Source organism: Grus americana, chromosome 2, assembly GCF_028858705.1.
Source record: "Grus americana isolate bGruAme1 chromosome 2, bGruAme1.mat, whole genome shotgun sequence".
NCBI classification, from domain to species: domain Eukaryota; kingdom Metazoa; phylum Chordata; class Aves; order Gruiformes; family Gruidae; genus Grus; species Grus americana.
This window is the reverse complement of record NC_072853.1, coordinates 122,470,337-122,614,515: the sequence shown is the minus strand read 5'-3', so window position 1 is coordinate 122,614,515 and position 144,179 is coordinate 122,470,337. Positions and strand designations below refer to the sequence as shown.

The 144,179-nt window shown below is 39.6% G+C and overlaps 3 protein-coding genes across 9 annotated transcripts; 2 read left to right on the top strand and 1 right to left on the bottom strand.

Annotated features, from left to right (window-relative positions):
• The first annotated feature begins 9,173 nt into the window (after positions 1-9,173).
• LOC129202395 (collagen alpha-4(VI) chain-like) lies at positions 9,174-56,164 on the top strand. Its single transcript, XM_054815049.1, is given in 36 exon segments — positions 9,174-9,243; positions 10,214-10,434; positions 10,872-10,954; positions 11,182-11,444; positions 11,933-12,042; positions 12,044-12,509; positions 16,146-16,495; positions 19,426-19,504; positions 20,056-20,201; positions 20,293-20,385; positions 21,828-21,881; positions 24,047-24,118; positions 24,581-24,607; positions 27,047-27,091; positions 27,318-27,371; positions 28,086-28,148; positions 29,176-29,241; positions 30,356-30,409; positions 31,359-31,394; positions 36,735-36,797; positions 37,634-37,696; positions 38,584-38,646; positions 39,697-39,759; positions 40,201-40,251; positions 43,203-43,238; positions 43,367-43,429; positions 43,747-43,809; positions 46,063-46,098; positions 46,970-47,006; positions 47,576-47,587; positions 47,699-48,186; positions 50,854-50,944; positions 52,050-52,721; positions 53,605-53,698; positions 53,906-54,177; positions 55,992-56,164. Coding segments are annotated over 36 exon segments (4,692 nt in total).
• Positions 56,165-65,536: 9,372 nt separating this feature from the next.
• LOC129203447 (collagen alpha-2(IX) chain-like) lies at positions 65,537-95,631 on the top strand. Of its 7 annotated transcripts, XR_008576034.1 has the most exons (12): positions 65,537-66,294; positions 70,892-72,557; positions 73,246-73,308; positions 73,401-73,463; positions 77,183-77,245; positions 77,959-78,074; positions 79,206-79,260; positions 79,573-79,584; positions 82,240-82,726; positions 84,059-84,210; positions 88,635-88,728; positions 92,583-92,629. XR_008576034.1 is itself a non-coding variant. In XM_054817934.1 (10 exons), exons 2-10 carry the CDS (start codon positions 72,330-72,332, stop codon positions 94,377-94,379), a joined length of 933 nt encoding a protein of 310 aa, XP_054673909.1. In that variant the 5' UTR covers positions 65,537-66,294; positions 70,892-72,329; the 3' UTR covers positions 94,380-95,631. The 7 variants fall into 7 exon arrangements, 6 of the variants coding, with proteins under 6 accessions (XP_054673909.1, XP_054673911.1, XP_054673915.1 ...); XM_054817934.1 differs by lacking the exons at positions 79,573-79,584; positions 82,240-82,726; positions 84,059-84,210 and adding an exon at positions 94,202-95,631 and having other exon boundaries at positions 92,583-92,655; XM_054817935.1 differs by lacking the exons at positions 65,537-66,294; positions 79,573-79,584; positions 82,240-82,726; positions 84,059-84,210 and adding exons at positions 66,361-66,491; positions 94,202-95,631 and having other exon boundaries at positions 92,583-92,655.
• A 16,482-nt stretch (positions 95,632-112,113) lies between these two features.
• PIK3R4 (phosphoinositide-3-kinase regulatory subunit 4) lies at positions 112,114-139,892 on the bottom strand. The gene is made up of 20 exons (XM_054817745.1): positions 139,777-139,892; positions 138,756-139,538; positions 137,323-137,456; positions 136,555-137,137; positions 134,133-134,267; positions 131,993-132,214; positions 129,408-129,581; positions 128,092-128,237; positions 125,813-126,016; positions 124,802-125,003; positions 123,028-123,227; positions 121,544-121,754; positions 119,442-119,607; positions 118,583-118,747; positions 117,208-117,419; positions 116,809-116,940; positions 115,346-115,446; positions 114,193-114,281; positions 113,686-113,794; positions 112,114-112,730 (listed from the first exon to the last, which is right to left on the bottom strand). The coding sequence occupies exons 2-20, from the start codon at positions 139,483-139,485 to the stop codon at positions 112,560-112,562; spliced, it is 4,086 nt and encodes a 1,361-aa protein (XP_054673720.1). The 5' UTR covers positions 139,486-139,538; positions 139,777-139,892; the 3' UTR covers positions 112,114-112,559.
• Positions 139,893-144,179: the final 4,287 nt, after the last annotated feature.

The window sequence follows — 144,179 nt, the reverse complement described above, 5'->3', positions numbered from 1 at the left end:
GTGGTGAAGGAGGTTATGTGCACTATTCTTGCTGGATTTATTGCAACAAAAGGGACAGGGCTTTTTAGGAAGAGAATTCAGCACCTTCAGTACTACTCTACAGACTCAAATGATATTCCTGCATCTGCCAAGGTAGTCTTGTGTAATACTGACTAATCATATATGACAAACTTTTCACAGGTAGTCTCTAATAATGTGTTCTAGGAGTTTGGAGGTTTTGTTTTGTTTGTTTTCCCTGCATGCCTGATTTTTTTTTTTATGCTGGAGTCTAAGTTGAGTATACTGTACTAGGAGATATTTTTGTTCTTAACAACTTGGTTCCTTGGCTTCCCTTTGTAAAATGAAGCAAAAATCACCCTCTTTTTGCAAGTGTGATATAGCTCATATCAGTGTTTAAAAGCTTGATATTATAGTATTTCCAAAAAATCAGTGGACACTACTTTTTGAGAAAACATCATACTTTGAGGGATGCCATATTATTTTCAAATTAATTTCCCTTCAAGGAGAAATTGGAATTTTTAGCTTTTATTTTGGTTCACTGTGAAACCACATTTTAAAGTTCCTTAGCTCCTTGCAAAAATGTCTTTCATGCTAAGATCTCTAATATAGTGATACTGTTTCTGAGTATTATTAATGAATGTTTGCATATGCATTAACTTACATTATATCTAGTGCATGGTGACTTTTTACCTAGTGCATGGTGAGTGTCACAAAGAGCATTTTCCAAGTTACCTGCATAAGTACTCCAGACACCTGAGAAAGTGTCAGCTTTCCACACTTCTAGCGTTTACTTTGGTTTGGTCTCATGATGTGGCAATATATAAAATATGCTATTTAATTTTTGTTGCTTTTGCAACAACTGTAATTGTAAAGATGATGACTGTAAAGCTATTCTGCTCTGATTTGCCTGCATACAATCATTTACATAATTCTTCCACATATTCAAATCCAAATACAGTGTCATTCAGTCAAACAAATCCCGTTCATTTCAGTGAATAAGCAAAGAGCTTTTGGATAAAGGAAATTTTTTCCAAATAAGTCAAAATATGCACCTAATAATAACATTAGGATGCTTCAGAAATGTATATGTAATGTCCTTGGGCTACAATCTCTGCTTTGTTGATATTACAAAGAAGTGTAAATTTTCATTGTCAAATGAAAATTTGACAAGACACGATAAGCTTTGAACTAATTACGGGTGATATGGTAGTTTTGGTGGTTTGCCGTAAGGAAAGATAGGATGAGAAAAGGTGCTGTTGCTTTTTCAGTTTTCCAAGAGTTACGTCAATGATAAAAGCACTGCAAAGTTTCAGAGAAGACATTAAAATGAACAGCATTTTGCTTTATTTCTTATTACAGGATATATATTTTTTGCATCTTGGTGAAAGCTTGGTTTAAATTTTATTTACTTTAAAAGACTAGTTATAAGCACTTACAAGCCTAGAACTGGCAAGAAAGAGGAGATACACCTGAGATCTGTAGCTACAAAATGACAGTTTTCCAGTTGTTTTCAGGGCAGATCTTGTGAAGATATTCACAAGCAAAAGTCTTTATTCTTTCTAGCTTCATATTTTCCTGCTATCAGAAGTGGTAGATTCTGGTAAAACTGCATGATTTTCAGCATTAGAAATGAGAGAACAATTAGGTTCTTTTACCCAAGTGATGTTAGAAGTTTTACACCTACTGACTGTTGCAAGGTTACAATTTTCTTACATAAACCTTCTATAAAACAAGAACCTGCATCTTGCCACCACCAGTAAGCTCAGATTGTTAGAGTCCTATTTCAAAGGTAGGTCTAGTATATGTTAGTGGCTAATGTACTGGTGGTTCTAAAACTTTTGTAACATTGTGTAAACTGTTGCCCTCAATTTTGAATTCCCCACTTTGTGGTAGTTCAGCATGAGGTGACTTACACTATTTCGATTCTAAAGCAAGACATTTTTTATAAAAATAATTTGTTCCAGATGAGACTAGGTTAGAGTACTTCTGTGTATGGGATGCTTTCCCACTCAGTATTCCTGGGAGCAGGAGAGTCACATCTGCTAGTTTTTTTTTAAGCACTTCTAGCTTTGAGAAGCTGCTTTCATGAATGAAATGTTTGTGTTTAGTTCACTTAATATCCTTTACTAAATGAGTCAGTGAAGCACATGTGGGTAAAGTTGATATTCTTAGCCTTTATGCCATTCACATTTGTCTACTTCCAGTCAAAGGAACTAGCAAGGATATGACAAATTACTTGTATCATCCTCCAGGTTTAGCTGGCTCATTTTACAAGACCTGTCATATGGTTTTGGTTTCCTGCTTTAGTACTTTTTATTGGTCACCTTTGTTTTTTTTCTATAAGCAAATAAAGTTGATCTGCCATGATACTTCTTTGGTACTGACGTGACACTACGTGCCTTATTCTGGTTAGATCTTATTTTCAACTAATTGGGTTTTCAGATATTTGTTTTATTTTATTCTGTGGTAAAGATTAGCTTTCTGGGGAAAAAATGGACTTTCCACTGAAGGTTTCCCAAAAGCAAAGTACTGGGGCAGGCAGCAGAGCAGTTTCAGAAATTTTGTTGTCTGAATCTTACGGAATTTTTAGTTCTGATACCTGGCAGGCGGCAAGGACAGCTCAGCTTGCCTACCTGCTTTATCTCTTCCTGGAGGAGGGCGGACTACGATGCATTGTGGGAAGTGCAGGCTGGCCATGCAGAGCTCAGGGAAGATGGGTAGATAAAGCAGGTTTTTTAAAGGGTGCTGGGAGCTGAGGTCCTTATCCTGAGGGCATATACATATATACTTAATACATTCAACACATTTGACTTCAGGAGGGACGACATGGGTATGGTTACTTCAGATATGGAAACATCATAATTAGCTGGGCTCTCTGATAGATGTTTGGTTTTAAGGCATCCTTTTGACTGACGAAACTATAATTTGATTTTTAATTTCTTTGTAGGTTAAGAACTGTTTGAGGCTGCTAGGATACCGGGGTCTATTTTTTAAAAATTTTGTTAATGTGTACTCCTTGCAATTTGTGTTGTTTAAGCCAGCAGAAAGATACAAGTATGAATGGTCAAGAATGTTTAAGGGTTACAGAATAATAACATGCTCATTATTAAGCTTTATTCAGAAAAGAAAAATAGACAATAGGCTTATAAAAGGAGCACCAAATAGTGAAATGGAAAATTGTTACATCTTTCCATTCTTTAAAATCAAGTCAGCAAGTAAACAGCCATCCCACTAGCTTGCAGACAGGAAGACACCAATTCTAACAGTAAATGAAATTGACTTTATGTCATTCAGTTTTTCCATTTAAGACTGGATGTAGACACCTAATGGGCTGGTTGTGTGCTTGTATGTACGTATGTCTGCATGTGGGGGTGTTCCTATCCTTACGGCCACATCCTTTCCAGCTGTGGCTGCTTGCCCTTCTAAACAAAACCACTCTTCGGAACATCTTGAACTGCATGTTGATCACATTGACTTCCTAGGTCAGGTAAGTCACCCAGGGTCTCCTTGCTTGAATCAGTGTCTGGCTGTGTGATTGTACCTGGAATCGTTAGGAAACTCTTTTCTCTGAGAAACCTGCAGCGAGTAAAGCTGCACCTTTCTTCCTGAGACATTTCAGTGATAAGAAAAACATAATGTAGGAAAAAATGTGCCTATAGAGAGGATAAAACTGATAAAAAGGTTTCTTCATTTACATAAAGAGCTGACACCTAGAAAAGAATTTGCATTATTTTTACAGCAATATTTATCCTTCTTCTGGTATTAGTATCTCTCAGTGGTGAAAGTTCAATATGTGGACATAGGAGGAGAGTGGTGAGATGGGAGAGTGGGATGGATTTCTCCTGGTTTTACTGTTTGATGAAACCGGGAAGTTCCACAGATGGGATCCAGGCTTTAAATTTGCTTTAGTGAGAGAAAAGGGGATGGCAGAGGAAAGGGATAGCTAACTGGTGCGTGTGAGCTGAAGTTGGCTGGCTGCTGCACTCCAGGACTCGGGCTTTTTCCAAAGACTTCGGAAGGAAAGAAATCAGCATGTAAAAGTTGAAGAAATCTAACTGAAGTACTTTAGTAGGTAGGAGAAAGCTACATGATCACATTCATTTGTACTGGTAGAGATGGGATTTGAAGTTGTCACAAGAAAGATTGTGTTCCTTCTCTTAGTATATACAAACAGAAGAGGGAAAATGTCCCCAAACCAGGGTGTGCAGGAGAGATCCTGCATGAAACATGGTTATAAATTATAGGTGAAAACCAGATGTTGCTTCAAAATCTCCATGCTTTTGATAGTGTGCTTAAGAAGTGTATTAACATTTGACTGTGCATTTTGCTCTGGCAGCAAACCTATACAGAATGACGTTTTTACCCGCATAAAACATCAAAGCAGCTGAAGATAAAACTGGGACATTAGTTGATTAAAAAAGAAAAACCAAAATATTGTTGCAAGCAATTTTTGTGAATCATTTAAAGAATTCAGGACTACTGTTGATCTTTTTCTTCCTTTGAGATTTATTGTATACATATTGGTGGGTCTCTGGGAACAAGTAAGGAAAAATGCTAGCAATAAAATAAGCTTTAAAATATATATCCTTTTATACTGTTTTCTAAGGGCTTTTAAAAATTTTCATACTGTTGTCTCCTAAAATAGCATTAAAGTGGAAAGAAGTCAAGTTTTTGAGAATTGTTGTCTTAGCATCTTACATAGATTGTGCCTGTATATATTTATATAAACAACTACAGATATGCATAGTTAAGTAGCTTATGCTAGGTCCTTGTATATACTGTTTTATGTTCAAATAAGATTTGGAATTTACATATTGCTAGCTTAATATACAGAACTGGTAATGCTCTGTGACACTGCATGTTTCTGAATCAGTTTAGGCTTTGATCCATAGTATCTATGAGCTATATGACACGAGTTTTCCATTAAATTACTTCTTTCATTTTACTTTAGCAAATAATGAAGAATACACATAGAATGCATAAGGTACCTCTGTTTATGCAGCTTTTAGTGCATGTGATTGGAATTTCCTATGTGAAGATAAGGCAAAATAAATGGTAGGGAAATTAGTCTGCACACATTTTTAAATTGCAGTGTCCCTGTGTATTTAAAGAAGCTGCCTGATATCAACAGGGGCTACTGAAGGGAAAAATAAAGAGCAAATGGGAAATAGGTTCCCATTTGCACTCAGTGTTAGGAAGAGTGGGAGAGATTTTGCAGGTGTAGGGTATCTGATTGTATGATCAGGGACCGTTCTTGAATCATGAAGTTGGAAGAAGCTGAAGGAGGCAAATGGAGACTACAGCTGTTAGGAGGTATGGAAATAGTTGCATAGCTCAACAGTCACTGATTATTGTGTATGATAGGTATAACAGTAAGAGCTAGACTTTGGTATGAAATTGGAATGTTTACATTACTAGAGAAAGTCTAGCCCCTTGCTCAAACAGCAACTATAATCTATATTTTGCTCATCTCACTGTGGGCAATCACATACACCCTGGAAGCATGGTGATATTGGTGCCCTTGACTTCTTCACAACCTCTTTGTTTTACTCCAGAAATCTCCACCACTATAACTAGGGGCTTTGGAAATACTGGCAGCATTTTTGTTATCTGCCCTTGAATATGTACATTTCTAGCTGCATCTAGAGATCTATGTGCAATTTATTAAAACCAGATAATTCAAGATGCTTACTGCTCCTCTGCCGCAATAACCATGCTATCAAAGTAGGTGCTGCATAATGCAGTGATGAAAGTTAATAATCATGATTTTTTTTGATACCATGAATATAATTGTTTTGCAATATAAATTTCTTGCTTATTCATATCTAAAAAAGAGGCTGGTGTCATGAGACATAGTAGTGAAAATAGATAACTGGGAATCAAATCTCTGTCAAAGTGATCAAGGAGAACTCTTAAGAGGTTCAGTAACTATCAGAGATATATGCAAAAAAAATTTAATTAAATCCAAGACAATAATTAATTGTGAAGATATCATATAAGATGATTGCAAAACATTTTTATTTGCTCAGGTTTCATATGTGACATACCACACTTTCCGTTAAGTTAGAAATGCTTAGTAAAGACAACTGCAATGTGCAGAGGCACGAAGGTTTCTGCAATGCACAAACTGCAGCGTTGTCTTCAGTTCTTTTTAAGGACCACGTAGTACCTGGAACCCCTTTTGCTGCGTAGGGACCTCAGTTACATCTGGAACCTCTGTTACTGCAGTACCCGCATGTGATAAATGTCTTGAAATGTAGGAAACGTGGCTTTTTGTCTTCCCACAGGAGAAGGTTCCAAAGAACCCTTCAAGAGCTACAGTGGGCCTTGGAGTGGTGATACTTGGAAATGAAGTTTCACTATTGCCTGAGGGCAGCATATAGAGTCAAGCAGATGATTGCCATTCATTGTTTTTTGTTATTTACAACACCTAGGGTAATATTACATACTGTTACCCTAAGAACTTGGAAATGAACCCTGTGTTATGATGTTAGACAACTGTAGCCTTTCCACTAAATTGTCTTTGCAGATACGAGATATAGCTTAAAAAACAGTGTAATGAACAGTTCACGGCAGCATTTGATCATCAACTTGTATTTTCAGATATCTGGCTTGCTTTTTCAATAGAATATAAATTATGTTTACAACATGATATATAATCTAATTGGTTTGTGATTTTAATATAAAAGTATATCTGACTTCAAAAGAGATTAGAAAAATTTATGGAAGTATGGTCTTCACCCAAACGCAACCTGGAAACCTTTAAACCAGTTTGCATGAAAGGGAGAAGATACCTAGATTCCTTGACTTTCCTTTTATGCTCTTAAGGTAATGGACATTGTCAAAGATAACAGATTGGGCAAGATGGACCTTTGTTCTGATCACTAGGACTTTTTTTTGGTGATGAGTGGCAAAGGGAAGTTTATCAAACAAAAGTGGCAGAAATAAAGAGGAGTGATCTGCATGTATAGGTAGATACCCTGCCTCCAGCATGTATTTTGAAGATACTGAAAAGACTAATATGTGGATTAACCTGTTATGCTGTAGCCATCACTTGGATATCCTCCCCCTCTATACTGATTCAATTCCACATCCTTCCACAAGAGGAATTTACCTGTGTCCGAGACTGGTTGGTTCTGAGAAGAATGCTCCTGGGTTCCAAGAAGCATGCCTGTGAAGCCCTCCAGTTGCTGGAAGGATGAACTAGCTTGGTTTTTGCCTGCTGACGGCTTCTGTGTGTCTTCATATACATTTCCTTCTCTCTCTTGCTTACAAGTTTAGGCAGTATTCATGCTATTATTAGATATTAAGCAATCACAGAGACAGATGTTGGGGAAATTTGTGTGCAAATCAGCTTGAAAATGAAATTCTAGATTCATTTTTCTCATCAGAGTTCTAGAAGCCCTGAAATCTTTGGGGGGGGAAGCCAAGCCAGGATCCTGCATTTGCTGAGGTTGTACCCTGTGTCAAAACCAAGCCTGGAGCCTAAGTGGCTCAAGCTATCCCTTTCTTCTGATCTGAGCGTCTGCCAGGATCAACCAACAGGTTTAAAAGATAGCCTGAGACAGAGCAGTGCTTGGCTTATTCCAAATTACAGGTAGCTCAACAGTGCTTTATATAAAATTTTGATAAACAGGTGGTACCACATAAAAGTCAGTAGTCATACCTCTTTCACACCAATATACCTTTAACTTAGGCTGTATATTAAGTGTGAGATTCTTAGGGTAGCGCCGTTGGGATGTCTTTTTCAGTCACTGAGCATTTGAGTATAATACCTGATTTATATCAGGTTGCTGAATTTTACCTCACCCTCCTCAGTGACTCATTCCTCAGTTGTCATCCTCAGTCCAATTTCCATAGAATCCTTGCTGCCAACAGGTGTGTTCTGGAGGCCTGAGGAAGAGATTACATACTATGTTGAACAGCATTACCTCTGACATGCGCGTCCATGGGAAAGTACAACATGGGCAGCATCTTTGTCAAACTATTCTTTCCCCCTAGAATGGGAAGAGATATGCTCTCAGTTGACAGAGGATCTAGCTACAAAGGGCTGGTGAGAGGAGTGACTGGCTGAAATGCAGCAGTGGCATCTTTTACGTCTCTGTTTTTAAATACTTGAACAACCAAAGATCGTAGAATAAATGAGCACTACCCCTGACTTTCTCATCCTCTCTGCTGGATGTACCTAGCCAACCTGGTTCTCTGCTAGTCATGTCACCATGCAGAAGCATTTGGCCTTTCTATAAATTTTACCATAAATCTTTTCTTCTACCTGCTGACATCAGCTTTGTGCAGTACGTCTCAGTTTTGATCTGGGACAGAATGTGAAGGTGCAACTAGGAGGAAAGCAGCTGGAACTAGTCAGAAAAGAAAAAGCACTTCAGCAGCTCCAAAGAAAAACAACATAGGAAATGTTTTTATATTCATCCTTTTTTGCATGCTTGGCCCTCAAGGCTCTGTTTTATTATTTCTGTATTTCTGTGCTATTTAGCGTACATGTGTTCTAGAATTGAAAGTTTTGAAAAACTGTTTTGTTCTCACTTGTTGAGTGTGCTTAAGCTCAATGTGGCTTGATTTTGTACTTTCTTGCTGAGATATTTTCATTCCTGTTTCCCATAGCATTGAGTTACGGTACTTTATATGGCAAGTGTCTTCATTACTGGCCAACTGGCATATTTCATTTGTAAAAGAATGTTTTTTCTTTTCTACATCTGTTGGATATAGATAGCACCACCAAAATTTTCTTTTAAATAGATGTGTGGGTGGGGAATTTCAAGGCTAGAGAGGAATCTTAGAAGCATAACTCCTATTAATCTTACATTGTGAATAGCTTGCTTTTAGTTCAATTTTGGATTGTGGTAAATATAGCTGTGTGAATCAGAACAAAGCATGACTGTGTGAGAGCAGAGCAGTGAACAGTTCATTTCGGTTATATGCTGTACATCAGTGACAAACTCTTAACAGCTCTTTGTTCAAAGCCTGTATATTAAAAGCTGAGGGAAGAAAATATGAATTTAAAGTGCTGCTTTAAATTGCATATAGCTAGAAAGCCTCCATGTTGTTAGTAAAATGCACTTACAAATCCCCCCCCCCAATTTAAAATCTCTTTCTGAGGAAATTATGCTCTGTATTTCTTACTGTCTTTGTTTGTTTTTTCTAGGGAGGTTTTCAGAATGGATGACTGGAAACCACTTGTTCTTCTCTTTGTTTCCACCTTCTGCTCTATAGAAGCACAACAGAATGGTAATACACTAAAGAAATGACTCTTTTTCAAGTTGATAGCAAAATTAATTTTTTCCATTTATACCCAATGCCAGAGAGAGATGAGAATTGATGACAGTTTATTCTTTGTATAACTGGGGATAACATGATATGTTCTTATGAGACATATTTAAACTAGGATAGGAGAGTTGTCCTAAAAACCCACAAAATTAAATGCAACAGCTCATTAAAATTTGTTTTTTGTTCATGCATGCTGAGGTTCTGTATTTTTAAAAGCAATGCAAAACTCTTACAACTGTAAGACTGCCCAGAGCAAGATAAGTCACTGGATTTAGCATTTTTGTTTTGTTAGTCAGGTCTTCTGGAAGATCTGCTTGAGAAAGTGTTCTGTCCAGTTGCAGAACATTTTCTGCATGACTGTTGGTTTACGGAAATAAGAACTGTTTCATCCATGCCCTACTACTGTCATATGCTTCTGAAAGGTGTGGAAACACGAGTTAGTATTTACTACAAGTAAATGTGGTTAGTCCTGTTTAAGTTGGTGTGAATTTATTCCCCCCACCCACCCGATATCAAATATTTAGTAATTTGTGCTTGCAGAATGGAGCTCAAAGGACATGAGTAACTTTTCCTTTGGACTCACTTGACAGCAGGTCAATGCATTCTCTTATGGTTGTGGTTCGCATACAGAAGTGTGTACAGCAATTGCCATATGCATTTACTACATATGAGTTCTGAGCAGGCTGTGTATGAAAATTGTGTTGGTGTGAATTTCAGCATCTTTCCTTTGCGTAAGAATGGTGTTGCAGAAGGATGTAGCCTCTGACCCTCTGTATGATGAACAGGGGAAAAGGAACTAGTGGGTGCTGAGAGTTTACCAGGATAGATGGAAGGATTTTTCTGCAAAAGGACTTGGATTCTGAAAAGCAATCAGGAGGCAAAATTACTCTTCTATTAGACAATGCAGGAAAGTTACAAAATGTTTCTTCAGGCTGCGGGAAAGCTTCTATGGCAGACATCTTCCTGGTAGATGGATCCCAGAGTGTAGGGACAAAGAACTTCAAGATCATACAAGACTTCTTGTACACAATGGTCAATGGCTTTGATATTGGGCAAGACAAAATCTGTGTTAGTATGATTCAGTACAGTGATGTGCCATACACCAAATTCTTGCTGAACACTTGTTATAACAAGAACGATATCTTACAGAAGGTACAGAAATTACATTACAAAGGAGGAGGCACCAAAACTGGGCAAAGCCTCCAGCTTATGCTAGAGAATCACTTCATAGGAAGTACTGGTAGCCAAAAGGAAGAAGGGGTTACTTAAATTGCTGTGGTGATAACAAATGGACAGGTTGAAGATAGTGTTCAAAACCCAGCCACAGTAATCAGGCATGCTGGCATCACATTGTGCACCATGAATGTTAAAGGTTCTGCTTTGTCTGAGCTTCAAGAAATAGCTAGTGAGCCAGCTGATAGGCATGTCTATGAAGTGGAAGATTTTGTTTCTCTGCAGGGATTCTCATAGTATTCTGCAGATGCTTTGTACTGTGCTAGAGGAGGTAACTGGACCAGTCACCCAGGTTGCCCATGGTATGTCCTGAAAGAGCTGTTTTCTTCCCACCTTTATTTTTTTTCTATTCATAGATGAAGTACATGGAATTCCATTGTGTTGCCAAAATACAGGTTTTAACTAACTGTGTCTTCCGTATATTGCTAACTAGCTTTCAGTAATACCAACTAATAACTGTGATAAATTTTTAATACCTGTCTACCTTTAAAATATTCAGAATAATGGGGGGGGGGGGAGGGGAGGAAGGGGAAGGCAGAAACATGCAACACTATTATAATGTATTTCATGAATAATAAAATGTACAGCCAGTTCTTCCTTGCTCATGAACAAAGCTGGAGAAGATGCTGTAGTAATTCATTCTCCTATGTGATCTTCCTTGCGTAGCTTGCAGAAAGCCATGTTGGCAAATGTTGTCTTTTTAGTGGATACTTCAACAAGTATTGGCCAGGAAAACTTTCAGAAGGTGAAGAACTTCCTCTACATCTTGATTTCAAGTCTTGACGTTGGCCTTGATGTAATCCAAGTTGGACTGGCACAATACAGTGATGAGATTTACCAAGAATTCTTGCTGAATCAGTATTTATTGAAAATAAACACCCTCTGGATCCAGAGACAATATCATGGGGGCAACCTGGATGTTAGACGAGGTGAGGGTAAAATTTGTCTCAGCTGATGCTGGATACTTTGAGGAAGAAGAGAAGGTGAGAGCCTCCTCTAGCAGGACTTCATAGAATCATAGAATGCTTTGGGTTGGAAGGAACCTTAAAGATCACCTAGTTCCAACCCCCTGCCATGGGCAGGAACACCCTCCACTGGACCAGGTGGCCCAAAGCCCCATCCAACTTGGCCTTGAACACTTCCAGGGATGGGGCACCCACAACTTCTCTGGGAAACTTTTTCCAGTTTCTCACCACCCTCATAGTGAAGAATTTCTTCCTAATATCTAATCTAAGTCTACTCTCCTTCAGCTTAAAGGATGGGTTGGCCTTACATGACCTTGCTGTGAAACAGCTTCTGTGACTAAAGGTTTACACTGCAGAGAAAAAGAAAAAACTTAAACACTGCCATGGTTACGTTCCTCACTAGTTGTTTTTTTTGTTTTCTGTTTGTTTTTCCGCTCTGTCTTTTCCCTAAGTTTGCAACAGTCAAGTGGCAGATCTGGTATTCCTGACAGATGGATCAGAAAGCATATAAAAAAGTAACTTTTCTGTCATGAAGACTTTCATGGTGGAAGTTGTGGACAGCTTTTTTTATTTTTAGGGACAAAGTATGTGTTGGAGTAGTCCAGTATAGCTAAGAGCCCCAGAAAGAATTTTCTCTTAATGAGTTCTATACTGACACCATGATAAAGGAACAGATCAACAGAATCAAACAATTGCAGTCCTCTGTGCTCACTGGCAAAGGGCTGAGGCTGGTCCAGAGCCTTTTTCAGCCTGCCAATGGAGGCTGCAAGAGCCGGGAAGTCTGACAGAATCTTGTAGTCATTACAGGCAGGTACTCTGCTGACAGGGTGGAGGATGCAGCAATGGCTTTGAGAAGTGATGAGATCCATGTCTTTGCAGTTGGCATAGGGATTATAAATTCCTTTGAGCTGCTTTTAATAGCTGATGATGCAAGGAGATTGTTCACAGTGGAAAACTTTGATGAACTGAAAAGCAGTGAGAGGAGCATTGTCAATCAGGTCTGTGAATCCGAACATCTTCCTAGCCAGGGTAACATGAATGTTTTGTTGGGTGTATAATGGCAAATATCCACATGGCTACGTGCAATCCCTGATTAAAGTACCTGAGCTAGTTGGACAGTAATGCAACTGTTTTACCAAAGAATACTGCTCAGGTTAAGTCTTGCAACTTTCTAGACTTGCACCTTGCTCTAGTCAAGAACCATTACAGTTTTTGCTGTAGTAAATAGCTTCTGAGGTAAGACAGTCCTTCACATCTAGCATTTGTATTCATAGCTCCTCAGTGTCTGAAAGGAGCAAGAGCAGATATGCCCAAGTTATCCTAATCAAAAGAGAGAAGCAGACATTTCAGTGATACTTAAAAAAGAGCCTTCCAAAAACCTAAATTCATCACCTACAGCTGACCATACTGCCAGCAGCAAGTGTTGGCAAAACTTAAGTCTCACAGAGGTATTGTGGAGAGGGGGTGTGAGAAAATCCATCCTTGGATATGTGGGAGGTATTGGCAAGGTGTGAGTAGTAAATCCACAGTAATGCTGAGATGCTACCCAAAAGCTTTCCCTATATAAGAATCAGAAGGTGGTATCTCTCACTACATCTTGGTAGCAACAGTAGGTTGGATGCCACACAGCCTGAGAGGCTCCCAACCTCCCAAAAAATAAAGGTTCAGTATTGCCTTTGATTAATGTAGCAACTTTTATCAGATGTCAGAAGCTGGTTTTGTATCTGAATTTATTCCAACTTGGTGCTGTGCTATCAGTCACCTTATCAGGTGGGGAGAATGAAGCAGAAAACACACAATTGCTCTTTAAAATTACATATTTATGCCAGTTATGCAGTAAGATAATACTGTAGATGTCTTTAAGTTGCAAAAGAAAAATGTAGTGAATCAGAAATCAAAAAACAGCCCTTCCTCCACTGAAGGTGAGCAGGGGACCTACTGTGGTGTAAGTGGATGACATTGGTTGGGGATAGCAGGAAGAGCCAGTGCTGGAGCAGTTCTCTTTGTGCCTTTTCCTTACAGGGACTGTGACTGTCCTTTAAAGCTCCTGTTGTCTTCCCTGTGTTTTCACCGTATAGGTAATGTTTTACATGTGTTGGATACATGTTCTTTGTTCTCTTTGTTATGCCATAAAACTGATCCTACCCAGCTCTCCAGGTTTTATTCCCTTAGTGACCAGAAACTTACTGTGAGAAAGGAACACCAGGATGACCACACTGTTTGTCTAAGGCTTTTTGTAACAACAGCTGAACAAATAGATAACTTTGCATCTCCTGCACCCTGGGCTTGTGAGATCTTAAACACAGCAAAACTGGCTGGTGTTTGCTGGGGTGCTGGGGACCAAAATGAAGAGCTGAGCCTTCCCCCCTAAAGCCAGAAGCTACTCTGTGTGAATTATATCTGCTCAGGTGGTTTTCAGAAAGGCGGACAGCTGGGCCTGTTTCAGTATAAGCTCTGCACACCCACTCACTCTTTTTCCCGTTAAAACCTGAGCAAACCTCCAGCTGAAAAGGCATTCCCCGGCTCCTGAAAGCAGAGAGGGCTGCTGTGGAAGTGGAGTGTGCTGCCACGGAACATTGTGACCGTGGCTGATGCAGTAGCACCTCCTGGTGTTTTGTGGCCAGAAAACAGGGAGATTTAATGGGAGATACAGCAGTAAGCAACTTAAATACAGGCACACTTGTTTAGAGAGAGAGAAGTTAAGGAAAGCATATTGACTTTGATCTCAGTGATTCATGTATTTAATAAATCTATTAATTCCCCTTTCTTCAGTCACTTTCTCTTAAGCTGCCAGATTTTTCAAATTTAAAAAACTGCATTCAAGCTATGGAAAGTCAACAGGGGAAAAGGATGCCTTTGCAGCAGTAAGATGGGGCAGTTTAACAATGTGGATGTGTATGGGAGAACAGGTAATTAGAAAAAGGTCAGCTACACAGAGGTGTTTACTCCTACAAATAAATACAGGTTATTAACAGAGTATAGAGTACCTACCAGAAGCTGTTTTACACATTCTCATGCACAACACAGTAGCACAAAAGTGAATTCTTTACTGCTGTTTTGGTAGTATTGTTGGTACACTGAGGAGTTGGCAGGGAATGTTTTAAGAGCTAGGCAGCACGGCTGACCAATTGTCAGAGCTAAACTGTTGAGTCCATGGCTGTCCTTCACACTCCCTCCAAATTATGCAGTTAAAAAGACCCATATCTCAGAAAAATCTCATTTGAAAAATTTACTCTCTGTGTGCTGGACATGAATACATTCTGGAAGAAAAATCCAATAAATTTTATGTTCAGGGAAATGTTTAATCAGAAATGTCCCTCACAATTAGAAATTAGAAAATTGCTGTTTCCTGAACTGATGATGGCTTTTACATCACAGGTGTTCTGTGAATCTTGAAATTGGATGTGCAGCCTCACAACCTGGCTAAAGGGCATGACTGAGGGGGGTGCATGTGTAGACATATATGTGGCTATAGATATATTTAACTGTTTAAGAGAATTTTCTTGTGGACTAAACAGAAAAGTTGTATAGGGTTTTTTTATGTTGCTCTGAGACCTGAATGTTGGATTTTTTAGCCACTTATTCAACGTGACCTTTTACATTTAAAGATTTTCATGCTGCTCACCAGCAAATCATACCCTCTAGGGGCAGTTTGTACCGCAAGTGAAAATACTGAAACAACGATAGCCACTCTGAGGTGAAGTTATTTCTGGATTTATTTGGTTAAAGAGCTGAACACATTCATCTTTTTAATGAGTGAGGGAAAACCCAGAAAACTGTAATGAAGCTTATATGGAATAACAGTCTGTAGGAACTAGTCCAAACTAGCAAATATGGAAAACAACCTTGTGTTTGATTAAGTGTTTCAGAGTTGATGGGTGCAGAAGGAACAAAATTAGGGAGAGTGCTGTTTATAGATAAAATTGCACACTTCTGACTTCCTTGCAGAGGTGCAGCAATGGATGATAATGCATCTAGAGGCACAGAATAAAATTCAGCATGACACATGAAGAATCAAGGTACAAAAGAAGTAAGCCAAGTGGTTTAGCTGCTTGATGAGGGCAGGATGATTGGGGAGGGGAGAGAAATTAACCACATCACAGTATTTGCTGTTATTATCAGGAGCTATGCAAGCAATTCCATAACTGAGGTAGCCCTCACCTTACAGCAGCTGTTATTCACAGTGGATATATGACTTTGCATGTAGGCAATGCTGCCTCTTTCTCTCACGTTTGTTCCTTTGGCCTGTTCTATATTTGTATATATCATCTGGTCTTGTGACAAAGTGATAAAGCACAGTCAGCCATCAAGCTTCCCATTGTAATTAGAGTGTGTGTTGCCCATTCTCAGTTCAAAGCTCACGTTCTCTGTGCAAAGCTCACAAACATTTGCAAGATTAGACCCTTTGAGGACATTTGACAGCTGGAGAACAGTGCCCTGTTTTGCAGTTTGGGTACGTCCAGTCCTGTAGTCCTTAGTATCTGCAAGTTCATTGAAACTGAGGGGCTGATGGTATTTTATGTTTACAGAAAACCATTCTCACTGATTCTGACTTCTGGTTTTAAATCTACCGTATTGAATTTTGTTCCACACTCATGATTCTGACAAAAGAAAAGATCACAGATAATATATGTTTATAGTTTCCTCTTTCTTCTACTTTTTCAGATTGCAACATAGATCTTTCTATAGCAATTGATATTTCGAGGCACATGCAACCAGCATCTACAGTGCTTCTGAAACAGAAATTGCAAGCATTCCTCCCCAAGCTTTTACTCCAGATGAAATCGCTGCCAAATACCAGCTGTAATGCTGGCTTTCCAGTCAACATTAGATTCAAGTTCCAAGTACTGACACAGACCAAACAATTCATCTTTGACTCTGATTTTGAAGACTATAATGAAGAGGTCGTCCAGATGTTCTTAGATGCACAGACCACTGTGGACACCTACCTGAATGCAGACTTCTTACAGGCACTTGAGGAGAAGTTCTTCAGTGTGACCTCTGCTAAAGTTAAGGTAACTTAATGGTGTAAATGTGTATGTTGCAAAAATTATACGGTTTGAGGTTTATGGATTCTCATGCTGAGTACTCCAGGGAGACGAAAAGGTAGTTCAGGAATTGGTGAATCTAATAAACAGAATCATAGAATGGTTGAGGTTGGAAGGAACCTCTGGAGGTCATTTTGTCCAACCCCCCTGCTCAGAGGGTCAACTAGAGCAGGCTGCCCAGGACTGTGTCCAGATGGCTTTTGAGTATCTCCAAGAACAGAGACTCCACAACCTCTCTAGGCAAGCTGTGCCAGTGCTCTGTCACCCTCACAGTAAAAAAGTGTTTATGTAGGACCTCCTGTTCTTTCATTCACCCTGATAGAATGGCTTATATCAGTTCTGATTCCTTAGGCACTCCTACAGTGAGATTGTACCCAGAACAGTCAGGTTAATACATACAATCATGAGTATTCATACAGAAAACCTTCTTATGTCTACCATGGAATGTCTTTGTACTTTGAGTAGTGGAAACAGTTCTCTCTCAGAAACTCTAAATCCTGATCCTGAATCTCTGTCCAGAATAATGACAGGTCTAAGCAGAAGTCACAGAAAACATCACGCAAGAAACTTGTTTACAGAATTTTATTCGTGTAGTTCACTTGTCAAATAATTTCAAATAACAAAGCTGAGTTCCTCTCATGGATAACTGATGATCAGGAAAATATGCGTAGACGCAGATACATAGACAATTAATTAATCCGTCTTAAAGTGAGCATAAGGCTTGATCTAATATCTTCTGAAGTGAACAGGGAATCTTTCCACTTAGGTGAAAGAAAGTTAGATCTCATTGGAGTGTTTCAGGGTCATTGCCCTGACAGATTATTCTTAATAAACTCATTAAAGCATTGAGCATGTCCTGTAGTAGCTGTTCGAATATTATCATTTGCTAAGGTCTCCATGCAGGAAGACCTTCCTACTGAGGAAGGACAGGTTAGCCCTTGTAAAATACAACAGGGGTTTTCTCTATGAACCTTATTTTAACTTTTATAAAATGTTAATTTTAATTTGATGTGGATTGAGAAAACCATATTGTACAAATTCCCCTGCTTTCAGATGAAAGTTGGCATTCCGTTTTTTTACAGCATTTGCATAGGTATGGCTTACTAACTTAGGTTGTAATTATGTGCATATTTAATGGGTTTTTTTCCCCCCCAAGATTTCTTAAAATGTCATTTTTTTCTGAATGGGAAACATGACCACATATGATTTTGCTTTTTTGGGGCATCAATAGAGAGAACTTGTTTGACATACCGGTAAAAGTGGTGCTTTTTTTCTCCTAGTTGCCAATTCTGTTAGGTCCCTGTTGAAGATTAGAGTTAAGCAAGGCTTCTATCTGCTTATGCAGTATTACTAGAAATAAATATGCTGCATATCTCAGCACTTTACCAGTGGATTAATGTTCCTTTCTGATAGTGTTTTTGTGCAAATTGAAAAGACAAGACTTTAGAATGCACATGAAATCACAATTTAATCTCCCTGGGATTCTGAGCAATAACATCCTTGTTTTATAAAGATTATTAGTTATTAACATCATCAGTGATAGTGATTCTCTGTTGTTTGCATTTCTTCTTTTCTTTATTATTTGTTTGTTTTTCAGCAAAAGAATTGGACCCAATTAGAGCATTTTTGACAAAGCAAGACTCAGATGTGCTCAAACAAGAACTTTATATAAATTAAAGCTTTGTAAATATATATAATGGCCCTGCTCACACCCTACATTCTGTGTCTGTCTGTCCGTCCCCCCCATGTTTTTAAAATTAAAAGGTTGCAAAAAAAAAAAAAGCATGGATGTTTGGGAACTTTCCACCACCAAAACCAGTTAATTCTGCCCACTCTTAAATTCTGGTCTCCTTGCTACTTTAGCACAGAAGTGGGATGTTTGGTGTGGCAGTCACTTTATTTGCCTTTGTCACCTGTGGAAAAATTTGCCTTGACAGAAGCCACAGAGTCTACACTGGTTGAAACTGTGCACTGTACAGGGAATGTAAAATAAGAAGGATGGGAGGGAAGGAGCTCTGGCTGTGCTTGTCCACTTGTTGGTCAGAGACTTTAGGAGGACTTAAAGCCATTACCATTGGGGGCAGGTGACAGTTTGGCTGTGCAGCCTCTTTCTGCAAACCTAATTCACTGGATAAGTGGGGCCTGAGGAGAGTTCTGGTTTGAAGGGGGAAGGTGAGGAGAGAAAGGAGAAGAGACTGGTAGCTTGGAGAGGAACTGTAAGAAATTGTCCTTTCTTCAGCCATAGAAGAGGCTTAACTATGGCTCTTTGGCCTGAAAAGGTGGGGATGTATCCAATGCAATGCGTCAGGATTAGCGTCCTTATGTGAGCTAAGCCTTATGTCTTAACAAGGAAAAATACAGCAGAGGGTGGAGCAGAGTGATGCACTGCCTATGTGGAAAGGGCAAAGGGACATAAGCATATGTGGGGAGGGAGGATTGGACCCAGAGAGGATGCACTTCCTGGTGTGGCTCAGTTAACAGCCAACTGGAGCTGCTCTTTCAGAAAAGGAAATTTTTGTTTGCTCTAAGTTCTTTTCACATTCACATGTAGAAGAACTCTTCTGACATCAGAGAAAGCTCTTCAGTGGATAAGTCACAGCAGAATTGGCCTTCCACCTAGCATACTAAGAAGATGGCAGATATAACTAATAGCAGTGCTATGGACTGGTCAGCAAGACAAATCCCTCAAATGGGAGTGCTGTCAGGAAAGAGAGGCTTTTGTGTTCTGTTCTCCTTGCTGCTCAGTACTTTTCCCAGCATGTTTCAGATGTACCACAGGGTAGTGCAATTTGACCCCCTCATAGCCAGGTTTCAATGCAAACTGTACTTTTTACAATGACTCAGCTTTTAGTCTCTTCTCAAATGACTTGGTATTACTCCCCTCCCTTTCCTGACAGGTTCTGTTAGTATTTTCAGATGGGCTGGATGATTCACTGGAAGAGCTCAGAAAAGCAGCTGACTCCCTTCGATTTAAAGGTATTACAGTACTGCATTGATGCTCCAGCCTCCTGCTACCAATGGCCCAATGTATTGCTCCCCCACTGCAACTTTTCCACATAACATTGCCTCTCCACACTCATACACCATTCCTCAGGGGTCACGGGGAGAGCCTTTGCTTCTCCATGTGAACCAGCGTTCACAATGGCCTGTCACTGATTGGCAGATGATGACAGAAACACACCTGGGGGTGCAGAGGGCCTGGCATGGTTCTGGTTTCTGCACTCCAGCTCCAGCAGCCGGGGCAATTCAGGGTGACACCAGAGGTTAGACCCAACTCTGACTTCTGCAGGAGAAAACAGTTTTACATTTCTGTAGCAGTCTGGTCTGACAACAGGGGAGAGAAGTTAATTGGAAAATTACTGGTCTGGATTTTTCTCTTATTTGTTCTCAGTAGCTTGATTTCTTTTAACATACGATGTTGAAGCCACAAAACGTCTTATAGAAAACTGCTGTTATTCATAATGATATTGTTGGTTAAATAATATAGTTCAGTTATTCATTAATTTAAATCTGTGCTTACACTGAAGGTCTTGATGCACTTCTATTAGTTGGCCTGGACAACACACAGAACTTGACTGAACTTCGGGAAATAGAGTTTGGCAGAGGGTTTGGATGCAACGAACCTCTGAGTGTTGGGTTTGCAGAGATTGCAAACATCTTGCAAAGAAATCTTGTAAGTCCTTCTGTGATATAAACAAAAGAGGGAAAAATCAGTCTTTGTTTTATGATTAATATACACAAATGAAATGTTTGTCATTTTTCAGGATACTGTTGCAGAAAGGAAGTGCTGTAAGGTTGTTTGTAAATGCCTTGGAGAAAATGGTGATCGTGGTGGCCAGGGACGTCCTGGGAGGAAGGTAGGAGAGCTAAGATAGACATTACTTAAGAATTGCTTTATTTTTTGGAAGTGTTTTCATTTTTTGCAGTAATTCAGAGCATGCATGCATGTGCCAATGATCTTTGCTGTTAGGACAGATGAAGGAGAAATGTGAAATGTGATAATTTCTCTGCTGTGTGTTCCTATTGCAAAAGTATTTTTGTAATGAAAATCATCTGTACATATGAAAATCATTCATCAGAAAATGGAGAGGGATTTAAAAAATTAAGTCTGATTAACCAAGAGGCTTATTAGCTATTGTGAATGAGAAACTTCCAGCTGACAAGCTGAAAGTAGAAGATAATCCTTTTTCACTAGGTATGAGCCTGATCCTTTTGTGCCTCTGGGTTATTCCAAATATACTCTTCTATAAGTTTCTTCTGATCCGATACCCAATAGAGTACTAATTTACATTACTTCCTTTAAGATTTTATATTGTCTTTTAAGCCTTTTGAGCATTACAGATGTCACCACTTCTACAGTGTGCTAGTAGACTTCATTAATAAGGTTTTTAGTATATGTAGTCTCTATCTGACTACTATTCATTCCATTATTTCTACTTGTTCTGGTAACATGCTCAGTAAATTATATCTGTAGTTCACACTCTTCAGTTATGTGGTTACAGTTAAATGAATTTTTGGTTATCTCTTAGCAAAAGTGTAGTCATCTAATATTTAATAAACCAATTTACTGATGTCTTCCATTACTCTTGTTGATTTTCTTACACCTTTCTGTTTTACTAAAATGTCTAGATTAACGTGCTTAGACAAAACAGTGTTCAGAATGTAGACATGCTCGTTTTGCAGGCAGACAGATGTGATGCCTGGGTTGTACAGCCTACAATTGTAAAACTATGTTTTTGCAGCACAAATTCATATCTCATTTTTGTTCATTTTCATCCCTAGAAATTCTGTTTGTTCTAGTTTCTCTATTCAAGTTTTTGCCCTGAGGGTATGAGGTTTACATCACTTCAGATACAAAGTTGCAATATTCCTAAAAGTCTTTGTAAGGTGTTGGAATATCTTTGTCCTAAGTTTTCAACTCCTTATATTTTTCATTTCACCTTAGAATTTCATTACCGTATAATGCTTCCTTTTCCAAATCACCGAGGAAGATATTTAATTTGACCAAATATCCCACTGAGCTTTGTTAACCCATCAGGCAGTTTCCTGAAATAACATACTGAAATTTTATATTGAACATTGTTGTTTGGGTTTTTTTTTTTTCCACAGCCATATCAAGTACACAGGACTGTGCAGAGTGTCTGTGTAAATGTAGTTGATGGAGCCTGCCCTTCTCAGCAAAACCAGATCTAATTTTCAGAAAATGTTTCCCATCTCCATGTGCAGAGTAATCTGATAGAAATGAACCCAGTGTGCTTGTAGAACAGTGTTACTTAGCTCTTAAGTTCCTGTTTTTCAGGGAAGTACGGGTTACAGAGGATCATCTGGCCATCCTGGTGAGGAAGGTGGGATTGTAAGTAAACACTGTTCCTTCCTGCTAAGATGATGTTTGTTACGGCCTGAACCTGTCTGCACTTACGCTTAGCTCTGTGCTGTCAATGTTAACCTCAAATATGTTTAAGCAAAATGCATCTGAAGGTGAATATATGGACTTGATTCTCTGTGCATCTGCACCTCACCATAGTTAGTAATAACTTCTAATGCAGAAAAAGAATCAATCAGAAAGAATCACGCAACAGCAGCTTATGTGGCATATTTATGACTAACTCATATACTCATTTTTCGTGACGGAGTGTACCAGATTCTGTGCTGATAGTTCTTATAGAAAAGGCCATGCCTTGCTGCCTTAGCATGAGTGAATACTGTAAGGCTGGATAACAAATCTAAATTTTGTATTGTGTTTTAGTGATTACCAAATCCTTTGCGATGTGCTGTTCCTGACATACAGTTCAACATGTGTGTAAGCCAAAGCCCAACCCACTGGGAGTATTTCTTCCTCTTTTGCTGTCTAGAAACAAACAAAAATCCCATGAAAAATGAGACATAATTTCTTTAGCACCATAAGCAACAGAGCTAGGTTTACAACACTGCACCCATGACATGAATATTACTCCTAACTACAGGCAAGAAGCCTGCAAACCAAGAACTAGCCAAAGATTTCTCTCTGTACATAACTGTAAAATCCACATTGCAAATCACTGGCTGTAACTACTGGAGCAGTTTCCAAATAATTTTTTTTTTTCAGGTAGCCTGATTTGCTGAACGATAGAATAAAATTCCATATAAGGAATTTCCAGAATAACTTTAAAATATTTATCTTACTCAGGAATAGAACTATTTTCACATCCTTTCACATATGAATGTTACAATATAAGTAGGAATTAAAATTAAAACCCTGAGGGTTTTTAAAAATGAGAAACATTTTGAACACATGAAATGGGATGCCCAATATTTTTCACCACAGCATTTTGATTTGAAAGCTTCTAAATCATATCTTTTTGGAGTGGTGAAGGGGTGAAAACATTTTTTAATTTCTTTTTGTATATGAAATTGAATTTCTACTTTTGACCTTCTGAGAATCTAGAATAATCTTCTAGAACAGGTAAGTTACAGAAGTCCTTTCTTCCGAGTTTTCTGGTCCCTTCATTTTCCTTTTCTTTACTGTGGAAGGATGAGAAAAAGCCATGCTCACACTTTCAGAAGTGTGAAGCCTACAAGTTTGTAAATTTTCCTTGCTAAAGGCTAAACTTTTTTCCAGCCACAAGATAATGACTTGAAGAATCCAAAGCAGTTGAATGTAGTAAATATACAGCAGAAAGCAGACTGCTGATAATAGACTACAGAAGATGCCACAAGGAGGTTGAGGAGATAATGCTGGACAGGTTTAGTTTATCGTGGTGTAGTACTCAGCTCAGGAATTAGTCTTAACGTTTCATATAGGCAATGCAGCCAGACCAAAATGCTTAAACTTCTGCTTTTCATATTGTGGTGTGGTTCTGTGGCACCATTGTCTAACTTAATCTAGAATGTGATCCATGTTGCTTTTTTGCTAGTTTAGAGAGACCATTCTTTAAACAGGGAAAAGGTCTTTGTTCTTTTGATCTAAGGCTCTGCAAGTTTGTCTTCTCTTTTGCATGGTAGTACAGGAGCTCTCAGGTTTACTGTGTTCTCATTTTGTTTGTCATTGTTTACCTTTTTAGACAGCAATTTTAAGGGGATCTGCTGGGAGATGCTGCTCTCTTTCCTGGTTTGTGTTTGTGGTTTTGGTTTGGTGGTTTTTTCGTCGTGTCCCCGTCCCCCCCCCCTTCCCCCGAGCTTCCTTCCTAACAAACTTGGAATAGAAATTTTCAGAGATCAGTGACTAGATGAAAGGCATTCAATGTTCAATTAAAAACCAACTCACCAAAAGGCCTACCTGCAAGTGCAGAGATTTCTGTTGGAGATTGGTAGTGCAGTCTAAAACATGGCATGAAAGTGAGAGCAGAGAACCAGGGTGCAACTCAAACTAGTAATTGACTGTTCTTTTACGGCCAGTATGAAAATTTCCAGGTGACTTCCATTTGTGTCCTTAGTGCAGTGAAAGGTGATATAATTCCATCTTGCTTTAATCTTATATGATGACTAAACTAGTAACCATCATTGTATGGATGAGTTTGAACATTGTCTTTTGTTTCTTAGGGGGAGAGAGGCCCAGTTGGTTTCAATGGGACTCAAGGAGACAGGGGATGTCCAGGTGCCAGAGGCCATAAGGCAAGTATGTCACTTTGAAGCATTTCTTAATTTTGTTTCCCACAAACCTCTTTTCTGTACTGTGGAAAAATCCCCGTACTGTCTTCTTGAAGCATGGATGAACAGAAAGATTCATCTGTAAGAACAGCAGACAATTTTTGTGCTCTCTTTTTGAGAGGTACTTTGTGTAACCGAAGCATGGACAAATGGCTATGGAGTTTGCTGACTCAGCAACTTGTCTGTGACTTTTCCACTACCGACTCCAGACTGGCCTTAGGTAAAACTATAAAGCTTTACAGAACATGGATGAAAATGAAAGCTGTACTATCTTCCCATAGGAAAGGAGTCAATCCCGTATGTGGCAGTGGGTACTATGAATACTGAGCCCAGCATGCCTCTACACAGCAAGCTTTTGTGCCCTGCTTCTCAAGCTCAAGAAAAACAGTTTCACCAAATTTCATCTATGTTTATTTTCAATTTTAGGGGGCCAGAGGCTATAGAGGAAGTCAGGTATGTGTTTGGTTTTGTGTGATTGATTTTTCTTTGAGAACAGTGTTTTGTTTCCTTGTAAGATGAAAATATCAAGGAAGGAAAACAGTGTAAAAACTTCATAGTATTTAATGTACTTTTGCTATGGTTGTATAAGAATGGATTTAAGTGTGAGCTGTTAGGTATCACATTATTAAAAAACAGCAGCCTTACTCGTATTTTTAGCATGGCTGCAGTCATAGTTGATTTAGTCTAATTGACAGTAAATGAATTTATTTATGGTCTATTTTAATAATCTGTCAAGGTGGTAATTCTAGTCAGCTGATTCTCATATTCTAATTGTTGAGGAAACAGAGCAGAAAGGCGAAAAAGATTGGGACTAATATTTATTGTGCATTTGGACAGCATTTTCACTGAATCATTGCTGATGCTTTTTCAATATCCAAACTTCTCTTCAGCTGTTTTTGTCATCCACTGATCTTGCAACTCTGCTTATTTAACCTTTCAAATGTACCTGTTCGTCAAAAAGATGCTGTCACCAATTCGTTAATAAAATGTGAAGCCTGGAAGACAATGATCTATAATGGCAATATTAGTTTCCAAGCTACAGCAGTCAAAATGGAATTCAAATTGTATTGAGTGCTTTGATACAAAACCACTCTAGAAAAGATTAGGAGCCTCAAAGACTTAAAAAATTATTTGCTTCCAAACCTGAGCAGCTCTACATATGAGCAAGTTTGGAGAGTGTTTCTGAATCCTCAGCTCTATTTAAAGTACTGCTCTCTAGTGACTTTTTTTGTCCTTCCATGTGCTTTTCTTCCCTTTTTGATTTTCTGCTCTGTTCCCTGAAGTAATTTGTCCTTTAAATATCAGAAACATCTGATTATAGAAGAGGAAGAGTGTTTGCTGATGATTTTGATCTATCCAAGTTGAATTGTACAGTAGGATTTATCAGGAGCACGAACTCTACTGAAATTCAATGAATATGTGAATGTCTTTATTATGTTGTGTCATTATATCCACTAATTTTATTTTAAGTAAAAATATGAAAATTTCAGCACATAAAAATGTGATCGAATACTGCTAACTTAGTAAGGTTGAGGCAGTTTGTTGAAGTCTGCAAGACATTTTAGTATAGCTATTTGGAGGAAAAAAGGCAATACTGAATATTTAATACTATCAAGTTTGGCTCAGGTTTTCTGAGGTAGGAAAGGAGTGAGGGAAAAATTAAGACTTGAATAAAAATCATGATTGCTTACTTAGTCCTCAATTTTTTTTCTGGAATACTTATTCAGAAAATTCTTGTTTGTGACATATTAACCTTACCAAAATGTATAGCTAGCTAATTTTCCTTTTAGTACATACAAAAGCGTTACAAATGAACAAAAATTTTCTTCACGAACTTTAACTAGGTGGGTTTGCAAAGTCAGTGTAGCATCAAAACCTACAAAGCAATCGAATCTGCAGTCTCTATCAGAGTGAGACTCCTGTTGGTTTAACTAGCATTTACAACATGCTCTTGTGCCACTTTCAGTGATTTGTTGAATATCCTTTCACTTTCAGGGTCGTGGTCTCTGCTAAGTTCATTTCTTACTAGAAATAAAAACATCACAATTAATTCCTTCATTTTTATCCTAGTAAAGAAGGATGGAAGAAGCACTTCAAAATATTCTTTAAAAATTAACTGTGTTATTTGGGCAGGTTTGAAACTTTGTGGAATGTACATAAATGAAATAAGGTTCTCACCGTTATAACTCCATTCAGAAGCCTCACTCATCGCAAACTCCCTAAGGTTGGGATGGGTGTTTTGTGAAAAAATGGCTTCTCTGAATGGTTGCAATATGGTGATTTGGTTTTGCAGATAAAGGGAAGAGAAGAGCAGTGTGTGTTTGAATAGGAATGTGACTGCTGTTTATGTAGCAAGCATCACATTGCTGAAACAATAATGAAGTTTCTTTAACAAGTCCTAAAGCCTAAGATCAGTCTTCTGTAATTGTTTTTATCATGGTTATTCTTTCTAGCTTTTCAATACACTGTTCACAGTATAAAATTACTAAAAAACCCCAAAAAAACAAATCGCAATACACATATAATGGTTGACAGCAGAATTACAGGATTATCAGCATGTCAGATCAGATACTAATAGTTATATTTTGGAATATATCTAGATTTTGAAGGTGCTACAGTTGGGAAAAAGATTTGAAAACAAACAGATGGAAAAGTAGATCTATAGTTTTAATAACCATTGTTCTTATTAAGTGTTCTTAACTATGAATTGTTTTAAAAGTTAATAATTCATTAAAAATCTGAATTATTAATTCCTATTTATAATTATTCTTGCTAGCCATTGAAAACAAATTTTCCAAAAGTAGGGTGAACACTTCTTTCTTTGCTCAAAGAGGCAAGTGGATTGAAGTGGATTGATACTAATAGGTTGGATTTTTTTGCTTATTGCTACAGGGTGAACATGGTGAAAGTGGATTTGATGGCACTAATGGAGAGCAGGTAATCATTCCTTTAAACGCACAGTGCAATTAGACACCTACCTCAGGGTTCAAAAGTACAGATTTTTGTGCCTTTGAATGGACTATGAACCTTAACAGAAATTCTGTTGTTTAGAGTTGCATATCTGATTGAAGTTGGATTCTGACAGACAAAATTTGGGAACTATGTTTACCAGAAAGAACAATCATTATTTTATTTCTTCTTTCTTCCCCCTTTGTGAGTCTAGGGAGAACATGGATTTCCTGGACCTTCTGGAGAGAAAGGCAACACAGGAAAACGGGTGAAGTATCCTTTATAATAATGTTTAGATTTTATGGAAACATCTTTCCAAAGTGTAATGCTATCTGTAATGCCTGTGAGTTGTTTTTAATAGCTGCCTGTTCTCTAATATGATGTGGCTCCTGCAGTAAATCAGTGTAGCTCCATTGACTTAAACAGATCTGTGTTCTCTTGGAATCATAGAATCAGAATAGTTTGGGTTGGAAGGGACCTCAAAGATCATCTAATTCCAATGCCCCTGCCGCAGGCAGGGACACTCTCCACTAGACCAGGTTGCCCAAAGCCTCATCCAACCTGGCCTTAAACACTTCCAGGGATGGGGCCTCCACAACCTCTCTGGGCAACCTGTTCCAGTGTCTCAGCACCCTCACAGTAAAGAATTTTCTAACATCTAAATCTACCCTCTTTTAGTTTAAACCCATTACCCCTTTTTCTGTCACTACACTCCCTGATAAATAGTCCCTCTCCATCTTTCCTGTAGGCCCCTTTTAGGTGCTGGAAAGCCGCAATTAGATCTCCCCGGGGCCTCCTCTTCTCCAGGCTGAACAACCCCAACTCTCTCAGCCTGTCCTCATAGGAGAGGTGCTCCAGCCCTCTGATCAGCTTCGTGGCCCTCCTCTGGACTCGCTCCAACTGGCTCTTATCTGGCCTTCCTCTACCACAAATACTGTTTCTACCTGTATCTGAATTTTTTGTGGTCTTTTTATGAATTTAGGGCAGAAAAGGCCCCAGAGGAGAACCAGGTGAACGAGGAGAATCTGGTCTAAGAGGAGATCATGTAAGTGTATTCCTACATTTTTGTTAGGTTGCGCTGATTTTTGCCTGGATTTTGTGATGGAGCTGCCTGAAATATAAGTGATTTGAAGAGGTTTTCACAATCCTAGATGATGTAGTACTCTGCAAGAAGTTTGGCGTATTCCAGGAGACCTGAACTCTTCAGATGCAGATTGACTGATGTGTTTTGATATGTTGCTTTGAAGCAGGTGTTTAAGCCTCAGGTCTCCTGCTTGTTCCTTGTGTTTTTGTTTTATTTGTTTGTTTTTACCATGGGCAATATAACTCCTTTTGTAGCTACTTAGTCGTCTCTGGTGGTTCCCACTCTACAAAGGAATTTCTGAATCACTTGAAAACCCTGTGCACTGCCTTTTTGTTAGCAATTTATAATGATGCAAAAGCAAGTTACTTCTTCATGCTGACATTTTTTTCCTTGCATGCTCCAGAGCCCTATATAAATGCAGTCCCTGAGGACTAAAATTTCAGTGGAGACACCACACTCCTTGTATCACAACTTTAAGTCTTCTCGTGCATATTTCAAAGACCTTTGTTCCAAACGGTGAAATATAGTGTTGACTTCTGTCTTCTAATGCTTATAAAAAAAATAAAATAAAAAACCCAGGTGTCATGGTAAGTTGCCTCTTTGAGAGATCAGGATTTCACCCATGTCTAACATTAAGTGGCTAAATGGAACTCCATTCTAGTGTAACCCCATCTGAAACTCACTAACGAATTATGATCTTAACTCAATTAACTATACCCAAAGAACCAGAACAGCTTCACATTTTCAAGGTTTAATTTGTTGCCCATCAGTAATATTTCTTTTCATTTCTTTGCAAAAGAAACTTGTGGACTTTGCAGCATTGCCTATATAGTGTTCTTACAAGCATCTTCATTTAAAATAGCCTTTGTATTTCTTGTTGGCTGCAATGACCAATCTCATTAATCCTATTTCCATATCCCGCCTCTGTAAACAGAGTAATAACAGTGTGGTCACTGAAAATGCTGAGCTTTCTGCTTAACGTTTCCAGGGAGATCCTGGGACTAACAATAATGTTCCTGGTCCTAAAGGTGAAAAGGGAAACCCAGCACAGCAGGTAAGCAAGTAGTTCTATATTACAGAGAGAGGATTTGCTAAGTTCTGTTGGCTGTCCAGTGACTAGGAAGCTCTTTTATTTTGTATTTTGCCTTTAGTGTATGTCTGCAACACAGAAAGCTTTGAAAGTCCTTGATACTGTAAAAAAGAAAACAAAGTTTAAAAGGTTAACAAAGACGATGGAAATATTCTCATAATATAGAGCTAAGGGAAGATAGGGATTTAGTATAAATACATTATTGTACCACAAATTTACATCACCAACCTGAGAGGCTTCTAGTAATGGATTGCAAAGATGCTGTTAAAAGCCATGCTGGGAAAAATGCATTCGGTATCAACAGGCTGTACTCATTTTACTATGTAAATGCTATTTCCTCAGGGTGGTCAATAAACTCCATTTTGGCCTGTATCTAGAATATAAGAGCTGGGATATGTGCTTATATAGTGATGTCTGAATTTTTATGATGTGTGTTTGAGCAATACTGCAAGAAAAGAAACAACAGAAAAGCACAGCCCATTTTACCGTTGCGCTTTGTTTGGAAAGATTAAGAAAAGATGATAAGTAGTTGGACAGTAGTATATAAGTGATGGTGGATGAAAGCTTAAGAGGGTGAGAACTAGCAACATGTGAGAAAAATCTGCTATTTTAGAAGTTTGATTCTATCTGAACAAGTAGGGTTGCGTGCACATGTTCAGACACGTGTGTGTGCATATATGGCTATGTAGAGTGTGCTGAAAGCACTAGGAAAAACTGAGAGGGTAACTCTTTGGAGGGTAATTGTGTTTTGGTGACTTTGGAAACAAACCTCATCAAACTTTCTCATCTTAAGAAGTCCAACTGAAAGACTGAAGTCAACAAAAATGATTTCACAAAAGCCTTGACCAGTTATCAGCTGTTAGTAACTGATGGATTGGAAATCCAAAGCAAGCACAATCTCTCTGGTTTATAATTTTTGATTGTAAATGATTTGCAGAAAACAAGAATCAGCATTTACCATGATAGAACTGATTGCAGTGAAATTACTTAGGAGAAGAAACAAAGGAGGAACATATAAAGAAGTGAAAGTACAAGAAAAAGAGTATTTAAAGAGTTTGTTCATTACTTTGTTTTGCAGGGAGATACAGGACCACATGGACTCCAAGGAGAGCAGGGTGATGCTGGCCCTGATGTAAGACTAGTAATCAATGCAGGGTGGAAGTAACTGATAACAAGATACAATGGGGTTCCCATTGAGAAAACCAATTTTTCTCTTCTTCCTTTTATCGCACCCTTAAAATCCCTGAAATGAGAGGGAACAAAAATGTTCCAAAATTTTCATAATGAAACATATTTGGCTTCAAATTTAGTAGCTTATGTGTATTGCAATGTGTTTTGGGTTTTTTTTAATCAGGAATTTGCTGTCCCATTAATTTCAGGTCTGATTGATGTGAAGTCACAAGCCTTAAACTCAATGCAACCTTTTCTATGAGCCTTAATTGGCTCATAATTTCACCATAGATGAATCTATCCCTTCTTCCTCACTGACTGCAAGTTCCATATGCCTGTTCAAACCTATGTATAAACTCACTGTCAGCTGAGCTGCTCTTTTTAATCTGCTGGAGATGGGAACTTATAAAAGGCACCTCTTCTAGTCTGTCAGAAAGGTGCCTGATGCCAAAGTCTGGAATGATGATCACTCCTCAGTCAAGCTGCAGAAACATCCTAAGGGCCTCTAGTGATGTGAGGTTTAACAGTAACATTCACTAGTGCTGCTGAGCAGTGTGCAGCGGGAAGCGGTGCAGACCTCTGAGCTCAGAAGGAGAGAAGGTGGCTCTTGTTCTCTTTATTGTAGCCACAGGCCAGCTGACTGGGAACATGTGTTCCAGAATTTTGTTGAGATACCCTCCCTCTGCACTCACTAAGTGTCTAAAGCCTTTTTAAAAAAACCAGAACCCCACAACAAACTTGTGTAAGAATTTCTGTCCCAAATCCACTCTTTTCTCTTTTTTACCTTAAACCTTTCTTTGGAAATAATCTCTGTTTTCTATAAACCATATTTTATTTGATTGGATTGTATTTTATTATAAGCTATTGTTCTCAGTGTTATGGATGTAATCTCTCATGCCACTCCTTCATAGGGTGCAGCAGGTCGAAGAGGCCCTCCAGGTATCAAGGTGAGTCAGTGACACTGCTGCTACCTGTCTATATGTCCAGCCTCAGCATTTGCTCCTCTTAAGGGAGAAATTTCAGTGTGATCCAAGACCCAAGTGTTTGACAATCAAAAGTCTATTCCAAGCCAAAGCAACCTTTGGATCTCAGGTGGATGTACCAGAGGCCCTCCTGACTTGAAGGATTTAGAATTGGAAAGAAGCTTTCATTGAAATAAAAGTACAGTTGCTTTTATTAGTAACACAAATGTGGGAACATAAATAGAGAAGAGACCGTCGCTAAAGATGAATGAGTAATTGGGCTACATTCCTGCAGCGTAAGGCCAAAAGTCTGATTTTTTTTTCCCGCCTTTGCTGCATGCACATAGATATATGCATGATGCGCATAATGCAGCAGAGACAAAATTAAGGCAAGTTCTAAACAATGCCTTACTAAAACATAAACATTACAGAATGTTAACTGCAGCTCTGAAAATTGGCTCAAAGCATATAAAAGAATCAAGGTTTTGAAAACAATTTAATTTCCTAAGTAGATCTAAGAGAATATAGTGTAGTTTGAATGTTTGTATGGGATGTAAGGAATAGGTCAACCCCAGTGCATGCTGACTGATTGTTCCAGAAAGATACTCTGGTGGAAAATTCTGTCATGTCTTTGTTAGGTGGTAGCCCTGATTTTCCTAGGCCTATACCCCATGGAGCCACAATGAAAGGAAACTTTCCTGAGATGTAATTGGTAAAGACATCACTGCCATTCTCTTAAATGAAGTTTTAGATAATGTTCTTGGAAAAGAAAGCTTGTTTGTCCCAGGGTATAAATTAGAAAATACAGTTATCAAAGCAAATCTAAAAGCAGCTATATTCAAGAGTGGATTAGTGCAAGTAAAAGTTAAATTCTAGGAACCTGAGAAGACTAGACTACTTTTTTTTTTTTTTAGGACAGGGTACACATTTTACTTTGTCCATCACCCTGGCAGGAGTCTATAAGAACATCTAAACCCATGACTTCCTGTTGTGGTTTTACCCCAGCCAGCAGCTGAGCACCTCTCAGCCGCTCGCTCACTCCCCCCATCCTCTTCCCCAAGCTCCTTATAAACTGAGCATGATGTCATATGGTATGGAATATCCCTTTGATCAATTTGGGTCAGCTGTCCCGGCTGTCTCCCCTCCCAACTTCTTCTGCACCCCCAGCCATCCCACTGGCAGGGCAGTGCGAGAAGCAGAAAAGGCCTTGACTCTGTGTAAGCACTGCTCAACAACAACAGGTCCATATAACAAAAACATCTCTATATTGTCAACACTGTTTCCAGCACAAATCCAAAACATAGCCCCATACTGGCTACTATGAAGAAAATTAACCCTCTCAGCTGAAACCAGGACACTCCCATACATCTGCTTGCAAGTATAGGTTATATGATCATTCCAGGAAGCACATTGCTCTAGCACAAGTAGTTCACATTTGACCCGATCTCTCTGCAGAGTTGCGATGGTACATGCCTTGGTATAGCATTTCCCCTTTATCTTAGTGCGTATAAACCCAGGGAAACATAGCAATTTCGTGTATGACGCTGTCAGTACCTGCAGGATGGAATATGTCTCGAAGTCCCGCCTTGTGTTGGAGTCTGGGGAATGGGCAGAGTTGTAGCTTCTGAATAAATGCGCAAACCAGCATTTTGAGTAGAGGTTGTTCTATGCACCTCTTCGCTCACAAGCATGGTCAGGGTGAAATTCAGAGCAGCTTTACCCCATCTCTCCTTTCCAAGTCATACTCATGCAATTCCAGTTGCATTCCCAGTATCAGAGGAGACAGGATGAAGTGCGTGCACTCTTTTTCTCAGTCCTCAAGGAGCAATTGTTTCAAAGTCTGTGCGAAAGCCCCATCTCCTTTATCAAAGTTCACAATATGAAGGTACATAACCTGTACAAAACATGCTGTTAGAGGACACCTGGTAACAGTTTGTTCAGTTTGATATGTTTCTCATGTTTTTGATTGCGGGTGCAGTATGTAAATTGAAGTGCTTGCTGTGTTCTTAATTTGGCAAAAGGTTTGTGATTTTTCATTAAACTTTTTCATGGATCGAGCACTTTTTGGGCAACAGCAACAAGCATTTGCACTTGAAGGCCAACTGTAAAACATTAATAAATAACAGTGAGAATAACCATAATGATGCAGTATAGAACATCAGTTTCAGCAAAGGAAAAAGGCTGCTGGGGGAGGTGGGGTGTCAATTATGGTAGTAATATTTCTTCAGCAGCACAGTGTTTGATTTGGCTCTCATTTCTGGGCTTCTTGTTCCTCTTCTGTTGAGAAGAGCACAGTTTTGCTATGCCTTTATTACTGTCTTCCTGTGTGCTGCAGCTGGGTAACACAGATTTTTTTACATTTAAGCTGATTCAAATTAATTTTTCACTGGGAAATTACAGTGAGAAGTGTGAGTCCTGCAAGTTTCCCCAAACTACAATCCAGTCACAGCCTAGCTTCATACAATATACAGGTAGGCCTTGTGCTAAAACCTCTGCCCCACCTGGTTTCTGAAAATCCCAATTTGGACTTCACTGTAAGAATCCAGAATTTTCACTGTCTGAGGTATCACAGATGGGGATAGATTCTGGAAGATTTGGATACTATCCACTAGTAGGGGGAAAGCACCATGCTTTGGCTACTCACAGGGACCAGCATGGCTTAAAAGAATATGAGCATTTTACAGTTACTGTTTCCTATTTCTGTGTCAGAAATTCTTTACAGGGTTTATGCAGACATTTTAAATTAAAATATTGAACAATATTCAGCAAGCCTTCTTCCTAATTATTCCAATTCTTGCTTAATAGCTCAGAAATCCATTTCTTAAGTAATTATGTAACTTTGTGCTTTCTTTTTTTTTCCTATTTGATTGCTGCTGAACCCTGAAAATCTTTGCATTTTTCTGTCAGGTAACAGCAGAAATAAATAATCCAAGTGAGCTATGAGGGTTACAGGACAAAAAAATTGAAGTCTGTGGAAATGGATTTGTAGCTTATCTTTGTTGTACTAACAAGCACAAGAACTCTGTTGTGGTTAGAAAATGGAAATGTTCAACTTGTTTAGTAAAATCACAGAGTGCAGAATGAGTTGAACCTTTTGAGACAACCCTTTTCATGTCCATGGGGGCCCCCTCCCCCAGTGATGAGGCCGCCCTTTTGTAATCTGGTAGGGAACAAGAGAGATGACTGAACCTCACAGCAACAGAGAACTTCCAAACCGTTTTCATTTAAGTTCTTGATGACCAGTTTCAGCTTCTAAAAGTATAACAAAAACCATTTGCATGGGTCAGTAGGCATTAAAAGCTAGGTCTCAACCTATGTTCAGAGCACAGCTTACGTAAATAACCTGCTCATTTATGAGGTGTAAAAAGCGAATGACAAAGAGAATTACCCTCTTCTGTCTTCCACATCTGGAGGAACTAGATGAAACAGTAAACCCTGCAATATGACACTGGCATCCATCCTTGGGTGAGATGTTGGGTGTTGTGTCCTCCCACCATGATCTTTTGCATGGCAGGGTGTTGCAAAGCTGCCACAGGGCTCAGGTCTATCAGCATAAAGTATGAGAATGTCACTGTGCGTGCTTCCTGGTGCCCCTGGGCCAGGAAGCTGAACCACGTAGTCCTAATGTTTGCAGGGTCTTCAAGGGCCCTTCTGTGGACCACAGGATCTGGCTCTGTAAGGAAATATGATATGGCCAGTCCTTCTGGAAGAGGAAGGTTTTGTGCTGGAATGGAATGGAAATGAATTCTTCTTTCAGATGAAGATAAATATTGGTGGTGACATACTCAGGGACAAATAATTAGAGTACAGGCAGTGAGCCATAATTCACCCAACTGATGCCTAAGGACTTGTACTGGGTTTAACTGTTAGTAAAAGATACTGAACTAATATCCCTGTCAACAAAGTTGTTAACTTCCCTTGGAGTCAGCATGAACACAGCGCTTTTCACCATATCCTGAAAAGGACAGTTAGCCAGGACTTGTAGTTCAAATAATCTGTTGGTTTTTGTGATAGAAGGGAGAGTAACTTTTTGAAATAGTTTAAAAAAATAAACAAACACAGCTAGCCATTCTTAACAGTCAGAAGTAGTCAGTGGGGCAGAAGGAACAGAAGGTGTGGTGTAGCCTCAGAGAGATGTTTGTCACAGACAAGAACAACATTGCAGTCTGTGTTCCAAAAGCAAAGCAAAATAGTGACGACGGAAAGGAGGATAAACTAAAGGAAGGCATGAGAGAGAGGAAAGAGGCAGGGGAAGAACAACTCTTCTGGGCTTGATTCAAGGTTAATTTCAGTAGCTGAAAACTTTCTTTAGGTTTTGGATTCTAGAATCCTAAGAAATTTGTCCATTTTCATTGCAGTCTGTGTGATTTTTGTGGAAATCTATTTCTATTTGATTTTTTAGAGCTGGCATAAGCCTATAAGCCTGGTGACAGTCTAGTAACTGATGTTCTGTTTTACAGTATTGTTACTCTGGCTACAAATAAGCTTGCTGAAATGTGCTGGGTGGGTTTTTTTTTTTGCTATTGTTATCTTTCATTTCATTTATATGGTGGAGAATGAAAGTACAGCTTTTTGAATGCAGTTTTCTTCAGGAGAGTCTTTCCAAACCAACTGTTTCTGAGAATCTCCAAATGTATATTTATAATATCTCCAGTGAAAGGAGATCTGCAAGGCCTGGAAAATCTTGGTGCTAATTATCAGCATTTTACTCAATCTAGCAGACAGCAAGTATTTCTTATGGATGTCAGCTAATCCGACTCACCCTTAGATGGCAACTTTATGCAGATGGGAGCTGGAGAAGTTTGGGGGTTTTGTCCTTCATCAAGGAAGATTTGATTTGCCTCACTGAGTAACCAGAGTGAAAGATGGGGAGTATAAAGATATCTACTTCTAGGATGAATTATGAAGTCATGGTTCCCCCTCAGAGTGGTTCTCCATGGGTAAGGGTGAAGGGGATCTGCCCTTCTGGCCCTGGCTTTATGACTTCTCATGGTCTCTGCAGTGGACAAAGACAAGGGTAATGCAGGAATATTGCTGAGACCGTGGTGTAAAATGCACTTAGCAAAATGCAAAGTAGATAGAACTGACCTCTTGCATTGCAGCTCTTATATTCAGCACGCCCCTGAACCAACAACAAAAAAAAGCTCCTCAACTCTTGCTTTTTAATTGAGTTTTCTTCAACAGGAATTTCAAGCTGCTTGGGAACATTGTAAAACATCCTATCAACTGATACTCTGTGCAGATATGATATTATCTGTTGATATACACGTGACAGCTGTTAATTTGTTTGGTTTGGTTGCTTTTTTGTTGTTTTTGTTCTGGCAGGGTGAGCAAGGAGATCTGGGGGAAGCAGGTTACCCAGGAGACTCTGGTCTTCCAGGCTCACAGGTAGCTAAAAGAACTTCTGAGGGGTTTTTTTTATGTTAGCTCTGGAGAAGATGAGTTGTCAGTCTCAATCTTTTGTTTTTATTTTGGAATGCGTTGTTTATTTCAACTAATGAATATTATGAGTAAGATTCTTTCCTGGAAAATCTCCTCTGTAACTCTGGGGAATTAAATGTGGCGAGTTTCTTTTTCAGTTTATGTGGGTGCAGCTTCTAGTGAAATCAAGAGAGGAAAATGAATAGCAGAAATAAGTAATTTAACCAACACATTTCTAGCTTACAGGATATTAACAAGCAGATATCTTCCAAAAGAATGAATTAGAAATTGCTAGCAATAAGTACATAAAATCTGTTGCATTTTTTAATGTACTGTATTTCCAGGGTGCCTTGAAACTATGAAAAAGATATACTGATTGACAAAACCAATGAGGAAAGCTTTGTGTTTTAAGAATTTGCTTGGTGGAGTCATTCTGAATTACGGTGGTAGACTGCTTACAGTACCTTCTAGTTTTAAGGTGCTCTTAGATGCTCTAAAGATGATCTAACTTTAAATTTTAAGATGCAGGAGTCTGGAGAAAGTGTGGCTAGTTGATAGCGGGTTGCTTATGGCTCCTTTGGTATCTTAGACACCACTGTGGCTCTCTGAATATGGCCTTCAGGCAGTGACCATCTCAGCTGCTTCACACAGGCAAATCCTTACAACCAAACAGCCAGAAGTTTAACCTGTGCATTAAGGCTTGTGAAACAGGCACTTGGATTTTGGTCATTACAGCAATCAAATCTTGACTGAAAGCCTGTCAATGTTGAACTGACTTTTTTTCAATGGCTTTTTTACATGAGGGCCCCAGAGGAGTACAAGGGATCAGAGGACCTCCAGGACCACAAGGCATGTCAGGCCCTATGGTGAGCTTTAAACAATTTATTCCTGCTCTACACGTTACAGCTTTTTGTCCTCAGTGTTGATGTTATTCTTATAAAGAGTTTTTAAAAACTTACAGAAAGAAGAAACTGAGTATAGTACTTAAGGAAACTGATTTGCAGCCTCATATGATAAAGTAACAGCCTTGAAAATAAGTTTAGGTGGGTGAATAGGAAGTGAACTTCAGTGTTGCCAAGCTTTTGCATGATTGCAATGAAAAACCTTAGCTCTAGATCCCGCTCTTATTTCTATAGTATCAGGACTAACAACATGGCTTGTGGCGTGTGTAAATACAGATGTACAGCGATGTAGTTGAGGGCAAAGTTAGATAATGGTCAGTGGTTTCATTGAAGTATGGCCTGTGAGATGTAATGCCAGGGTATGATGAGGTTGTAACTACTGAGCACTGCCTGCTGATCTTCTCACTTGTGTGATGCTGTTGATTTTGGGGGTTCTTATTCTGGAATGACACCAGTGTAACTTAGGACTGGAATGTCCTACTCTGTCAGCCTTGGGCATCTGCTTCAGTCATGTAATGATGCTTATGCTTACACACCCATTTGTATGTGTGTATGTATATATTCATATTGTTTGTGCACATATGTGTGTATTCACTAGGTATCTGTGTAGATAGAAAATAGCATTCATGTCATACTTAATGATATTTTGAGAATTTTAAAGCAGTTGTACAGAAAACAGGAAATAACTGCAATGATAGCTTGACTAGTGACTCAATGCGGTCCTCAAAAGCCTGTTAATATGCTAATACGTATACTAATTCTGTAATAATTTCAAGTGACAATGAATCCTTGAGTGCAATGAGCCCTTGAGTCTTCATTGTGCACCTTTTAACTGATACTTCTGATTACAGGCTAGTCTGGGGGCCCCAGGTTCACCTGGCTCTGTTGGGAAGTTAGGTGCAAGAGGAGCAAAGGTAAAGATTTTTAAGGTACTTAATTGCAGCAATCTAACAGCATCATTCATTCAAGAATCTGACTGAAGAAGCATGAACTAGGACTTGTGTGGTTCCTATGGAACATGTGAAGAATGTTAAGTTTTATAGACATTTTTAGATTGCATGGGAAGGCAAGTGATGTGTTCAAGGTAATCTTACAGGTGTCAGAGCTATACTAAGAAGTTTTTAATGTTGACATGGCTGCTGTTCTAATTGTAATGTTATCCCTTTATTTATTCCTTTCTCATTAATGTGTGTTGATATGGGAGCCTTTATTAAATAAAAATAACTCATTTTAGTTGGTGTTGCATCTCTGGATGTAAGAGGCATAAATAATACCAGTTAGCTAAACCTTTCAGTCTCTTCGAAGATTTATTACATTCAGTTATTATTACATTCAGTGACAGGGAGGTATCAGAAGGTCAAAGTGCTACTATGAGAAGAGTCACTCTGTGAAAACGTACGGTGAAACAGTAACAAAAATCGGGAAGAAATATATATCCATCATACATTCCATTTTCTCAGTCTGGTTTTGTGCTGTTTAATATTGGGATTCTTGTTAGAAGAAAGTTCATTAAGAAAGTGAAAACCAAAAAAGGAACTGAAGGAAAAAAAACCCCAAACTTGCAAGAGGACTAAGAGCACAGTGCAGACAGCCTGCCTGAGAAATATTGTCTGCTACCAATAGATGCTTCAGGCTGGTAGAATTCCAGGCTGTGTCCTGCTACCATTAATATAACTTTTTCCAGAAAACACTCTTTTCACTGGTAATTCTGTATAACAATGGGAGTTTTATTGAATGAAGGCCTTTGGGGTTTAGCTGCATGAATGCTCAGCTTATTCTGATTTGCCAAGTACTTTCCAGTTCCACCCCAAGGAACCTTCCATGAAACATGGTCTGTAATTGAATGCTTTTGAGTAGTCTATAAAATGTGTAAGCAAACTTCAGTCTGGCAGACAAGTTTACATTTCAGAAAGAATTCTCCTGAATGACCCAAACTAATGCCTTTTATGTTTCAATTATAACAGGGTGAACCTGGTGACCCTGGAGAGAAGGGCACAGTGGGACCAGCTGGACAGAGGGGCATGCCTGTGAGTCTTTCTGCTCTGATTCAGGGCCCCTGTAGTTTAATACCCATCCATCTGAATCAGTACAGTTTATTCTTTTCTATTTTCTCTATTTCATACAATTAAAATTATTTCACATTTGGTTCTCAGTTTCCTTATGGATACTAGATTCCTTGTGTGCTAGAGAGAATACCTTTCCCCTCACGTTCTCTAGGAGAGAGAGAATATGCTAGAGGTAGGGCACACAGTGGAGAGGAACTGTGGCCTTAATCCTTGTTTTCTTTCTACAGATTTTGCCACCATTTGCTACTGGTTTTAGACTGTGTTGTGATAGCTTGCCCCACTTCATCAGTCTTAACAGCCTGGGCACCTCATTGCAATGGGAGATCTCTATTCCAAAATGGAATTGGATGTGAATCTAGTCCTCTATTAAAAGCTAACTCATGATATAATCGATCTTTGCAGGGCATGGATGGCAGAGATGCCTATGGTCCTGAAGGAAGCAAAGGAGCAAAGGTGAGTGCTTTGAGTCAGGATGTCTCACAGTCTCCATTTTGCAGTGTCGTGTCAAACATGACCATCCATATTTGATTGAAAAGAAGTTTAAGATGTGGCCACAGTGCATTTCTGAGGTTCCATAAGAGGCTATCCCTACTTACCCACAACTATCCTTGTGAGTAATTCTGCTATAGGATATTCTTTTGAGAATCACTCTCTCTTACTCTTTCCCTTGATATGTGTATGTGTGTATATGGATATAGGGGATTGAGCTTCTTGGAGTACACAGTGCTTTCTCCCCAATTCAGTCTGCTTGACTAGCCACTCTTGTTGGCAAATATTGGTGAACCAGCCACCTTGGACTCTTCATAATTTTTTTTCTTCTTTCAGAGGAGGGATTCCTTGATCACCAAGGTGTGGGTGATACTCTCCAAACATCCTCGTTGTTTTAATGTGAAGTATTCTTCCTTGTGCTCCTGTAGTCAACAATAAGATCTGAGGATTAACCTCTGGATTGCTACCTATTTAGAAATTCTTATAATTCCCTTCACAGCCCTGAAAAAAAAGAGTAGTGAAATGCCTACCTCTCTAAAAACATAGAAGAATCCAGCTAAAAAGAAAAGTATACAGAAAGGATGAAGTCAAAATCATGGTACCAGTGGCACCAATGGGTCAGTCTGTGAGCAAAATGGTCAGGATGTTGGAAACAGCTGCAGTCCTCCTTTCAAAGAGTTTTTGTGGTGTTACCATACTGGTCCTTTCCCATTGCTTGTGAAACAGAAGTGGTCCAATAGATCTTGCTGGAGGCACATCTGTTTCACTCTCCCTTTTTGTGGGAGAAGCAGAGTGCTGCAGAAGCTGCAGAAAAGATATGAAAGGCTTCCCAGGAGCCTCTCCAACTGATGAGCTCCTTTTCCTAAAATGGCTTTTTATTAACATGACTCCTGATGCTTCTTATTATCCAACCTCTTTTCTTACCTTCTTAGCCAGAGCAATTTCCTTTTATGGGAGAGTTTCACAGGTTACACATATGTTATATGGAAGACTAGTTCTTTTAATCTCTTGGAATCTCCCACTTTTTCATTTCAGGGAACATCCTCCTTGTTACAAGAAATGAGGAAGAAAGATTTTTGCTAAATCTTCTTGTCACTATTCATTGTTTTAAAGGATTGACTTAAAGCCCTTCGTATACACTGATGTGTCTGCCCAAGGTTTGGCAGGGTCTGAATTAAAGCAATTAATAAAACAAACAAACGAAAAGTTCACCTCAGAATAGTGATCCAGAAAGAGTTGGTTTCCCCGATAGGTAAGAGAACAGCCAGTAGTATAGGTTTTACTTAAGGCTGCTATTAATTACACAGGTTCACAGTCACATTACACTCTTAGGTGCATGTAGTTCTAGAAATCTGCATGTAATTTTCTAGAAATTGTGGGATAAAAATCATATGATGTTTGACAGGCATGTCCACTTTCATGGGAGGGAACTCTTAAAACAAGGACATACATAAGTAGTGTGAATTCTGATAGTTACTGTAATGTCAATGAAAGATGCACTTCAATTCTGATTGGTCTTTGTGAGAGTTCTTATATTTCTCATACACAAGCAAAGAACACACCGAAAGCTGAAGTAACCGAAAACAATTAAGGAAGTGATTTCTAATATGCCAACAAAATATTATATAAAATGTTTAGTATTGAGACTACAACATTTTGAAACTGCATTCAAACACTGAGTTCTGAATGTTATACCTATGATCACTGAACATGAATTCCACTGTATCTTATAGGAGGCCTAAATAAGTTTTAACAAAACACTTATTTGAGAGATGGAGTAGAATCACAGAATGGTTTGGGTTGGAAGGAACCTTAAAGATCATCTAGTTCCAACCCCCCTGCCATGGGCAGGGACACCCTCCACTAGGACGCCCAAAGCCCCATCCAACCTGGCCTTGAACACTTCCAGGGAGGGGGCCTCCACAACTTCTGTGGGCAACCTGTTCTAGTGCCTCACCACCCTCACAGTAAAGAATTTCTTCCTTATATCTAATGTAAATCTACCCTCTTTCAGTTTAAAGCCATTACCCCTTGTCCTATCACTACATGCCCTTGTAAGAAGCCCCTCCCCAGTTTTCTTGTAGGCTCTCTTAGGTACTGGAAGGCTGCTCTGAGGTCTCCCCGGAGCCTTCTCTTCTCCAAGCTGAACAACCCCAACTATCTCAGCCTGTCTTCATAGGAGAGGTGCTCCAGCCCTCTGATCATCTTTGTGGCCCTCTAGACTTGCTCCAACAGGTTCATGTCCTTCTTATGTTGAGGGCCCCAGAGCTGAACACAGTATTCCAGGTGGGGTCTCACAAGAGCAGAGTAGTGGGGGAGAATCACCTCCCTTGACCTGCTGGTCCCACCTCTTTTGATGCAGCCCAGGATACAGTTAGCTTTCTGGGCTGCAAGCGCACACTGTTGGCTCATGTTGAGCTTCTTATCCACCAACACCCCCAAGTCCTTCTCCTCAAGGCTGCTTTCCATCCATTCTCCGCCCAGCCTATATCCATGTCTGGGATTGCCCCAACCCGTGTGCAGAACCTTGCATTTGGCCTTGAACTTCATGCGGTTCACATGGGCCCACCTGTTGAAGTCTGTCAATGTCCCTCTGGATGGCATCCTGTCCCTCCAGCATGTCAACTGCACCACACAGCTTGGTGTCATTGGCAAACTTGCTGAGGGTGCACTCACTGATTTTTACTCTTGAAAATTCAGAAACTGTTGGAAATTTTAAAGATGCTCTTCCTTTAGATGAACAAGGTGTTAATCTAAAATGGCGTAATTTGAGACCAGAGTAATAGCCACTGTTACTTGAATGAGATGGAATGCTAAGAATAGTTTTGAAATTCTTTTTTGTTTAAAGACATCAAACACTAAGCAGATCACAAAGTTCTAGATTCTTACGAAGCCTTTGTCCTTTGTTTTGGTAGGGAGAATCTGGATTCATAGGATATCCTGGTCCAGAGGTATGATTAAATGGGCATATTTGCTTTCTTTATGTCTTGTTTTACATTATTCTTGTTTGGAAGTGGTTATATGTCTTTCTGTCTGTCTTCTCCTTTCCTATAAAGTTCTGGATTTCATTAATTTTCAGGGAGAAGATGGAGACCCAGGCATTCCAGGAGCTGAAGGACCCAAAGGAGTTAGGGGTGGAAGAGTAAGAATGATAAATCTGTTAACTCTGTGAAGGATTCCATAAATAAAGCCCTTATGTCTCAAGTGTTTCCTCACCAAAATTTTTGAAATTGGTTCCCACTCTGATCTTTTTTTGCCATATCCTAGGTAAGAGGTCTTGAGAGAATGCAGGTCTAAGTCTTTAGAGGTGTTTCTTGCTAATAATTCTTAGGGGTAGCAGTCTATCTTTATGTAAATGCAGGATCCAACTCACAATATAGTTATAAAGGTTTTTCTCTGCTGAAATTCTGCATCTGTGTGCGCAGTTATAAAGTATAAAACTAGTATTTCTAATTGTAGGGTAATGCTGGCACACCAGGTTCCCTTGGAGATCCAGGAGACCAAGGGCCATCAGGACCTATGGTAATATATTTTTATTAAAAAAACCCACTCTTAAATTGCTCTTAAACTTGCTATTAGATTAATGGAATATTTAATAAAGTTTTGTCTGGTAAACTATGCTTAATCAGCCTGATAGTTGTACAGAGTTATGTTTTGTCTGTGGATGTGTATGTGCAAGGGCACCTGCTGTTGGAAATGGAACTGCAATGATACAATGCAGGGCAGAATTTCTTCTGCAGTATTTGGCATTGTCTTTAGGCTGGGTAAATATCTAATTTTAAAAGAAGAGAGTACTAAAATGTAGAACTGGATTGTTCTGCTGACAGCCAATGCATTTTTTTCATTTAAAAAGAAAAGCTATTTAAAATCAGACTTGCAATGACAGGCACTTAAAGCTTAAACTGACTGTAACCTGTTAATCCTTATATACATGTAGATGTCTTGATGTACTTTTCCAGTGTTTGTGACCTGCATTTTATACAACGAAAAGTTTTATTCTATATTTAAGCAGGGGAAAGGATCATGGGTTTCAGTAGGATTTAGGATTAACATTGTAGGCAATTAGGAAAATCCCTGTATGTGTCTATCTTTATATTGCAGCAGTTCGGCAAATCAACTCCGTGGTGACCAGAAACAATCCCTACTGTTAATTATTTTATTGTTAAACTTTCTTAAGCTTACTCTTTTTGTTTTAATATTTAACATTATTGATAACAGTATCTTTACCTGTATAACACGGCCCACAGGATACGTGCAACTTAGAAAACAATTTAATTTTTTTGTCATTGCACTGTGCTGGTCAATGAATGTACCTGGCCCACTTTATTTTGTGATGCTGGGCACAAGAATGGCCAAGAGTGCCAACTGGAGTGCATTGCCATCTCTACTGCTCGGTTGCTCACATAACATTTACAGACAGACAGATCTTGTGTACTGATGAGCCAGATAGCTGTTGGTCTTGCCAACCTATGGTCTAAGAAGTCTTCAGAGAGATTTCAAGCTCAAGATCTCCTCCTCAAATGTAGAAGTGAGAGTGGAGCTTGGGAAGGTATGGTCTTGGTGAGATTATTGTAGTAGCAGTGCATCAGTGAAATGGGAAAGTGGGAATTCTGTAGGAAGTGGAAGAGAGAGGGATGCAGGTAGTAGGCAGGGCCAGCCAAACCAGGCCTGTTTTACCCATCTTTCCTAACTTGGTGGCATGATTATCCATATGGGTCAAGTCTGCACAGCTTAGTCACTGCTAATAAGCTGCTGCAAGTAGCCTTCATTAGGGCTCAGGCAATTCACAGTTAACTTTTGCTGAACAGTACCAAAGAAGATCTGGGACCTGCTGGGAAACATAAGAAGATAAAAGCATGAATGGCTGTGATGGTGCTAGCAGCAGGACAGCAGAGGAGATGAGGAAGGCAGCTCAGGCAGGAGATGGAGGAATGGAAGGTTAATTGGAGGGGGAAGCAACAAATATGGAGATGGGGCTGTAATTTGGGGATGTAAGGAAGTATATGATTTTGGTCAAGTGTAGTGTTATGGTAAAGACAGGCTAAGGTAAAGGTTGTGGGATATGAAGGTCAAATTTTTCTCATGTATCTCACTGCAGCCCCCTGCAAGTCAGTGAAAAATTTCAGTAGTCTTGCCACACATCTGAATTGCACACATGGGGAAAACTTTCAAGCTGTCTTGAAAATAGTTCTTTTCCCTGAATTTTGTTCTTTTTATGGAGATTAAACAATACTATTATTTTGAAAAAAGATGCTTGAGATCCTGGCATTTGTCCACAGCTCCCAAGGAGAAGCTGCAGAGTAGCCAAAGCTAGCTAGACTGGTTGAGCTGTCATGATGTGTGTATGGTTTCGCAGGATCTCTTGAGGTAGAACTGTGGGGATTGTACCCTGCAAGAGGAGAGGGCAAGCCTATCACACATCAGAGGCTGAAAATTATGTAAGGTGCAGAAAACTGAACCACAGCACAGAAATTGCTGTTTAGAAAGGAAATCTAATTCTCAATTATACTTGTCCTCAAGGGCAACAAGTATTGAACATTTATAAAACCAGGAAGGAAAATGGACTGAGAAATAGGTCTGAGAAGTAGTCTGTGACTCTGTTGGGAACAGGTCCACAGAAATCCATGCTGGGAACTGATGTCTCCTCTTATTTCAAATTCACAAATGGTTATCAGGAAAACACTGTATGCCTACATTTTCTTTGGGCTACAGTCTCATAGATGGAAATACGTTATCAGGGTCTGATTTTCTGGACCTGTGTTTAATTTGTTTCAGGGTGCCAAGGGACCAGTGGGCACCATTTTAATGGAAGTAAGTAATTATCTTGCAGCTAAGTGCACACTGCATGGAACTAACAGTTGTAGTCTTCCATTTATAAGCACTGACTACAATGAGCACAATTAGCTGTTAGAAAACTGTATCCTTTTCGACTACTTGTCAGAGTGCAGCGGGTTCTTCCGTTTTGGAAATAATCAAGGATTGAGAAACAATTCTGCCTATGGATTAACACCGTGTCCAAACTTTTACAAACTGTCGGACTGTTAATATTCCTTTATCTGTTTCTTCATTCACATCAGTTTACACACCAGCTCAGATTTAGGGTTACTTTTCACCCTCTTGTAAAGGAAGGCATTTCCTCAGCAACATCTCTTTTCACTGGGAATAGCAGAGCAGGATTTCTTCAGAATCCTAATCCCATGTAAAACAAACACTTCTGACTAAAGGCTCCATCTAACCCTTACATGGACAACTACCTGCAGACAATGCTATTGCGGGTGTGTTCTGTGTCCAAAGGGGGTCCTCTCCTCTTGCACGGACCTCTCTCTTCCTATGTGAGTTGCTATTGAAATGCCTGTTCTCCTATGGAAGTGCCATTGCCTGATGACCTCCTAGATCAGATTATTACACAAAATAAAGAATGGATAAATGGTTGCTTAATACTCCAGAGCACAATTAAATGCCAACAGAGCATGTCTGATAAAAAACTTAGTTTCTGCAGCAGGGGCAGAGCCCCTGTACTATTTGAAATAGAGAGGAACCAGAATCTGTGACTCTGGATTTACTGTAGTGAGGGTTAGTTCAGGAGCTGTGATATGACCTTCAGCTCAAACCAATATTAAGATTCCCAGTCTGTGATGGTCTGAGATTTGCCATTAATTGCTTTTTTGTTTTGCTCCTGCAGCCTTGTGAACTTGTGAATTTTACACGAAAAAACTGCCGTGAGTAGGGAGCATCTTCTTTTACCTCTGATTCCACCTAGTCACTCTTCTTAAATGGAATAGCCTCCATTGGAAACCCTGTAGGCTGATAGTTTGCATCTGGGTTGAGTTTGATGATGAATGATAGTTATTAACTGTGAGGGGTTTTAAGCAGGTGTATGCAACCAGCTCATGCTTTTTGCTCATCTTTCCCATCTCTTAATTACAAAAACTGTAACAAATGTCTCTTGTCCTCATTTAAGATCAAATTAATTTTTTGGCATTGTGCCAACCCCCTTTGGGGAGTTCTCTGAGAGAAGGCAATATTTGTATATCACCTGTCCTCCAGATTTGGAGTGTTCATTCTGTCTGACTTGTGTGCTCAGCAGAACCCAGAACAATTTCTTTCATCCAGTAAAATTGTACTATTTTGAGTATTTGATTGTGGAAGAGGAGTGTGTCTCGCTGACAGATTCTGTCAATTGTCTGAGCTTTGGATCAGGCTCTTTAGTGAAAGCAAGTGAATATGTCACTATTTTAATGAATATGAGTCCGAAATAATTTGTGTGCTCTCCAACTCTTCATTCCAGCTTGCTCATCAGGTAAGCCCATCTGGTCTCTGCATGTCCATTCTTTTGTAGACTTGAAGAAAAAACTAACAGTGTTGGAGTTGTGGAAAGATTCTCACACAAATTTTTTATTTCAATGTACAGACACATGTCCAGTTTATCCAACTGAAGTGGTGTTTGCATTCGATATGTCTGAAGATGTTACGCCAGCTGCATTTGAAAGAATGAGGAACATTGTTATGTTATTGCTGAAGACTATTAAGATCAGTGAAAGCAATTGCCCAACAGGCGCTCGTGTCTCCGTTGTTTCTTTCAATACCAATACGCGTTACCTAATCCGATTCTCAGACTTCCAAAAAAGCAACTTGCTGCTTCAAGCAGTGCAGAGAATACCGCTAGAGAGATCCACTGGCAAACGTAATATTGGGGCAGCCATGAGATTTGTGGCAAGAAATGTCTTCAAACGTGTTCGTCAGGGCATCCTCACAAGAAAAGTTGCCCTATTTTTTGCCAATGGTCCATCGCAGGATGACGTTGCCATCAGCACAGCTGTACTTGAGTTGAGTGCCTTGGATATCACTCCAGTGGTTATTGCCTTCAGTGAAGTGCCAAATGTGAGACGTGCCTTCTCAGTAAGTGGATAGACTGTAGAAAATTGAGTCAGTCATCCGTTGGCTTAGTATCTACTAGTATTTGAGTCAAGTGTACTCTCAAGCCATGAAGTTCCACAGGAACTATCCAATCCCTTATTAGAAAGGGGTATATTAAAGGTCACTATTTTAACAAAGAAACACTGATTCACTTGGCCTTAATTATCACCATCTGACCTCCTGCTGCACACAAATTGTTTGTGATTTGTGCTTTTAGGCCAAATCAGAGTTTCAGTAACAGTGTGTTAATTTCACTTGGTTACCTGTGCCATTTCTCTTTGGAAGTTGTGACGTACTAGCGATCTAATTGACAAACTGTGGCCCTAATTTGTAGAAAAGGTAGTAGTAGAAGACTGCAAGTACACTAATTTTTTTCCAAAGAAAATTGAATTAAGCAAAACTCCTTTTGATAGCTGTATTGCCATTAGCACAGAAGAAAATTAATAACTTTTGTTTTAAAATATGACTTCATATAAAAAGATGGCAAACATGAGTCAACAGTGTGCCCAGGCTGCCAGGAAGGCTAACCATATCCTAGGGTTTCATAATATGGATTCCATGTTCTCTCTCTTTTCAATTTATTTTTGTATCATCTGTGCTCAATTTTAACTTCTCAAAATAAAATTCCTTCCAGCTGCTGTTTCTTCAAAATTATTTTTATAGAAGGAAACCATGTTTACTTACATGTGACAAAAAGTGCAAAAATTGCAGTCTAAATTCTGATCTAGTAGCATCTAAGTCAGACCTTTAATCTTTGTATTACGTTTATTCTCATGCAGCCTCATACCTATTAGCCAATTCACATATTTGTCTGACTGAATGTTAATTTAGCAGAATGAAAAAATTCTGCTAGCATATGAGAAGGAAGCTTATAGTTTATTCACTGGGTTGCTCCACAGGATAAACTGGAGCAAGCATCAGTATTTTGTTTACTTAGTATAAGCAGATTACAAATCCAAATACATATGATGACATCTGGTATTTACATAGGTGCTAACTTTCCATAAATCACTTTTCAGAGTAGAAAAGTTTAAAAAAGCTGTTTAGCCAGAGGAAAGGCAAAAAATTCACTGCCCAGGTCTCCTTTGTGGTTACAACGATGGGAAGGCAACCAACCTCACCACCACCCCCCAAGAAAATACAGCCTCCCTTTTTCTTTCAGCTGGACTTTTGCCCTTGCAGTTGAGAGGTGGTTCCATCTTCATGATCCTACTTACTGGCTTCGGTTAGTTTGCTTTAGGAGCCTCAGTTTGGAGATGGCTTAAGCAGTCATTGCCAATTCTGATTCCTTTGAAGAGGCCTATTATAACTTTCTTTACAGACATTAATCAGAAGTTAATTGTGTTATGTATAACACACACAAAGCTTAAGTTTAATGCAAAGAAGTAATTATTTCTTTCCTCACCATTTTAGCTTATCCATATATATGGTTCATTTCCTGCAATATTATGATATTTTACAGCTGTTTTTATTTATCTTGGTCCACAAGGAAATATTTTTTCCCTTGAATCACATTTTGATGGGGTTGGGTGGTTATTGTATTAACCACTACAACATTGTCATGGTTGAGTGACATCGTAGGAAGATGTTAGAGCTTCTTCAGGGTTCCTCAAGCATTTCTGTGGTCAGATCTTCTACTGGGGAAGATTGTCTTTTTTCAGGTGATCACAGGCAACACATAGGTTGTTCTAATGCTAGAATTTTCTAATGCTAGAAATTTCTCTCCCAAGAAAACATCTTCACTGTGGATGATTTATTTGTCCCAGAAAGAGCCAAGATAGGAGATCCTGCCCTTTTCTCTATAGCACCCACCTACAAAAAGAAAAAAAGTGATAGCCCTTCACTGGCAAAAAAAAAAAAAAAAAAAAAGTCTTAATATCTTTTACCTGTGCTGAGCTTCCCATTCATACCTATAAAGCTGTCTCCCCATTTTTTTCAAAGAAAGTATTTTTCAGGCCAGAACATAGTGCTCTGCATTGTCAAGGGGAAAATATAGTGACCTTTACAGAAAAGCTCTTGCTATATGAATTTAAACCATGAGGGTTTTCTTTCATTTGCATTCAACTGCAATCCCACAATGACTCATTTTTCCCCTCATTTGTATTATAGTAGCACACAGCCACCCCAATCAAAACCTGGGTAGCCGTATGCACACAAACAGAGAATAACAGTTGAGTCTCTACCTAATCTAGAGTCTAGGAAGAGCAGAAAGACTATCTGTAAAATGAATGTGAACAGAGGACCTAAGTTCAACACCGTGCAGAAATATCCAAGCTAGCTTTGAATAATCTATCATGACTGTTTTAATGCAATACTCTTAGGTAATAAGCTGTGCTAACACCAATTAATTGTCATTAGCCACTACACTAACCGGGCAATCTCTGTGTAGCACAGCATGGAGTTAAACCTTTAGGCACAAAGCAGTTTCCTTGTAATGCTCCAGGGCAATCAGAATGCTCCAAATGGCAACTGAAAAAGGTTTCTGTGTACCTGTTCAATATTACAATAGCAGTGAAACCACCAGGTTAGAGGTAGTATCTATTTTAACAGAGAAATAGTAATAACATTGAGTATTAAGAACAAAGATAATACATCAGTATTTTGCATATATCTTTTTAATGTTAATTTTGTGTCTGCTTTAAAACACAGATTGATGATACTAGAAGATTTCAATTATTTGTTTGGGAAAGACAACAGGATGAAAGTTTGGAGAGCATCACATATTGTACACTTTGCTTTGGTAAGACATTTTACAAATTCCAGCTCTTATATTGGTCTTTTTACCTTTTCAGTAACAAATCCCATAGATTTTATTTTGCAATGTGGTGTTGGGAAATTTTTATGGTACTGCTTAAACACATTTGTGCTTAAAAATGTAAAAAAATAAGGAACAATGTGTTGGGCAGAGTCTTACTGCCATAAGTGGCTCTACAAGGAGTTGCGAAGATGCGTTCAGAGCTGATTCCTTATATACACTTGCACCAGCACCAGTCCCATGAGTGGTTGCATGGGGTGCCTCAGCCCAGCTCTGCTGCCCAAAGGTGTTCCCTGAGTGCTCACATTCCAGGATGGCTACAAGACAATACTGTGGCTGTTTCTTATCATCACCAAGAAAAACTTCACTCCCTTACAGGAGGTTGTTCTGTCTCTGGCACTCCTGCTTCCAGCCCGTTTAATGCCTTCTGCAATTGGGCCTTCTTGCTCTCTGTGCCAGACCATTCCTTGGTCCCTTCCATTACAGATTACCACTGCTGAGAAGTTACAATTTGAATTTCCCTTTCAGTGGATGTTAAGAATTAGAATCTAAAAACCACAAAAGCTGTTTAAGTAGTTGTTGTCTCAGCCATGTGAAATGAATTACTGTTTTTGGCATTTCCTTTTTAACAGAAATGCACTTAAAATAGCATTATGACTCTGGTAAACCAGGCTCACTTACTGTAAATTCTACATTGTGAGGGGGGAAGAAGCTACTAAATGATAATATTTCAGAATGCTGAAGAATAGTCAGAGATGAAAAATAAAGTTTGTTCCAGTGAACTTTACAATGTTTAGATTTCAACAGAAGAAAATTTCCTAAGAGAACTCTTATCTGTTAAATTTTACCTTATGAATGTTTTTTGCTCTCATGCTTGAATAATTTCCCATGGTATCTCAAAACCTTCTTCAGCAAGACCCATCTGTTGTTCCTGACTAGAACAACAAGATTTCAAGTTGCCAAACTGATTTTTTTTTTTAAATCAAAATTTAGGAAAAATAGATGAATAGGACTGTGTGAATTTTTTTCTAAACTACTGCTTTTGTTGCATTGCTAAATATTTTGCTGCCTATTGGCTCTTCCTCTCTAGATAAGTGCAAACCAAGTACCAACTGCAAGGTGCCCTTTTCTCCTCCTGTTCAGATGGATATGGATATCACTTACATCATGGACAGTTCTCGAAGCATCAGCAGTGACGAGTTTCAGAGAGCCAAAGACTTCGTGAGCAACATGCTAGATCAGTTTGTTGTTTCCTCACAGCCAGACGAATCATACGGAGGCATCAGAGTGGCGCTGGTGCAGCAGGCTCCCAGGGGCTTCCTGCCTGACAGAAACCAGACCCCTGTGGCCTTGGAGTTTGATCTAGTCACGTACAGCAATAAAGATTTGATGAAGAAACATATCCAAGAATCTGTTCACCAACTGGAAGGCCCCTCAGCCATTGCTTCTGCCCTACAGTGGACAGTTGAAAATGTATTCTTCAAAGCCCCCAGACAAAGAAAACACAGGGTCATATTTGCAGTAGTTGGAAGCGAAACAAGCACATGGGACAGTGAGAAGCTGAGAGAGATTTCACTTGGAGCCAAGTGCCAAGGATTCACCTTGTTCACTCTTGCACTTGGACACAATGTGAATAACAGTCAGCTGATGGAGCTGTCGAGCTCCCCCACAGACCAGCACTTACTGACATTGGGCAGGGTTTCAACATCTGAGATGGTGTATGCTCAGAGGTTTAGCCGGGCATTTCTAAATCTTCTACAACGTAAGTAGCACGCAGTGACGTTTGGTTAAGTTATGGAAAGAAAGAGAAATGTTGTGTAGAAAAAGGCAGTCAGTGTATATGTGCTATCATTCAGTTTCTAGTCATAATTTAGCTAGCCAATCTTTCATCTTTAGTTTACAGCAGATGCTGGACACTAATGGAAGTGCCAATAATGACAGAACAGCATTATATTCTAATGGTGCCTTAGGCCAAAGGCTTAAGTAGTTTTTTTCCCTTAAGCTGGTATTATTTGTGACTTTGTTGACTCCACTTTCACTAAAGAAAGACCATTCTTCAGCTAAGAGAACAGAGTTTTATTCCCGATTTAGGCCTACGTTTCTCCTCTCACCATTGGCAGGTCCAGATTTACTGAGCTGTTTATGCCTATTTAGGCTTTGGGGCAGATGATACAAATTTAAACATTTAGCAGATTTGGCATTAACCTCTCTTTACTGCAGTTATTCCTCCTCTATAGAGCAGAGAAATAACTTCACTTTTCAGGACACGTTCATACAGATTAGCAGGTCTTAGGTGCTTTGAAAAGCAAACGAGAATATCAAGAAGGAAATTGTCACTGATTTAAAATCCTCATCAGAAGCATGAATTTAGAGATGTCAAAGTTGCTACAGAAAGATAAATAGTGTCTTACACAGCAAGACAAAAGTTTAAAAGGTTGGTTCAGAAGTCATTCTCATCTAGCTGATCTCTAACATAATTTTCATTTTCCTGGACATAGTGCCAGTCACTCTAGATACTATGTGTTACTTATTGAAAGATGCAAACTCCCATTCACAACAGAAAAATCGTGTAGTACTTTTTGTTAAACATACTGGGGTTTGGAGGACTTTAAAACTCATTTGTGGTATCTGTGCTTTCCCTACAGAAGAAATGAACAGTTATCCTTCACCTGAACTTCAAGAAGAGTGTGAAAACTTAGATCGAGGAGACACACAACAGCAAGTGTCTATGACTGAAAGGTTTGGAATTGCCTATTAAACTTTTTGAGTGTACACCTCTGAACATAAGATTTCTTCTTTTGGGTTAGTAGTTCTGTTGAAAGTAGCTTTAACAGGATCAGAATTTCTTTTCACAGTATTCAGAAGGAATGAACCAGCTGCATTTTTCAAGGCCATACTGGTACTTAAATACTTAATTTGTTTTTTTTCCCCCCTTCTCCTTGTTAGGGTGCCTTTTCCTGGAACTGATGAAACTAGTTACGGTCATGGTTTAGAAGACATTGAAAGAACTGAAAGTAGAGTCCTGGAGAATATTAGAGAGACCACCACAGAACCTGTATACACAACACCAGAAATGAGATACGATTATGAAGAGAATGAGTATTTCACAGAAGAAGATGCTGAAGGAAAAAAGCCACAAGAGTATGGAGAAGCTGAGGAGGAGAATGAGGAAAACTTAGAGGCAACAGTAGAAACTAGAGCTGCCTATAGTGATTATGGTATGATTTTAGAATATGAAAATCTTTCTTAATTCAGTAAAAAGACTCTAAATTGTGAAGGTCTCAGTTGAATATTTACGCAGTATGAAGCATTTCCATTAATAACATCTTCCAAAGCGTTTTGTCACCATATGTTTGTATTCAGTCCAAATCTATACAGTAAGAGTTTGTAATTAAAGGCTGAACTGCAGGTGTCATTATAACTTCAGCTTTGATTTGTAACTTTTTGTAATAAGTTCTAATCCACTTTACTAAAACAGCTGATCATTTTAAATCCTCAAGTTGCACTATAATTACTGAGTTACTCCTGCTGCTAACTTAGCTCAACATGGAGGAACTAAATATGTCTCTGCTACAGTCTGTTCCTGTAGGAAGAACAGGATCCTTCAGCACAGGTATCCTATCAAAGTATATGTTCTTCATGTTTTTTTTACTTTGCTTCCTAATTATGCTTTTTTCTTTGCAGATTTGCCATTTGATACAATAGGTATGGGAAGCTGATTGTGAGATAATTTCTGTGACCAACATTCTTTTAACACTGTTGAGTGTTTTTGTTGTTTAGACTGCAATTGGAGAGAATTCCTGGGGAAAAAAGGTGCAATGATGTCTGCATAGCTTGGGGTGTGGTAGCTTGTTGCTACAGCTGCTGTCCCTCTGTTTTTCATCCCTCTCCACTCAAAAATGATTCTGGGAATGTCTCCCTGATGAGAGAAGACTAGTGCTTTTGCAAGACTTGCTCAGCACAGATGGAATTAGTCCTGTCGCCTGACTGCATGTGTACAATCTTGAATCAGTGCTCCCATTAAGCAGTGCATGAACTCTGTGGTCACACAGAAGATTCAGTAGCATGAAGATATGTTACTGTTTATACTGTACAAATAAAATATTTCCTGTGGGGAAGTAGTCAGGGTCATTGCACTGATGTGAGCAGTGACCTAAGCCACTTATGGGAGGCACATGTATCTATTGGGAATTGCCATTGCCGATTCTGAGTTGTAATTAGTGACCCAACAGCTTGCTTGTAACAATATTTAGCACAGTTTCAGAACTTGCCTTTTGAGAGATGTACTTTGTACTCATCTATTGTGCGAGATTATTGTTTTTCAGTTGATCAGGAGGAGAAGTTTATGTCATTTTAAATCTTTAGGTTGGGTAATTTTATCAGTATTTTGCTTTACTTCTCAGTGCTTCCCCTTCGATGTCATACAGATACCAAAGTCTGGAGCTGTTCTGACTTTGAGTAACTCTGAATTTACGTTGGTGAAAGCTTATTAGATCTGTACTTACTGAATACCAGATTGCTACAAAGTGTGCTACTCTCACCTACTTTTGGGTTAATTCATGCAATTTATATTACTCTGGGATTTGGCTAAGGGACAACCATGGATAATTTAACCATCTAGGTATGTTCGTTTATGAAATTTTACTGATGGATACCAGCATAACGAGTTGGAATAAAGAAGAGGGACATTCTGAAAAGCTTTATTTACCTAGTCCAGGTATAATAATTTTACAATAATTTTAGTAAAAAGTCTGTGTTAGACGACTAAAGACCTTTTAGCATTCCTTCTGTTTATGCCACTGAAAATCTAGTTGTTTCAGACATCCTCTCTGGTTAAGTCAATCATCAGCAGAGGGGCTTCAGGCCATGTGGGTTTGTGGATGAATACTTACTGAATCTTTGTAACACCTTGAACACTGGCTACCCCTTTCATCTGCCAGTTTGAACTGAATGTTACTTTTCCTTGAAATTACAATGCTGAGAAGGGTGGATCTTTCTTTCATTAAATCTGTCTCTTATTTGCCTTTTCCAGATGCCTGTGGCCTTGTTCAAGATAGCGGAGAATGTCAGAATTATGTTCTGAAGTGGTACTACGACAAAGAGCAGAAAATGTGTGGTCAGTTCTGGTATGGGGGCTGTGGAGGCAATAAAAATAGATTTGAAACACAAGAAGAATGTGGATTCTTGTGTATAGAGTCTTCCTAGTGCAGACACACTTAAATTACGTTAATTCCTCAGTTACACTATCAGGGTGATGGGGAAAAGGGACTGAAAGAGAAAGCTCTATATAGCCTCTTGACTCCCACGTTTCAATTGAAAGAAATACTTGATTGTGAAGTTATTGTCTAGTAACTTAATAGTGAAAATAAAATTAAAACTATTTCTCAGTTGATCTGATACATGTGGAGTACTGAGAAACTTCTGTTAGCCAACAGTGTATTGTTTAAAAGGGATAAAATTATTGAAACTTGACTTTGTTCCATAAACACAAAAATGTGCACTTTTAAAATGTACTGAATAAAATAAAACAATACCTCAGAGATTTTAATGAAATAACATTGGATGTGAGACACGACCGTCAAAATGTTTTGATGCATTTGCTTGCATTTATCCTGCTTGTAGAAAATACCAAAAAGCATTGAGCTCTCAAAGGACATAGACTTACTAGAACTTACTTCACTGTGATTTAGATGATTTTCTACCATAGAGTCATTCTTGGCTTTTTAATTTTTTTCTGAACAATCTAACATGTGAATAAAATCAATCATTCTCAAATATTTCACTTCTGCTGTTAGTTCTTGAAACAGATCTAACTGTATTGTCATAGTGTGGCTTCCCATATGTAAATAAGCATTGGTCCCTTTCCCTTGTTACCAAAGGTTAGACAAGTACATTCATTTTAGAACAGTAGATTTTCATGGTTGCTCTTGAGGGAAAGAAAAAATCCTGAGGACATCTTCTGATTAAAGATAATAAATGCAATGCCCTGCAGAAGGGTGGAACTTAGCTGAGCCTTCACACTCTGCTGACTTAACCCAGACTCTGCTGTTGCCTGTTTTATGTCATGGTGCATTCAACTTTGTCACCTTGGACTGCTCTGTAGAGGTGGCTGTACTCACTTGGAATTTTGTTGTTCTCTGTATTTGTGTACAAGAAGACAGATAAAATGTCTCTAATAAATTTGCATGAACTACTGGTAAAGAGTTCCTCAACAAACTTTTAAGGAATACACATCAACTTGGATTTCCAGAGCCCGATCCTTTTGACTGTCATCCAGAGGGAATCCATTGTGAACAGTGACTTGGAACAGAGTGGACTCTTGTGAGGCTCTGCCAGCCTCAGGGCCGTAATAATGCTGAGCAAGTCAATACTAAAGGTGACAGTGCCACCCTTAGCTCAACTGAGGAAAAGTCAAATGTCAAAATGTGTCATGGGTTACCGCTACTGACCCACACTCTGAGTGGGGATGGGTGAGTTGATGAAGCCATTGGTCATTCACTTTTGGGTTTTCTCGCAAGTGACAGAATGGAACTGTCAAAATTACTGCCATGGAGTGGGAGATATTCTACTCTGTTTCTGTTCTTTTTCTACATTTGTGACTGGGAAATGGTACCTAAGGAGGGCTCCTCAGTGGTCTGCTTGGGGGTTAGAGCTGGTCTAGTTATTTTGTGAAGCAATAAATTGAACCTGGGTTTGCTTTTTACTACAATATGCACAGTACTTTTAATTCTGAAGTGTTTAATTTCTAGATTTCCAAAATGCTGTTCTCTCTGTATAATAGCTGTTTCTCCACAGATGCTGTCAGTTGGCAGTAGTTTCTCTCCTCTTTCAAAATCAATGGCTCTGTCCCTTTAAATCAGGTGTACATGAGAAGTGAGTTTGCCTTTTTTGGAGAACTAGGTTGTTTTTTACACAAGACTCACAGAAATCCTGTCTCTAAGACAGGAGAGCTTGACAGTTTTATCTCCTATTTTCTTTAGGACTTTAATGTTCTCATTTTGTTCAGATAAGCAAATAATTCTTTTTCTTAGAAGGGAGAAGTAAAAAGTCAAACATCTCTGTTCTTGTAACAGAAGCAATTTTTGATATCTCGGGTTTTCTTTGGCCCAGGAGACATGGAGTCCCCTGATGGATCTCAGCTGCCTGCAATCCACCTCTTCCTTCCAGTTGGCTCTTGTTATCTGGGGCTAGTCTTGCTGCTGGTTCAAAATTCTTGCTTTTCAGTGAGGGAAGAGTCCGACTGTGTGGGATCCTCTCTCCTTGATAAGGAGAAATTTATATGTCTCTCTGGGCTGATTGGCTTATTCTTTCTACACACACTTTCTATCTCATTACCTCAGACAGGCTGGTTGATGATCCTCTTTCTGGAGCAATGCAGGATCAGACCAACCAGCTACTCCCCTTTGAAGTATGACTCTCAAAGCCTCCTAGTCTGTTTTTCCTCCTCCTTTCATCCCTGGCATAAATCCCCTGGGCTCTTTTCCAAAGGGAGGAATATGCTAGCTACCACAGGATGCTTAGGGGTCTATTGTCTAACCCCTCTCTCATCCTTCTGGTTGTGCCAGATGGTCCAGCAAACAGCATTTGGAGGCTTTTTTTATTTTTTTTTTATGTTTATGCTGGTGCGGTTTTTAAATTAAGTTAAAATAATCTGTAGAAGGTAGATATACTAACCTCATGCTACTGCTGTCATATGTCAACCCAAATACATATATTCTAAGTTTTGTAATCCAGAGTAGCTGAATTCTGAAGCCAAATCCTCTGAAAAGGAAGGTGATCGACAGAGAACAGATGTCCCTGGGACCAAAACTCTGCCTGTGAGTTCTGCTGAATGAAAGTGAGTAAATTTAATGCCTTTGCTTATTTGATTATTTTTTGTTACAAGGGTTGTAATGATGTGAAAATGCTTATAATCTAGCACGAATTTGTAAAAGGTTTCAGATTGCATCTTATATTAATTAGACCTAGTGATACGTATTTTAATTAATTTAATGGGGCTAGATTGTGTTAGAGAGAGTAAAGATCTGTAGCATGTTTGAGGGAAAAAAAAATCCAGCTTTCTGGCTTTGTGTTATTTTCTGGCTCCTATTGCAGAATTTGTCTGCATATCCAACAGTTGAATTGACTAGCTTTTTCTAATGGGAAAGGAGCCCAGTTTATCTAAAACATGCAAGGGGTAAATTTTGCCTTTTGTAACAAGGCTGGTACATGTCCTGGCTATAATTTGAACACAGCGTGAATGGAGTGCAAGTCTTACGTACTTCCTTGAGACATGAGGTGAATGGCATTGCATCTTGGCGAGGTGCAATGCATTGCAGAATTTAATGGGATTGGTTGTTATCAAGGTGTAAGAAGTCAGTGTTGCTCTTTTCACTGACCCATAGAGCCTTGGTGCTTCCAGGGTTGCTGGTGGTGGCCTGGTGCTTTTCCCCAGCATGTGACAGGCCTTCAAGAATCCCAGGTCCTGGAGATCAGGGGGATAATCTGGAGGAAGGAGGAACCGCTTTTGGTGGAAGAGGATCAGATCAGGGAATGCTTAAGGAAACTGGACATACAGAAGTCCATGGGCCATGATGGGATTCATGCATGAGGCAGCTGAAAGATTTCATTGCGAGGCTACTCTTGATAATCTTTGATCAATCATGGCAACAAGAATCTGTCATATGTGCAAACACCATACAGTTAGCAAACTTATACAGACATTGCATAGAACTCTTGAGAAATGGACTTAAGTTACAATAATCAGTAAGATTCTATGTAATTTTACACATGCAATCTTCACTTTTCTCTGCTTTTACAGAATGCAGAGTGGAACGTTTAGACATGTTTGTTGTGGACAGCTCTGGAAGCATATAAGCTCTTCACAGTACCAGGCCATAAAAGACTTTGTGACTGCCCTGGTGAAACAATCTGATGTCAGCCTAGGTGGAGTTCGTTTGGAGCACTAAAATATTCTAACAAACCAGTAGTTTTCTTCTATCTCAATAAATATACTACAAAACTGGAGATTACTGAGGCTATCCAGAGAGATGACCCGCTAGGACAACAACTTATGCAGCAAAGGCACTGAAGAACATGGCAGCTGCAAGAGCAAAGGAGTTCCCCGGGTGCTGATAATGATAACTGATGGGGAATTCCATGCTGGATGATGTAGCCCAGACATTAAGGAACAAAGGATTTACCATCTACATATTTGGAGTAGAAGGAGTAATTCAAAATGAGCTTCTGACAATGGCTGGATCAGAGGATAAATGTTTCTATGTGGATACCTCTGAAGGACTTGGGAACTTTACTGCAAATATAACAAATAATATATGTGATATTTCAGTATCAGGTAAGTGTATACTCACTATTGGCTGTTGTGTTCAACTTACTTCCTTTTCCCCTACATCTGTGTTTGAAGGAAAGTTTTGCAAAGGCATCTGTCACATCAGTACAGATCTGTGGACATTTGGCTAGGCCAATGTAATTTTGCTCAATAGGTAAGAGGGAAATGTACCTATGGTTACTCTGCAACATACGTGCTTACAGGAGTATGTTTTGTGTTCTGGGACTAGATGTCTGAATTTCTGTGTACATTACATTTTATGTGCTTAACTTTTTTTTTTAGATCTATTTGTGGTGGGGGAGGTTATCAATATGACTAGTAGGATGTGGGAGGTAGAGGCAGGAGTACTAATGATAGAGATAGAATTGTGTACTTTGTTAATAATATATCTTCCTTTATCTTTCGTAGATTGTCTAAAGAAAGCAGATGTTATTTTCCTACTGGATGGTTCTAGAAACATAGATGAAGAAAACTTCAGGACAATGATGGACTTTGTGACACTGTAGGCTTCAGCATCTGCATCAGCCCTTGATTTCAGAGCAACAAAACTAGCTGGATAGTGAACTTACAACATTCTATTACCTTTCAGGGTGAGAACTCCTTCATATCACCTGAATAAAACAGAGACAAGATTGTAAAAATTTCAGTTTCTTGGGATATAATGGACATACATTACAACAACCTGATTAGCCCATGTACATGACTGGGTGGGTGCGTACTTAGCAAAGCTATTTAGGAACTTATTTTTATTCATGTAGAAGACTTCTACAAAAAGTGGTTTTTTTGCTTTTCTCATTTTTTTTTTGTTTTACTAAGTTGTTATTGAAAAATCAAGAACAGTCTTGTATGGGGAAACTATAAGTAAACAAATGGAGACAAAACCAGTCATTTTCTGCAGAAGGAACTGTTAATAAGCCAGTTCTGGCTAGTCAAGACCATCTCTTTGATCTAGGCATCCATTTTTAGATATTTTTTATTATATCCAAATTAGATGTGTTTTTTGAAGGCCATCCAAACCATATCCTCTTGATTTGACCCAGGTATAATATTTTTTGATCCTGGTAGGTTGCTGAAATCAAAAACATGAAAGGGAAAGAGAGTGGGAAGTGTAGTGCAAGGCTATGACCTTCTCTCTGATTGATGGATGTGTTTGCTCCCAAAAGAGCAAATAGTTTTCATCTATATAGCCTTTGTTTCATTAAAAAAAAAAAAAAAACAACTGGTAAATGAGCAAAGACCCATCAGTGGAAACTAAAAGTAACTACAGTGACAGTAAGGAAGTAGCATAGTAACGTAATGGGTATTACAGAGAAGCATGGCCCAAGCTGTCATCAGGAGGATGCAGTAACTGTTCTGTTGGTGGTGTCAGCCAGTTTGTAATAGTTCATAGGCATTGCTCTGGAAGACTGCTCGCTCGAGAATAATCCTTCAATGTTTTTATTACATATTTTTCTAACTTTTGCCATCTGTTTTCAGCGTTTTGAGGATTTGTTGGGAAAAAGATACAGTATGATTCTAGACAGTCTGAGTTTTTGAGTGCAGTATTCTTTAGGGCTTTGTCCTGCACTACACAGAGTTTTACAGAGATGTCAGTGAGTGTTAAGTCAACATTACTTTTTTTTAGGCTGCTTTGCAGATGTCTGCTGTAGTGCCTAGTTTATGGTTATGCCTAGTGAACATACAAGAAATGAAACTTCAACCATTAATTCCTGCATTTAGTTTTTCTTCTGTTTTTCCTTCTTTCGTCTTTCCTTCCTTCTTTCGTCTTTCCTTCCTTCTTTCGTCTTTCCTTCCTTCTTTCGTCTTTCCTTCCTTCTTTCGTCTTTCCTTCCTTCTTTCGTCTTTCCTTCCTTCTTTCGTCTTTCCTTCCTTCTTTCGTCTTTCCTTCCTTCTTTCGTCTTTCCTTCCTTCTTTCGTCTTTCCTTCCTTCTTTCGTCTTTCCTTCCTTCTTTCTGGTTTTGTTTGTTTGGTTTGGGTTTTTTTAATGTTGATCTATGTCACCCTATTCTTGCTGGAGTTTGTGCATTGGTTGTTTATGTGAAAAATTCCTGCACGTTTGTATTATTTCAAGGTGATAGATGGGAGTGATGGAATTAGATGAGAAGAGGTACATTATTTTCTTTCTTTTGTCTTCTTGACCTCAAAGTTACTGAGTGATAAAAATGAATTAATATACCATATTTTGTCTTTAAGGGATCTCCTGGGGTTCCTAGGAAGAAAGGAGAAAACGATGACATTGGATATACGGTAACATTTTGTTATCTTTTATTGGTCAGGGTTTGAATTTAAGAACAATAGTATGACTATTTCGTGAAACTGTCCCTGTGAGAAATGTCTTTAATAAAGTCTCAAGCACAAGGAGTAGACCTTGTACCACAAAGTTACTTGCACATTTTTTTGTTTGAATTCCTATCAGGAGAGTTGTTATAGGACTTCCAGCATCTGAAGAAGAGCAAACTACTGATGAATAGCCAGCAGGTATTTTTGTAAATAGAGTATATACCCAGAAAATAGTTGCCTGTAGGATGTTTCTATTTAAAAGAGAATTTGAAGAATAATTAGATCTGTACCTTACAGTCTTCTAGATGGGCATTTCCTTGTATTTATTGAGGGATCAAGTAATTTCTGTGTATGATTAATTTTTATTTGGCTAAAGATAGATATGAAGCCTCCTACCTCTTAGTACCCTGGCAGGTTCACATACAGCAGACAAGAGGGTTTTTTATCTGTTTGCCCACATCAGATGATAACTTGTTTTCCATAAAGCATGCAGCAGCCCTGTTGCCTTTCCAGTTACCTTGCAGTCTGAAACAAAGTGTGACTTAGGATTCCAAATGGCAAAAATAGATACTGCCTTGTGGCAGCTCCAGTTGGAGAATTGACAATTTTGTCTTTTCACTGATGAGACACCATTGGCTAACTGAAGCAAAAAACCCAGCCTGGTAGACACTGAACATTTTGACTTGGTCCATGTGATAAAAACAATCCTCAGTGGGAACCAATGTGATAATTCAGGTGATCAGTTACAGTTTAGAAGAGTATGCCCTCACAAGCATTCTGTGCCATTATCCTCACTGCAATGAAGGAATAAATTGAGGCACAGAACAAGGAGATAACTTGCCTGATATTAAAAAGCAGACTAGAAGCAGAGGCAGGAATCTGCCAACTTTCTAACCCCCAGCCCTGTGCTCATACCAAGGGCCTGTAGGAATCTTTTGGAGAAGAGCTATAAAGGTATTTGCCAGTTCTTAGATAGTGCTATCAGCCAAGTTCATTCAGAGATGTTAACTGGTTGCTTTTGGTGGTCAGTGCTATTTACTGAAAGACTTTGACAGAGAATGTTGTTGTGGGGAAGCCCCTGTGGGATGCCGGACTAGTCCAGGCTTGTTGGTGCCGAATACAGGGCCATTATGACCCAGCAGAAGGGGCCCTGGGGGAGTCCAGCTTGGGCGAGAGCAGGGATTGAGCAACTTGCTTATCTTGCACTGATAAGCACAGGACCTGAACAGGGGCAGGAGATGAGCAATTTGTTCATCTTAACAAGATGCGGCGTCTGACGGGTCTACTCCTTAATCAACTAAGTGACACCTGGGGTGAGGGGGAGCCTTCACAGCTTGACGTTACTTTGGTAAAACTAAACAGACCACCGCTCCTCTGTACTGAACGCCTCTGTTCTCTGCCACTTCCCCCCCCCCCCAGCCCCGATCAACTGCACAAGCCTTGTTAAGGGCCAATCGGCACACAATACCTGACTTAGTCCCACCTCACCAAAAGTATAAATCTGGCATTAAGAATCCTCTTTTTTGAGGACGAGAACTCCAACTATCCGGACGGGTCGACGGGCCTGGACCTCTCTCCTCCCCAAGCAGGGACGCCTCTTTGGTAAGATTTGCGCCTCCGATTATGTCGGATGTTACCCCGGGAAAACTATCATTAACAAAAGCACTGAACTATTAACTTGAGTTCAAAATTGTTGCAGTAAATGCATTTATCAACGGCAATTCTGAACTTTTATATCTGTTGTTATAGTTGAATTGAGACAAATAGAGTCCAAAGTAAATTCAATCTGTATTTATTAAGGTAGGAAAGCAAAAGCAGCGCTGGGCGGCCGGGGAGTCGCAGCTCCAGCAAGGGCTCCAAATTCAAACAAGCTAAGCAGCCCCTCTTATAGGTTGATTGTCGCGCCTTTCTGCTTCTTCGGTTATCGTGGCTCCTCCAAGTCTGGGTAGTTTGTTACAGAGATACAAGTTGTCATAGTAACATAGCACTGCAATTTGCAACATTTTGGTTAAGCCTCGCCAAACAGGATGTCCTCTGGTGCGGAATGGTGCAGAAAGATTGTTTTTTCTCGTCTAACCCATTTTGATCACCAAATTACCTCCAATTACTTATTACATCTGTCGCCTCAATAAATTACCTATTTTTCTTTTCAACTTTGCGAAGCTGTTTCAGTGAAAGTCCTTAGTGGGGCTCTGACAGGCAAACGTTGACTCTGATATGTGGCTACACATATAATCCTTTAGACATAAACCGTTGACCAAGTCTGGGACTAAGACTGGACCTAGCCGCACCTAGGCGCCTCTCTGAGGAGGAGTTTGGAAAGCAAGGGGGTCCTTTCTGAACCTCGTGACTCAACGAGAGGGCCTCCCTCAGCCACACATCAGACTTGTACCCTTTCACGCGACAGCCCCATAAGACAGTTTTTGACGGTCTTAAAAATTTGGCATGCAAAAAGAAGAAACGAGAAATTGCAATGATGCTAAGAAAATTAAATTTTCTGTGTAGAGGTTTGGAGAGGACAAAAAGGCTCACGTGGCTCACCAGGAGGCGTGGGCAACCTGCTAAATTCCTTTAACAGAGGAAGCTTGTACACAGTGAAAACAAAAAATAGTTCTTAACTTGCTTGGGCTTGATTTAGTGGGAGAATACTTTTTAGCCTCTGCCTTTCATGCACTTTTGATAGCAATGTTTAATTTGGTGAGTAGCAATACTCTTACTGTTAAATAAAAATGCTTTTCCTAAGTAACATTCAGAATGGCACTGGAGGCCCAAACTGAACTACTGTTTTTGTAAGTATATTTTTTTTGTAAAAAAGCATAAATTTTGCATTTATTTGTCTTTCAGCTGAAAAGTTTTAATGAAGTCATTGCAACAAGTTATCCACTTTTAACAGCATTCAGATGATACCTAAGTTGGCGTCACGGCCTTTTTTTTTTTTTCACCTTGTGTTAGGGAATACCAGTGTTACATATATTTTGATAAAGCAATCAAAAGTTGATTATATAAAAGTTAGGATGATTTGATTATATTTGTAAAATTTTAACTTAAAGTTATAATGTAGCTATAGAATCAGATTGGGAAAATTAGTTTGTAACCAAGGTAATAAGTAATGAAGCTAACTGACCATGGCAAGGTACAATGCTGCTATGTTCCTTGTACAGTCCCTACCCAACCGGACAATAGGCCCGGGAATATTAATCTTATGAAGTAAGTCGTTATGGCCGGGTACATCCACAGCAAGGATACTGCGCATGCCTGCATGAAGGAGGTCATCCAGCGGACACAGGTGCAAGACCACTGACGACCACCAGAGACCCTTGAGGACCACCGACTCAAATCACTGAACATGCGTGATGGGGAGGAGAATATGGAAATGGATTCCAAGAAATGATTAGCATAGGACTACCCTTTCTGAGAAAAACGATGAATATGTATGTTTTGATTCTATATAACCTGTGTGTTGGTGATTACCTGGCATGCACGTTGGGTGGAGCTATCCCCCGTGCATCCAGCGCTGCAATAAAGAATGCCTGCCTTTTAACACTACATTGGTGTTACGAGGTTTATTCCCGGATTTCAGTGACAGTTTTGGTGACCCAGATGGGACACTGCTTTTGAACCTTGACGGATCCGTGGGATCGCAGGACCTCCGGCCAGCACCGGGGAATTCTCGGGGAGAACCTCTGATCCCCGGACCGAAGAGCTTTGAGCAAGACCCCTGGGAGAGGTAAAGGCATTCTCATTTAATTGAAGTATGTGAAGGTACCTTAAGTAAGGACCCCGTGGCTCCAGGACAGGCCCACATAGGGACAGGCACACGCCGGGACAGGCCCACACTGGGACAGGCCCACGCCAAGAGCACGGGAGGCCTGCTCGTAAGGCGCGGTGAAAGCTGCGCAGAGTTGGGCTGGGGAGACGTCTCAGGTAAAAGTCTCTGCTAGGCGAAAGCCTGTGGAGCAGGGCCCACAGGGGAGGGGAAGCCTCCAAGGTTGGGATTTCTGGTGGCAGGAGAAATCCCTGGGATTTCCGGTGGCAGGGGAAATCCCTGAGGGAGCTCTAACACGGGTTGGGGTCCCTCTGACTGAGTGCTTGTGATAGTGCACAATCACAACCACTAAGTCCCTGGGAGATGGGCACTTTTCCGAGTAAGAAACCAATCCCACGAAAAACACCACTGGGATGCATTTTGGAGCACTGGAAAGATCTGGGAAATGTTGATCCTTTGACTCGGAAACAGTTGATTGAATATTGTAATCATTGGTGGCCACTATACACTTTAGAAAATGGGGAAAAGTGGCCGGAAAATGGGACATTGCAATATAACACCATTTTGTAATTAATGTTATTTTGTAAAAGGGAAGGTAAATGGAATTAAATGGCATATGTAGATCTGTTTTTCACACTACGAAATCATCCGGAGTGGCAGAGGCAATGTAAATTGGTTCCATCTAGTTCTGCGATTATGACATTAAAGGGGCAAGAACCTGATAAAAATTTGGAAAAGGTTGCTCAGCTTATTATATTGGTAAATGATGTTTTAAATGTGAGTTTAAAGAAGATGATGTTAAATTATTGGTTAAATATTGGATATTTTGTTGGAAGATACTGAAAAGAAAATGGTATTAAATACGGCCAGAAAACAAGTAGAAGGAGCTCATGCTAATGGGATTATACAAGGGACAGTGGACCAGAATTTTCCATCCACAAATCCTGAGTGGGACCCTAATCAACCGGGACCCAGAGGGATGCTGACTAGATCTCAGAAGTGGATTTTGTTTGGTGATAGATATGCAATGCCAAAAGCAATTAGTTGGTCTAAACTTTATGAAGTGAGACAAGAATTAAATGAGTCCCCTTCAGCCTTTATGGAAAGACTGAAGGTGACTGCTAGAAAATACACTAATTTGGACCCAGAGGAAAAAAAAACAAAACCAACACCAAACAAAAAAAACCCACCACAAACAAAGCCACAAACAAAAAACACCACGGAAGAAGCTATACAATTGGCCTCTATATTTATGGGACAATCAGCCCTAGAAAAAACTCCAGAAACTGGAAGGGGCTGAGTCCAGAGACTTAGGTAAAATGCTTGAAGTAGCCTGGACTGTGTATAACAACAGAGAAAAAGAAAAAGAAGTCAGACAAATGCAAAGGGATGGAAAAATTCTGGCAATCTTGACTGAGAATAATAAATGTGTAAAGCGAAACTCAGCCATAAATCAGCAGAGGGTGTTGGTGCGACGGGGCGAAAAGACAACTGGCCTTTCTTGAAACTGTTAAAATTTAAGCTGGGAAAATAGTAGGTAAAATACATCAATTTTTGTACATGCCCAAATGTCCGTTGCCCTTATTGGGACAAGATTTATTAAGTAATTAGATGCACAAATAATTTTTAAAGATGGAGAAATCAGATTACTAATACCAGAATCAAAAGCCATAGAGGCGAGAGTATTTATGTTACAGAATTCCTCCAAAGAAGAACAAATTCCAGAAGCGGTGGACAATGCAGTCACTCCCTTGGTATGGGCAAGTGAAGTTCCGGGACGATCCAAACTGGCAGAACCGGTAAAGGTGGCTTTAAAACCTGGAGCCAAGCCGGTAAGACAAAAACAGTATCCTATTAAGTGGGAAGCCCGAAAGGGATTAGAGGAATTAATGACAAAATTCTTAGAATATGGGCTGTTAGTAGAATGTGAATCAGAATATAATACCCCTATATTACCAGTAAAGAAATCAGGAGGCAAGGAATACCGACTGGTCCAGGACCTAAGAGCCATAAATCAAATAGTTCAAGATATACACCCAGTAGTGGCCAATCCATATACTTTATTGACATCTTTGAAAGAGGAACATAAATGGTTTACTGTACTGGATTTAAAGGATGCCTTCTTTTGCATACCTCTGGATATAAAAAGTCAAAGCATATTTGCTTTTGAATGGGAAAGTCCTAATACGGGACGAAAAATGCAATTAACATGGACTGTACTTCCGCAAGGATTTAAGAATAGCCCCACAATATTTGGAAATCAATTGGCAGAAGAGTTAGAAATGTGGAAGAAACAGAATCAAAGAGAAGGTATATTATTACAGTATGTGGATGACATCCTGATAGCAGCAGAAAGCAAAGAAACATGTTTTGAAATGACCGTCAGCTTATTGAATTTCCTGGGCCAAGGAGGATATAGAGTTTCCAGAAACAAGGCCCAGATAGGGAAAGCAGCAGTGATTTATTTGGGATTTGAGATATCTCAAGGACAGAGACAATTGGGAAACGAAAAAAAGAAGCCATTTGTCAGATCCCCGAACCTAACAGTCCAAAGGAACTGAGAGCCTTTCTGGGAATAATTGGGTGGTGTCGACTCTGGATTTTAAATTATGGACTGTATGTGAAACCCCTATATGAAGCCTTGAAGGAATCCAAAGACCGATATTTGATTTGGACACCTGAATGCCACAAATCATTTAAAGAACTCAAAAAGGCATTGATGACGGCCCCCGCATTGGGTTTACCTGACTTAACCAAACCTTTTGAGCTGTTTGTGCATGAGAGGCAACATCTGGCCCTTGGAGTGCTGGCGCAACGGCTGGGATCCTGGAAGCGACCAGTGGGATACTTCTCTAAACAACTTGACAACATGAGTAAAGGATGGCCGGGATGTTTGCATGCCGTGGCAGCGACAGTGCTGCTGATTCAGGAAGCCCGAAAATTAACCATGGGCCAAAAGATAGTGGTATATGTACCACACATGGTTATATCTGTCTTGGAACAAAAAGGGGGTCACTGGCTATCCCCTAGCAGAATGTTGAAATACCAGGTTGTCCTATTGGAACAAGATGATGTGGAATTAAAAACCACAGCAATTGTAAATCCAGCAATGTTCCTGACAACAGAAAATCCTACTGAGAAATTGGAACACGATTGCTTGGTAACTATTGAACAAGTTTATTCCAGCAGACCGGACCTGAAGGACGAACCTTTGAAGGATCCTGATCTGGAACTGTTTACGGATGGAAGCAGCTTTGTGCAAGAGGGAAGGCAAATAGCCGGATATGCTGTTGTTACCACCGACAAGGTATTGGAGTCAGAGACACTACCTGCAAATACATCAGCGCAGAAAGCAGAATTGGTGGCGCTGAAGCAGGCTTTACGGATGGCAGAAGGGAAAAGGGTAAACATTTGGACGGATTCTAAATATGCATTTGGTGTGATCCACGCTCATGGAGCCATCTGGAAAGAAAGAGGACTGTTGTCAGCCCAGGGCTCACCTATAAAATATAAGGAGGAAGTTCTTCAACTTTTGCAAGATGTACAGAAACCAAAGGAAGTGGCTGTAATGCATTGCAAGGCTCATCAGTTTGGTCAAACTGCTATAAATATAGGCAATCGATTGGCGGATAAAGCTGCAAAGGAGGCTGCAGAACGAGGTATCCTTGCATTAGTACCAGTAAAACAGATAAAAATTCCAAATTTAAAAGCAAGATACAGTAAGCTAGACGAACAACTGGCAGAGAACTTAAAGGCATCCCAAAATGCGGAAGGATGGTGGGTAACACCAGAGAATCAGGTAATAGTGACCCCACAAGTTATGACAGAACTTGCAAAGGAAGAACATGAGCAGACACATTGGGGTGTGGATGCTATGGTTACAAATTTGAGAACATCTGTAGTGTGTGTAGGAATGACAGGAATAATTAAATCAATAATAGCTAAGTGTCCAATTTGTCTTAAAAATAATCCCTTAAACCAGAGGAAAGCACCTTTAGGAGTAACAAAGCAGGGTAATTCCCCAGGAGATTATTGGCAAATCGATTTCTCTGAGTTACCTAGACAGAATGGGTATAGATATTTGTTGGTATTGATTGATACGTTTTCTGGATGGCCGGAGGCTTTTCCTTGCCGCACCAACAAAACAAGAGAAGTGGTCAAAATATTACTAAAAGACATAATACCGAGATTTGGGGTACCATTGGGCGTATCTTCTGACAGAGGACCACATTTTGTAGCGGAAATAGTCCAACAAGTAAGTAAAATCCTAGGCATAAATTGCGATTTGCATACTCCTGGAGACCGCAATCAAGCGGGAAAATTGAAAGGATGAACCAGACCTTGAAAAGACAAATGAGTAAAATTTGCCAAGAAACATCTTTGAAATGGCCACAGGCTTTGCCATTAGCTCTGTTAAGAATAAGAATCCAACCAAGGTCTAAAGACGGTGTAAGTCCATATGAAATATTATATGGCAAACCCTACCACACTCCCTTAATCCCAGGGGACATGAGGGTAACAGGGGAAATAGATTTAAAAACATATCTGATTTCTTTAGGAAAGACCCTCGAAGCGCTTAGAAGATATATTGTGCTGACCAGGCCACTTGCTCTTGATACGCCTGTACATCCATACCAGCCGGGTGACTTTGTGTATATAAGAACATGGGGTTCTGAACCACTCCAGGAGAAGTGGAAGGGACCTTTCCAGGTACTGTTAACAACTTATACCGCAATCAAGGTAGAAGGAGTGGAGCCTTGGATTCACTACACTCGAGTAAAGAAGGCACCGCCAGATCAGTGGACATCTACGCAAGAGGGACCTTTGAAACTTAGACTGTGTGAAAATTCTAAGGACCAGTTTCTTTAGCCTGTTATCTATTGAATTATGAATATTATGAATTGTTTGATTAGACTGATAACACTTTTTTGTATTTCATCACTAATTTGTAGCCAAAGAAATACAGAATGGCCATGGTCCCAAGCTATTGTCCAATATACCTGGAGTGTGGGACCATATCCCAAAGACCGTTCCCCAAATTTAGCCACTGTAGTAATGCATGAATCTGAAGTTTACCACCCACCTGAGTGGGAATGGGACAGAAAGGACTGGGTCCGTGTCTTAACTGGAACAATTGGAGAAAGAATTCAAGTAGGATGCAGAAAGATGGAAGGATCTCTTCATGAGAAATCTTCTTCAATTACCATCTCCGGAAATCTATTAGACCCTAGTTCTAATATTACAACGAGACTCTGTCCCACCACTGAATGGAAATGTAACAAACAAGATTCTCTCATTACGTGTTGCCGCCAACAGAATGTTGGTAACTACTCCTTAGACCCTAGTACCAATAATGTTGAAATCACCAAATCCTGTATTAAGGAACAAGGAGATTGTTGGCATAATTTTACTTTAACTAAACCAGTTTATGTGGTGTGCGATTGGCGACCCAATCCATTGACAGGAGGACTATTGGGCCTTACATTTAAATTCAAAATATATGTAACATTTAAAAATGATTAGTATAGTGAAAGTATTGAAATAATTTTCAAAACTTTCAAAGGGGGGAAATGTTACATATATTTTGATAAAGCAATCAAAAGTTGATTATATAAAAGTTAGGATGATTTGATTATATTTGTAAAATTTTAACTTAAAGTTATAATGTAGCTATAGAATCAGATTGGGAAAATTAGTTTGTAACCAAGGTAATAAGTAATGAAGCTAACTGACCATGGCAAGGTACAATGCTGCTATGTTCCTTGTACAGTCCCTACCCAACCGGACAATAGGCCCGGGAATATTAATCTTATGAAGTAAGTCGTTATGGCCGGGTACATCCACAGCAAGGATACTGCGCATGCCTGCATGAAGGAGGTCATCCAGCGGACACAGGTGCAAGACCACTGACGACCACCAGAGACCCTTGAGGACCACCGACTCAAATCACTGAACATGCGTGATGGGGAGGAGAATATGGAAATGGATTCCAAGAAATGATTAGCATAGGACTACCCTTTCTGAGAAAAACGATGAATATGTATGTTTTGATTCTATATAACCTGTGTGTTGGTGATTACCTGGCATGCACGTTGGGTGGAGCTATCCCCCGTGCATCCAGCGCTGCAATAAAGAATGCCTGCCTTTTAACACTACATTGGTGTTACGAGGTTTATTCCCAGATTTCGGTGACACCAGGATACAGGGAGCAGCAGGGACCAGAGGTAAGAACTGTTCTTTTCTTATTTCTGCACTTTACCACACAGGAACTTAATCAAGAATTTTGAAAAAGAGAATTCAAAATAGTTGCAATAGATATGTTTGAGAAACATTTTTTTAATTGATCAAGAGCCTCATCTGGACTTTTATGTGTATGCTTCATGCTATTACACTAAAACACCTGGAGCAGTATGTTCCAAATATCTAAAATTTGCAGTTTTATCCATGAAATATTTATAGCTTGCATGTAACTATTGTTAGATAGATAAAACTTCTTTTCTCATTTGTTTGAATCAATTTTCAGCATTAGGCCTTCAAAAGCAGGAGGTGCTGCTTTTTGTGCTCAGCAAATCTTTCCTGGTTGCTACAGTACTAAATGATTTTTATTTAGATTTTATTTCAAGAACATTAGCACTGTGTGGTTTCAGGAGTACTGTCTTTGGATTGTTTTTGCTGTGTTGATTACTAGTTCATTCTGGGTCTGCAGTGTTCAACATGTTGAAATCAGACTGGTTAGATCCTCTGGAATTTTTCTTGACATCTGTAAATGCAAGAAAATATGTTATCCATAGCAGGAAGGTGTAAAGAATAAAAATATACCTTTTTAATATAACAAATCCCAACATGTTTCTGTTTGTTAGGTCACATGAGAAAACCTTAACGAGACAAAGATTTGTTGTCATTTAAAAACAGGGCAGTGGTGGACAATCTGGTCAGCACAGCTTGCAAGGAAAACAAGGATACAATGGACCTCAGGTCAACATTATTATTATTCACAAAAGGAAAAAACCCCAGCACTCATGGTTTGTGTGTGTTAACTGAACTCTTTTGTACACTTTGTTTTTTAGGGACAAAAAGGCATTAACGGTCAGAAAGGACAGAAAGGGAGACCAGGACATAAGGGCCCTCCAGTAAGTAACATACTGAAAGCATGCTGTGTTGTTTAATTGTAAGGTACTGGATGTATAAGCAACTGAGGATTGCAATCTGAATGTTTTTCATTACATTGTGATTTCTTTTCAGTACATGGTATTGACCAGAAAAGGAGAGATGTATTGCTAAGAGACAAAAGCAATAAAAAAATTCCATAAAGCTTAATTGTTACTGATAAAATATTAGCTTTCTAATAATGCCACCTTCCTAGCATTAACGGAGAACAAAGTGATCGTGTAAGGCGCTTCTTGTTCATCAGTACTTTTTCCAAGCTGTGATAAATTCTGCAATTATACGTAATACATTGTTGAAGTTATCTATAACAAGCTATTAACAAAAGACTTAATGGTTTTATTATAGTAAGCTAAGACAGAAAAAGAGAAGAAAGGTCATCGATTTGGTCATGCAGAAACTATCAAGTATGAATTAATGTTATTAATCTAACAATTATAATTTTAGTTCATAGGAATTCTAGGTCTTTCATTAGCGAAAATCCATCTTAGAGAGGTATTCTGCCTTTGCTCCTTTATCTCCTTTCTGGGTGTAAATCTTGTTCCAAGTGCTGTAGCACAGGGTTTTTTTGTAAGGGCTTGCTTTCAAGAGCAGTGATGGCAGGGATGTTTTGTTATGAGTGTGTAAACCTTTTTGTTGTCCATACTCTGACTTCCTACAACTTCCTGTGCATTGTCAACTGATCTGTATAATTGTAGTTGAATAGTTTAATTCAAAAGCACAGTAAACAGACTGATTTTCACAATCTAGTGGAATAATTTGGCCAGACAGGCTAAAAATTGGTGGTTAAACACATTAAGTAATATATATGAACTAATATCTCTCAAGTGTATGCTCCTGTAAGCCCTCTTATTGGTGTCCCAGTAACACCCAAATCCCAGGAGAGTCCTTTACTCACTTGCTTCTTTCTCTGAAACTACCATTCTTTCTGTCAGCTGCCAAATATTTCCCGTCTCCCACACAGCCGGGTGTTTTCATGAGCTCCCTTCCCTTGTACTTTGGACATTTTTAGGGGGATGTGGAGAAAGGGAAGTATAGCTGCTGCCTTTTGTACTGAGCAGATCATGAAACCAGCTCAGCCTCCTGCTTTCTGGTCTGATTGCCCTTGCTCTGAACTCACCGGCAGGGTTACTGGGTGGAAAGCAGGAGAGAGGTGAAGGATGTTACTCTCCGCAGAAATTTTTTCACCCAGCTCATTTGAACAGTGTAGCCCTCGCCAGCAGAAATTTTCCCCTTTCCTGATCAGCAGTGGCTGATTAATGGCTTATGGGAGATGAGTCTTGTTTTCATTGTAACATTATTCCCTGAGACTTTGGTGTTGAAAAGGTAATTGCATATATAAAAGGGAAGGGTTGTATTGATGAGAGCAGAAGGCTGCTCTCTAATATCTCTGTTTTCTACAAAATTAATGTCTGGGTTTTTTTAAAACCTCATCCTGTAGAATTTGAAGCTACATTTAGTTGGGGATAACCTTGGTACTGCAAAGTCACGGTCTCCATAAACCTTTTTTAGAATCAAATATAATACAATGGGACTATCGAGCCCTACCTTGCTTCTGATGTGAGCAACAACTTTGCAACAGATTGCTTTTGAACTATAGATGTCCTGTAGATGACTCACATATGTCCTCTTTGCTATTCTGGTGCCAAATTCCAAGATTGTCATGGAACACCCCCCCTCCCCACGGTTTTACCTGTTTTTTTCAGAGGCCACTCAGCCTTCAAGTCTAGGTAATTTTTTCTTCTGCTGTGTGCTTATCCATTAACATGCTGGTTTTTTGTCTTGAGAACAAGACTCTTAAAGCAATATTTTCTGCAGACATGGAATGCTTGCTGTTATTTTGGAAAGACATCTTGAATGCTTCCTTGATGTGACAGTTAATTATTTTTTTTATATGAAGTCTTATTTAAAGATACATTTCCCAGCAAACAATTTACCATGGGAACCAACTTTATCTTCCTCTGCCAATAGTGAGCTGAGGAGGCTTCAGTTTGACTTATGAAGCACGCCTCTCAATTGAATTTCACTTTTTTTGTCAGTTCTGTCCAAAAGATGTCCAGTTTTCTCACAGTCTTCAGTATTTTGTGACCAGTCCTAGACATTTTGATTGAACATGCTGTGTAGATGTTAATGTTGTGTTTATTTGCAAGTATGGCGTTCAGTGACCAAAAAGGGAATTTATTTCCTGTCTTCCAATTAGCACTCAAATTGTCATACCATGGGAGATGGGTCACAACCACCAAGGAGTGACTAGGAATCATGTGTGATCACTTTTTTTTCCTTGCCTAGTATATGAAAACCTTTTCTTAAAGAAATCTTGTAACAGAGTATTTTTATACAATGCATTGTGTGTTGGCATATGACACCCAGGACTGCTGTTGTGTTCTTAATGATGTCCCTAGTGACTCCTCTCCTCCTCCTAGCAGAAGTGCCATTATTCTAGAAGTGGAGTCGCACTGTTAGGAAACAAAAAAAAGTGAGACCCAAATAGTTAATCCTGGGCTGATCAGCAGCAGAGGAAGGAGGGCCAGAAGCAGAGAGCCAGGGGTAGACTTTCCCAGAAACACAGAGCAGGCCACAGAACCACATTAAGAGCAAAGACCTAGTCAAGTTGCGTAATCCATTAACCTTTGTTTTGTCCCACTTTCTTTCCTGCTGTAATTCATCACAAGGAAACTGCCTTTTGTTTGGTAAAATCATTTTTCCCCAGGAATGAATGCCACGTGGTTACACAGTTCCTTATATCTACAAAGCTGTTTGTTGTCAATAATACTTTTGTTATCTGACCATATCAACATAGTTTTGTCTGGAAATAAACTATTCAATTTCCTTATACTCTAAGATAGCCCATGCTAGATACACTGTCATTTGAGGCATTTCAGTTGAAAATACAGTCCTGTATTACAGAAAGACATTTTATTCTTCTATTTTCATGGCATTATTATCTGGAATGAATCTAGCCTGTGGTTGTTTAATCTTTTCACTCAAGTTAACTGTTCCTGTTTTCATTTCTGTATCACATATTATGTGATATGCTGGTCTGGGCACTGGAGAAAGTATTGTTCTTTCTGATGTCCCTTCCCCTAACAACTCAGTGATCTGCAAGTTACAGAGAATTTTTAATATTTCTGCTCTGTGTTTTAGAACACAAATATTTAATTTACACCGTTCCCATTCTCACCTAAGGCCACTGAACACCACTCTGTGTTGCTGGGTTTTTGTTATTGTAAAGTAAAGTTACTGATTAGTCAAATTCCTTCATATTTGTGGATGAATGTGCGGGGTTTGTCAACTGATGTAGTCAGATAGTTATTCCACAGGGTGAAGGAAATTCTTCCATGCCTTTTGAAATTGGATTGTGAGACTGTAAGCTTACTTTTTGGAGCCAGTGATTTTACCCCTTTAATAATCATAATTTCTCATCCTTTAGTAGAGGCTGTTTGACCTAACACTAGAAATGTTTGGTTCTTTGGTTTGGGAATCCTATATTCTTTGAAAAATCTAGTTGTCTGACCATATTATGAAAATCTTCTTTTCAGTCTGTATTTAGAGAGTCGAAGAACCTCAATACAATATTTTAGATTTCCTTTGCAGAACCTCATTTTGAAATTCACAATATCCCTTTAGTGAAGCATAACTCAAACGAGTGTGGGAATGGTTTACTTAATTATTTTTTTTTAAATAGGGACAACCTGGTGATCCAGGACCAAAAGGAGAAAGAGGTCTATATGGTTTGTGTGGAAGGCAGGTTTGTACTTTTATTTTATCCTTATGCTGCTTATTTTGACTATATCAGACCTAACGCAGGAGACCTGTCCTGTCCTAAAAAGACATGGAACTCAAGAAGAATTTCAGTTTGATCAATTAAGACCTGATATTAAGTGTAATAACAGAGAGAATATAGATTTTTTTTCCTTCCAGAATAACTAAAAGAATATAAATTTTAAACTGCTTTTTGCTGTGAGTCTCCTAACAGTTATATTAGAGTTATTCTGAATGACTACAGGTGTGAATTACAAGTGCAGATATGACCCTAAACCTTTGGTACGTTCTACTGTAATATTACAATATTTCTATTAATAGTATTGGGAATAAAATATCATTTGAGTTAGTAAATAGAGAATGACCAGATGCTTTAGATTTTGAGTTTGAAACTTTCTGGTATTTTGAAATATGATTGTAATTGTGCTGGTTGTGAAGAAAGCATAAACAAGAGTTTGATCAGTTTCTAGTAGTAGTATAAATATGCAGTTTCTTTTGGGGCTAGATTTTCTAAAGGTTTGCTTTTAGGTGCAGTTAGAGACAGTGCAGTAGTATTTTCAGAGTAATCAATGACTGCAGGAGGACTATTTTTTTTTGTGGACTTGGCTTTCTTTATGTATAGTACTTCTCTTCCATTAGACTGGGTCGGCTTTGGGGACAATGTTGTACATATTCCCACCATCCCTCCTGTCTTTCCAGATCAAGCCAGGACGAACTTCCACCTTTGGGTTCAGTTTTAAGATCTTACTTCCCATGAACTGCAGAGATTTTGCTTCTCTTTGGACCAGTTCAGGGGCACAGTGTGCATGTATGAGGTGAAATGAAGTTTTCCTAATAGGAATTCTGATTGCTCAAAAAATTACAAGTGAAGGATTTCCTTGTGTTAATTTATTAAGTAATACAATAGTGACAGCTGAGTAAAGCAACTTATTTCTATCCCATGGAAAAACACAATGCTTTGAATGATTTAAAAATCAGACTTTCCAGAAAAAGACTGAAACTTTTTTTCAAGCTGAATGTGAAGTATGGAGCCTCAACTAGTTCTAGAAACAATGAAAATGCTGGGATGATCAGATTGCATAAATAGGCCTGAGCTGTGAAATTGGTATACATTAGGCTTCAGCTAATAAGGCTCTTTAACATCTGTACTCTCTGTGGACGCAGAGCTATGGCCACAGCAAAAGCAGAGTCATTCTGCTGAACCTCATGGCTTGGAGACAATGTGGGCAAGTTGCGTGCCAGATCTCTGACCCAGACCTTCCTGGTAAATGGCCATTTGTGTATGGACTAAAGAAAAGTAAGGAGTGCCTCATGTTCTGACAGTTTGCTGACTGATATGCTTTCCCCCTTAGATGTAGAAAGTCTGACGGGCTTGTTCTTGTTGATATCACTGGATGTTTTCAATGTTCTGTGCACAGAAATTGCTCGTTAGTATTTTCTCCAATATTTTTACTTACACAGTAATTAGGGAGCGATTAGAAGTTTTGTTAGATAAATTGAACTGCCAGCTCTTCACTGTTCACAGAGGAAATCAGTGTATGCTTTAGTAAACAAGTAGATAAAGCACATTTTGGAAGCAGCACACTTCTGCCATGGAAGGTATTATTGGAGAGAATACACCACAGTGAACAGTATGGTTTTGGCAGATTAGAGGGAGAAGTGCTTTCACTTGTGTGAAACAAGATGTTGCATGTCTTTTGATATCTTATGATTAAAGTAACATCTGCATCTCATTTTCTTTTTCCGTGGCAAAAAGATTATTGCCTGGTCATCATGTACGTTTGGTTTGGGTTTTTTTACGTGAATCCATGACTAAATTTTTGCGTACAATCTTTCATATCCCTATGTTTCAGTAGGAAAATGCTGTCATAAATTCTTGAGAAGTTTGCATTTTTATCAAAGAGCCTGTTTTCACATTTTAATTGCATTTTTTTCCAATTAACTAGGGTGAAGCTGGGGACAAGGGGATTGCAGGGGAACGTGGACCAAAAGGATATAGAGGTAGAATGGCAAGTACCTTATTGTTGTTCTTTAATGGATTTTTTTTTTTAATAGGCTCCTCCTTGATGTGCTGATTGCACACTTGTATTGATTTTTAGCTGTTACGTCTGTCATTTTCAAAGGCTGCTAATGCTGGCCATGCTCTGTCCCTGTGTACGTCATACTAAACAGAAGCAATGACCATTTCTGAATGTCCTACTTGCTGTTCCAGTTCACTTTTCTTTTGTGTCTTTTAGATAAAAAAATGCTGTATTTTTAAAATTCTTCAGATACAAAATTTTTCAATTAAATTTTCTTTTTCTCTTTCTTTAGTTTGCTGGGATGGTGAGTACTGCTGACACCTATGTTACTGTTACTAGACAGGCGGAATGGTGGTGTTCATTTGTCAGATTGACCTAACAGAGAGCTCATAAGCTGTGAACTACTTTGCCTTTGTAGTATTAGGCTGCACTCAACCAAACATTCCGAGTTGTGTGTTCCCTTCACAGGGGTTAAATCCTATGTCGAGAGTCAAGTGTTTATGGAACTAGAGCTTTAGTTTGTTAATCCATATGTAGGATGGCATATATCTCCTTTTAATTTAGCTATCTAAACTGCAAGCATTTAGTCACCAGATGCTTCCTCTGCAGCTTGTCTCTCTCCACTAATGACTCAATGAGACTAAACATGTCAATATTCATAGCTGTGGTAGGCATTCTTAATTAAAACCATCAGATATTATTTGGCTATCACTAGCTCAGTTTCAAATACATGTGACTGCCCATACTGAGCCTAAGCAAACTAGGGTTTCATAGTTTCTATATACTCTAAGGCGTGCACACTGTAACAGACATTTCTCCTGCTATGCATATGTGCTCTTGCCATCTAGAGAAGTTCTACTCCTATTCTGCAGGTGGAGCAGCATGGTGTAGAAATGCTTAGCCTAGGAAATCTGTGGAGAGCAGAGAGTTAAAGTCTCTGAAGTCCTAGAACAGATCTGCCAAGCCATCTAGCACATCTGTTTCCTTCTTCCTCCAAAAAGAAATGTTATTTACTTGTATGACTTAGTTACTTAGCTTCTATTTTTTGACATTTTCAGCATTATCCTATCCCCTTAAGTTGCTGTTCTGTAAAACTTCTCAAAATCTCAGATTTGTTTACTTGTGATAAATTTCCCCTGGATATGCTTGACTGAGTTTCAAAATCAAGGCATACCCTTTTTGTTTAATGCCAGTAGTGGTGATTATTATACTACTGCATGTATGACCCTCATTTTCGTTCCCTGAAGAGTAGGTGTAACACTAAGCAGTTGAAGAGTCTCCCCACAATAACGTAGTGCTTGACATATTTGTTCCTGTTGTACACCCAGTGCATGTGCTGGCATGTATTTGGATGGTACAATGTGTTGTGAACTGTTTGTGTGAAGGTGAGTAGGAGAAACTGAACTGAAGAAGAGCATTTAAAACTTGATACAGTTCCTTCAAATCTTTCTATTTGCAATAAAGGTTCACAGGCCTTCGTAGTGCCTTTTATAATTCTGTTTCAGCAGTATTTGATTTAACCCCATTGATAAGAGTATTGTTGGCAATGCCAAAATAGCATGAGTTCCTCCTTTGTAATTTTCCCCTATTATCTATGTGGTGCTGTTCAGTTCCTGTGCATATTCTTTTTTGTTGTTTCTTTCTACTTGTCCTTGAGAGATATAGCTAGTGTTATTCTTCTCTGACCCTTCATAATTCTAATTATCTTGCAGCTTCAGCACTGCAGATTAATTTTCTTTCTTGTCCCTTCTCTGACCTTCTTTTTCGTTCCTAACGTCACTCCCACCAGTTCCTCCACTGCTTTACACTGAGCTGCCAAATAACTTTATCACACCTATTAATTTAAAACTTTCTCCTCTTTTATTTGTTCAGATTTCAATACTGCTCTCCTTTGTTTTGCTTTTTTTTTCTTCCCAACTATCCTCTTTCCATTATAGCTCAATGTCCCTCAGTACTTAATGTGTTCCATACCCAAATGTTTCTGATACCAGTTATGTATAAGAAATGATAATGGAATTTTTGTCCTACACTGAATTTGGCTGGAATAGTGAGTCAGTAATCTCCTCCCTTCATGAGTGCTAGATAAATGATCTGGTTATTACTGTAGTTATGTTACATGCTATAGCCTGTGGGGTTTAAATTACGTTTTTCTTCATGCTGCAGCAGATTATTTTCTTCATCACAATTTCTGCTTTTAGATGTAATATCGTGGCTGGAGTAATTACAAGATGAAATGTGTTTTACTCCAGAAGTGACACATGCATTGTCAAATCTTAACAGTGTTTCTATGAATAATGTAGTAATAATAGCATCAAATCAGTATTTGAGCCGCATGGCAGTACCTGAGTTAGTGTAGGCGCACGCTGTGCCAAGAGGAGCTTTAAAAAGGAATATTGTATGCTGGAAATACAGGATACTTCTATCCAGCCTAATGCAGATTGTTGTAAGCTCGCTCTGAGGTTGGTAGTGTAGGTGCTGGCTCTGCAGGAACACCCAGCAAGGGGGGCACAAGCTGCAGCAAACTTACATCCCACTGGTTCAAAGTGCAGGTGAATGTGGAGCCTGTCAGAATTTGGACAAAACCCAGGACCATCTCTTCTCCTGGCCCTGCCGTTGTCCTTCTTGGGTGATGCTGGAAAAGCCACTTTTATTCTCTGTGCTGCAGCTTCTCCATCTCTAAAATTGTGCTAATATAATTTAGCACTATTTTTCAAATATCTTTGTAAAACCTCTTCATAACAATGAGCAATTTGTACTCTTCTATGCCTTGCTTCAGTATAAGTTGGGCAGATTTTTGTCTGGCTCCCTCTTTTTCTTCGTGCATGTATCAAGTGCGGGATGTAGTTTAGCATGATATCATTTTATGTATGGCTTTTATGTGCATTACTCTCCACGTCTGAGATGCAAGGGGACAAAATAATTGGGGGGTGTGTGGTGGTTTTCATTCTTTTTTTCCTAGGTAATTTGAAATATCCAGTATATCCAACAGAACTGGTATGTGCCTTGGACACCTCTGGGACACGCTCCTGGGACATTTGAACTAGTGGGAGAGACTGTAACAGCGATAGTGAGTGATGCCAGAATCAGAGATGGCAGCTGCCCAGTGGGAGCAAGTCACTGTTGTTTCCTACAACTCGGTTACCCACCACCTGATCCACTTCTCAAAGTTTCACCACAAGAATAAGCTACTGAAAGCGCTAAAAATATTTCTTACCTCCATGACCTTAAATGAACAGGACACTGGAGGTGCGATGAGATTCATTGCCAAAAATATTTTCAAGAGAACTCTACAAGGTTCTAATGTGAGAAAAATAGCTGTGGTTTTCAGCTATGGACCAGCCGCAGATACATCTGTTAAACAAGCTGTCCTGGAGATCAGTGCAGTAGAAGTCATTCCAGTAGTCATTGCTTTTGAAAACACATCCCATATCTCCTAAGCTTTCCTGGTAAGAAATTTACCAAACTTTTCTTCTTTATGCTCAATAACGTTAGTTTAAAACAAACCTTAAATGAATTAGGTCATGCTTATCCCACATGTAGTGCTCTTGAGCATAGCGACTCACCTGTATCAAACTTTGTTCCAAATTCTGTACATCAGTAGCTGTCAGTTAATCTTTAATGATGCTAATGAAAGGTGTGCAAATACTGGAGATTTTACAAGAATACCTTAGCAGACCACAACAAAGATAATGTGTGTAGACCATAAAATACATGGGTAACTTTATAGAGGAGAGATTTCATGGTCAATAACTTTCTGATTAAAGCATCTGTTACAACTCTAATACTTTGGAACTATTCCCATCTGCTTATAATCCTATGAAGCAGATCATGGAACAGCTGATTCTCAGCTCTCTAGATGATTCACTCTACAGTAGTAAAAACTAACAGAATGTGTTTAGTAGAAAAACCTTCAGTGTACCAGCAAGCCTTGTACAGTAAATGGTGCAAACTCATTGTTTTATCACTTGGCAAAGAAGCTACCAAAAGAGGCTGGAATTATGAAAACTGGTTCTAATGCCTAATAAATTATTAAAAAACCCTCTTGTTCTTCATACTAACATTTCCATAGCTTTATTGTATATGAAATATGTGTACCGATGAATAGAAAGCAAAAAAAAAATCAAAGAACTAAACTATTGAATGCTAGGTAAAACACTACTAATGTCTGATATTGGCGTGTTTGCATGCTAAGTTTTTTCAAGAACTAACTACAGGAATAGTTAAGATAGCTAGATCTATCTGTGGTTTTCCTGTTGTCTGGACTTTGGGAGTCAACTCTTTTGAGGATAAAAATGTAGTGTTTTAAAACTGGAGATTTCTGAAAAAGACTCTTCCAGTGCACATGGAGCATGCTCCATGCCTCCTTCTTGTGGCCCTGTTACTAGGTGTAAATGATCTTCATCAAGGAGATAAATGTAACATTAGTAAAGGACATCCACTTTCACTGCCAAGGATACTAGAGATTATAAAAAAAAATTCTTGGATTAAAAGACAAGCTTTGTTTTCTAGGCCAGTGTGACTTGAGAGCTTTTACTGAGGCTCCTTTTCATCATCCTTTTGGAATGCTCTTTCCTAGAAACAAATGCAGTGTGAGTAGTAAAGGAGTGTGGTCATCTCTCCCAACGTCTGTATGTTGTGCTTTCCTGGCAAAGTATTTCATAAGCTCGCTCTTCTTTTCAGTGGCAAATTTGTTTTTCTATGAAATAGCATTGAAATGAGGTTTCCGGCTTTATCTCAGAGAGTGCTTATCTTTTAATTTGTCTCGCTTTCTTACCTAGGATCAATGTAATTGAAGATTCTTCTCTGCCTGTTCCATTAAAGATCCAGTTAAATCCAGCTGGTGGCCAGTCACAAGTGGTGTTCCCCAGGGCTCAATATTCGGACCAGTTCTCTTTAATATCTTTATCAATGATCTGGACGAGGGGATCGAGTAAGTTTACCCTCAGTAAGTTTGCAAACGACACCAAGTTGTGCAGAAGTGTTGATCTGCTTGAGGGAAGGAAGACTCAACAGAGGGATCTGGACAGGCTGGATTGGTGGGCTGAGGCCAACTGTATGAGGTTTAACAAGGCCAAGTGCCAGGTTCTGCACTTGGGTCACAACAACCCCATGCAGCACTACAGGCTGGGGATGAGTGGCTGGAAAGCTGCTCTGCAGAAAAGGACCTGGGGGTGTTAGTTGACAGCCAGCTGAATAGGAGCCAGCAGTGTGCCCAGGTGGCCAAGAAGGCCAGCAACATCCTGGCTTGTATCAGTGTGGCCAGCAGGACTAGGGAAGTGATTGTCCCCCTGTACTCAGCACTGGTGAGGCTGCACCTCGAGCACTGTGTTGAGTTTGGGGCCCCTCACTACAAAAAGGACATTGAGGTGCTGGAGCGTGTCCAAAGAAGGGCAACGAAGCTGATGAAGGGTTTAGAGCACAAGTCTTATGAGGAGCAGCTGAGGGAATTGGGGTTGTTTAGCCTGGAGAAAAGGAGGCTGAGGGGAGACCTTCTCACTCTCTACAACTACCTGAAAGGAGGTTGTCGCCAGGTGGGTGTTGGTCTCTTCTCCCAAGTAACAAGCGATAGGACAAAAGGAAATGGCCTCCTGTTGCACCAGGGGAGGTTTAGATTGGATGTTAGGAACAATTTCTTCACTGAAAGGGTTGTTAAGCTTTGGAAGAGGCTGCCCAGGGGAGTGGTTGAGTCACCATCCCTGGAGGTCTTGAAAAGATGCATAGATGTGGTGCTTCGGGACATGGTTTAGTAGTGGACTTGGCAGTGCTAGGTGAATGGTTGGACTTAATGATCTTAAAGGTCTTTTCCAAACAAAATGGTTCTCTGATTCTATGATTATCCCTTTACTTCCAAGTTCCTTCCCTAATTGTAAAACAATTGTCCTGATAGTCACTTCTCCAAATGAAACAAGATCACATACTTGGAGACACAAAGTTAGGAGTAGACTTGTGTTTGTGGATTGGATTTTCAGTATTCTAGAATATGGCAGACATTGGTTGGAGTTGTGTCACAGAAATATCTATGGCAGTTCAGGGCGTGTACTCTTTTTCATGTTTATCATGCAAGTGCCCTAAAACCACTGAAATGTCTGTGGCAACATTATGAGTCAATGTGTTTTGGAGCTCTCTGAGAGTAGGAGTAATTTCCTAAAACCTTGGTTTACCAGGAGCGTACTGTCTTACTAAAGACCTTTAGGTGTATGTTTAAATACAAAATGTATGAAACAGGCCAGCTTTAGTGATGTACAGGGATATGCATCTCAAAGGTACATCTCTGTCCAGCATCATCTTTCTATCACTTTTGAAGGTGTTCATGGTGTTCAAGAATGGTGCTAAATCCTTTCCTTCCTCCCTTCTTTCATGGGCTTCTGGAAAATTATATATACGCGGTATCATTCTGAAAAATCTTTTATGAGCGTACACTGTCTCAAGGCTGTGTGCCTGGCAAGTAAACAGGGACACTGGGAAAAGGCATATTGTGAGGCAGTGCATCTGACACAATTCATGCACCATTTTCACAAAGGAGAAGCTGCGAAATGGCATGAGCATAGGAAGTCTTTGGAGCTGGAAGGCATAGCTCAGCTGAGTAGCCTGACTAGTTAGTTGGCTGTTGCGGCTTACATCATTGCAAATCTCTCCTATCCATTGTTGCAAAATCAATTACTAGATTTACGTTATTAAGGTAGACGGCCCTCATCACTGATGACTTCAAAATCCTCAAGCCCACAAACTGTTTCTCTTGCAGAGTATGAGGTGAATTAATGGTGCCCATAGAGCAGCTAATGAAAATTCAAAATCTGTTCTGAGGTGGTTTCTGCCTTTTTCTTTTATTTTAAGTAATAAAGCTCAAAATTATTAGAAGTCATCTTGCTCTTAATAGGGTATTTGGTACAAGTACTGCAGGTAGACTTTATCCTCTAAAATAAATTGCTATATACTGTAAGTTCACTGAAGTATAGATTAGTTTTTATAATTCTGCTGTTTAGTTTCCAAAAGCCTGTTATACTCTGGTCATATGCTGTAAAGAAAAAATGTAGCACTTCATTTAATACTGCCAAGTGGTCCTACAGGGAAATGTGATTTGTGTATTATAAATGTCCTAGGAAATCATGTAATTTCATTTTAGAGAGATCCAAATTCAATAACATATACTTGGTGTTACAGAATAAGTTATGGTGTAAGGGTGTATTTCTATGGAATAATGTAAAAAAAATTGTGCAATAACTATTAATTTTGTGTTGACTGATTATTTTTCTGTCTGATGAGGAATGAGAGAAAGGACATATGAAAAAAATTATAAGCAAGACATGAAAGATTTTTACATTAAGAAAATGGAGTTATTGATTTACATTGTGTTAATATTCACCAAGAATAATATGTGACCCTGTAGAAATTATAGTACCGCTATATCAGAAGGATTTTATGAATTTAAAGGATGTATTTCTTCCTTTCTTCCCTACTTTATAACATAAAACTGTTGTTTTAAAATTGATTAGGTTACATTTCTCTAACATGCAGTTGAAACTCATGGAGCAATGTCCAAGCTTATTTTAGCCTATTAGATTTTTATTCTGACTCGCATAATTAAATAACATTGGGAAAAAGACTTCCATGTCACACACAGTCTATTTGCAGTGGGACTCGTGTGGAAAACACCGAAGGGGGACTGTGTTTCTCATTAAGACTGAATTATTTAGTTCTATTCCTGTGGTTTCTGTTGCAGATGAGTTATTTGAAATGGAAACCTCTTCCCCAAGTGTCGTGCTCATCTTAGAGGTTTACAGATCTTAGAATCGTAGAATGGTTTGGGTCGGAAGGGACCTTTAAAGGTCATCTAGTCCAACCTCCCAGCAATAAGCAGGGACATCTTCAACTAGACCAAGTTGCTCAGAGCTCTGTACAACCTGACCTTGAATGTTTCCAGGGATGGGGCATCTACAACCTCTCTGGGCAACCTGTTCCAGTGTTTCACCACCCTCATCGTAAAAAAATTCTTCCTTATGTCTAGTCTGGATGAGAGTCTAGATGAGAAATTGAAGCTTACTGAATATCTCTGTTCTTGCACATGTGCCTCAGGCCTCCTCATGAGAGCAAGCCCAGCAGGATCTGACCTGCCACGTCTTTCAGATTCACTAGATTTTACTTATTTCCTAAAGTATTCATTGTCTTAATCCAAAAAAGTGTCACTTCTTTCTAAAACCAATGAATTAAAAAGTTAACTTTAAAATGTCACTAAAAAAGATTATGTAGTGTGGTTAAGGGATTAGTTGTTTCCCCAAAGTAACCACAGCTCTTGAAAGTGTTATTTGTGTGGACAAAGCTGACTGTTCGTTATCGCTGCTTATCACTGTCCTTCCCTTTGCGCTGTGAGAGAACCCAGGCAGACGTACCCATTGAGGGGTTTGTGCCTTGGCACAAGGACACAAGGAAGCGTGGAGCTTTTGTGGATTCAGACAACTAGTGCTATAAAAAGCATTCTGGTCTCTTTCCCATGAGATGCATAAATATTGATATCTAGCAGAACCAGGGTGTCTGTAAGATAAGGAACTTCTTCTTAGGAGGATTTCAAAGCTCTGTGCAGTTTCATCTGTATGCCAGATGTCACTGGCAGACTTTATGACAGCTTATTCACTGTTTAGTAATATATAATAATGTATGGAAACAATACATATGTATAAAAAATATATATATATAAAACCACATGTATGGGCATTTATAAAAAGTGTAAGATTTTTGTCAATAACATGATTTGATTTCCCTTTGTGTCCATTGGTAGCTGTTAAAATATTTTAAAGAAGAAACAGCTATGTTCAAATCCAAGGGTTGAAGTAATATTTTAAAGAGGACAAGAAGTCTTGTATCAGAAACACTTGGTAATGTTTTAGGTCCCAAGTTCACAAGGGATTGCTGCATCTCTGAGACACAGCCATCAACTCAGATTGCTTAGCTTGCTTTTTCTGTAGATAATTTTTCTACCTGAAGTTTTTGCTAGACATTTTGACCACCTGTAAATATTTCACATTTGAAAATCTTTCTATGTCATGCGTTTTATCACACTACAAGACTGCAGAATTTCCACTGGGATCTGTCACCTGAGGATCTAGCATAGATAGAAGTGAATGAAGTCTTTTGCTTGTTTCACAATAGCACTAGAAAAATGGTTTTATCTCATTTTAGGGCTTAATTAGGAGCAAGCCTATATGAGATTACTACAACTAGGATATGTGCATTCATTGTCTGCAGTTCATCACCCCCCACAATGGGTCTTCTGGGCCAAGTTTGTGCACTAAATTTACATTTCATCAGCAGCAAGAAATCATAGAGTACTTACCTGCTGTCTTTATTTTTTGTTTCTAGATGGATGATTCTGGATTGTTTCACATGCTAAATGTCCATGGTGGACAATATAATGAAGCATTACAAAGATTTCAGCTCTGCACTTTGTGCTATGGTAAGACCAATACAGTATTTTGAATTGTCATTAAAGGAGAAATACAGTATTATGTAGAGTTCCCTAGTGAAGAGCAGCGAGGTAAGCAAAAGGGCTGAGGCCTTCCTCTAGCCTAACATAACCCTAGCAAAATTATTTAGCCTTGTTTCTTATTGACGTGTTGAATTCCTAAAGTAGAATCTGTTTCCAGTCAAAATTATTTACTGGCAACCTATCACCTGCATTGTCATGACTGCTAAATCCATTTCAAAGGAAAATACTTAAATTGGAAGAACATATTTGTCCACCTTAAGCTTCATCAAATGTGGTGTTAAACATCTAGAGCTATTTCCTTACTCCTACCTTTCTGGAACCTTCTACCTAAGATGAGGACATGCTTTTCTTTCAGGGTGTTTGAATCCTTGTCAGACCAGAATGCCTGGTTGAAAAGAATGCAGTTACTTGAATTGCATCCTAAAAGCAAGTGTTAATTAAATGTAACACAGCACAGCTACCAGTGTCCTTCAGCTTTAAAACCCTGCATGGCAAAGTTTACTAGCCTTTAAGAAGCTATAGCAATGATGATCAATGCTGCCTTCTGTGAAACCAGTATCTTCCCAGACTAATGTAGACAGGTAGTAGGGCTAGGACCTGTATCCTTCTCTCCTTCCTTTTCCTTATTCTTCAGAAGATCATTTCTAGTCTTTCCATCACTATGTAAAGCTGGAGAGTACCCCTATGTATTCCTACTGGGACACGCAGTGGTCAGAAAGACAGATGATGTGTTAACAAGGAATACTTCATTTTGTGACTCGGCTAATGGTCTGACGCTCATGGCATGTGAAGTCCCCTGACTTCTTTACGATGAATCTGCAGTGCAGCAGCTATTAGCACACCTAACAGCTTGGGAGAAAGACTGGATATTCTGCTGGAATCTGGATAATCTACTTGCATGTTCTGTGTCTGAGTTGGATTTACTTTTCATAGAATGCAGTTTGAAAGATTAGCAAATGTTTTAAAAGTCTTGACTGCAGTCATTTTGCAATTTTTGGAATGTTGATCAACTTGGGCTCCTGACCAGAGTCTTCAACAATTCAAAGGTCACCAATATCACAAAGACTGTCTTCTGTGAAGAACATCATTGTGAAGATTGACTCTTGTGTTTTCTGCAATACAGGGAAAAGTTGCAATTCTGAAAAAGCAATTTTCTTTTCTTGACCCAAAGTGCTTTTTCAAAAAGCATTGATTTCTCCTCTTAGTGCCAAAATATTTTAGGTTTCCTCAAAAAGCTTCCAACAGTTGTATTAGTTAAGAATGAAACTTCTATTTAAATAGCCACATGAATACTTTCTGACTTGTTGCCCAAACGATAAGAAGTTGCTACGGTAGGTCTGTGTAGTGATACCTGTCATACCAACAAAATTAAATACCTTATCAAATGCATACTGAAGTAAACAGGAGAGGGTTTGGGTTTTATTGATTTTAATGGGAAGTAGGGACCTGGTTTCACATTTTTTCTACATCTTGGTTTTTTTTTCTTAAACCTGTCCGAGAATAAACATTTATAATGTAATTAACTCTATTCCTGTAATCTTTTTTATTTCAGTGGGAAATAGAGTACCAATTGTCTTGCAGAACCTGGTGCATAATTATGTGTTTCGAGTCAGCTTTTATTTTCCTAACATACACTGGGATCTTTCTAATGGTTTTGTTCTTTTTTTTCCTTTTCATTTAAAATTGACCATGTTGACACTTTAGATCTGTAATCACATTTCTTGTTACATATTTGCTTTTTGATTTGTCTAGAAAAATGCTAATTAATTATACATTCTTTTGCAAACAAATGTAAACCAGATGCTTTTTGTGAACGTCCCAGGTCCCATTTACTGAGGGCATATGCGGATGCTGCATTCATTCTGGATAGTTCACAGAAAATGAGTGGTGCTGAATTTGAGCAAGTCAAAGACTTCATGAGCAAAGCAGTCACTACATTCAACATTTCTTTGAATCCAAAACCATCTGTTGTAGGGGATAGAATAGCTGTGGTGAGCCATGCGCTATTAGATTTCAAAGCAGGCATGGAGAAGAGGCCAGAAAAGAAAGAATTTGACTTTGTTACCTACTGCAGTAAAAACCAAATGAGAAGATATATTAAAGAATCTCTTCTACAGCTGAATGCAGAGGCTGTCGTTGGCTATGCCATACAATGGACAATGGCTAATGTTTTCTCAGGGACTCCCAATCTAAGGCCACTCAAAGTTATCATCATTATATCTGCTGCAAAAACAAGTCAGTGGGACAAAGGAACATTAAAAACAAAATTCCCTGCAAGCTAAGTGCCAAGCCTATGCACTGCTTGCAATTTCACTAGGAAAGTCCTATGACAGAAATTAACTGGAAGAGTTTGCAAGCACTCCTCTGGAACTATATTTGGTTCAGCTTGGCAGAATCCACTAGCCTGAACTTGATTATGTAATGAGGTTTCTGAAGGCATTCATACATTTCCTCAGGAGTAAGTTACTACATCACAGGTGGTGGTGGGTTTTTTATTTTCCTGTGAATTTTCAGCATTCTGCAAAAGCATTGTGTGGATAAGATTGGTCTGTACTCATGCATGTGTGTTGCTGGGCAGGTTATATTCATTCTGCCTTCACAGAGGTCTTCAGCCACATTCTTTGAGTAAAATCAGGGATTATATCCATCCTCCTTCATTCCAGGAGTCTGTGTTTTGGTGACTAACATTTGTAGGGCCTATTGTTTGCCATCAATTTCACAGAAAGTTTAGCCAGGAACAACTGATGCAGTGGATATGGCTTTGATGCTGGAAGAAGCGCTGCTAAGATTGCCATTGCCATGGAGCACAGCTGCTTTTCTTTGCCTAGAAACACCCCTCATTTGGGGAAATAAATATTTGGTTTTAAAAATGTTCTTTTCAAAAGCACAAACACCACCAACTTTCTCGTGCAGAGCACCCTCACCATCAGATAGTTAAGGTTTTCCATTGCCTTTAGATCCTAACATCATGGAGACCTGTGGATTCTAATAGGATAGAAATTCCTCAGTGCTGTTCCTTGAGTTACTTTGTCCTCATCATATGTTGTATATTCAGCAACGAAAACGTGTAGCTGGAGAGCAAAATCAGCTATCAGCAGGGTTGTTTAAATACAGGCCAATGGAGAATGCAAATGGTAACTGAGTTCAGAATTCATTTTATAATGCATATATGGAAATCCTGCAACACTGCTGGGAGCTAGAAGGAAAAATTGACTGTGGGGTTAAATGCTCTATATTGGAGTGAATATTGACAAATGCCATGCTCCCATTAAAGATCAACTCCAGCCAGCCTTTCAGTGGGATATAGATACTTCTGCCTCATCACTCAGCTTTGGAAGTCCAAGACCTAACTTTTTTGCACCAGTAAAAATATAAAATCTGTCAAATGAAAATGAGAACAGACTAATGATTGCCTGTATCCTCTACAAAGTGTGTTAAATTGTGAATATAGACCACATTAAAAGACATCAGACGTTATGTTATTCATAGAGTTTGTTAGTGGCTTTTAGCTAAAAAGTCAGAACAACTTACTAAGGAAATAAGTAAATAAATAATATACTATAAACAGAATCCTCACATTCATCTAAACCTGAGTTTATTTAGGTCCTTTATTTTTTCATTCGAGTTAGTTACACTTTCTCCTATTGATGGGTGCAGAATCAGACCACCATAGCATTCATCTCTCTATATTTAGCGTTTGTGATATGTGTATAAAATTACTAAAGTCACTTGATTTGCAGCTATTCTTGGATAAAAGGCCAAGCTTTGCCAAAATATTCTAAATCCCACAAAACTAATGAATTTTGTTACTGTCCAAACAGGTGAGGACAACTACCCACCAGAAGAGCTCAAGGTCAAGTGCAGCAGACTCTGCTTTCAGAGCCAAAGACCTGTGTAAGTCCATTACGTAATTATTTGAATATCAGTGGGTTAATGGTGAATAAGATTTGCTTTCAGAGCACTCCTTGTTGGGTGTTTTCAACAAGTTTTTTGTTTGATTGGTTAACAGTCTGCTTCATTAGCAAAGATAGAGTGGAACTGGACCGTAATAAACACATTAGAAATCAACAGCATACCATGTTATGTTTTAAAACAAGTCTAAAATTGTCATAGAAAATGAATGATATCCCTTGTAGTATTTTTGTGTTTTAAACGTAACCTTTGTAGTCACCCAAAACTATACATTGTGCCCTTCTGAAAATTTCCAAGTGCCATAATGTATTTTAATATTAAAATGCTACTTTTTTGTTACACGAAGGCTTAAATATAATGAGGAACGAGAAACTGAGGAAATCAGTCACTGATAGCAGCCAGTTTTGTGACGACTCCTGCCAAAGGCGTTGGTTGGTTCTGGAAGTGAATCTAAGTGCGAAGGGCTCACTTTCAACGCAGAGATTCGCTAGGGAATTGCCCAGCAGGACACACACCAGAAAAGTGCTGCAAAAGGACTGCGAGGCCAGTGTTCAGGTCACCAAAGGAAACATGAAGGCAAAATGAAACATGAAGACGCCAAGCCATTATCTTAAGGGTTACTTCCCTGAAGTGCAACTAAGAACAATGTGAAAGTTCCTGAAATTTTCCTGATTTGCATTGCTACTGTATAGACCATAAGAATCTCTGTTATGTAGGCAGGCATATTGTCAGCTTAGATCTACTTATTAGGGCAGCTTTAGCATGAGCCTGGGGAAGAATCTGAATTCTTGGTTTAGAATAAAATGGTGATAATAATGAGCAAAATCAAAGCTTTTGAAATCTTTTCCTCCTGCTCCTGGAGGAAAATAGCTAAAGCAGCTGGTTGAGAGTTTTTGTTTCTGTTTTCTTACATTTAGAAAAACCATCTCTTATTTGCAGTCACCCTGTTCTGAGTTTTCTCTAGCAGCAGTTCACCTATACATTACCTTGGATCATGGCTGATAATAGCAGTATCATTGACTTGTAAGAATCAGCTTTGTTTCTTATTCTCACTGAAGTCTGTGTTTTCTTGAGAGCTATATATACATTCTTCTGCACTTCCGTGCACTGTGCAAAAGCATTTCTAACCTTCGCTCACACTTTTTAAAACTATATATGGATCAGTTTTTGAGACTTAGTTTTTCAAGAGAAGTGACTGCAAGCGGTCAGAAAAGAGAACATTGTTCGGATACCAAGACAACGTATGTATTTTCTTGTTCTGTGTATAAAAATGTTGCAGTTATCATAAGTGGCATCTTTGGTGGAGGAGAGGGAAACAACACCATGCCAACTGAAAATGTATGCTTTTTTTTCAGCCTATTAAATTGTATTTTCAGCCTGTTTTTTTTCTGTTATAATTAGGCATTCAATTCTGTCAACAGGCTTGAGCAATGTTCTTCAGAAATTCACTTCCCTTCTGATTTAGAGGGAGCTACCTGCAAATGTTTTATCACCACACTTCCTGATTGTGTCCTGTGTTTATCTCTAGCTTTGAAACAGAAGAGATGTCTGCAGACCATGTCACCATAGAGGCTACTTCATTCACTCCTCCCTGGTACTCAAGAGGATTATTGCAGACTGATAGAAAATATATTCCTTTAAGAACAAGAGTTTTCACTGAGAAGAAACAAAACTGGAGTAACTGGAAATTTAAGGCACAGTTTTAGGAAATGTGAAGCCCTTTATCCCAGCTGAAGACAGTGGGGGCTGTGGGTGAAAGTAGAATCCATATTTGAAAGAAACAAGCAAGAAGGGAAAACAGTAACATCATTACACCAACTAGCCCTAGATGGATCCTAATTCATCCTTAGAATACCAAGTGGAAGGAGGGGATCTCTTCTCCAACCTTGCCCCTGCTTCAAGCTGATCTTTTAATTACTTTTCTCCTTCTCTATTTGCAAGTGAATGATTCACATCAACCTGTGTCCATATTCACAGAACCCTCTCTGAGGGGGGTGGAAAGCCTGATGCTTTCTCTACTGACCTGCTCTGTCTTCCCTACTAGCCTTTTAAAGCACACAGTTGCATTTTGGTTTCTTTCAGGTTTATGCTGTTTCCAAGACTTAAGTGAATACAAACTGAACTGCAGAGTAGGTATCAGAACAGTCAGTTGGTGCTTAGCTAAAAGGAGCAGACCTTGTTCTGGAAAAAGTCCTGCAAATCATTCATAACTTTTTCTTGAATTGAGTTTCTTGAGAACGGGTTTTGGGATTTTGCAATCAAGTATTAAATTATGCTTCAGAAATTTTTCCCGGATTCTTTCTAACTTTCATGCCCTTCCCAAGGTGTGAATACAAACTGCAGATACCATGTTGTAAGAAGAAGATCATCAGTACTATGATGAGATGAAATGGCTTTCCCATGCAATTTTCTGCTATCCATCGTCCCTTAAGAATGCATTAGCAATGTTTGCTGAAATCATGAGCTGATAATGGCTCTTTTGAAAACTGCTAGATGAGAAGTTATTTTTAGCACTATCTGCTATGAAAAATGATGAGGAATGCAGAGAGACACTTGGGCAGAGGGACGCCAGAAGGCAGGGATTTCAGGTCCTTCAGAGAGAGGTTTAGAGACAGTATATCAGACTATATCTGAATAATTGCAGATGGAGTTCATGGATTCTCCACTTTCCATATCCTTAGCTTTTCCATTTTTCTTCTTCCTGCATCCTTAAGAAGGGAAAGTGGGTTGTGTTTCGTTGTTAGGGACTAAAATGCTCCACAGTGATGAGAGATGTTTTATTCCCATCTATTTCCATCACAGGGTCCTACAGGAGCTCTCATTAAGTCTGTGGGCTCAATCAAGTATATCAGCTGGGAAGAGATTTCTTCAACAAAATACATGCTATCGTAAATACAAAGAGCATGCAGAAGATGGGGAGAAATAACTGAAGAAATAAATTTTTGTTGCATAAAGAGATGTTTTAGTTTGCTTTGCTTCTCAGATGTCTGGGAAGGGGAAAGGAATGTGCTCCCCTTAAAAGGCACGCAGTAACCTGAAGGCAGGCAGAAGCGGTTCATGATTTTACTCTGGAAGTACGCTGGAAGATGTCTGTTCTTTTCAATGTTTTAGACAACAAGATCACTAGAAAGATCCTTGTTTCGAAATTACAGTACCTGTCTCTCGTGCCTCAGAGATTTAAAAGATCTCCATTGCTTTCAGAAACCTGAAAATGTACTTGGGGTCTGATGTTAATATGGTTAATATGTAGCCTCTGTACTGCTCAGGTGAGGCTATTGAGAAGCTGCATTCTACTACAGTGTTCAGTTCATCTGGGCTCTTTACTGGTGCTAACTGATTTGCAAGGTGCTGTGAACTTTGTGGTTTATTTTTTCTCTTGTTGCTATTAAGCTACATTGCAGGACTTCCATTTATCTCAATGTCTCTGCTATAATGTGTATATACTTCCTTATTAAAATGTTCTGCAGAAAAAGCATCCATAGAACAATTTATTTCAGATGAAAGAGTGCTGCAAAGTAAAAATTAAATTTGATATATTTGTGAGAGAGCATATGTATTTCCCCTTTGCAATTTACAGCATCATTCGTGCCTCACAAAATGGAATTGTCCCTCGGAGATGCAAGAATCTGGGAAATGTGAGGTCAGAGTACAAGAAAAAGGAGTTTTCTTTATCTTCCAAGACTCCTTGCAAAGAGCTGGGCCATAATGGAGTTCTGATACAGAAAAACAGGAGAGATTTGTATAGAGAGAACACATTTGTTGCATTTGAGTTATGTAATTTCAAGTCATCATAAAAATGAAAAACATGATGACTGCTCAAAGGTTGCACATTTCATGAAGCTTCAGATAATGATTTTAATAAATTAACAGCTAGAAATGAGCATGTGCCATAGCTCTTTATAGCTTCTTAATTATAATTATGTCCAACACAGAATATCAGCTTCTTTTTACAGATAAAGCTAAAGATCTCAAGAAAATAAGGAGTCCATTCTGATATCATTAAAATTACCATGTCACACATTGCATTCTTTAATTTGGAGTTGTGCTGTACCCAATATGACATGAAAGAATGGTTTTAAAATTGTGCTCCAAAACAAAAATATATTTTTACTTTATTAGAATTGCTAATAGAAATACCTTAGACATGTCATATGTCTATAATAATGGGTTTCTCGCTGATCTAAACTTCTCTTAAAAGTAAGTTACTGGACCTGTTTTACAAAAGGAGTCTAACATTAACTTTATAGAAGAGATTCTTTTTCATGTTATCTCTGTAAAAGAAGAATTGGATCTGGGTATTCTGGGACTGGTTACTGTTTCTTTTATTAAGCTATAAGAATCTGTAAGGTGAGTATGGGGGAATAAGGAAACAGCACACTATCCATTCTACTGTTCGAGAGGTCTTTTCTAAAGAAGATGGGGTAGAGAATGAACACTGCAACATTTGAAAAAATGCTTTCTCCTGTGCGAAGTTCCTTGGTTTTGTTCTTTGTTCATTTAAATAAAATAAAATATAAAAAAAAAAGTTAATACTCTAATTACAAGCAGTTGCATCCTTGGCCAGGCTGGGAGGGTGAGGAGGAAAAGGCCGGAAAGAGAGGTTCTCCCATTCTGCTCTCTGCCATCACCCCAGCTGTCCTGCTTCTGCCTGTAAGCATATTCTCAGCATCCTTTCTCTTCTTTCTCCTCACTCTTTCACAGCACAGTTGAACACTGAAATCCATTTAATTTATAGTTCTGCCAGTTGTTCTTTCAAACGCTTCTTTTTGCTCTACCACAGTCAAAGAAAATAATTCAAAATGTGACTGATCATTTATAATAAGAAATTTGCCTCTATTTTAACTATTTCACAAAACCCAAATCCAAACAAACAAAATCTCAATGAAGTACTTGGAGACGTATTAATTCTGTGCCACAGCTGAAGTTGTTTGATCCCTCTGCTTTTATCTTTGTGAAGCTTACCATTGATTCTTGCTTCACGTGTCTTAACGGGTCTAGCATAGAAGCACTTGGACTTCCGTGGTGATGATTGCACTGTAAAACCTAAGGAATCTCTAAAATGAAATGGATGCATGTAATCATCCATTACCATGGCTGGATAAGTGTGATGTGTCTCCTGGACAGCACGGGTTGCAGCTGAGCTCACACCCTGCTCTTCCTTTCAACAGGGGATTAAATTAGTCTCTAGCCTCTGTACTGCTGCTCAGCTTCGTAAAGTCTGCAGGAACTTCACAACTCGTGAAGAAGTAACTCATGTTGTTCTGTGTATTTATGAATTCATTTCATATTCAATGGTCAGTATTTTAATGAGGTAAATAACTACATGTGTTTTGTTCTTGCAAAGTCACCTTTTCACAGAGTGCGTACATGGATGAAGTTCATTTCTTTTGCAGTTTAGCCCATCTGACCCAGTTGCCTTCAAAGATGTAATATTCTCCTTATGATCATTTGCAACAATAACATCAACCATCCTTGATTTGGGGTTTGAGAACAAAGTTGTGTCTATAATTTAGCTTGCTTGCCTAATTCTCAGTTCTTTGTCTCCCCTGCCATTTTTAGCCGTACTCTTCTTGTCCTCTTCTTTCGTTCCATAAATCCTCGAAAGACCACTTTGGCAGTCCCTTTCTTTTCTGTGTACCTAAGAATATTGACTTCTTTCTTCTTAAATATGCTAGCAAAGTCTCTTGTGACATAGTCTCTTCCCAAGAGACTATACTTGGTCTTTCTTACCAAATCACTTCTAGGTAATACCCATGGAATACATTGTAGTAATATTCCGTTTCAGTTTATTCTAGTCTCTGATTCTCTCCTTCAAAACCCAGTTTTTACAGATATATGTAGATGAAGGTTTTATGCATACTTATCTCCTTTGAAGCTGACCCTTTGAAGAAATGAATGAGCAATGGAAATCATAAGGTGAGAAAACAGGTTTCGTTTCAGTCATTACCCCTACCCTGCAATCTAGAGTGTAAGTGCTAAAATGGTGTCACCTGGAATAGAAGAGTCTCTTGGAGACTCCAACTAGCACAGCACAACCTCATCACAGTAGAGGATGAAAACCAGTGATTTTTAACACTTTACTTTTCCTCCACCTTGGTGGAGAAGAAAGTCTGGACCATTATTTCCACAGGTAGAAATAGAACTTTTCTTTCCGCTTTCAGAGCTGTTGCCAGCTTTACTTTACTTGCAGTGCTGATGGTTTTCCCTCGATTCCAGAATCAATGGCATGTGGCTGCCTTACAGCACCTGGTCTAATTTTGACAAGAAATAAATTACCTGAGCAAAGCTACCTCTTTGCTTTCTCTATAGCCATTATATACTCCCCCATGAGAGTTTAAAGTTGGAAGACAATGGGATTTGTGATCCTGACTGAATTTTTAAAATCTCAGAATAGTCAAGTAATTCGTAACCGTCTTGTTAACATTGAAACACTTCTGTTTTGATGGAAGACTGAATTCCATTCAGGAAGCTGTTTAAATAAAAATATAATTTTCTCTACCATTATACAGAAACCTGTGCACACGAATAATTATTTTTTTTTACAGGCCATCCCTCTCAGAAAATTCATGCTAGATTTATTGCAAAATCACAGCTTTAATTTCCAACATGCCATTTTTGTATATAGTAGTTTTGTGATTAATAGCCCTTAATGGATTCTTTTTTTTGCTCTGAATTTATTTAAGTATTACTTGAATACAGGCAAACCTTTGGTGTTGACAACAGCCCAAAACAATGAGTTTCATCGCTTAATTACATGCTTTATGAAATAGTACCTTCTTTTGTACATGCTTATCTCATCTTTTATTTGATACTCTATAGTTCTCACTTTATGAGAGTGAGCAAATAGTTATTGCCTACTCAGTTTTCCCTGTCATCTCTTTCTTCAGGCTTCTATTTTCCAGATTTTCCAGTCTAGTTAATTATTCTTTATATGGAAACCATTCTTTAGCCATAATAAACTTCTTTGTGCCTCCCATAGTTGTATTATATATATTTTCATTATTAGGGGGAAGTACAGCTCACATTATTCACAGTAAGAGGGCACCATGGATTTGTTTATTGGTGTATTATCCTATTCTTGCCCTGATAATTCCTGACATTCATTTTAACTTGTGGATCAATACCAAGCACTGAGTTCATGTTTTTATAGGACTGTCTGTTATAACTCTAATGTTTTTTTCCCTGAATAGGTCTAAGCTATTCAGGACTCATTCAGGACTGCTCATTATGAATACAAAGTTATGTCTAGGCTGTGTTTACCATGTGCACCACTTTTACCTGCAAAGAATTTCATTTGACATGGGATCATTCAGTCATCCACTATCAGGAAATCCTTCTGTAAAATTTTTGCAGTCAGTTTTCATTCCCACTGTCCCAAGTAACTTACTGTCTTCAGCTGCTTTGGGCATGCCGCTCTGCCCTTCTTTTTTCTAAGTCACTGACAAACATTATGAACAACACAGGTCTAAGCATAAATCCGCGTGTGTTTCTACTGATAGCTTTCCTCCACTGGGAAAACTAATCTATTCCTAATATAACTTACTGTATTTTAACTAGTATTAAATAATATTTAATAACTGTATTTAACAATGTTAATCTTTGAGAAGATTTTATATCAGGTGACAACGTTAATTATTTTTGCAAGGCTTTCATTGGGAAACTTGTCAAAAGCCTTCTGGAAATCCAAGACAATCAGCCAGACCTGTATTGTTCCCATGGCTAGCGATTCTTTCAAAGATAGGTTTATGATAAAAGACTTTACCTTACATGTTGACTCTTCCTTGATAGAGCACATTAATCAATGCCTTTACCGACTCTGCTCCTTTTTTTCATTCATACTAGTTTGTCTACTGCATACATCAGGCTGGTCAATAAACTCTCCAGAGTTTTTCTGTAAGATGTGGTACCAATTCTGCCAATTTCCATCCTTCTGGTACTAGAGCAGTTTTAAGCAAGAGGCTGCAAACCATAGGTAGCAGTTTGGCTGTTTCATTCCTGATGCCCTTTAAAACATATCACCTTTTAGATGAGAATTTTCTGCTCTTGGCAATTTACTACTGATTGGAACCTCTCCTACCAACTTGGCAGATCTTTCAGGCAGAGAGATACTGTGGCACATCACCTACATGTGCAGAAAAAAGGACAGGATTCTAGCATAGGAACCTCACTGAACTCCTCCATGGTGAACCCAGATGTAAAGTACCCATTTAATTGTTTGACCCCAGGACCTTGTTTTCTTCAAAATCGTCTTTTACACCTTCATCAGTTATTGGCCATACAGACACTGCCAGATTCTCATTCCTGATATATTTGAAAAAGGGTTTATTGTTTGGTTTTATGTCTTGCAGACTTTTTTCCCTGAGAATATATTTTGCCTTGCTTTATTCTATTTTACAGGTGGCTTCTAAAGTTTCTTTTCATCTATTTTTCATTTTACTGTAACTTAGGCCTTTTGAAAGGTTTCTTTTACTCCATAGTAGTCTTCCGTATGCTGGTGTGAATGCGTTAACTGAAAATATTATCTTTGTTTAAATGTCACACAGCAGTGGGATGTCATCATCATGGCAGTTAAATGGAGTGTTTCATTGTTGGGCTTTCCACCTTTGCAGCCTCTGTAATTTCTTTTAACACACCACAGAAGGCATCACCTTTCTGATAAGAAAAATCTATGCCCTCTTTTGATGGGATTCTGTCTCTTCAGCGTCCCTTTTGAGTTTTGCCAACTTCTGCCCCAGGCTTAGTCTGAGGATACAAAGCTTTTATTGACATCAGCCCAGAGGAAACGTCACTGCGAATATCACACTCACACTCTTTAATCCTTTCTCCACTCCCCTAGTCTTTCCTTTAAATATTCTGCCAAAACCGGTCTAACTTTCACTGTCAGCAATGTGGTATCATCTTAGTTTAAATGAAGACCATCTTTCCTGAAGAAGCTACAGAAGTTTTCCCCCGTACTCATTGAACCTTGGTTCTCCTTCCTTACACCATTTTCCTATCAAGACGTCATCTCTTTCTGGCAGTGTACATTATTCTGGAAAACTATTTTGGAAAATATTGTTGTGCCAATCCTGGCCCTTTACCTCCTTTTTAAAAGCTCACATTTTGACCCCATAACATGTTTCCTGTATTATATTTGCACAGTGAGCAGACAATCCACCCTCTGGTGGTCTTTGGCATTACACACCTGGCTGTCACCTACCAAATGCTGTCAGCTGCTTCATTTGTGTTGGTTTGTCTTTTTGCTGCCCTGCCCTGACTTCTCTTGTTTTGACTTAACTCTGCTCTTAAAGATGGAGCGAATGTCAGCTCCTTGTCCTTGCAGTTGAACTGCCCTTTACTCGCTGGATCACTGTGAGCTTTACCTGAACCATGGGAATTTTCTGGCTCGCACATTTACATATAACCTAACAAGGCTGCTTTCCTTGATGAGCCATTAGTGCTTCTATTTAATTAAGGATGATTAATTGGCTGTCACAGTGTCCTATATCTTTGTGCAAAATTCCTAAGCCCAGTTTTGTACTTCAGGGTTTGGGATTAGTTTAGCCAGCTGCTTGAAATGTGTAGATGTGTTCAGAACTGTGAGTGAAACACCAAGTTCTTGGGTCTGAGATGCTTTTGATGAAATATTGATGAAATCTGCTGAGTTGTATCTATCTACTATTCTTTAGGCTTGGGAAGGAGAATAGGGACTGAATCAATGTTGCTACTGTGAGAACACAGATTAAAATTAAAGACAGATCCGGAATTATGTGGGTAAATCAGCACTTCCACTTTAGCCACAAGCCTTCCCTGTTATAGGGAACATAGTGAGTTAGTAGATGGAAAATCTATGTTACTAATAGAGTAGTATTCTTTAAAGATATAAGTTTTGATAAATATTATTGAGCAACACCATTTAGTTTTCCTTTTTTGATTAGCTTGTTAGAAACCTGAGTATCAGGACAGTTTCGAGTTGCTTTATTCACATTGTAACATGTTTTAAGCAAAGCTGAACATGCTAAATCCCGCTAGCTAAATCCCGCTTTTGTCTAAACTGGTACCTAGGTTTCACCAGCTCCTGACAGCTCCACTACAGCTCATCTGTGAAAGGCAGAGCTCAGCAGCAGCAGTTGTATAGGGAGAACAATCGCTATATGCCTTGTCTGTCATCTCACCACTTGTTAATTTAGTAAACACTTCCTCTAAGAGCTAGAAACTTTTCCTTTATTTCCTATTTCATGGCCTCTCTGCAAGCTTTCTTTGTTACTACCGTAAATTTCATTATAGCCACTGGCCTTGCTTTACCTCTGTTAATGTGGGCTTCTTTTAAATTTGTACTTTGTCTGCTTCTGTCATATTTTGCATCCAGGCTGCTTAGGGAAATGCAGATTAATGATTTGTTTTCTTCCACCCTCTGACTCTGTCTTCCTCTCAGCTTTTTGCAGTTCCCTGCCATTATCACCTGACTCTCTCTTCGCTGTTCTGAAAGTGCACCAAAATTTAGTTTTTCTGATAAATTGAAGAAATGTCCTGACATTAACAAAATAAAATTTAAAGGAATCAAACACAGGTCACTACTCTTAACGGGGAGAAATTGTATGAATGAAGGTGAATAACAGCAGCAACAATATAGAAAGATGTGGTTGTTTCAGCGGTCAGGAAGCAAATCTGTCTCAACAGCACAATGTGATGAAGGCCCCAGGTCTCTCCCTGCAGTGCATTGACCAAACTGGTTTACTTTAGACACAGAAATGAATGAGCTTTGTGTACCTGGAGCACGGCGGCAGCTTGTTAGGTGCCACACACCATGGAAAATGTAGACTGACAGCACTGAGCCCAGGGAAAGGCAACAAAAGTGACATAGGGAAGGGCTGAATAATTTGAGTTCAGTTAGCCTTGAAGATAAAGGAGATAGGAAGGAGTAGCAGCGGGCATGATAACGGTCTTCTCAGTGGTATCTTGAAGAAGAAACGTGAAGTGCAAAGCAAGAAGAAATCTGCATAATTTACAGCAGAAGATGTAAATCAGATATGAAAGGGAAATGACAAAGGTTATCAAGACTAGAGTAAATCAATGCTTGCTGGGGATGCTGTGGACTTTCCTTTTCTGGTGGGCTCATAAGAACGTATTATACAAATGTTTCTCAGGGACAGTATAGATATATTCATCCTGCTTCAGACAAATGAACACACTGAATGAGCTCTTTTTTCTTTTACAATTCCTGATCTCCCTGTATTTCCTTAAGCTGCCTTATTCTCTGCTTCTGACTGTCCTGCTTTTCCTAGTAAATTAGCCGATCATTAATGCTATCCCAGTTCTTTCTTGGAGGATGCTGTGATTGCAGTCATTGAAAACACTGACATGGATTTGGGCAAGTAAATGAGCTCTACACCTTGAAAGCTCCTTTGCTAGGAACTGTACAACTGTTATAAGCTGATAAGCACAGCTTTGTGCGGTGAATAATGTTACTGTTTAAGAAGCGGCTATTGTCTCTCCCGAAGATTGTCCTGCCCTGAACCCTCAGAAATGAAGTGCTGCAGACTTCCCCCTTTGCAGCTGTCTACAGCACAGCAGTGCAGTGTGGCTGTCTTTTCCTTACCCGGATCTGAAGGTGTTCCTGAGCTCAAATAAGCCAACTCTGATTTTAAAAGTTCTGGACTACAAGTAAACCTAGGCAACGTCAAAGAAGACCCCACTGTCTTCCTGAAGTGCGGACTAGCACGCAGCAACATTTTTTCATGTGATGAGTCCTCAGTGCAGTATATTGGGGATCTGTGGATCAAAATGCTATTAAATGTGAGAAAAATGCCTACATTTATTAAGCCTTGTGATTTGTGACTCTGCTCTTGGTTTCAGGTATGCCAGTGTGCCCTGTGCCTCCAACTGACATAGTGTTTGCCTTGGACTTTCACAGAGAAATTACACCTCAAATACTTGAAAGAATGTGAGACATGATAACTGTAATAGTCAATGTCACTAAAATCAGAGACAATCACTTTCCTGCAGGAGCCAGAGTCATTGTTGTCTCCTACACCTTGGCTGTCCACGACCTGGTCTGCTTCTCAGAGTCCTGCAACAAGAATAAACACTTCAGAGGTTGAAAAAATCTGAACTATCAGAGATCCTCAAGTGGATGTAATATTGGCAATGCACTGAGGTCACCGCCAGAAACTTTTTCAAGTAAATTATCCAAAGTTCCAACTTGGATATTTCAGCCAGATCCCACCACAAATATGTCTTCTATTAGATGCTGCAGTCCTGAAGCAGAGTGAATTGGATATTTTTCCTGTTGTTTTTGCTTTTAATGATATCCCCAGCAATGAGGGGATAAATAAATTTGGTTGGGTTTGGGGTTTTTTTTGCAGTCAATAAAAAGACCTGCACAGGCTTTCCTGTACAGGAAAGATGTAGAAGAGGACAGCTTGTCAGTTTAACAAAGCAATGTGAAAGGGAGAAAGGAGAGACTACAAGCAGAACTGCAGGTTTCTGTTCAGAATTAGTTTTATAGCATTACAAGAATTAAAACTCTCTAATCTGGAAATCAGTAGTTAGGAAAACTTATGGCACCTAAGGAACCTGGTAAAGAATAGCCTGAATCTGGCTGCCTCCTTATGGTTAGTTGAGAGCATAAGACAATAACAAAGCTTTTAATTGTACCCCCCCAAAAAATCGTAGTTTTCCCACTACTTCCTTTCATGCTGCCTTCCTCCCTCCCTCTCTCTCTTTCCACACCTAATCAATTCTGGTGCGTGTTAGTGGGTTAACAACAGTGTTTATAAGGCTTTTTGCAAGCCCTGACTTTAACAACTTCCTGCCATTTCTTGCAGGATTGTGTAAACCCCTGTGTCCTCTGACTACGTCTCGTAACTCAGATTAGTCCTTGATTTGCTGACTGTGCTGAGTCCTGCAGGGATTCACGGCTGCTCACTGGGTGAGTGTATATCTGACTTTTCCTATATTTGTTTTTCTTTCAACCTTGAGCTCTGCCCCCAGCGGAGTAATTCCACATTATTGCTTTCTTTTCCATTTTTGCTATCAAGATAAACTCCTGTGAAAGGCTGTCTAACATCTGGTGAGAATGCTTTATTTTAAAATATCATTTATAACCTTTGGGGACCATATCTATCCTAGATGTGACTGGTGTAACACGGAGTTTACCTGAAGATGAAATGTGTGCATAGTGTGTGGTTTTTGGATCAGAATTTGTTAGGTAAAAAATTGTATACAATAAAAACTCAAATATATGACTCTCAGAGATTACCAAATAAGGTTGAAACAGAGCAGAATATTGTATTAGAATACGTATTGCGCATAGTATTTTCCTGCAAAGACATACAGAAATAGTAGATTTTCTCCAGAAGAACTGTTTCAAGCTGGTATCTTCTGTGGTAGCTCTAGTAGCTCACTTACAGAAATTCCATTACTTGTTAATCATCATTTCAATTACTTCTTAATTATTTCTCAATTATCTGAGTATAGATGATTGAAAACTTCATCCATCACAACTCAGTTCAGTGCTAGTTTACTTCTAGCTGTGAAAGACAAAACAAGTTTATTCACAGGGAATTTTAGTATCAGCATCTGTACTTAAAGGAAAGGTGATAAAGAGTTTGCTTCATTGTCAGCAATGTGATGTGATTACACAGAAGTGATTATCTGAAGTGTTAAATGCACTGATGGAACAAGTATAATTTTAGAGAGGTAAGATATACCTACCAAACCAGACTGCTCATTTCAGCACATGCTAAACTTTTAGTGAAGCTGATGTGGTTTCCATGCAAGGAGACATCAAATTAATGGGCCCCATCACTTTGTAAAGAGCATTCACTTTTGTGGAGATTTTGGCTGAGCATTTCCTTTGCAAATAGAAATCTTAAATGATACCTCCGTGGAGGCAAAAAGCTCAGCGTAGATCAGGAGTAGATCTTGTCTTCTCCTACCTGTCTAAACATTAAATATGGTCTCCATTTCTAATCAGCACAGATTTGTCACTGACTCAAGAACCCTCCATTAACTCTCAGCCTAGACCCATAACTTCTGTGTTACTGAAGTTAAGGAAGATGAGACCTATTCAGTCCTCGGTGCTACTTCATGCTACTAAATGTGATGTTTCCCAGCCAACAGGCCCGTAAACACAACTGATTCCAAAATTGCAGTAGATGTTTTGTTACAGTGGGTTCTGAGCCATTCCTGAAATGATCCTCTGTGCTGCAGTAAGGCTAGCTGTTAGAGCATCGTGTGGTACTACTATTAATTGTAATGCCTTGTTGTTTAATTGCCCATCCAGTGTTCACTAACTCAGAGAGTTTTCTACATTAATTTCAGTGGATATAGCTTCTGGCCCTCAGTCAACATTTGGCAGGGGGGTAGCCCAGAATGTAGTTAATCCCCTAGGATTGGTTTGCAGGGCTGGATCTGAATGTGATAAAACCTTGTCAGAAACTAAGCATGTGGAAGTTCATATTCTTCAGTGTTTTATTTTAATATACTTTAACTTTTTTATAAAGAGAAGTACTAATTAGTTTATGTTCTTTTATAGACAAATGTAACCCAGATCTCTATCCTTGTAAACATCACAGGTGTTTTCCACCTCAGGAATATGTGAATGCTGATGTCATCTTGGGTAGTTGATGGAGAATGATCAGCAATGAATTCCTTAAAGTTAGAGACTTCCTGAACAAAACGATGCTTTGGAGATCTCCCATCAACATAGTGGGGATAGAGTAGCTATGGTGAGCCATCATGGTCTTTCAGGAGCAGAGAGAAACCAAGTGGAATTAGAAATTTGATCTTGTAAGCTACAATGCTAAAGAATTAATGAGAGTGCTTGTTACAGAACCCTTTCAACATCTGAATGGAGAGGCTGCTGTTGGCTTTGTCATGAAGTGGACAATTAAAAATACTTTCCCAAAAGCTACCAGTCAGAGAAACTACAAGGACATCTTTATTTTATCTGCTGGAGAATCCAGTGAAATCCAGCTAAAAGTGTAATTTTTTTTCCACTGCCATTTTCCTGGGGTATCTGTTCGTATTTTGGTTTTGTATTTGTTTTTAATTAATGAACAGAAACTGCCGACCCAGTAACGTGTCCATAAAAAGATCCCAGTGAAGGCTTTTCATGGCACAAGCCACAAAGAGGTGTGAGGGATGCATAAATGGGAGACAGGCTTTTTTTTCCAATCTCTACTGCTCCACAGATTCTTGATAGAATAGGTTTAGAGGAAATAACATGGTGTAACTGACTCAACACCTTGGCTTTCTTCTATGGCCAGCAAATAGATATTGAAAAGAAAGAATTTTTTGATTAAAAAAAAAAATCTAGGCAAACATTGAAAACAACTTCAAAAAAACTTAACTGCAGCCCTGCTAACCGTTGCTTCCCATGGGTGTAAACAATTTGTGTTAGGAATGCTGTGTGTGCAGATAAAAAGGTGCTTTTAAATCTATCAGTAAGATAACTGTGAGAAAGAGATTTGGGCAATGTAATAACAAATGGTGGAGAAACGCACCCTTGTTATTGCTCAAGCTTAAGTGTATCAATGTTGTGAACAGTAGAAAGTCAAAACCTTTGAAAGTGAGTTCAAATTCTGATGATACACTTGATAGTAAACTTGATTTCTTTGTTCTCCTTTCTTGACAGACTCTTTCAAGAGTCACCAACCGGAAAATCTTCATGAGAGGCACAGCACACACGGCCTCCAGCCACTCGACCACTTGCGAACAGACCCAAGGCTTTTGTGAGTCCTGACATTCATCTTTTTGATTTGACATCGGCAGAGTGGAGGTAGTGCACCAGGCTGCTTGCTTCCAAGAGAAGTTTGATGCTGCAGGCATCAATGTGGGTGCTCACGTGCATGTGCACTAGCATGTGTGTATGTGTACACACGTACTTTACCTTTCATATTGGTGTTCCTGTTACACTGGGGCCCTTTATGGTGAGCTGCGTTTACTTTGGGTGGTAGAAAATGGACAGGAAACGTGAAGCCCCATTAAGACTGTGGGCAAAGTGGGCAGTTGCCTGTAGAGGGAATTGCTGTCGTGTGCCAAGCAGCCCCACTGGTCATGGCAGAGGAGACAGGCTCTGTTGTGTTAGCACCAACTGCTAACTTGTCCCTGCTTTAGCCACTGCCAAGAAGGGGGCCAGGCTGTTTGGGGCAGCTTTTAACCCTGTCGAGGCCACCTCTCCCTGCAGCAGCCAGTGGCATCTTCAACCCTTCTCTTTGGCAGCAGGCATAGAAAGCCATGATCCTCTCCTTTCCCTCTCTGCCCCCACATCATCAGCAAGCCTTCATCCTTCACCTCTCCTTTCCTCCCTGCCAGCATCCCAGGAGCTGCAAGAACCTTGCTGGTGCTGGAGAGAAGGGACGAGACACAGATTCTGGGTGACAGGAGTGGAGGTGGGCTGGAGAGGAGGCCCCACCAGGGCACGGCCTTGAGGGAGAGGAAGAGGAGGGGGAAGAGGCCTGATTTGGTGAGGGAAGGAGAGAGATGCCCTTAACTTGTGTACCACCACCTACAGTTCCCAGACCACCTCTGCATAATTGACACTTTCCCCACACTGTTGAAAAACCTTGAGTTTCCTCTGGCCAGAGACATAACTTTCTGCTATCTGAAAGGAGTTTTGCAGGCATTTGAATCTTGTTTATGAATTGTCCCACAACAGTGTGTTTTCTCTTTTCTGTTAAGGATGACTAGAAATTTAGCAAAAAGTGGTGCATCAGGGTGGGTGAAGTAATGGCTTAAGGTGGCACGTTGTTTGCACACTCAACAAAAGTACTGTGGGTGTGAGCTTTCCTTTTCTTCTCTGTTTGGTACAATACAGTGAATACACTAAGTTTGGTTTTTAAATATATGCATCTAGATGTAGCCACAGGAAGCTCTTTTCACTTGAGTGGATGAAGAAAGCACTTGGTAATTTACAGTATCAAACATGTTAGAGTTTTTGTTCTTGAAATATAGTTTATTAGTCTTAAGACGTCATGGCAGTTTTGATCTACACGACCACTTGGGAGCTGCTATGGGGCTTTTAGCTGGATTTTTTTTTATGTAGTCTTTATTGAAATAGCTTAGTGAATTTTTATACACACCCCCCCCTCTCTAGTAAGACACTCTGAGTTCAAGTGGTTAAAAAATTATGCCATGTAATATTTTTTGGTAAATATACAAAAAAAAAGGGAAGAAGAAAACATTTCTATATAGCAATTTGCTGAACCGGACAAGATAATGCAAATGGATAGGAAATAATCAAAATTCCTTTCTCACTTCATTGCATAGTTGATGAAATGACCAAAAGTTTCTTAACTGTGCTTCCTGCAAGACTGAATTTCTTCCCTTATGTATATGGGTTTAAGCTGAAGGAGAGTTGATTTAGATTAGATGTTAGAAAGAAATTCTTTACTGTGAGGGTGGTGAGGCACTGGAACAGGTTGCCCAGAGAGGCTGTGGATGCCCCATTCCTGCAAGTGTTTAAGACCAGGTTGGATGGGGCTTTGGCAACCTGGTCTAGTGGAGAGTGTCCCTGCCCCTGGCAGGGGGTTGGAACTAGATGATCTTTGAGGTCCCTTCCAACCCAAACCATTCTATGATTCTATGATATTTGTGCTCTAGTCCGACAGTGCTGAAAGATTACCACAAAATCACTAGGGATAAAAACTATCGCCTTCAGAGGACACACGCTTTAAGTGCATTGACCCACTTATCCCAGTTCTTGTGACTGGCTGTAATGGTATGAATTGTTTTACTGGAGCCAACAAGCTAGTTCATGATGGCAGAGTATGCCTAACACTAGGTATTCAAATCAACAGTGTCTACGTTACCTAAAATATGAGAAAACCCTTCATGTTTGATCTAGATATTATTAACAGACTGCCATCTCTTAACCAAAATGCCTCTGAACTGTTTATAAAAAATAAAGAATCAAAAGCCTATAAAAGACATAAGAACTACTGAAACGGTAATCGCTGTGCTGCCTGACAATACTGACGTTTCTCAAGGCTGGGCCAAAGCTCATTTCCCTAACAGCGGTCCCACTGAAGTCTCCAAGATTTCTTATAAGAACAGACGTCACTTTTTGCATACAGTTGACTGGTTATGAAGCTTCATTGCTTGCCCCAGTTTATAACCTTTTAATAATCACTAGAAAATATTTTAACATTGTAGAGATAAGCTGGAATGCAAATTCTTTTTATCCTATAGCCAGCATACAAAACAGTCCTATGTTTGCTACTACTTAAAATATCTTACAAACGTCATATGGTGTCAGTGGATTACAATACCTGAAAATAAACCCTGTTCTACTTCTTTTATCAGTATTTTGTCAAAGAGCAAAACCATTAACCAACCAATGCAGCTGAAAAGGAGATTCCTTTCAGGCGTAAAAGGACCTGTTTAGCACTACAACCACATTACAAGCGCCTCCTTGCTACTCTGTGATACAAGTGGCCTGAGAAAACCTACCTTATTCCTGAATTCATACAACATAAAGAGGCAAAATATTTAAATCTCATATATAGCGTCAGGTCCTCTATACAATCGAAGAAAAAACTTTGTTTAGCGTAACAGAGAGCACAAATGAGACGGTCTGCATAGAAATGGCATGCTGTTCTTGAGCTCACTTCCTCTTTTGAACACATTAAACTTGGGGCAATGTCTACCTGCTACACTGAATTGTCCAAATAATGCAGTCTCTAATGAGAAGCAGGTAGTCTCTAAAAGCATTCATCCTCAATCAGGTTTCTTTTTCCAGTGAATTCTGAGACAAGTCACATTATTTCATGTGTTGTCTCTTCAGAGAACCCAATTCACAAGTTAAGAGCATTCCCTGCTTCCAGCAAACACTATAGAGCAGTAGGCTTCCATATTTTTCCAGCTACCTTCAAAAAAATGTATGTCAAATTAGTGCTGTTTGTTGTCAGTGACCTTCTGAGTCCATCCATGAAGAGGGGGTGAATCAACCTGGTTTAGGGGTAAATAACCTTCTGTCTCTGTAAAGCAGAACCTGGAAATGCAGGTAAGGAAAAAAATACCTCATAGCATAAAGCTTAAGACAGGGAGATGAAAAAGGATTTGGAAATCTGAAAATCTGGATCAGACAGTAGAAGAGTGGTGGGAAAGTTCACTGCCCGGTCTGACCTCCAGAACTGCCTCTCACATGAACATTGCATAATGAAAAAGTGCTTTCTGCTGAAAGCTTGTGTTTTGACTATTTCTGGTATCTATCGTACTCAGTGACAGAGAACACCGTCCTGGTGGTGCTGTTTTAGGTTCCCAGGACAGCAGAGCTTAGCATTAGACTCAACTTTAAAGCTAGCTGGATGCAAGGCACAAAGTATAGTTGAGGATCTGACACAAGGATAAGCTGATGTCAAACTACAATTGACGGCCCAAGGGCTCTGGCAGCTGTGACTACAGAAACACTGCAGAGGAACAGCGGATATAAAGAAACCCAAGTACCAAACAGGGAAGCTCAAGTGGACTTTATTATAGTTACTAGAATGTACAGGGACATTAGTGCACTGGTTCTTATTTTATTTCTCAGATTCAACATAAGAGCAGTCAGACACTGAAGTACTTGTACCAGCTCTTTGCTTTTTGCACGTTTAGAGTGTGTAATGTGGGGTGTCTTTACATCATTTTCTGAAAGATCGTTAAAGAACAATGTAGTCTATGATTTCTTCATAGACTGCTTGGCATTTCAAGGAAATGCTATGGATACCAAACATATTTAATAAAAAAAAGTGATTAAGAAGTGCTAACAGGGTGCTAGGATACAGATAACCGATTTTATCATCGCCTTTATAGTCTTTAAAGTCCTTTCTATTCCATGATCTGGAAACAGTCCTTGAAAACTTCATTATAACACTATTTCTTTATTACAAATATTTACATACTATATATTAGTACAACTTTTATTTCCACACTTTAACAATTCCATCCCTTGATGCAGTTACTATAAACCCTTGTGTGGTCTGGAAAGTCGCGATATCTGTTATAATATCATGATGTCCGACAGGGAGAGACTCTGGACCCTTCCGAGGGGTCTCATCAGTGGGCCCCAGTTTTTGCTTGTTTTGTATTTCCTGTACAAAAACAAAGTGAGAAATATTATTTACAGAAAGGTGAGCATTTGCAAAGGGGAACTGTCACACCTATTAGGTTGTCAGTGTAAAAAGACCAAAAAACCTATTAAAACAAACAAACCAACAAACCCAAACCCTCCCACCCTTTGATAGTTTTCTTAGGATTACTCCTTGGTTTATTTCTCTGCATCACACACAACCTAAGTCTTAATCTGAACCGACATTACAGCTCTCTATGGGAAAGAATGTTTCTTTCTCATATTTATTTCAACGACACTAACTACTAAGATTTGATATTCCTATGGGGGGTGGGGGGAAGCTACAGTGACACATACATCTTAGCTCCCCAAAGCTTTTATAAAAACTAGTTTAATAGCATGAATGTAATTAAGAACTTCAGATGAAACATTAAAATATTGTAGTGCATGGGTAGACCCTCACTTTGTTTTTTCAGTCACCTTTGAAGTAGTATTCATTCAACTGAACTGAAAAAACCCTCACCAAAACCCCCAAAAACATTATGCTATTCAACAACTAGCAACACTGCCAGTTCCAAAAGTCACTCTGAAGGATCTAATAAAAGCTGCAGAGTTCTGCTACCATATTTTTTTAATATATATATAAAAAAATGTATCACATTGCCTTACTAATATCCTACACAAAAGACATTCCAAAAACTGATCAAAGTCAAAAGTGTTAAAACACTAGATTTCAATATCCCAAAAGAAACATATAACTCTGGCTTCTGCATGTAAGTAGTATTTGGTAAGTCTAATTCTGTCAAAAACAACTGATTTTTTTTTCTTTAAAATAACGCCTGAAAATGCACCGCTGACACCATCCATAAAAGGTAAGAGTGAAGAGTTATAATTATAAGCCATCATGTAATTAATATAGCCCACAGGGCCATCCAAAAGGCAAGCAGAATAGGTGTCTATCGAACAAAGCAAAATACCTGAACCACCTCTGTGCCCTCAATTATCTTCCTGTAGTAGGAAACAGATGGACAATTAGAACTTCCAGCAACAATGTATGATCTCTCAGGGTAGGCCAGATCCCAAAACCTAAACACAAAGAAACAAAATCAATCTGAGATGTTCAATTTTATCAGTTTAATACAGCTGTTTAAAAGCTGTCTTGCCCTTCTGATGAAAACACATGGGCAAAAACGCTATATGCTTTCTACACTTAGTGGAAGACAGCGATGCAAGCTTACGCGTGAGTTGTTTTGTTTCACGCAGCCTATCAAGAACTTCACAGAAGGGTACACGTTGTGTTTCAGAGAAGCACCGACTTTTGCCGAGAACAATTCTCTCAGCTTACTGGTGCTTACCAATCAAAACAATAATGCCGAAGATACGTTCACTTCTTGGAGCTTACTTAGGCAATGCTTGGCAAAATTTAGTATACTGGCAGGGGTGGAGGGGAATGTGTCAAACAAAATTGTTGTTGGTTTTATTACCTTATTTTCATGTCTGAGCCTGCCGTCAGTAATATGGGATTGCCAGATGCTGGACTACAGTATATTCCGTGGATGCTGTAAGGAGAAGGCTAGTAGGGAAAAGGGATATATAAAAATAAATTATTACCAATAACTGTTGCCATGCTTCACAAAGGCAATGCCTTCTTTCCCACATTCATCCATCCAATTTCCAAATGTTTCTGACAATTGCCAAGTTAATTTGTTAAAAGGCCACATCTTAATATATTAAGGTAAATTAATTTCCTTTTATTCCTTATGTTTCACAGAGCAATGCAACAGATTCAAGTCTGCATAATGCTTTTTTGGAATCTTGGAAGTTACATTCTCAGTGATGGGAAATGAGAAAGATTGTTTCCAAAAGAACCACGCAGGTGAATCATGCTGAAAAGCATATGGATGCTCAAATTTTTATGCTATGAAGGCATTAAGTGACAGACATGTAACAATACTAGCTTGAATCACAAGTTCCCTGTGTGCAAAGTGCACGACCAAAATGAACTCAACCCACAATCTTTGTAGCACGTACAAATTCAAGTTTAGGTAGATTCCAGATCTGCATTTACAACACTCATAGAAGCAGCTGTGGTTATTTTTGTTTATGTACTTGTGTTTTAAGAAAGATATCCCCGATTGCTCCTTCCCCAGCTAACTCATTGAGGAAGAGCAACTTCATGCTTTAAGCTAGCAGTTAAGTGTAGTAGTGGCATTATATTACAGAAAGAATGTGCAAAAGCACAGATGCTTACAGAAGTACGCACAATCCCAGAAACAGCAAGTAAAAGTAAGTACGAGATGCCACAGCATGAATTTTGACTTTGCCATAATCTTTACAGGCTGGACCAGCTCATGGGTTTTCTAAGAACATGACTGGATAAAACAAGCGAGTGTTACAAGTACATTCCACAGACAGTGGAAGGTACCAATGAAGATTCAGGTTACACCGCTGTTTTACAAAGGGGATTTAATTTTGACAGCAAAACAATTACAGTGCCAAAATAAATCCCACAGCAAGTTCCTGGTGCCAAACTGGCAATGCCATGGAGACAGGTAACTATACTGACGCACAGCACGGAGTCTGAGGTTCTTCTAGCCCTAGCTAGAGAACAGAAATGGGAACAAAAAAAGACCAGACCTGCAGTTCTGAAAGAGGAGGTGCGCTGCTTGCCCACAAAGTGAAGCGTCGATCGCCAGTTTCCATATCCCACATGGAGACTTCATTATTGCCTTGAACAGCTACAGGAAAGATATTGCCAACACAAAAAAATATAAAACAGGTCGGTTGGCTCTTGCTACCTGCGTTTTACTGACGTGACACAGAGGGTACGACAGAGACACTCTCCACTTGATCTCTGCAGCATTTGTGTTAGTCTTGCTTTAGCAGTAAAGCCATGCACGCATTTTGTCGGTTTTACCGCATAGTAGAAGCTTCACAAAAGTGCCTCATTTAAGAGAGTTTAAATAAACCTGCTTTAATCTTCAACCCTTTTTAAAGGTATTAAAACCTCAGTTTTCTCCCTAAATAACTTCTCATCCTTCTTTGAGAAGGTCATCATGGGACTACAGAGATTACCTGCCCAGGTGTAAGACAGCAATCCAAAGTTGTAGAGTTCAGTAGCCACAATGATGTTCCACACCCATGTTTAGTGTGGACAGGCAAAGAATTCTGTCCGAGGGATTGTTTACATGCCTGGCAGCAACCTAGCAGGCAAGGACTTTTTAATAATACTCCAGAGAGATGAACTTTGTCACTCATTGGTTCTTTAGCAGGGAGGAAACAAACTAGAAAGCACAGAGAAGCTTGCTTTATTTGTATGTTTTTTTCAAGAAATTTGTTTTATCTCCCAGGGTGGTTAATAACTAAAATAAGAAGTCGAGCCTAAGAAGCAAGTAAATTATGAAACTCAAATTACTCTCATTTTACAGCAATTTTATCCATTTTGTTATTGCAGGATTAGTTTAAGCTACTTGACCATTTCAGAATGTGTTCCTGACACAAACACTTAAAAGTATCGGACAGTGCTACATGCAGTGAGGATGAAACAGCTGTAAGCATACCAGATGAGGAATCTTGGGAGATTTTTGAAAGCTCTAACCCATGACACAGCTGGGTTAGATTCAAGTGGGAATTGGAATGGGACAACTTTTCAGTCTCTGCTCTACAGAGCCACTGAAGGCAGTGGCAGAATTCCCATCAACTTCAATGCACGTCACAATTTTTGGTTTTGTCTTTTATTACATTTTGACCTTAAAAAGTGATGTGGTAGACAGCACACAGGGAGGGACTCTCCTGAGAGTTGTAATGCTCAGATGAGAATTTAAAGGCTTTGTCATTTTCATAATAGCTTAATGCTACTTTATTTCCCCTCTCTCCTTTTTTTTAATTTCAAAAAACCAGGAAGAGCACAGTGACAGAACAAAAGTATGAGCCTTCCCTTTTTCCTCTCCTCAAGCAAAGCACAAGAAAATCTACAAGGAAGAAAAAAAAAAACCCAAAAACAACCCAACCTCCCCCAGGGCTTGAAGCAGAAGCTGAAACAGAAGCTCCTTTAATTACAACCTCTAGCAACCGTAAGGTAAGTTTAAGACATCCTTTACCTGCAATGACCCAGGACTGATAAACAGGATGCATGAGCAGGCGTCTGATTCGGGCCTTGGAAGGATGAGAATGGCTGGAGATAGGTAACTGGAACCTCATGTCCCAGCATGCCATGGTACCATTGCTTGTTCCTGGTGAGAGAAAGCTCCCCATAGTCAGAGGGATAAATAAATTTTTTTTTGCCCATATGCTTGTGCTCTGTTCCTAGGGAGATGGACTTCAGCCTCAAGTACTTGGAGGGCAGAATACTTCCCACAAATAGATCAGGAGATATTTCTCTCCTCTTGTTTGAGAAAAGCATATTCTAGTCAAATCAGATCAAGTGAAAGCTTGAGCTACAGTCACTGTAAAAGAGAAGGGGAGGGGAGGACAGAAGCTAACAAGAAATGCAGGCTTACCAATACACAGCCAGCATTGGTGTATGTCCACAGCAAATGACGTTATAAGGCCTAACTTCAAATCATGTTTCAGTGTCCAAGCGTTGCTGCTAGATCGCAAATCCCATCCAACCAGAGATCCATTAACTGTACTGTAAGCCAGTACTGACTGGGCTCCTGAATTGAAGTGATGCATATCTACCACACAGCCATCATCCTTCAGATCTAAGGACCTGGGTTGAAAGAATAAACTAATTTAGAAACAGATATGACTCCCTCCAAGTTTACGACTCCTTCCAATAGCTAATGCTGAGCAGCATTTTCCTCTTCATGTCACTTCAAGGCATCTGCCAGGACAACTTTCCGATTTCAGTACAACGGATGCTTACGCTCTCTCAAGTCTCTCTGCCGATAGGAGCTGCAAGCCTTCTACAGGCTAGTAAAATGCTGTCAGCTGCTCTTCGCAAGCATAAGCATAGCTCCATGCTCCAGGTCTCTCAGTGTGTTTGGTATTTCTCTCCCATTCATGCTCCACGTTTATCAGGTATTCATCTACCCAGATTTTACAGGCAGAAAACCCCTCTCCATGCTGTACTGCCAGGACTGACATCAATCGCTTACTGTGTGTGCAAGTGGACACCTTCTTCAGGCACAAATGCAGTGTATACCAAAAGGGGAAATCTGGTTTGTAGTTATCATCTCCATTACATTTGGCTTATTTCACTTCTGAACTTAATCCCAAATAAGAGAGGACATTTGAGACAGATTTACTTTGGACAGAAAAGAGGTCTTTGAGATGGTTGCTAGATTTGCTGGGGCCTGGACATGTCTCTCAATCAAGCTGTTGAATCAGTGCCAAATATTCAAAAACTGCTCATATGGAGAGAGGTAAGAAAGAGCTAAATCATCCCCAAAGACTCCCCTAAATAGTACCCCATCCCCCATCTCTGTGCCACCTTACTCACATTAAAAGCCTGGGAGAAAAAAATGGCAGGTTTAAGGCCAAACCACATGTTGTACATTTGTAAACATTTATCTAATGACCTGTAAAAGAACCTCCAAAATTGTAAGTATTAACATTATAACGGAGGAGGTAAGAAAGCACCAATCCCAGTGCATAACTAAAAGAATTGAGAACTATTCAGACTGACTGTTTCAAGCTCATAATGAGTCCAGTGAGACAGGAGGCAGCAATAACCTAAAGCTATGAATTCTCAGCCCTGCATGGTTGCTCTTCAACCCTTCTTTATGAAGCAGGAGAAGATCACGGATTACAGCCTTCCAGTACAGCCTGGGCACAGCCAGCAAGAAGCCTAGAGCAAATCAAGGGATCTAATCAAGGAATATACTAACAGCTTGAGCTCTGCAGTGAGATTTAACTGCTCTAAGTACGTACCTGCTTTGTATTGGATGAATTTTAGGAGATTTAGGCAGCTTTGAAGCTTCAATACTGAGAAGCTGGATGGCACCACTATCCGAAGCAATAGCTAAGTAATGCGAGCCTTGGCAGAATGTAAGTGTCTTTACATGTCCTCCAATCCGAGAGTATGTCAAAATTGATCTAAACAGTACAGAGAGAGAGAGGGAGAGGAAAAAAAGGGGAAAATGTTTTGGTAGCATTTTTAAAAAAAAAAAAAAAGAATTACTTCTCTGAAACACCTATTTAAAACCAATGGCTCTTGAGAGAGCTCTGAAAAGAACATTTTCTAAGCGTTGCAAAATCAGAAAGCAACAAAGCCCATGTTGCCTCTGCAAGCTTAATTCTCTATCTTTGAGCCTCCAGGTTATGCCAGTCTCCAGCTGCAGAAGCACACATCTGTCTATGAGTAAAATAAGTCTAACCTAGATCTGTATCAAAGTAGCATATCATACCATCTGTGTTTCAACCAGTAATACAGCTTTCCTGCATCAAATATCAGTGGATGACACAGTTAAGCATAAAGCTAATTTGTTCCAAAAAAATGAGATGGCTTTGAACAGCAGCACCAGAATATATTTATGTATAGAAATGAAATCAAGAAGCCTGTAATTACTACAACTGTGAAGCAGTCCCTTTGGATTTGCTAGCAATTTTTTTTATTAACTAATTGAAACAGCAACCTAATGTTTTATAGCTGCATGCCAAGAGGAACACCACTATATTTCATTACTGATATCTCCAGCACACCCACAAGTGATTCATATTTTGCTCCCCACTCTACTTCATTTTGCACTCTAAAATACCAGCCCCAAAATTCCATGAGTTTTAAAGCTACCTGGTTGTAGTGGTTTTTCCTTCCATTTTTTGGCTGTTCCAGATTTTCACTGTGCCGTCATTTGAGCAGGTGGCAAAAATAGAGTGTTCATCAGAGACCCGAATGCGGTTCACCGCAGACTTGTGTTCATGAAGGTGAGCTACCAACAATCCTTTGGGACGCCATCCTACAGGGAAAAACAAAACCATCAAGTCTGGTGTTGATTTCATGAGCTAATTAGGAAGATGAAAATCTCCCTGATCCCATCCAACAACAGCTAGATTGGGATATAGTCACTACAGCCGCAGAGCCCAGAAGGCATTGAAAACACAGAACTAACACATTTTAAATATTAAAGGCAAAAGCCTACTTGCTCAATTCTAGACTAAACCCTACTGACAGATCTGGGTAAAAGTTTTCTTTTAGATGGGTTCCACATACATTCACTGACATTACAAAGAGCCCTTCTACATAGGCTTTGTAGAGATACTACTGCACAGTTCTGCTATTGGCGCGCAGATTGCTGTGCTGCAAATGGCAATCCCATAAATGCCCAAAATGCACATAATGAGCAACACATTTGAACAGACTTAAGTTCGTGGATTGTCTATAGAGTGCTTCAACTGACAGGCTCAGTGTTGCACTACATGCTATATTGTCAGCCTTACATACCTAGTGAAACGAAATAACAGTTCTAAATCCCATAGAAAAATTACTTCAGTCCTTCAAAAAGACTTTGAGTTGAGCTGCCACGAAATAACTCTTGCCAAGAAATTGCCAATGTTTGTGTGATGTTTCCTCCTCTGAAATAAGCAATGCAGAAGTATCTGGCTGTACTTCTAACAAGCATCTCCTTTAGTGAAGGATTAACAGCAGATGAAGATAATGAAGGACAGACTACAGCAAATTTCAGAATAAGACTCAAACTTTAAATATGAGCAATTTACTGGCACTCATGTGGCAGAGCAGGCCAGCTGGTTGTATTGGACAGGTTATTTCACAGGTTGTAAAACTCTCTTCAGAAGACAAACACATGGCTTAGCCAAACTCAGTCCAGGTTAGCTATGTTCCAGCGCTATCGGTTGGATCATTTTCCTGATGATTTTCTACTACTTCCCTTAAATTGACAGGGTAGCTGTATACGCCCAGGTGTGTACATTTAATGCCAGATTTACCAAAAGACTTTAGCATGACTGCATTGATTACTGCAAGCCTAGCTGGTACAGGCTCTGCTCTCAACATCTGGAGTTTAAGCACATGAACTCCCATTAGCAGAGACTAGTCAGAAATCCCCACATGGGATACCCAGCAACAAGCACGTGGAGTGAAGAACACCAGCAGAAAATGCTAAGGACTAATCTGAGTAAATCCCAACCTGAATTTGAAGCATCAGAATTTAAGTTGTGGCCATAGGAAGTTGGCTGTGATTTAAAATTTTGTTTTCTCCCCTAGTGGCTGCCAGAACCCTAGTCAGCAAAACCTGGGTGTTGCTACCAGGGAAGAACAAGGAGTAAAAATGTCTCTCTTTCCCCTCAGAAAGCAACCATGTACTATGAGAATACACATCTTCTATCTGTGGCTGGGCACTGTCACTGCCACCACTGCTGGTGGAGACAGGCTCCTTTGTAAAGAAGGGCAGCTCCAACAGCCCACCCCAGCATGCGTGCCACTGGGGAAGAAAACCTGCCCGAGAGGTTACAACACTCACAGGATGGCTGAAAATCTGGAGCTACCCCAGGCAAAATACATTTCTCACCTCCCACCACAGCATTTCTCCCCTTGCCTGAACCAAGCTACAGGCTGTTACAGGATGGGAAGTTATCTGCCATATACCTGGTTACAAACAACCTGCTTCAGAAAAATCCCTGGAACGGAGCTCACAACTGGGGCTGCAGACCAGTGGTTTGGGTCTGTTACTGCAAAGGGAAAGATCTAGGTTCCAGACTCTCTTTCATAGGTCATGCATCTATCTTGCCAAATATGTGTTCCGTGTAGTAGGCACGTTTCCTAAGCTAGTAATTTCCTCTTTTCCTCATCTTTTGCATTTTTTTCCTTGAGATTATGATGTTTTGACTCAATTTTTTTTTTTTTTTTTATAACAACCTCAGTGGCCTGTGATTTACCTGGAGGTGGGGGCTTGCTCTCCCACTCAGCATTCTCCATCATCTGTTTGGCAAGTCTCTCTGCATTACACTGTTCTCGCTTCTGCTGGATCAGCTGCTGAAGTTCAGTTTTGCAAGTGGTGATGCGTAACTGGTGTGCAGATGGGGACGCTGTACTGCTCAGTACCTGCATGGTCGGTTTCCTGGGCTGAACAACTGTTCCATCAGAGGCCTGTAAGAGATAAGCACTTAAAAATATAAGCCTTGCAGTCTAAACACAGATAAATCCTGCCCTTAAGATTGCTGGGTCACACTGAAGAAAAATGGAAAAATCTTTTTTATTGAATCAATAAGCAATGAATTAGCATTTTAAAAAAAAATCATGCTTGCATGAAAAATAGCAAAAATTACTACATATAGAAAAGCTTAACCACTACCCTGTTTGCCTAGTCTGTTCTGTATTCTATTTGTAGAGACTGTAATGTGCCATGCACGCCTCAATGTGATTACTGCAGAAGCAGTTACTGCTCTCAAGACTGACAGAATTACAGGTTAGCTCTTGAACGATTATTTGTTTATATTGGGCTTTAAGAATAAAAGTGTGAAGTGTTTCCCCCTTAGTTCAGAGTGGACACTCATTTAAAGCTAGCAGATGTTAATCTCCAACTAGAAACCAAATAGAAAAGCATGTTCAGTGTGAAGAGATGCCTCCACAGCCTGCAGGGCTCCCAGCCCATCCTTCTTGTAGCCAGTATTAAGTATTACAGGTACGGGATGTCTAAATGCAGCTATGATGCAATACACCAGTTCCAAGTTAAAATCATGACATCCCTTCCTCACATGTATCAGGGCATGCAGTTTGAGGAAGAGTCTTCCCTGCCAGAACAGCTTACCTAATAATTGGCTAATCCACAAAGCCTAAGCCCCATTCCTTTGTGCAAAGCATCTGTTAGTCAAGCTCTTCTGTTCAAGTGACTAAACTTACTTCCACTCTCTCTCAATTCCTATTTTAAACATATGAACTTGAAAGTCAGCTACCCTGCTGGAGAAGACACCAGGGAATAGAATCACAGAATCACAGAATGGTTTGGGTTGGAAGGGACCTCAGAGATCACCTAGTTCCAAACCCCCTGCCACGGGCAGGGACACCCTCCACTAGACCACGCTGCCCAAAGCCCCATCCAACCTGGCCTTGAACACTTCCAGGGAGGGGGCATCCACAGCTTCTCTGGGCAACCTGTGCCAGTGCCTCACCACTCTAACAGTAAAGAATTTCTTCCTAATATCGAATCTAAATCTACCCTCTTTTCCAGTTTAAAACCATAACCGCTTGTCCTATCACTACATGCCCTTGTAAACAGTCCCTCTCCAGCTTTCAATAGTATCACCAGTGTCAAATAACCTCCAAACAAAACAAGACCACCACATCCCTATAGTCCCACTTGGCTTTAAAACAATTGAATCATTTCAATTTAAGATGCAAAGATAGTATTTTTCAGGAATACCTGTGGAGAGGATGACAAAGTGGCACAAATACCAGCTGAGGACTCTGAACGAAGTGTTTTCCCAGCCTGGATGGCTTCAGGATCAGTAGTTTGCCCGTGTCCTTTGGATACTGGCTGGGAGATGTTTGTTGGTTCCAGGGACCCAAACATGCTTTTCCATTCTTCATTTACATTTGAATCTTGCTTTACATGTTTTCTAGCTACAAGCAGTTAAGAGGGAGGGAGGGTGGGTGAAGGTGGAAGAAAGATCAAAAAAACCCCAAACATTATCATGACACCATTCATTCAGGCTGGTCATTACTTTCAGACTACAAGCAAGTCCAGTGTTTACATGGCAGTTTATTATTTATATATAGAGAAAACCCTACTGCTAGGTTGTTTAACTCAGCTGACAGGGATTTATGAGACAAACAAAACAAAGCACTTGCCACGTGTGTTCACACCTTCTTAATCCTACTGTTGACTCATGCAATAAATCATTCCAGTATAGGGAAAGTTTGCATCTAGAAGGCTGCAGGATTAGACTCCATATGATAATTTTTTCTTATAGAATGAGTTGGGTTAGAAGGGACCTTCCAACCCCCCTGCAATAAGCAGGGACATCAAAGATAAATTTGTAATAGCACAGTGTGCAAATCATTGCCAGTGTCAAATACAATCAGTTTTCCATCACAATTGCAACTTCACTGCAGATAACAAGAAATGTATTTATTTTGGAGTCACAGTAAAATACAAAAAGTTAAATGAAAACATGGGACAAATTAAAGTTGGACAAAATAAGTGTAGAAAAGTTAAAGGTGTGAAGACTTTGCAGGTGACAGTTCTGGGTGAAATAAATCAGTTCAAATACAGATTTCATACATACTAACTTTTAAATCCTGTCCATTCCTGACTCCAGAGGATGCAAAAAAAAAAAAATCCTGTACTTATGTACTTTCGTTTAAAATTATTATGTAAAACATTTGCAGACAAGCATCTCAATTTTGGAAATAAGATGGCAATATGGTTTGCAGATATTTCTGTATTTTTACATCTAAAACCACAGAACCTATCAGTGGTGTAACAGAGGAGGGACTTACAAGCTTGAGAGAGCAAAGAGGAAGCTCAAACAGTGTCTGGAAGAGAAGAATTTTGAGGATACAGAGAACTGGAATAGAGTTAGCAGCAAGTGGATTTCACAGCTGAACAAGGAAACGTAAGAGGTTTTTCGAGCTGAAAGAGGAGCAGGCAAAAAAGTAAAATGGGGGTGGATGAGCAGCTGAAGAACCCTAAGGCCAAAAAGCGTGTACTTGATGGGTGAGCAACAGTTGGCACTCCTCAGTGCTAGCCTCTTTCAGCATCACACCTAGGCCTCAGTTTTCTCCAGGCTACCTCAAGAAACATCCTGGATTTTCACAGTTAACAAGCTCATCACTTCTTGAGAGGAAACAGAGCAGAAATGCAGCCTTCATAATTTACACTGTTACCATGGGTCACTAGAGCCCTGTTTGTCACAACCAGCTGAACAACTGGTACATATTTCTACTGCAAATGCATTCAAACTAATGTAAATATTCTCAGGGGCAAAACATCCCCATCTTTCACTGATCCAGAGAGCATTCTACCACCTCACATTTCAAATAGCAACAGTAATTTTCTTATTGCGAACTCTGTGAGGATGGTGATAGCTATGTAGGCTGACTTACTGAGAACACTTGCTGAGTAAATTAAACAATTCTCTGACCCTGACAGAAGAGCTATACTTTATCTATACAGACCACAAAAATCTACCAACCGCGTTTGTCATCAGGCTCCTGCTTTGTTTTAACGAGATCCACTTGTCTTCCAGTTATTCCCAGAGCTGACAAGTCAATCACTCCTTTCTGACTGCTGTCATGCAGGTGGCTCTGATCCACTATATTGGCTTTAGCTTTATTTGATTTTAACATAAAGTCTTTCAGTGCTAACAGTTTGTCTTCTTCCTCCTCAGTCATCCCCTACAGAATAAAAGAAAAGATTAATACTATTTACTTTTGAACAAGAACATGCATCAAGGCATGAAGATATAAGAAGCAGTAAAATTAACAACTGGCTCAGAAGTGTGAGGAGCAGCACATCCCCAGAATTCAAGACATCAATGTATGACGTTAGGTAAGCTGCTGTAATATAAAAATATCTTTCCTCCTCAGGAACAGGGCTTGGAATAGCGAAAGGGCAGAACAGCATTTAATATTTGATCACTGTCTGGTGCAATCTGCTTAACTGCGACCTCGGCCATGCTCACAGCCCACAAGCCATAGGAGAAAAACCACACACACTCAGCTGCAGTCCTTCCTCTTCCCAGTTCTCACTACTTCCTGTGGGTGATTCTTACTGTTTCCCTCTTCACATAAAAGCCTGAAGACTTTACAGCTTAATTTGGTTTTGGCACTGCATGTCTCTCTCTTCAACAAATGCATACTCTATGCAACACAATACACAGCATGCGTTCTGTAACACTGCTATATCACAGATGTATCAGAAATCTCAGACATACATCCTGTTTTGAGACTTAGGTTGTATTTGGGAAATCCAGACACAAGGTTGCCCTATTTCTGGCAGATCTTTTAAAAATCTTCTTTAACTTCTGAACTCCTTGTCCTACACAAGCTTATACTAAAAATCAATGAAGTTAATGGTTTGTAGGATGAAAACCTTGGACTGGAAGTCCCTCACGGCAGCAAACTGCAAGGTTAGGGTCTGTGGAGACGTACAGAGCCCAAGCGTCTCAAGCCTGACTTTCGAAGTACAAATAGAAAAGAATTACTTGTGAAAGAAGCTTCTTCAACAACTGTGCAATGGCAGGGTCCTCTGGGGGTGGGCAGTCAGGGACAGCACCGATCCTCTTCTTCTGACGCATCTGAAGGTGTCGGAAGAGGCTTGTGATATCCTTTGATCTTAAGACATAATCAAATATGGAACGGCTGACAGGCTCTTTCAGTACACTCAGCAGGACTATTTCTTTATCTATCTGCAATTCAAAAAGAGAGATTAGTTAACATGGAGGATGATGATGTCTATATAAACATGAAGAAATCTAGCAGTAAATGCTGTCATCTCATGTCTACAGTGTTTGCAATTTTTTCTCCTACCCTGAAAGTCAGTAACTGGACAACTGGATATATTAATATAAAACCCAATCTCTTGCTCTGAATGCATGTTCTAAAAACCAGTTTCCAACTCAGTCCTGGAGAGATGCTTTCAAGCTTACAAAACCAAAAAAATCACATAGGACTTCAAAATTATTGCCCATCATTGTGCCAATAATCTAGAATGACCTTCTCTCCTTTCTTGAAAATAAGATCTGTGTTGCCATACCAGATTTTCTCTAGTCTCTTTCCCTGTTCTCCCAGCAGTCTCAGAACAGTAACCTGGCATTGCTAGATGGGATTAAAAATTCTATTACCAGTATGATGATATTTCAAACTCTTTCTTTGTCCTACATTTACCCTGTAAAAATACCAACTAGAAGAGATCTTCCCCTGTGTCAGCCCAATTACCAGGTTTCCTCCTATGTATACAAAGGAATAAGGATGGACAAGCATGTAATTAAGTCATATTCAAAAGCATATTGGGACATCAGTAAACAGTCATAAGAAACTGATGAGTTAGGGCATAATTTGGAACCATTAACTGGGGCAGTCCTTATAAAGACTGTTCATTACTATTAAAACAGAAAAAAAAAAACAAGTTTCTATTCTCCCAGGTGGCGAATCTATGTCTGTGTCCAGAGAACGTGTCTGGACAAATAAAGTCTTGTACACAATCCAGATTACTTGAAGCCCCAACATTCCTTGAGTTTATACTTTTATTTTAGTACTTAATCTTTGCTGTTTCAAGATGGCAGGGGGGAGGGCAAGCCATATTCATGAAACAGCCCCCCAGTTGCAGTCCCACAGTTAAAAGGCCAAACCTAATTCAGCCCAAAATTATCACATAAATGCTTATACAAAAGTTGGAATACTCAAAATAATTAGTGGGAGATGGTGGGATTTCTTCCTTCACAACAGTGTCAGAAGACATCATTCCTATAATGTGCTTCTTATAACTGACTGTCTACCTGAAAGACAACTTCAAAATGAGTCCAAAGTGAGGACTTCTTTATTACAATCCAACTCAATGTTATCCCCTACTTGCTTACTATATTTAGTGTTGCATAGCAAAGAAAAGATTTATATACTAAAACAAAGCAGGAAGTGAACAAAACAGAAATTTATCAATCAATGCCTAAAACACAGCACAAGGCATCTAGGGAGATGTAAACAAGGAATAATATTATTTTGGTGAAGTTACCACCTGCATGGTTTACAAGAAAATGTTAAACGTGTGATACACTTTTCAATGTAAGTACTGCAACTGTTTCTTACCTATTTAAACACCTGAGAGAGGTATTGTATAGGTCCTAAAGTTATATGCAAAAATGCCTATACAATCATATTACCAGCATCATGCAGGTCATTCTTAGACGTGCTGTTCCAAAATGACTTGACTCATTCATGCTGAGCACTCTGCCCGTATCCTTGGCAAAGCACTGCAACTCAGGAGTAGCACTGCTGAAATCACAAGCATGGTAATCGCTACCTAACAGACTGCTCATTGTTTCAAAGGGTCAGGCAGAGAGTCAGATGTGTTAGTGGGACAGGGCTGGAATACTCAGTCTTGTAGATAAAAGCACAAAAACTTAGAAACACTTGTTTCACGGCCAACTTTTCATGCCTTTTAGAGTCCTATAAACTAGCACAATATTGCAACAGTGATTAAAAACAAGGTAGAAAAGGGCTTGAATCTAAAACATACCTGTCGATTTTAGACTTCGTAAAGTGTTCTGCAATTTGCAACAAATTTGAGGCAACAGTCTTTCAAACATGAAAGGCAACGGCCATTCTGTCAATGTGCACCAGCAGAGATCAAAAAACTGTATCACCTCTAACCTTAATTGAAAAAGAAAAACCTGATATTCTTATAACCAGGACTACACGGCCAACAAGACAGACCTAAGAATTATAACTAGTCAAGGTATATTCACATTAGTATTTGAAGTATTACCTGTATTATTGGTTGCGTGATAAAAGGATGGAGGTATGGCATTAGCTTGCAGTAGACATCAGCAATATTTAAATACTGTGCTACCACAGTGATAAATCCAACTGCACCATAACGTATCCAAAGATTAGGATGGCACAGGAAAGGCGCTGAAAGAAAATTAGGCCGTTAAAATATACCATTTAAACTAAAGAAGAGAGGATTATCCTGTATATGGCAGTCTGTGACGTCATTTCCTTCCACTACAATCACCCCAAATTCAGCCTTCCCTCCTACAGAGCACGAAGATTAAAACACCCATACTGAGAAAGGTTATTTCATTGACTTCACTGGGCCTGTGCTGCTCAGCTTCCTTGCAGTTGCCAAAAAGCATAATTTTCCTGTTTATTCTTTTCAATCCCTGAACATCAACTCCAGATTTGCAAAGGAGACTAATGAAAAAAAATAAATCTCAACCTTATTCTGGACAATTATGGAGAATCCTAATAGCAGTGATTTATTTTTTTCTTTTTAAGTAAATACTTCCTTCCTTCTTCCCCTCTCTTCCTCAAATAGTCACTACTTATACTGGCAGATTACCAGACTCAGAAGTCCATCTCAAGTATATGGGCTTTAAGAAGTTGCAATCAAGGGACTGTATCTAGTCATGAGACATAATCACAGATCATCCGCCCCAAATTCTGAGTGCATTCAAAAAGCCATAACATTAGGAAGAAGCAGACTATATCTCAAAAGATCACTTGGTCTTTTCCATAAATAGCTGGTGAATCTTGGGCATGTCTAAATTAAGCTGATAAGCCTGATGAGGAAGGAGAGACCAACACTCTATTCAAGTTTCTATTGAGTTAAAAGGGATTTTAGGGTGTTTGAAATAGGATGAGAAAGGATCATGTATTGTCAAAAGGACTGGGTTCCCCCCTTCCTCAAGGCTGACGGGTAAGAGTTTGCAAGTTATGCGCCTGATCAACTTCCAAAAATAACTTGGAGTTTTTCTTGATAGGAGGATGGCATGAAGAACAAGCAAAGATCTTAAAAGCAGAAGGTTTTTGGACTCAAGGTTAGGAGTGGTGTTTGCTGCTGTCCTATATAAAAATTAGAAAAGATGCTTCCAATTTGTTCCACCAAAATCATTATTTTAGAGTTCTGAGCACTAACATGGTCCAACTAGCAATAGTTCATTAACACAATTTTGTGTAGATTCTAGAACAGTACTGTGGGTTTGCAGATTGGACAGCTAAGCTGACCGTGAAGCTTTATGTAGTACTAAGATTTCTTTTCTTAAATAGGAAAACAAGGTATTCTCCAATATCCCAACTTACCAATATCACAAGCAAACTCATAAATATGGGGCTTTTGCAAGAGCCCCAACTGGCACATACAAGTAAGAGCATTGAGGGCTTTATAAATGACAAATTCTTCAGCATCACTGAGACCTTGCTGAAGCAGAGGTTTCAGTATTGATGAGCTTTGCCAGCCAACGTAAGCAGCAACACCTGAAAAATAAAAAGAACACATACAAATCTAAAGTAGCACTTCCTTGCCTTTCCTCACCAAAGTTTAAAATTGCTATCCCACACAGACATCCTAAAACAGATTATTAGTCATTAGAAAAAAAGGAAGCTGCTTTCCATGCAAAGTTAGACCAATATTCTGAAAACTGTTTGACAAAAGCAGATCCCTGCGCCTGCAGAGGTCCTTCCAGATGCCAGGCATAGACATCGGCACACTGCTGGCCAGCAGAAGCCTGAAACAGCAAGGCAAAAATCAGCAATGCTCCTAAGGGTTGGGGATGCAGTGCCTGCATTTGTACATGAAAAGGACAAGGGAGCAACAATGAAAGGTTCTGTAGCAGGATTTTGTCTTTTAACTTAGCAGTGATGGAAATTTGAGTATCATTCAGATTCCTGAAAAGACTGAATTGGATACTGGACTAGTTATCAGCAAGGAAGGTCTGTAACATACATTTACTTATCCATGAAAGAAAGAATCACTAATACTCAAAAAGGATCTGTTAGAACAATCTTCTAAAACTCTTCCAGCCTGAAATTGTTGCAAGATTTGCTGTTTTGTTAACCAGTCTCAAATTATTTGCCATAACAAAGCCACCTTTTCCCTAGTTTCAAAAATAAATCCAATTTTAAAATATATTTCAAAATCTTATCAAGAAGCCAAGATCAAAAGCAAAATGATAGTAATCCCTTTGAAGCTGCTGGATGAAAATGTATCAACTGCATCCCAGTAAAAGAAATTGCTTTTCTATTCTTCCTTTCTCACATGAAAAGCAGTCAGTGTCCACATGAAACTGTCATCTGGAATTGTTTGTTTGGATTAGATCACCCACCTACAGTAATTAATTTCTGGCAGTGGTCAGGGAGATAGGGCTTGTTGAATTTCTATCTTTCCTCTAGCTTTACATCCATTGAGCTAACATTCCTTCCCACAAACAACTGGGCAAGTCCTCTGATCATTCTCAAGAGAGAAAAGTAATAATTTTTCATTGAATAGCTCAGGTTTATCATTACTGTTGTCATATGTGGTACACAGCATAGACCATAACTCCCTCTGCTTCTAACCCAGTTATTTGGGATTGATAGATACCAGAAAATTCAGTATCGACCCATCATAATCAAGACTAAAAATAAAATAACTTTATCACTTTTACTCTAATAAGGTAATAATCAATATATTTGTTCATGTATTAATGCTGGGCTTCGCAACCAGTTCCTAAAAGGAAGAGAGGGAGAAGAGAGAAATGGCAGAGGTAAGAGAAATCCCCTCAGTGTAGCTGTTATGGAAGGGCATCTGCCCACAGTCAGAGGCAGTAGTGCCTGCACGTACTTAAACACAAGTTAGAGAGCTCAGTTTTAAAGATGTGCAAAAGCTTTAAGTAAAGCAGCATAAAGCAAAAATACAAAATTTGAACTTTATCTGAATGCTTCTGTGGAGGTTTTGAACAGAAACTGGGAGAGGAGGAGTTAAAAATACAGGTTACATGTCTTGGCTTTTACACTTACTTGTCTCACATCTCTCTACATGCCTTTTGCGAGAAGCCAAGACACTGCAACCTGTGCTTTGGCTACACCAGTGCGCCTTCTAAACAAATTCTGACAAATTATCAGCATCACATCGATTTGCCAGCACAGCATTCTGTGGCTTCCAGTCATAATGGAACGCATGCCTACCATAATGGCCCTGCTTCATTTTCTTGCCGTGCACCTGAAGGACCATTTGTCCCCCCAGGTACTGCAGTCTCCTATGGGAAAGTTTTCTTGACCCACAAATCCTGAGCACTGACTCTCAGCAATAGTCACGTGGAGTAACTTCCAACATACATAGAACATCAGATATACTAAACAGCTGATACAAAAAGCCATGATGTCACTGGTAAGATTTTTTTAAATTGTGATTAATTTTTCTGAGCTGACAGGAATCTTTAAGTCAGGGTTTAAGGCACTAAAAAAAAAGTTGTCAAATCATAATTTTAGCCTATACCGATACATTGTTAATGGGACCACACACACATGTAAAGTGATGCATCTACTAGACAGCTTGCAGAAATCTTTGTCATAATTTAGCTTTTTCAAAGCTGTGGCTTTAGCACAGACTCAAAATAAATAGCATTTAAAGTTTATTTTTATGTTAATTTAACCTAGTCTTAAATGCCTCAGTCTCATTTGTATTAAATATTTAGACTAAAACAAAAACATATTTGTATTTTCATTGTTTCATTTTCATTCCCTAAAGAAACATTTACACCCAATACTTCAGCAAAGTCTTTTCCTATAAATTACAAAAATCTTTACAAGAAAGGATTTTTACAGGACTGTTAACGATTTCCAGGGTATGCAAAAATTAATTTGTTTACATTATTATCTCTCTACTCTGGCTGAAACTAAACACTTACCAACAATGCTGTCAAAGAAGGCTCCTCGAAGATGCCAGTCATTCTTATCATTTAAGAAAGTGATCATATGAGACAGAAGAACATCATTGGCTTTTTGACGTCCAAAAAAGACACAGAGACGTGTTATTCCATTTTCCATCAGTGTTTGTTTCACAATATTCTCGGGGTCACTTAGCAAAGTCACAACTTTCTGCTGGACCATTTCATGCAAGGCTTGCAACTCTGCAGGAGACAACAGAGAGAATATTCAGGTTGAGGAGAAACAATACGTGCAAGTGTACTACCTGCTGCTAAAGGAGTTATGCTGATACGTCATCCTGAACACCTGACTTGGTAAGATGGACAATACAACAGAACCCCAACAATTCCAATGACTGGCTTACCAAGGACTTCAGACTAAGCACGAGGTGGTGGCAAAGCCAAAGTGTCTAAAAGTGTAAGACATTTTTATCAGATCAATGTATTCTAAACTTGTCATAACTTCAACTGAGATGACCCAGCTCATCATATATAGATAGGTGAAATGCAGATATGAAGAAGCACCATAATAAGTCAGCAGCCATTTTACAATAGTAGACAAAATGCTTCAAGGCAATTCTGGTTTGATATGTTTGACTGTCACTTTCAAAATCTGTGTACTGCTGTCAGATGAAGAGTGTATTTTTAGTTAGGTATATAGATTGGTTTCATTGAGGATACAGAGAGGAAAAAACAATACTTGAAAAAGTCAGTATTTCCAATTTCATTAAATATTAGCAGTCATCCTAACAATACCGACAAAAAATTTGAAGATCACCTTGCCCGTGGCTTCTACTCCACGAAGCAGCTAAAAAAAATTCTATTAAATGGAAATGACAGAATTATTAATGCATAGGCTAATACTGAAAGCTGTACAAGGGAGGTTCTCAAACAAGTAGCACAAATATTTCAGCTATTGCTATCCCAGCTTTGCGGGGGTGAGTACCATTTACCCGCACTCAGAAGACCAGCTAGTTTGTTGTCTATTGTGACTCTGTCTGTCGGTCACATGAAAAAGTTGCCTTATGGGTTCAAATTTCTCATGCTTAGTTTCTAAAAGGGTAAAAATAATAGAACTATTCAAACCTTTTTCTTCCTTGCATTACTTCTTTCATCTCCAAGCTCTTTTGAGGGATAGGGGACAGTATTTTTTAGAAATACAGTCCATAAGATGGGCCTTCCTTTCTCTCACTCCTCAGCAATTCTGAGCACCGCATGCCTTACGTGAAGGAACTTGAAGGGGATTTTTAATGTTTGTTTTTGTTGTGTGGGTTTTTTTAAGTATCATCCTGCAACTAGTTAAGAGATAATTGAAACATGCCCTTTTCCCTACCAAATGGAGTATGTGTGGAATGTTTATCAATTATAATTAGTCACAGATTATCTACTTAGCCCAAAAGAGAAATACCAGCTTTTAACCACAAACTTTTCCCAACTTAGAAGACCTGCCCGGCACTGTTCTGGAAATCTATGCATCACTAAAAGGCACTGGAGCTGACACACAGGTCACTTATCATCATCTCTCCCTCTAAAGAGGGGAAAAAGAAAAGCCGTGCTTAGTATTTTAACTCATTCTCTGTGCTACAGTTACGACAGCACAGATAGCAGTGTTACTGCCCAATGGCATCCATGCATCCAGCATCTGCAGGCAAAAAGACAGACAAGGATTGGCAGGCATAGGATCAGAAAAGGAAGAACGACTGAAAAATATAGTGCTATGACTACGCCAGGATTTGACAGGTTTTTCAAAGCTAGCGCTGCCTGGCACTTCAATGGAAGCAGTATTTGGAATACAGAGATGTTTTTGCAGCTGACTTGTTTATGGGACCATGAGTGGAGCTGGATATGCAACCAGGCAGCCAGCATCACTGTCAAATACCTTGAGAAATTTTGGAGAAGAAAACCGTGCTCATTTGTATACTTTCTTGTCTTTCACAATGTTCGGGTGTCGGTTTCTGCACAAAGCTGTAACATGCACGCTTTGATACTGGTTGAGGCAAAGCATTCTTCCCATTTAATAGGCAGGCTAAGCTTTAAGAGATGAGGAAGACCAGTGCTAACTTGGAGCCTTGGCCCATGATTTGCTATTATAAGCACACAAGGTAAGTAGAAGTGACACTACCTGTGTCATAGTTATCACTAGGGTGAGATGTTTCATCCATTTCTTCACCAGTTGGTTCATTTTCCATATTCAGATTTTTCAGCTGTACTAGCTCCAGAAATCTCAGAGCTGTTTCTGCCAACAATGCTATGTTTTCTGCAAAGGAAAACATTTTGGTTAAGAATTGTTCTACTTTGCCAATTTACATCAGCCTGATGATCCCCCTGACAAGACATTATAACAACTGACAGTACCAGTCACGATGGCAAATGGGAATGAAATTACACAACACACTCTGGTCAACTCACTTCTGTTGACCCTGATCCCAGCAAAGCTACCAAGTACATCAAAGCACATGGTAACTTTTGTCACGTAAATAAGTGGAAAAATTGTAAGGATACCAAGTGTAACAAGGACTAATTTCAGTCTTCTAGAACTGTTCCTCAGTGCCACCTAATCTCAGGCTAATGACTAAACAACTTGATAGAACTTAAAGGCCAATTAACCTGAATTAACTAACATGCCTACATGGTAGACTGCAACAAAATGACGATGACAAACTACCACGCCAGAATACGTGTCCTAGGGACTAACAACAGGGTTACCATTGAGGGCTGGATTCCAATTTTAGAACATTTGTCCCCATATCTCTCCATGTGATTTGGCACCGCTCTTCACTGTTTGGAAGCTGCTGAAGCAAACTCAAGCTATATTATATGTGTCAGGCCACTGCTGGCACAGAAATAATCCCGTCAAGGCACAAGTCCCATTTAAGCAGCCGTTCTGAGTCTCGTCCAAGACAACAGCAGCATGCCACTGGAGTCTGTCCACAGCCCAAATCAGATCCTGTAAGTCACCAGCCTGACCACTTCCAAAAAGTGTGCTATAGTGACACAAGTTAACTCAGGTATTACAATACATATATATATAAAAAAATATTTTTTTTTTGAGATTTAAATTTCTTCCTTAAAGCTATTTGAAATTAAGGTAACTTAATCAGACTTAACCATGCACAGTTCAAATAATCTTTCCAAATTTCAGAAAATATTCCAGCTGTACTCAGTTTGAAAATAAAGTCAAATCACTGAACACAGAGAGAACCTCTGTGTAAGCAGGTGCAACTGGAGTCTATTGGGTACTGACACCTGTAGCTTTTTTGCACTTACAGAAAAAGAGATTGCATTTTGTTTCCTCCAGCTTATTTAAATAAGTTTAGCTTTATTTTAGTTCCTTTAAAAATGAATTATAAATAAACTAGAGTATTACGAGATTATTTTTTTTTCTAATCTGCAAATAAAAGCAAGGCATGACAAAGTGGTTCTTTTATAAAGCCCTAAATGTGGAAGACCAAGGTGACCAAAAGCAATTTGTTCTATTCATTAACTACACATTGTCTTCAATAATTAGTTTTATCAGCTTACTTAGTAAACAAGAGAAAAAACATCACCTGGGACATTTTCAACTGAATTCTGCATTTATAACTTTAAAAAAAAAAAGCCAACAAACAAACAAAACAACACACTTAAAGATATGCTAGTCATAGCAAATAAGGGTGCATGGTAAATAGCAAATATGGGCATGACTACAAAGCTTCTTCCTGAACTGGGCAGAACTGATATCTGAATAAGGTACAAAGAAAACATCTGCTACGGTATAAGCCAGTCTATTACATATCAAATAATACAATTTCGGCCTTTGAATATAAATTTTTTTTGGTGGGAAAATAACTCTAGAGTCATAACAACACACTGATGCTTTAAATTACTTTCGTATTTATTCAGCTTAATCAGGCCGCTCTAAGCAAACAATCTAAGCTAAGGAAATGTCAATTAAGATAAATTAATAAAAGCAGCAAAGGGTGGGCAAGCTCAGAAAGCCCTGTTGGCATACTTAGCTACACAGTAACTACTCAGACAAGTATTTTTGTTTGTTATGTTCTTGCTTATAGAACCAGGGCTGCTTCCCTGAGCATAAGACTCCAAACTCTGACGGCTTACCTTAGCTGTAAGCAGAGCTGCTGCATGCTACATCCAGGCCCTAGCCCAAAGCACACATGCACATTCTGCAAGTTGCTTTAAATGCAAAACTACAGAGAAGAATGAATGTTAATTTAAGGGGGAAAAAAGTTAATTCATCTAGCAGAAAGCAAACGCTTCTTTTGTCAACCATTTAAAATGTAATTATTTACTTTGGGTACAGATCTACATTGGAAACTCATCTGTTAGTATAAGTCAACTCAATAATTACTAAGTTGCTGCCACCACCTGCACCAGTTAGCTTAAGTGAATATAGGTGTCTTTACCTGCAGCCATATCTGAGACTTCTGGGGAGATTTACTGAAACAGAAACAGCAAGCTATGCAACGATTTTAAGCAGAGGAGAAAACAGTTAAGGAAATACAGAAAAGCCCAAGATTTGGAGTTTTGACTGGATTTCCTCTTACCAGCGTATGCAAGTCTGACGATGGTGGCTTCATCCTGGGCCAAGTGCGCAATGCCTGGCAGAATATATTCTGGGTAAATGTTAATATCATTGCGTGGCACCTCTTTGACGAGAGCAAGAACTTTAGTTAGTGTCCTCACAGATTCTGCCCTCACCCTGGGCACAGAGTCGTTGCTGAAATGTAACAGATAAGGAGTAATACGATCCAGAAGAATCTCTACACTTAATCTTGGGGCTAAATGAAGAATCAGTTCCAAAGCAGCCAGTTTTGAATCACAGTATTTGAGAGTCTGTAAACAGGAAGTTATCACAGACACTAGAATAACCAGCCCATTCTCTTTTGTCTCTCCCTCGGCTTTCTCTGTGCGATCATGCCCACAGAGATTGTGAATGATGTTGTCCAGATCTTTACGTATGACCAATATACGCTCATCTGCCGATACAAACGTTTCCTTGGCAAACTGGGCCATGTAAGGCTGAAGGAAAGTGTAAAATATTTCAGGAAATGCATTGTTACGTTGCTGTTTCAAATAATCTTCAGCTGCTAAACGTTTATCTGGCTCGCGATGGACCATCTGAGTGACCTTGAGAAAGGCAGAAGTAGGAAGGAGCGAGAGAGAAAGATTAAAGGTTTAGACATTTGTAATGAAAAAAACAAACTCATACAACCACCACCAAACCCAAACGATAAGCAATTTGTCACCAAAGTAGGTGAGATAAACTACAAACAGATCACACAAATGGTTCTACTGCTGTAGTCCATCCTTACCAGTTCTCTGATACTGCGGTCTTCAATTTTGTTTAGGACTTGATCAGGGGAAAAGAGGCCGTTTCTGTAAGCCAAAAGCTGAGATAAATCAAACAAGGGTACGCCTTCTGTGAAGAGCTCTGCTATTACACACCCTGGGGGAAAAATAAAAAGTCAAATGTGTCAGAGGACGATAAACAGACACTTTGTTTTCTATGTGCAGACAAGAACAAACTCTACACAACTCGATTAAAAACAAGGCAAATGACTTGCCAAATTAACTTGCAGAAAGGAGATAGCATCTCAAGCTCCAAAAACTGGCTTTTACACTTGATCCCTGAAATATCTCCCAAGTGTTTTATTTCAAACATGCCAACAGCAGAGGAGTTTGCAATTAGGAAACATGAGGCAGTGACTTTCAGCCATCTGTCAGCTGGAAAATACACCACCAGAAAGGGAACCCACATCACCGTCACATGGAAGAAGAGTGCCAGTAAGTCAGCATGGATTGGGCAGTAGGTCAAAACTAAGCAGCCCTTCTACAGTAGGTAAAGAAATAACCTCTACTTTCACAATGATGCTGGGGAACAGCATATATTCACTCACACAAGCTCATAAGCACAGTGAGAAATAACAAGATTGCCAAACACAGCCCCTGCCCCTGTTGTGTACATGACACACGTTCTCTTCAAAGGTCCCACTCCTGCAGTTTGCTCCCAATAGTCAGCATCTTGCTTTATCAGTGGAGTGCCCTAGAAGTTTGGCCATAAGAGTAACTTGTAAAATGAAGTAACCATTACCTTTAAATTCAGATTTTCAATTGCTTTAACATTAAAAAAAAAAAAAAAGCCAAACTTATGGCTTACAAACTGCTCAAGACAAGCCTGAGATTCAAGACAGGCTCCCACAGTGGGACTCTATCAAGTATTTGTGAGTGGGACTATGAGCTTACCCACTTATCCAACAACTTGCCTGTGGGGAAAATGAAATGAGAAGGGGCTTCTAAAGGCAGTATTGCCAAACTGCCCTGAAAGCTGGCCCAGTCCCCAGACAGCTGGACCCTAGGTGAACCACTGACTGGTTCCTCCTCTTGGGTCCCATGAGGCATATGCTGTGCATCCCCGGGACCTCAGCCATGAGAAGACGATGGTCTGTGGCATCTCTTTCCCAGGGCAGAGTTGAGCCATAACAGAACAGTTTGTGATTTCCCTCCTCGGATAACATGGTGATACACTTAAGTTATGTAGCTCACTGTATTCTGTCTGTACTTTTTCTGTGAATGAAAAGCTCAAGTTTCATTCCTATGCTTAAAACAAGCAAGTTTTTCCACATGTGGTTCTCTAATCCCACTGTAAAAAAACAGAACAAAAAAAAAAAATCCCCAAATAAGCTTTTCTGCACCCCGACACACAATCATAAACAACTCATTGGTCTCTCCTGATGGCTCCAAGTACCTGCGGAAAAGATATCCATTGCACGTTTTAACTCCCCTCTTGTTCGCTGATTGCTATTTGCCAAGTCTACCAAAGGAGTTGAAGGGTCCCGCATGTTTTCCAGCTCCGTAGCAAACATACTGCCATCAACAAAGCGCTCAGGAGCGATGTAACACGTTCTTCTCCGTGATGTGTCGAAGAAATAATTGAAGTCAGCGGGATTGTCTTCAGGAAGATAAGTTGGTTTAAAACTGGCAAAGTCAGTTAGAAGAACCCAGTTCCAGCTGGTCACCATGATGTTCTCTGTTTTAATGTCCCCATGGCGGACTCCAGATTTGTGCGCTTGGTCCACCGCAGTAAGGATCTGGAAAGCGATCCACCTTTTTTCAATGTTGTTCAGGAATGGCCTGGTACTGATTCGATCATAAAGGTTGTCCCGTACGTACTGTCTGAAAAGCATCGCGGCCTTTTCGGACAGGGTTGCTTTCTGGAAGGGAAGGCAGTTCTGTGCCGAGTGTAACCTTATCTTCAGCTCCTCCAGCTCTTGCTTGTAGCTCGTCAGGGGTAAGGTTGGATCCTGGATGGCAAACACCTTCACGACCACCAGCCCCTCCCGGTGCTTGGCTCGGGCGACCTTGAAGAAGCGGGTGCTCCCCAGGCTCTTGTCGTATTCGAAGTCGTGGATGTCTGAGAAGTAGCTGTCCACCGAGAGGATCTGCGAGGGGGCGATGCCAGCCAGCTGGTTCCCCATGGCGGCACCTCCTCTCAGGCACAGGCACCGCACCAGGGCTCTCCCGCGTCAGCCTGGGGAAAAACACGACGCGTATTTCACACACCGGCCGCAGGTACGGGTTTGCTCCTCTCCGCTCCACTCCCCCCAGCCCCGCGCAGCCCCCGCTTCCCCAGGCCCCCCCGCCCCGAGCGGGCCCTGCCGCCGCGACTCCCGCCCCTCCACAGGCCCCGCCGCCCGGGTAGCGCTGCGCCGGGCCGGGCCCAGGGGAGCGGGCCGCTGCGGCGGCGGGTTCCCCTGCACAGCACTCACCGGCGCGGCCCGCCCGGCCCAGGCAGAGCCGGGACCCCCCCAGCTCCGGCGGCGGGATGGAGCGAAGCGGGACTCAGGGCGGCGGAACCGGCACCATGCGGCGGGCGGGGGAAGGGACGGCGCCGTGAGCTCACATCCTGCCCCGCCCGCCTGCCCGCCCGGGCTGCCCGGGCAGCGGCCGCCGGCCAGGCGTGAGCCGTGCCAGGCCGCTGGGCTGTCCTCCACAGCCTGTAAAGAAAAGAGTTTTGCATTAATACCTGCCTCAGTGATGTAATTCCGGCTTTTACTGTGGTCTGGGCTGGTTTTCTTCTGATGAACTTTTTTTTGCTAGGTATATTCCCTGGAAGGGTTTCTTCTCGGGAGGAGGATACGAGGGCAGCAGCAAGAGTGATGTGTTCCAGGCAGTCTTTGTGTTCTTTTTGTCTGTCAAGGAAGAGCTGAGGGGGGTACAGCATACTGACTTCTGTGAGCTTGGTACTGACACCGCGTAAGCAGTGTGGGTCAGAACATGGTGAAGGAGATGGGATGTGTTGGTAGAACGGGCCTTGGATGCATGAGTCAGTACCTTCTCTCAGCCGAGCAAACACAAGAATAGCCACCACGCTTCCTTCTACTGATGCTTAGCATTAGATGCCTGTGGGGAGAAGGGGTTTTTTAGATGACTTCACTACTAGGTCTGTCCTGACGGTGTTTCACATACCTGAAATATGAGAAAAGGCTTCACTGAGTAAATACTGAGTAAGGACAGTGGTCCTCTACATCTTAAAGTAAAAGCGGAACTTCAAAGCTGCACATTGCATAGCGAGCAGTAAAACACACTTGATACTTGCAGATGGGCCGCCTGCCCCTTGAAACCTGTTTTCTCCATCTGCCATTCAGCTACCTGCAACAGCAGAATGTGGCGGATTTATTTTCTATTTGCATGATTAACTTGGATCCCTGACTTGAATTTGAAAGACTTGGAAAAACTATTTTTGTGAACATAAAGTATCCATGCCATCTAAAGAGTGGCAACATGGCTGAACTTGAATTTAGCAGAGTTTGCCCCATCCTGTCTCGAGGCAGATGACCTCCTGAAGTTACCACCAAAATCACTGACGTGGTTTAACACACTGGGAGCTGAAAACCACAGAATTTAAGGACCCTTATTTAAATAAGGCTTTTCATAGAAAACTCAGAGTGAGACAATCAGGAGGCCTTTCTTATTGTTTGATCTGAAAGTGCTTGAGATTAAGAAAAAGCCCAGGGCAGAGTTCGCTTGTCCTTCTCTGCTTTTTGCCATTGCCATGTTGTTTCTTTGCTACCTGTAGCACATTACTAAAGAAGTGATGTTTGGGTCCCCTACACTGGTTCCTGTATGATCGAAACTTACCCAAAAATACGATTTCCACCAGCCACACATGAGGTCACTTAATCCCGTTGTCTCCAAAATGGTTCACATTGTGCCAGCGAGTGCTTCCTGCCAGCGGGACTCTCCCACCAGCAATCCACACCTGGGCGTTCAGCATGTCCCAGCGCAGAAGTCTCAGCCCAGGCCTGGGGTTAGGGTTAGGACTAGGACTAGGGTGAGGAGAGAGAAGCAGGAAACCTATAGGTGTTAGATCGGTGCCTTAGCATGGTTCCTTCTAGAGTCGTAGCTTGCAGTTGTGCCTTTTTTATTTCCCCCTTGGGATGCCATGACCCGGACATAACTGTTCTGCTCGCAACACCTTTGCTTGGATCACAGGCAGAGTGGCAGGCAGAGTATGCATCAAGTGTTGCCAAAGGGGATCTGGAAGAGAAGGAAAATAGAATCCATTTTCTACTCTGCTTGTGGCTTGACAGGTCGGCATCATGCTATAACACTGATGCTCTTGACCGCCACTGTTTAGCTCCTGTCATAGCGGGTAGAGAAGGGAAAGTGGAGTTGTGACTCCTGCGCTCCCTTTTTGACTTTGAAACAGATGGTGAGCTAATGGTGCCCTGTTCTGATCACTCCTAATCACCTGAAACTTTGTCCCCTCCTTTTAGGGCATAACATGGCTGGAGGCAGCTGTGTGTGGAGAAAACTGAGTGGCTGCTGAAAGTCTATGCCTAAGTTGGACATTGATTGGCTTGTAAGTCAGTAAGTGAGTAATCAGAAAATCTCTATTGGCTTGTTGGCAAAACAATTATATAGGGGGTGCTCTCTCTAATGGAAAAAGTTAATGGATTCAATGCAGAAAGATTTTCTCAGTTGAATCAGATGCATGGAGTACAAGTTCAGAAGAAAGTATCTGGGGCTGTTCAGTAAGCATAAATCCCATGAAAGTGACTTTAATTATGCTCTGTCTGTGTGTTCAATGAAGAACAGAACTGGTAGTTGTGCTGCAACTTACTTCCTGCTCAAATGACTGATCTGTGACTGTAGCTACAGCAGCCCCTAGTTAAGGTTTTGAAACTGTCAGGTTTTGGTCAGAAGAAGGCCAGCCCACCCTGGTGCCTCCCAGCTCTTTGAACAGAAAACACATTACTGCTGACAATGTAAGAGCCTACACCTCCCAAAACAGAGTGCACGAGTGCTTATGCTTCCCCCATGACTGAGCACCCATCTCCGTTGTGAAGCAATACCTAAGACCACGTAGTCAAGCTCCAGTCCTGGCTGGAGAGGAGCATCTGTCAGCCCCTGCTGCTTAGCTGTGCTCTCCTTTGCTCATAGGAGGTAAGTTCAGTTTCCAAAAGAGGGTAAGGCTTTTTGTAAGTCCTGTAGGCACACTTTGCTCCCAGCTAAGCCGTTAGTTACTGCCTCCTAGCTAAGACATATTCTTGTCTGCGCACATGGTCACGCTGGGCTAGAGTCACAGTTCAAGCCAGTTTTTCAGCCGCTTGTTTTAGGGTGACAGCCTCTGCAGTACTGCCAGGCCTACAGCACAAGTGGGCAGAGGTGCTGAGACAAAAATAGTGGCACATTTTCCTGCACTGTAATTGGAGTTAATTCTAGTTAAGCAATACTGGCTGCAACAAATGGAGAGGATGCATTTGTGGCTTCATAGCAGTAAAATAGAAGAAAGAGTGACTTGTGTGTATGCTCTCCTCCTACCATTCCTTTCCTTCCTAAGTTATAGACTGTTTAGGTGCTCCTCCAAATTGAAAACTAATAGAAGGGAAAACCTATCATTTCGATGCTGCATCTTTGGTCCACATTTATTCAGATATATACAAGAAGTAAAAAAGAGACACTTAGCAGTGGCTGTTGACCATGCTGAAGTTAATGCAAGTGAAATAAGCTGCCAAATACAGTGACATCTTTTTTCCCTGTTGCCCAAAACTGATTCCCTTCTAAAGCAAACATCCATGGGTACCTATGCAAACTGTTTTGCCTGTCATCGTGTCTTGAAAATGTCAGAACTCTGCTGCTTCTACAGAGCTGAGCTTAAGATACTGAAAAGCAAAAACATTATGGTGCCAGTAATCTCATTTAAATCGTGGAAAAAGATTGGAAATATCCTGGAAACTCATTGTGCTCAGTGCTGTGTCCTATGGACCTCCTGCCCCAGTACCAAGAATTTACCCCATGCATAGAAACGAGTGAGAAGGGGTCAACATGCACATTCTTTAAAAATAGTGGGTTGTCTGTAACAGTGTGAAGAACTATGTCTGTGAACAACAAAAAGTGCTAGTGCAAGATTGAGCAATGAAGGAAAAGATACTGAAAAAAACAGTGGCGCTGTTGTTCGGCAAGCTTAAAGTCTTCATTGTTGTAAAGCGTAGAACTGACCAAGAATACTTAATGCAATGCTTACTAGCCTACTCTGTGATAGATAAAAGGCTCAAATTAATCACATTCAGCCAGATTGTTTGTTCTTTGGGGTGTTTGTGTATGTGTCCCTTCCAACTCCTGAACCTCCTAGCTGATTTCTGCCAAAGTTGAGAGACATGCAGTTTCTAAAAATCAAATTTCTTAAAATGGGGGAGGAAGACGAAAAAACCCTCTGTAGGTGTCCTGGCTGGGCACCTGCTCTGACTTCCCAGGTTTTTGCTGACAGAGAATCCCCAGGGCAGACAGATTTTTTCCATGTCTCAGCTGCAGGAAGAACTTAAAGGAAGCATGAGCTCTTGTTGGACACCAGAGTTGATCAACTGAGAAAGACAACTCTGAAGGAAACCCCATTTCACTAATTCTAGGGCTTATGGAGGCATTCATGTTGTCTGAAACCAAAACTGCTTTGGAAGAAAAAATAGATTTAATGAATCTCCACTCTAAAGCAATTGGAATAAGAGCAAAGCTTTTGAAACTCTCAAATTCATATGTTTTACTGAAACAGGCTTGGGAGGTTTTCATGTAAATGATTCTTTATGTCAGTGTTTTGGATAATTTTTTGCTTTTAAAAAGGTTTATTAATGTATCAGTTGACTTTAGCTGAATGGCACTTTTTTCATTTCTA

Coding starts and splice junctions, on each gene's coding strand:
- LOC129203447 (XM_054817934.1), top strand. CDS start 72,330: ATGATTAGCATAGGACTACCCTTTCTGAGAAAAACGATGAATATGTAT. Junction 72,558..73,245: donor GGGAGCAGCAGGGACCAGAG/GTAAGAACTGTT, acceptor ATTTAAAAACAG/GGCAGTGGTGGACAATCTGG. Junction 73,309..73,400: donor AAGGATACAATGGACCTCAG/GTCAACATTATT, acceptor TTTGTTTTTTAG/GGACAAAAAGGCATTAACGG.
- PIK3R4 (XM_054817745.1), bottom strand. CDS start 139,485: ATGGGGAACCAGCTGGCTGGCATCGCCCCCTCGCAGATCCTCTCGGTG. Junction 123,228..124,801: donor GGAGCCTGATGACAAACGCG/GTTGGTAGATTT, acceptor AACTGCTTGTAG/CTAGAAAACATGTAAAGCAA. Junction 121,755..123,027: donor CTTTGTCATCCTCTCCACAG/GTATTCCTGAAA, acceptor TATCTCTTACAG/GCCTCTGATGGAACAGTTGT.